Source organism: Staurois parvus, unplaced genomic scaffold, assembly GCF_062004578.1.
Source record: "Staurois parvus isolate SC_StPar_1 unplaced genomic scaffold, SC_StPar_1.0 ptg002970l, whole genome shotgun sequence".
In the NCBI taxonomy this organism is placed as follows: Eukaryota; Metazoa; Chordata; class Amphibia; order Anura; family Ranidae; genus Staurois; species Staurois parvus.
In genome coordinates this window covers 122339-251269 of record NW_028320766.1, presented here as the reverse complement: position 1 = coordinate 251269, position 128931 = coordinate 122339, and the positions used below count along the sequence as shown (strand labels likewise).

General features: G+C 48.8%; 4 protein-coding genes across 4 annotated transcripts in view; 3 read left to right on the top strand and 1 right to left on the bottom strand.

The window, feature by feature from the left end:
- The first annotated feature begins 7620 nt into the window (after positions 1–7620).
- On the top strand, positions 7621–25076 carry LOC149428786 (twinfilin-2-B-like). The gene is made up of 7 exons (XM_089667005.1): positions 7621–7818; positions 10850–10945; positions 12395–12499; positions 12736–12861; positions 15632–15782; positions 19345–19466; positions 23939–25076. Exons 1-7 carry the CDS (start codon positions 7621–7623, stop codon positions 24104–24106), a joined length of 966 nt encoding a protein of 321 aa, XP_089523131.1. The 3' UTR covers positions 24107–25076.
- Positions 25077–46306: 21230 nt separating this feature from the next.
- Positions 46307–72614, top strand: LOC149428785 (waprin-Thr1-like). The gene is made up of 4 exons (XM_089667007.1): positions 46307–46409; positions 66477–66620; positions 69347–69492; positions 72440–72614. The coding sequence occupies exons 1-4, from the start codon at positions 46337–46339 to the stop codon at positions 72443–72445; spliced, it is 369 nt and encodes a 122-aa protein (XP_089523133.1). The 5' UTR covers positions 46307–46336; the 3' UTR covers positions 72446–72614.
- A 4685-nt stretch (positions 72615–77299) lies between these two features.
- On the bottom strand, positions 77300–87028 carry JOSD2 (Josephin domain containing 2). The gene is made up of 4 exons (XM_089667006.1): positions 86818–87028; positions 84624–84749; positions 80904–81098; positions 77300–77737 (listed from the first exon to the last, which is right to left on the bottom strand). Exons 1-4 carry the CDS (start codon positions 86940–86942, stop codon positions 77629–77631), a joined length of 555 nt encoding a protein of 184 aa, XP_089523132.1. The 5' UTR covers positions 86943–87028; the 3' UTR covers positions 77300–77628.
- A 36745-nt stretch (positions 87029–123773) lies between these two features.
- The window catches only part of LOC149428783 (uncharacterized), a 9302-nt gene continuing 4144 nt past the window's right edge, over positions 123774–128931 (top strand). Inside the window, exon 1 of the mRNA XM_089667002.1 lies at positions 123774–124342. Coding sequence (XP_089523128.1) covers positions 123926–124342 — 417 coding nt within the window. The 5' untranslated portion in view covers positions 123774–123925. The remainder of the gene's footprint in view (positions 124343–128931) is intronic.

The following is a 128931-nucleotide window of genomic DNA, read 5'->3' as shown; positions in this document are numbered from 1 at the left end:
TGATAGATGGAGAGGACATGGTAAGGGTAATGTGGATAGAGAAGGGAGAGAAATAGAGGAATGGATAGAGGTGGGACTATGGATGGAGCGGGAACTGTGATTGAGAGGACATGGTGAGGGGAGTATGGATGAAGAGAGGACAGTAATGGGGTGATGGATAGAGATGGGACTGTGGATTGAGAGGGAACAGTAAGGGGACATAGAATATAGAGGGAACAGTGAAATAGTTACAGTGGGGAAAATAATTATTTGATTCCCTGCAGATGTTGTCAGTTTGCCCACTTACAAAGAAATGAAGGGTCTATAATTTTTATCATAGATGTATTTTAAATGATAGAGACAGAATATTAACCAAAAATCTAGAAAAAAAACATGACACAAATGTTATACATTGTGTTGCAGTTCAGTGAGTAAAGTAAGTATTTGATCCCCTACCAACCAACAATGATTCTGGCTCCCACAGACTGGCTATGTACAGATTAATCCTGTCAATTTAAGAAGGTGCTCCTAACGATAACTATATGTCGCGTCGTGTATAAAAGACACCTGTCCACAGAATCTCTTTCTTCCATTCGAACCTCACCATCATGGGCAAGACTAGAGAGCTGTCAAAGAACACCAGGGAAAAGATTGTAGATGTGTACAAGGCTGGAACGGGCTATAGGATCATCAGCAAGAAGTTTGGTGAGAAGGAAACAACTGTTGGAGGGATTATTCGCAAATTAAAGAAATACAAAATAACTATCAATCGCCCTCGGTCTGGAGCTCCATGCAAGTTTTCGCATCATGGGGTAAGGATGACCATGAGAAAAGTGAGGGATCAGCCCAGAACAACACCAGAAGAGCTTGTGAATGATCTCAAGGCAGTTGGGACCACAGTCACCAAACAAACCATTGGTAACACAATACACTGCCATGGATTGAAATCCTGCAGTGCCCGCAAGGTCCCCCTCCTCAAGAAGGCCCATGTACAGGCCCGTCTGAAGTTTGCCAGTGACATCTGAATGATTCAGAGAAAATGCTGTGGTCAGATGAGACCAAAATGAGCTATTTGGTATTAACTCAACTCGCCGTGTTTGGAGGAAGAAATATGCTGACTATGACCCTAAGAACACCATTCCCACAGTCAAGAACGGAGGTGGAAACATTATGGCTGTTTTGTTGTGGCTGTTTTTCTGCTAAAGGTACAGGCCGATTTTGCCGCATTGAGGGGCCAATGGACGGGGCCATGTATTGTAAAATCTGAGAACCCTCTTCCCTCAGCCAGAACACTGAAGATGGGTGGTGGATGGGTGTTCCAGCATGGCAATGACCAAAAACACACGGCCAAGGCAACAAAGGAGGGGCTCAAGAAGAAGCACATTAAGGTCATGGAGTGGCCTAGCCAGTCTCCAGACCTGAATCCTATAGAACATTTATGGAGGGAGCTGAAACTTTAAGTTGCCAAACGACAGCCAAGAGACCTTAAGGATTTAGAGAAGATCTGTGAAGAAGAGTGGACCAAAATCCCTCCTGAGACATGTGTGCAAACCTGGGAACCAACTACAAGAAATGTCTTACCTCACTACTTGGTGGAGAAATCCTTGTTGGCAAGCACAAAGTCATGTTTTGCTTGAAGATCAAATACTTATTTTACTCACTGAACTGCAACTCAATTTATAACATTTGTATTGTGTGTTTTTTCTGCATTTATGGCTGATATTCTGTCTCTACCATTTAAAATACACCTATGATAAAAAAAAATATAGACCCTTCATTTATTAATTGGGTAAATCTGCAGGGGATCAAATAATTATTTTCCCACTGTATGGATGGAGAGGACATGAAGAGGGAAATATGGATGGAGAGGGGACAGTGATGGGGAGATGGATAGAGATGGGACTTTAGATGGACAGGGAACAGTGAGGGAACAATGGATGTAGATGGGATGTGAGAGAGTGTTAAATGAAGAAGACATGGTGTGGGAACTGTGGATGAAGGGGAATGTGGATGAAGCAAGGACAGTAATGGGGAGATGGATAAAGATGGGACTATAGATGGCGAGAGGACAGTGAGGGATGATAAGTGAAGAGAGTATGGTGAGGGTACAGGGTTGTGTAAATTGATGGAGGAAGGGGGGTGCTGGGGAGGAGGCGATGGATGGAGAGGGGATGGGGATAGAGTGATGGATAGAGAGGGCAGTTGCTGTTAAAATGTGTGATTGGGTCCTTGAAAGTAGCAGGAACTGGCTTCCAGTAGATAATTTAGATAGATTGGATTAGTAAATAATATCTAGGAAACTTTGCAGGGGCCTTTTGTTATGGATAAACAACTGTTGAGGATCTCGGAAAAGTCAGCTAAAATTCATTGAAGTGTATAATAAAGGAATGTCTGAGCCATCAGAAGGGGGTTTGGGGTACAAAGTAGCGATATCCCGGAAGTCAGTGTTATATTACCGCAAGATGAGTATTCTTCCATCCAATGGAAAACCCTTCCCCCGAGCACTGCTGCCTATAATGAGGGTGATTAGGGATAGTGAGGGCACCGTGGACAGACAGAGGCTTTGAGGGGGTGATGGGATAGACAGTTGGGTGGTGGAGAGGTAATAGAAAGAGATGGGAACAGTAACGGGGTGATGAATGGTGAGGAAGCCATGGATGAAATGGGAACAATGATGAGAGAATGGATGCAGAAGGAGCAATGAAAGGCCATGGTATGAGTGGGGACAGTTAGGGTCCCATGTGTAGAGAGGGTATGGTGAAGGTGAGATGGATGGAGAGGGCGTATTGTACTGATTGGAGAGAGAAGGATGAGAGGTTTTCAGATAGAGAGAGGACAATGAGGAGCCATGGGTAAAGAGGGGTTTATGGAGGGGCCATGGATTGACAGGGAACATTGACCAGATCCTTGATGGAAAGGTGGTCTTGGGTAGAGAGATGACATTGAGGAGGTCATGGATAGAGAGATGGGTGGGGGGGTAGTGGATAGAGAAGGAATGCTGTAAAGGTGATGAATAGAGGAGGGACACAGTTGAGGAGAAGAATGCAGAGGATGTAAAGGGGGTGATGGACAATGACGGAACCATGGATGAAGAAGGACCATTAAGGAGACAATGGATGGAGTGGGGACAGTGAGAAGGCCATGGATAGAGAAGGAATGCTGTGAAGTTGATGAATAGAAGAGGGACACAGTTGAGGAGTAGAATGCAGAGGATGTAAAGGGGGTGATGGACAGTGATGGAACCATGGATGGAGAGGGACCATTAAGGAGACAATGGATGGAGTGGGGATTAGTAGATAATATCTACGGAACTTTGCAGGGGCCTCTTGATGTGGATAAAACCACTGTTGAGGATCACTGGAAAGTCAGCTACAGTTCATTGAAGTGTATAATAAAGGAATGTCTGAGCCAATAGAAAGGGGTTTGGGGTACAAAGTATTGATATCCTGTAGTGTAATTCTAATTATTTTCCAAACAAGAAGTTGAAATTGGGAATTGTTTGTAGGGTCACGTTCTGTGAAGTCATTATATTACCTCAAGATGAGTGTTCTTCCATCCAATGGAAAACCCTTCCCCCGAGCACTGCCGCCAGTAATGAGGGTGATTAAGTTGTTGTTAAAATTCTCAGCAGTCCAGGGAAGTGAGGAGCCTTTAATCCTCCTGACACAGATGACCTTATGACTGGTGCAGTTCTCGGGGAAAGTCACCCTCTTGAGGCTGATTATAGGACAGGGACAAATTACTCCGGGAATTTCCAAATCCTTAAGGAGTATGTCAAGGATAAATAATAGATACACACGCAGTACATCCCTGCAATACATAAACATTTCTTTGTGTTTTGTTCCTTTAAAACCCTCGTAGGTGCAGAAAATACCTTTATATAGATTTCTTTATATTCTCGAACGATAAGCGTAGGAGTGTTTGATTTTATTAATAGCAAACAACCCAATCATCTGCCAGAAATTAACTCGGCTCCTAAGTCCTGTTGTGGGCAAAAAAAGATCGAGATTTTATCCTAAGGGGACATGGATAGAGAGGGGATGGTGAAGGGTCCATAGATGGAGAGGGGACAGTAAAGGGGCCATGGTTGAAGAGGGGACAGTGAAGGATGCATGGATGGAGAGGGGACAGTGAAGGATGCATGGATGGAGAGGGGACAGTGAAGGATGCATGGATGGAGAGGGGACAGTAAGGAGTCCATGGATAGAGAGGGGATGGTGAAGGGTCCATAGATGGAGAGGGGACAGTAAAGGGGCCATTGATGGAGAGGGGACAGTGAAGGATGCATGGATGGAGAGGGGACAGTAAGGAGTCCATGGATGGAGAGGGGACAGTGAAGGGTGCATGGATGGAGAGGGGACAGTGAAGGGTGCATGGATGGAGAGGGGACAGTGAAGGGTCCATGGATGGAGAGGGGACGGTGAAGGGCCAAGGGTCCATGGATGGAGAGGGGACAGTGAAGGATGCATGGATGGAGAGGGGACAGTGAAGGAGGCCATGGATGGAGAGGGGACAGTGAAGGATAAATGGATGGAGAGGGGACAGTGAAGGATGCATGGATGGAGAGGGGACAGTGAAGGGTCCATGGATGGAGAGGGGACAGTGAAGGGTGCATGGATGGAGAGGGGACAGTGAAGGGTGCATGGATGGAGAGGGGACAGTGAAGGGTCCATGGATGGAGAGGGGACAGTGAAAGGTCCATGGATGGAGAGGGGACGGTGAAGGGTCCATGGATGGAGAGGGGACAGTGAAGGGTGCATGGATGGAGAGGGGACAGTGAAGGGTGCATGGATGGAGAGGGGACAGTGAAGGATGCATGGATGGAGAGGGGACAGTAAGGAGTCCATGGATGGAGAGGGGACAGTGAAGGATGCATGGATGGAGAGGGGACAGTGAAGGATGCATGGATGGAGAGGGGACAGTATGGAGTCCATGGATGGAGAGGGGACAGTGAAGGGTCCATGGATGGAGAGGGGACAGTGAAGGGTGCATGGATGGAGAGGGGACAGTGAAGGGTGCATGGATGGAGAGGGGACAGTGAAGGGTCCATGGATGGAGAGGGGACAGTGAAGGGTCCATGGATGGAGAGGGGACGGTGAAGGGTCAAGGGTCCATGGATGGAGAGGGGACAGTGAAGGATGCATGGATGGAGAGGGGACAGTGAAGGGTCCATGGATGGAGAGGGGACAGTGAAGGGTGCATGGATGGAGAGGGGACAGTGAAGGGTCCATGGATGGAGAGGGGACAGTGAAGGGTGCATGGATGGAGAGGGGACAGTGAAGGGTCCATGGATGGAGAGGGGACGGTGAAAGGTCCATGGATGGAGAGGGGACGGTGAAGGGTCCATGGATGGAGAGGGGACGGTGAAGGGTCCATGGATGGAGAGGGGACGGTGAAGGGTCAAGGGTCCATGGATGGAGAGGGGACAGTAAGGAGGCCATGGATGGAGAGGGGACAGTGAAGGATGCATGGATGGAGTGGGGACAGTGATGGATGCATGGATGGAGAGGGGACAGTAAGGAGTCCATGGATGGAGAGGGGACAGTGAAGGGTGCATGGATGGAGAGGGGACAGTGAAGGGTGCATGGATGGAGAGGGGACAGTGAAGGGTCCATGGATGGAGAGGGGACGGTGAAGGGTCCATGGATGGAGAGGGGATGGTGAAGGGTCAAGGGTCCATGGATGGAGAGGGGACAGTAAGGAGGCCATGGATGGAGAGGGGACAGTGAAGGATGCATGGATGGAGTGGGGACAGTGATGGATGCATGGATGGAGTGGGGACAGTAAGGAGTCCATGGATGGAGAGGGGACAGTGAAGGGTCCATGGATGGAGAGGGGACAGTGAAGGATGCATGGATGGAGAGGGGACAGTGAAGGGTCCATGGATGGAGAGGGGACAGTGAAAAGTCCATGGATGGAGAGGGGACAGTGAAGGGTCCATGGATGGAGTGGGGACAGTGATGGATGCATGGATGGAGTGGGGACAGTAAGGAGTCCATGGATGGAGAGGGGACAGTGAAGGGTCCATGGATGGAGAGGGGACAGTGAAGGATGCATGGATGGAGAGGGGACAGTGAAGGGTCCATGGATGGAGAGGGGACAGTGAAAAGTCCATGGATGGAGAGGGGACAGTGAAGGGTCCATGGATGGAGAGGGGACAGTGAAGGGTGCATGGATGGAGAGGGGACAGTGAAGGGTGCATGGATGGAGAGGGGACAGTGAAGGGTGCATGGATGGAGAGGGGACAGTGAAGGGTCCATGGATGGAGAGGGGACAGTGAAGGATGCATGGATGGAGAGGGGACAGTAAGGAGGCCATGGATGGAGAGGAGACAGTGAAGGGTGCATGGATGGAGAGGGGACAGTGAAGGGTGCATGGATGGAGAGGGGACAGTGAAGGGTCCATGGATGGAGAGGGGACAGTGAAGGGTCCATGGATGGAGAGGGGACAGTGAAGGATGCATGGATGGAGAGGGGACAGTAAGGAGGCCATGGATGGAGAGGAGACAGTGAAGGGTGCATGGATGGAGAGGGGACAGTGAAGGGTGCATGGATGGAGAGGGGACAGTGAAGGGTCCATGGATGGAGAGGGGACAGTGAAGGGTCCATGGATGGAGAGGGGACAGTGAAGGATGCATGGATGGAGAGGGGACAGTAAGGAGGCCATGGATGGAGAGGGGACAGTGAAGGGTGCATGGATGGAGAGGGGACAGTGAAGGGTCCATGGATGGAGAGGGGACAGTGAAGGGTCCATGGATGGAGAGGGGACAGTGAAGGATGCATGGATGGAGAGGGGACAGTAAGGAGGCCATGGATGGAGAGGGGACAGTGAAGGGTGCATGGATGGAGAGAGGACATTAAGGAGTCCATGGATGGAGAGGGGACAGTGAAGGGTCCATAGATGGAGAGGGGACAGTAAGGAGTTCATGGATGGAGAGGGGACAGTGAAGGGTCCATGGATGGAGAGGGGACAGTAAGGAGTCCATGGATGGAGAGGGGACAGTGAAGGGTCCATGGATGGAGAGGGGACAGTGAAGGGTCCATGGATGGAGAGGGGACAGTGAAGGGTCCATGGATGGAGAGAGGACAGTAAGGAGTCCATGGATGGAGAGGGGACAGTGAAGGGTCCATGGATGGAGAGGGGACAGTAAGGAGTCCATGGATGGAGAGGGGACAGTGAAGGGTCCATGGATGGAGAGGGGACAGTAAGGAGTCCATGGATGGAGAGGGGACAGCGAAGGGTCCATGGATGGAGAGGGGACAGTAAGGAGTCCATAGATGGAGAGGGGACAGCGAAGGGTCCATGGATGGAGAGGGGACAGTAAGGAGTCCATGGGTAAAACGGGGATGGTGACCGCTGAACATGGAGGTGATGTAATGCATGTTGCTTCTAGGTTCATACTAGCTAGGAGGGAAGATCAACAACAAACGCCTTACCTAGTGACACCCACGATGGGGGTCCAGGGCCTGCAGGTGGGACAAATGGAAGGGGGGAGTCCGGGATACATGGAAGGGGGGGTAGTGGAACGAGTAACTACGGCGCAGTCATCTAGTATTACAAGATGAGGCAGATATTCATTGCTGGGATCAGTCATCCTGTAACGGGCAGTACATGGGAATGGTAAATCCATAATGGCGTCCGATGTTTCTCCTCCATGCAGAGCAGCTGGTGTTGGGCGCACACAAGGAGCTGCGACATAACTGGGACCAAGACTACGACGCCTTCATCCTCCCGCTTCTGGAAGACACGCAGCCATGCTACATCCTCTACCGCCTGGACAGCCAGAACGCACAGGGATTCGAGTGGCTCTTCCTGTCGTGGTCACCTGATCATTCTCCGGTACGTTCCCAGACCCCCTCCTCTCCAAATAGAAAGGGAACTTGGAATAATAGAGTCCTGTGTATTCCTTCCTTCAATCTTGTGTACTTTGTGCATTTCTTCCGGATTTATTCCTCTGTAGTCACAAAGGATATAAATCCACTTGGTGAGCACCAAATGCGTCTGCAAACTCAGATATTACCTTTTAAAAGTAGCAGTGACATCATCACTATGGGATGGGCCCAGCAGGCTCCACCCGCTACAGGTCGCCTGCAGAAAACTACAGGAGGTAGTGGAGACCAGACCATTCACTCAGCAGTAGGAGAGAGAGAGTAGAGCGGTGGGAGGGGCCAGCAAGCTCCACCCACTACAGACTGCCCGCAGAAAAATACAGAAGGGGGCGGAGACAAGACCAGTCCCCCTGCACAAGAAGAGAGAGAGCTGTAGTGAGCGGTCTTTATTACAGGAAGTCTCACGCTGGATGGTGGCACAGATCTGAAAGACACAAAGCTCAGGAAGACGCAGGACCGGTGGATTTATTATCCAGTTCAGCTTTAATCCTTAAAGAGGCGCTGTAATAGTTTTCTATTCAGCATCACTTTGGTCTGCATTCCATGTTAAGGGCTTGTTTACATTAGTGGATTGGTTGGAGGGGGCAGTAAAGATAGGAAATAGGTGGTTGAGCCACAGTTTTACCACCCTTGACCACCCACCTTAAGCTGTCATGGTGGCCTGAGGTGGTACACATGCCACAGCAAAATATATACCCCATGTTGCATTTGGTGGGCAGTGATTGGGGGCCCATAGTAACTGTGTAATGTGTGAGGTTATGGCACAGTGATGCGGGATTAGAACATGCGTCTAGGAGCTGCCATATCCTGGTCAACTGCCCTCTGATAAGTGATCCACCATGGACGACCCTTTACTTTGTCAGGAAAGATTTATCACAGTCTCCTGGATTCTGTTGCAATTTTTTTTATTTCGTCTTTCAATGTCGTAAATTTGTTTCTTGCGACAATAGAAATGTTTTTGATCCCAATACATAAAACTCGGACAGTTCTTCCCTCTCCTTCCCGTCTTCAGTCCATTCCAAACCAGAGCAAAGCTTTGGCTTTCTGGAGAGGAAATCACCTGTGTATCTGGAAATGTCCACCCCCTCCAATCCCCTCCATCCCTTCCATCCCTTCCATCCCCTCCATCCCTTCCATCCCTTCCATCCCTTCCATCCCCTCCATCCCTTCCATCCCCTCCATCCCTTCCATCCCCTCCATCCCTTCCATCCCTTCCATCCCCTCCATCCCTTCCATCCCCTCCATCCCTCCATCCCCTCCATCCCTTCCATCCCTTCCATCCCTTCCATCCCTTTCCATCCCTCCATCCCTTCCATCCCTTCCATCCCCTCCATCCCTTCCATTCCTCCATCCCTTCCATCCCCTCCATCCCTTCCATCCCCTCCATCCCTTCCATCCCCTCCATCTCCTCCATCCCCTCCACCCCCTTCCATCCCCTCCACCCCCTTCCATCCCCTCCACCCCCTTCCATCCCCTCCACCCCCTTCCATCCCCTCCACCCCCTTCCATCCCCTCCATCCCCTCCATCCCTTCCATCCCCCCATCCCTCCATCCCCTCCACCCCTTCCATCCCCTCCACCCCCTTCCATCCCCTCCACCCCCTTCCATCCCCTCCACCCCCTTCCATCCCCTCCATCCCTTCCATCCCCACCATCCCCACCATCCCCTCCATCCCTTCATCCCTTCCATCCCCACCATCCCTTCCATCCCCACCATCCCTTCCATCCGCACCAACCCTTCCATCCCCACCATCCCCACCATCCCCTCCATCCCCTCCATCCCCTCCATCCCCTCCATCCCTTCCATCCCCTCCATCCCTTCCATCCCCTCCATCCCCTCCATCCCCTCCATCCCTTCCATCCCCTCCATCCCTTCCATCCCTTCCATCCCCTCCATCCCCTCCATCCCTTCCATCCCTTCCATCCCCTTCATCCCTTCCATCCCCACCATCCCCTCCATCCCCTCCATCCCCACCATCCCCACCATCCCTTCCATCCCCTCCATCCCTTCCATCCCCTCCATCCCTTCCATCCCCTCCATCCCTTCCATCCCCTCCATCCCTTCCATCCCCTCCATCCCCACCATCCCTTCCATCCTCTCCATCCCTTCCATCCTCTCCATCCCTTCCATCCCCTCCATCCCTTCCATCCCCTCCATCCCTTCCATCCCCACTATCCCTTCCATCCCCACCATCCCCACCATCCCTTCCATCCCCACCATCCCCACCATCCCTTCCATCCCCACCATCCCCTCCATCCCCACCATCCCCTCCATCCCCACCATCCCTTCCATCCCCACCATCCCTTCCATCCCCACCATCCCTTCCATCCCCACCATCCCTTCCATCCCCACCATCCCTTCCATCCTCACCATCCCTTCCATCCTCACCATCCCTTCCATCCCCTCCATCCTTACCATCCCCTACATCCCTTCCATCCCTTCCATCCCCTCCATCCCTTCCATCCCCACCATCCCTTCCATCCCCACCATTCCTTCCATCCCCACCATCCCTTCCATCCCTTCCATCCCCTCCATCCCTTCCATCCCCACCATCCCTTCCATCCCCTACATCCCTTCCATCCCTTCCATCCCTTCCATCCCTTCCATCCTTACCATCCCCACCATCCCTTCCATCCCCACCATCCCTTCCATCCCCACCATCCCTTCCATCCCCACCATCCCTTCCAACCCCACCATCCCTTCCAACCCCACCATCCCTTCCAACCCCACCATCCCTTCCAACCCCACCATCCCTCCCAACCCCACCATCCCTTCCATCCCCTCCATCCCTTCCATCCTTACCATCCCCTACATCCCTTCCATCCCCTCCATCCCTTCCATCCCCTCCATCCCTTCCATCCCCTCCATCCCTTCCATCCCCTCCATCCCTTCCATCCCTTCCATCCCTTCCATCCCTTCCATCCCCTGGACCAGAACTCCAGACATAGAACATTCTCATCCTTTTTTTGTATTGCAAACAGGTGCGGCTGAAAATGTTGTACGCAGCAACCAGGGCGACTGTGAAGAAAGAGTTCGGGGGAGGACACATCAAAGATGAAATGTTTGGGACGCTAAAGGTCAGTGTGTTTGGGCCATGCGTTCTGTTCATTTGACCAACAGTGCAGTAGTGTTGTGCTTTCCTGGTCTCTGTGTGTAGACAAGCAGAGGTAAAGAAGTAGGCCCCACAAAGGTCCATCAGGTGGCCCAACAAGGGTCAATCATGTGGCCCCACAAAGGTCCATCAGGTGGCCCTTCAAAGGTCTATCGGGTGGCCCCACAAGGGTCCATCAGATGGCCCCACAAGAGCCCATCAGATGGCCCCACAAGGGTCTTTCAGGTGGCCCCAACATGGGTCCATCAGGTGACCCAGCAAGGTTGGGAAGGAATGAGGTAGCTTGCTGTTCATATATCAATTGTGTGATAAGTGATGCCTAAGTAAAGTCCGTTATATATTAATTCAGTATAGCAAGGGGTGAGGTAAAGAAATAGGCCCCACAAAGGTCCATCAGGTGGCTCTTCAAAGGTCAATCAGGTGGCCCTTCAAAGGTCAATCAGGTGGCCCTTCAAAGGTCAATCAGGTGGCCCTTCAAAGGTCCATCAGGTGGCCCCAACATGGGTCCATCATGTGGCCCCAACATGGGTCCATCATGTGGCCCCAACATGGGTCCATCATTTGGCCCCAACATGGGTCCATCATGTGGCCCCAACATGGGTCCATCATGTGGCCCCAACATGGGTCTATCAGGTGGCCCCAACATGGGTTTATCAGGTGGCCCCAACATGGGTTTATCAGGTGGCCCCAACATGGGTTTATCAGGTGGCCCCAACATGGGTCCATCAGGTGGCCCCAACATGGGTTTATCAGGTGGCCCCAACATGGGTTTATCAGGTGGCCCCAACATGGGTCCGTCAGGTGGCCCTAACATGGGTTCATCAGGAGGCCCCAACATGAGTCCGTCAGGTGGCCTCAACATGGGTCCATCAGGTGACCCAACAAAGGTCCATCAGGTGGCCCAGCAAGGTGGGGAAGGTAACCAGGTAGCTTGCTGTTCATATATCAATTGTGTGATAAGTGATGCCTAACTAAAGTCGGTTATATATGAATTCAGTATAGCAAGGGGTGAACCTTAATATCAAGAAGAGATAGATGGACCTTGACCACAGATCTTATTTATTGTTCATAGAGGTGTACAGCCAACACATCAGGTTAGTTAAGAGTCCCCTTTGTGAGGGCTGTCTGTGGTCCAGATCTTCTGTATTATCTGCCCTCCATGTCCCTACATTTTCTTACACAGGGGGTTGCGAATGCCTTTAATGGACAGACTGGGGCACAGATCTCCCCTCTGACTGTGAGAATTCATTAGTGGTTAGTCCAGAATCCACCAAACATTGGGGGGATCAGCTGTGGGAGGAGCACACATCACATCTGTAGAAAGGCCGGGTCACTGATGAACCTGAGGATGTTGTGTTGGATGTGTAGATATCTCTGCATTTCCAAGATGTAACTGTATTTGTCTGTGTGGCAGGAAGACGTTGCCCTCCACGGTTACCAGAAACACGTCTCTTCTTGTGCTGCGCCGGCACCACTGACCGCGGCTGAGCAGGAACTGCAGCAGATCAAGATAAACGAGGTAAGGGTTGGGGGTGGTGGTGGTTGGGTTGGGTTGGGGGTGGTGGTGGTGGGGTTGGGTTGGGTGGTGGTGGTGGTGGTGGGGTTGGGTTGGGTGGTGGTGGTGGTGGGGTTGGGTTGGGTTGGGGGTGGTGGTGGTTGGGTTGGGTTGGGTGGTGGTGGTGGTGGGGGAAGAGGGGAGAGGGATCGGTGAGCACAGAGTGGTGTTCCTCTCCCTTGACCACGTCTCTTCTGCAGGTGAAGACGGAGATCAGTGTGGAGAGCAAACAGCAGACGCTGCAGGGGCTGTCCTTCCCGCTCAGGCCGGAGGCGGAGGAGGCCGTCCAGCTGCTGAAACAGAAGAAGATCAACTACATCCAACTGGTAAGTGACGAGCTCCCAGCCTCCCAGCCGGGGTTATGGGCCAAAATCTGCATTCCTTTTACTTTAATTTAGTTTTTTTTATTTTATTTTGTTTTGTTTTTTTGGTTTTTTTTATGTTTTTTTTTTATTTCTTTTATAAATTTGATTCGTTTTATACTTTTAGTTTTATCTTTATTTTTTAGTGATAATTTTTTGTGTTGATATTCGTTTTATCTGGATTTTATATATATATATTTTTATTTATTTTCCAAGTGGTGGGCGGAGTTATGCAAATACAACACCTTGATGGGTGGGAAACAGTCTGGGGGGGTTGGCGGGGGGGGGAGGTTCTTAGGCTGTCTGTATTTGTATAGGTAACGCCAGGGCAATCCATTTGATACAAAGCTTGTCTCCGCCTCCTGCCCACCTCTGAGCACCATCTTTTGGTTCCACCCCGTACCCAGCGCCCCTTTTATAGAATACAGAACCAAGTATCGCTTTGTATGGAATTTGTTAATGATAAGCTGTAAAGTACATCCTTTGACAACACCCCCCTCAACAATAGATCCCCCCAAAACAAAACACCCCCTCCCCCAAGCAACAATAAATGCACTCCAGCATCAATAGACCCCCCCAGCAGTCAACAACAATAGACCCCGTCCTAAGCAGTATACCCCTCTTAGGAACAACTGACACCCCCAGCAACAATTGATCTCCCCTCAACAACCCCCCCCCCCCCCACAAGCAACAATAATTGCACTTCAGCATCAATAGACCCCCCCCCCAGCAGCCAACAACAATAGACCCAGCTCTAAACAGTATACCCCTCGCAGGAACAACTGACCCCCCAGCAACAATAGTTTCCACAGCAGCCAACTTCAATAGATCCTCCTGAACACCTCAGCATTCCTTGTTGTTACATATTTTCAGTGCTGGAGGTGCCGGAACTGCTGAAAAAAAGCCCTGGGTAACGCCCATGTGTGATGCTGAACCTCTACGATGGAAAGAACTGAAACCCAGTGAATGAAAGGGGCGGGGCTACAGTCAGGCTGGGGAGGAAAGGTCTAGACTGGATGCTGGATGACCTCCAGCCAGGAAATGAGGCGGAGCTATATCTGACTGGCTGCAGCTTCTAATACACATTGTGAGAAACCCTCAGTGTGCGGTGACATCAGAGGAACCCATTCCAGTCCAGGGGAGGAGCCAGTACACCTGTGCAAAACTGAAGGGGAGGAGCCAGTACACCTGTGCAAGACTGGAGGGGAGGAGCCAGTACACCTGTGCAAGACTGAAGGGGAGGAGCCGGTACACCTGTGAAAGACTGGAGGGAAGGGGCTGGTACAGCTGTGCAAGACTGGAGGGGAGGAGCCGGTACACCTGAGCAAGACTGAAGGGGAGGAGCCGGTACACCTGAGCAAGACTGAAGGGGAGGAGCCGGTACACCTGAGCAAGACTGAAGGGGAGGAGCCGGTACACCTGTGAAAGACTGGAGGGAAGGGGCTGGTACAGCTGTGCAAGACTGGAGGGGAGGAGCCGGTACACCTGAGCAAGACTGAAGGGGAGGAGCCGGTACACCTGAGCAAGACTGAAGGGGAGGAGCCGGTACACCTGAGCAAGACTGAAGGGGAGGAGCCGGTACACCTGTGCAAGACTGGAGGGGAGGGGCCGGTACAGCTGTGCAAGACTGGAGGGGAGGAGCCGGTACACCTGTGCAAGACTGAAGGGGAGGAGCCGATACACCTCTGCAAGACTGTAGGGGAGGAGCCGGTACACCTGTGCAAGACTGAAGGGGAGGAGCCGATACACCTCTGCAAGACTGGAGGGGAGGAGCCAGTACACCTGTGTAAGACTGAAGGGGAGGAGCCGATACACCTCTGCAAGACTGGAGGGGAGGAGCCAGTACACCTGTGTAAGACTGAAGGGGAGGAGCCGATACACCTCTGCAAGACTGGAGGGGAGGAGCCGGTACACCTGTGCAAGACTGGAGGGGAGGAGCCGGTACACCTGTGCAAGACTGAAGGGGAGGAGCCGATACACCTCTGCAAGACTGAAGGGGAGGAGCCGATACACCTCTGCAAGACTGGAGGGGAGGAGCCGGTACACCTGTGCAAGACTGAAGGGGAGGAGCCGATACACCTCTGCAAGACTGGAGGGGAGGCTAGAGGCAGGATTTAGCGAGATTCACCCATGAGCTGACGCATTACACAGTGCAAATCCTCTTTCTATGTGATGGGTGAATCTTGGTTATCATTGGAATCTTTCGGTTATTCTGTATGCTGATTGGTGAATCCTTGGTTGAAATTCTCTCTGACAATCACATGGAAATCCTGTACAATACAGACGGGTGAATGTCCAGCAGGCAATCTGTCAACAATTCCTACTGAGTGGCTAGTGGTAGCCTGTGTGTGAAAAGGAGTGCAGTGCGCCACCTGGTGTCTATAAAGTAGAATGCACAACAGCCGTATAATATAATGTACAGTAATAAAGTATCAGTATAAATGTTTCTTTGGTCCTGGCCCCAATAGAGAAAATATGTAAAAGCCTCAGTACTTTCACCTTAAATAGACTGCAGATTTCCGAAATTTTAAAGGCATTGAAATTTCCCACTGATACAGATTTGTCACCCTGGACTCCGCGCTCCCATGTCACACATTGCTGTATATACAGTGTACTGTATATAGGATCTGTGTATGTGATATAAAACTTCGGTAAACATTGCTCTTTGTGCTGTTTTTGTCTTCTTGTGTGTTTTTTTTTTTTTCTTTTGTTTGAGAACTTTCTTTGCTTTCAGAAATTGGATATAGAAAAGGAAACCATCGACCTGGTCCACACCAAGCACACGGACATCCAGGATCTACCGGCCAGAGTCCCCAAAGACTCGGCTCGCTATCACTTCTTTCTGTACAAACACTCCCACGAAGGAGACTACCTGGAGTCTATAGGTAGGTGAGGTGTATCGGGGAAGTGGAGTCTATAGGTAAGTTAGGTGTATCGGGGAAGTGGAGTCTATAGGTAGGTGAGGTGTATAGGGGAAGTGGAGTCTATAGGTAGGTGAGGTGTATAGGGGAAGTGGAGTCTATAGGTAAGTGAGGTGTATAGGGGAAGTGGAGTCTATGGGTAGGTGAGGTGTATAGGAGAAGTGGAGTCTATAGGTAAGTGAGGTGTATAGGGGAAGTGGAGTCTATAGGTAGGTGAGGTGTATAGGGGAAGTGGAGTCTATAGGTAGGTGAGGTGTATAGGGGAAGTGGAGTCTATAGGTAGGTGAGGTGTATAGGGGAAGTGGAGTCTATAGGTAGGTGAGGTGTATAGGGGAAGTGGAGTCTATAGGTAGGTGAGGTGTATAGGGGAAGTGGAGTCTATAGGTAAGTGAGGTGTATAGGGGAAGTGGAGTCTATGGGTAGGTGAGGTGTATAGGAGAAGTGGAGTCTATAGGTAAGTGAGGTGTATAGGGGAAGTGGAGTCTATAGGTAAGTGAGGTGTATAGGGGAAGTGGAGTCTATAGGTAGGTGAGGTGTATAGGGGAAGTGGAGTCTATAGGTAGGTGAGATGTATAGGGGAAGTGGAGTCTATAGGTAGGTGAGGTGTATAGGGGAAGTGGAGTCTATAGGTAAGTGAGGTGTATAGGGGAAGTGGAGTCTATGGGTGGGTGAGGTGTATAGGGGAAGTGGAGTCTATAGGTAGGTGAGGTGTATAGGGGAAGTGGAGTCTATAGGTATGTGAGGTGTATAGGGGAAGTGGAGTCTATAGGTAAGTGAGGTGTATAGGGGAAGTGGAGTCTATGGGTGGGTGAGGTGTATAGGGGAAGTGGAGTCTATGGGTAAGTGAGGTGTATAGGAGAAGTGGAGTCTATGGGTAAGTGAGGTGTATAGGGGAAGTGGCGTCTATGGGTGGGTGAGGTGTATAGGGGAAGTGGAGTCTATAGGTAGGTGAGGTGTATAGGGGAAGTGGAGTCTATAGGTAGGTGAGGTGTATAGGGGAAGTGGAGTCTATAGGTAGGTGAGGTGTATAGGGGAAGTGGAGTCTATAGGTAGGTGAGGTGTATAGGAGAAGTGGAGTCTATGGGTAAGTGAGGTGTATAGGGGAAGTGGAGTCTATGGGTGGGTGAGGTGTATAGGGGAAGTGGAGTCTATAGGTAGGTGAGGTGTATAGGGGAAGTGGAGTCTATAGGTAGGTGAGGTGTATAGGGGAAGTGGAGTCTATAGGTAGGTGAGGTGTATAGGGGAAGTGGAGTCTATGGGTAAGTGAGGTGTATAGGGGTAGTGGAGTCTATGGGTAGGTGAGGTGTATAGGGGAAGTGGAGTCTATGGGTAGGTGAGGTGTATAGGGGAAGTGGAGTCTATAGGTAGGTGAGATGTATAGGGGAAGTGGAGTCTATGGGTAGGTGAGGTGTATAGGGGAAGTGGAGTCTATAGGTAGGTGAGGTGTATAGGGGAAGTGGAGTCTATGGGTAGGTGAGGTGTATAGGGGAAGTGGAGTCTATGAGTAAGTGAGGTGTATAGGGGTAGTGGAGTCTATGGGTAGGTGAGGTGTATAGGGGAAGTGGAGTCTATGGGTAGGTGAGGTGTATAGGGGAAGTGGAGTCTATAGGTAGGTGAGATGTATAGGGGAAGTGGAGTCTATGGGTAGGTGAGGTGTATAGGGGAAGTGGAGTCTATAGGTAGGTGAGGTGTATAGGGGAAGTGGAGTCTATGGGTAGGTGAGGTGTATAGGGGAAGTGGAGTCTATGGGTAAGTGAGGTGTATAGGGGTAGTGGAGTCTATGGGTAGGTGAGGTGTATAGGGGAAGTGGAGTCTATGGGTAGGTGAGGTGTATAGGGGAAGTGGAGTCTATAGGTAGGTGAGATGTATAGGGGAAGTGGAGTCTATGGGTAGGTGAGGTGTATAGGGGAAGTGGAGTCTATGGGTAGGTGAGGTGTATAGGGGAAGTGGAGTCTATAGGTAGGTGAGATGTATAGGGGAAGTGGAGTCTATGGGTAGGTGAGGTGTATAGGGGAAGTGGAGTCTATGGGTAGGTGAGGTGTATAGGGGAAGTGGAGTCTATGGGTAAGTGAGGTGTATAGGGGAAGTGGCGTCTATGCGTGGGTGAGGTGTATAGGGGAAGTGGAGTCTATAGGTAGGTGAGGTGTATAGGGGAAGTGGAGTCTATAGGTAGGTGAGGTGTATAGGGGAAGTGGAGTCTATAGGTAAGTGAGGTGTATAGGGGAAGTGGAGTCTATGGGTAAGTGAGGTGTATAGGGGAAGTGGAGTCTATAGGTAGGTGAGGTGTATAGGGGAAGTGGAGTCTATAGGTAGGTGAGGTGTATAGGGGAAGTGGAGTCTATGGGTAAGTGAGATGTATAGGAGAAGTGGAGTCTATAAGTAGGTGAGGTATATAGGGGAAGTGGAGTCTATAGGTAGGTGAGGTGTATAGGGGAAGTGGAGTCTATGGGTAGGTGAGATGTATAGGGGAAGTGGAGTCTATGGGTAGGTGAGGTGTATAGGGGAAGTGGAGTCTATGGGTAGGTGAGGTGTATAGGGGAAGTGGAGTCTATGGGTAGGTGAGATGTATAGGGGAAGTGGAGTCTATGGGTAAGTGAGGTGTATAGGAGAAGTGGAGTCTATGGGTAAGTGAGGTGTATAGGGGAAGTGGCGTCTATGGGTGGGTGAGGTATATAGGGGAAGTGGAGTCTATAGGTAGGTGAGGTGTATAGGGGATGTGGAGTCTATAGGTAGGTGAGGTGTATAGGGGAAGTGGAGTCTATAGGTAGGTGAGGTGTATAGGGGAAGTGGAGTCTATAGGTAGGTGAGGTGTATAGGGGAAGTGGAGTCTATGGGTAAGTGAGGTGTATAGGAGAAGTGGAGTCTATAGGTAGGTGAGGTGTATAGGGGAAGTGGAGTCTATGGGTAGGTGAGGTGTATAGGGGGAGTGGAGTCTATAGGTAGGTGAGGTGTATAGGGGAAGTGGAGTCTATGGGTAGGTGAGGTGTATAGGGGAAGTGGCGTCTATGGGTAGGTGAGGTGTATAGGGGAAGTGGAGTCTATAGGTAGGTGAGGTGTATCGGGGAAGTGGAGTCTATGGGTAGGTGAGGTATATAGGGGAAGTGGAGTCTATAGGTAGGTGAGGTGTATAGGGGAAGTGGAGTCTATAGGTAGGTGAGGTGTATAGGGGAAGTGGAGTCTATAGGTAGGTGAGGTGTATAGGGGAAGTGGAGTCTATGGGTAAGTGAGGTGTATAGGGGAAGTGGAGTCTATGGGTGGGTGAGGTGTATAGGGGAAGTGGAGTCTATGGGTAGGTGAGGTATATAGGGGAAGTGGAGTCTATAGGTAGGTGAGGTGTATAGGGGAAGTGGAGTCTCTAGGTAGGTGAGGTATATAGGGGAAGTGGAGTCTATAGGTAGGTGAGGTATATAGGGGAAGTGGAGTCTCTAGGTAGGTGAGGTATATAGGGGAAGTGGAGTCTATGTCTTATGGTCAGATTTCTTCTGTCCTTTATCTTGAAGTCGCTCGTTGCTCCTCTCCTTCGCAGTGTTCATCTACTCCATGCCGGGATACAAGTGCAGTATAAAGGAGCGCATGCTGTACTCCAGCTGTAAGAACCGTCTCCTGGAGTCCGTGGAGCAGGAATACCAGCTGGACATCGCCAAAAAGGTACCATTGAAGGATAAACATTCCCGCTTCATTTCGGGTCTTCCTGGGGGGATGGGGGATTAAAAATCTTTATTTTATGAAAAAAATTTTAAAACATCTTTTTTTTTCCACTTTAATATCATTGTATTATTATTTTTTTTTATAAATAAATTTATTGGTATCACAAGGGGACAAACAGTCCCCCTATATGGAGACATCAGGGTTCCTTTAGACCCCTGATATCTCCTCTCCCCTGCCCTCCAAAGTAGCTAACCAAGCACAGGTCGTGAATGACGGTAAGTTTGTCACTTCTGGGATCATTCTTCATGGAGGAGATGGGGGAATGGATGTTCCTCCATCTCCCCTGTGGCCAGTCATTTCAACCACTTACCGTAGTCCTGGGCTCCCTGATTGGGTGGATGTACGGCCATCACTGTACAAGAAAGCTGGTCACTGGCTAAAAAAAATAATACCAGGATCACGCTTCAGCTGCTGACCGCTTATTGGCCGGGACATTTTAATACGTAGATTGGTTGGCAAGTGGTTAATTATGGCAGGTCTGGTTACCTGGTTAATCTGGAGACTTTGAGACCCCAGTCCTTGGTGGTTCCCCTCCACAACATAAAGGTTTTCACGAGATAAATCATACACTTAGGAATTCGCTGAAGCAGCAATAATTACAGGAGACATTCATTTCTGTTATCTCGGAACACCTCATTAACATGACTGACCTCCAGGTTCCCAAATACCTCACTTGTAGAACAAGGAGATTACCTGTCTCCATGACATTCCAAGAATCCCAACAACAGCTGTCTGTTCTTACAGTTTTTTGCAAGGTCGTTCTGACAAACGAACCTGTTATTATATAAGGAACCTGACATTAGCATATAAGCACTTAAAGTGTTACTAAACATTCACTATATCCGCTCTCCCCGGACCCCGCATTCACTATATCCGCTCTCCCCGGACCCCGCATTCACTATATCCGCTCTCCCCGGACCCCGCATTCACTATATCCGATCTCCCCGGACCCCGCGTTCACCATATCCGCTCTCCCCGGACCCCGCATTCACTATATCCGCTCTCCCCGGACCCCGCGTTCACTATATCCGCTCTCCCCGGACCCCGCATTCACCATATCCGCTCTCCCCGGACCCCGCATTCACCGTATCCGCTCTCCCCGGACCCCGCATTCACCATATCCGCTCTCCCCGGACCCCGCATTCACCGTATCCGCTCTCCCCGGACCCCGCATTCACCGTATCCGCTCTCCCCGGACCCCGCATTCACCGTATCCGCTCTCCCCGGACCCCGCATTCACTATATCCGCTCTCCCCGGACCCCGCATTCACCGTATCCGCTCTCCCCGGACCCCGCATTCACTGTATCCGCTCTCCCCGGACCCCGCATTCACTATATCCGCTCTCCCCGGACCCCGCATTCACTATATCCGCTCTCCCCGGACCCCGCATTCACTATATCCGCTCTCCCCGGACCCCGCATTCACTATATCCGCTCTCCCCGGACCCCGCATTCACTATATCCGCTCTCCCCGGACCCCGCATTCACTATATCCGCTCTCCCCGGACCCCGCATTCACTATATCCGCTCTCCCCGGACCCCGCATTCACTATATCCGCCCTCCCCGGACCCCGCATTCACTATATCCGCTCTCCCCGGACCCCGCATTCACTATATCCGCCCTCCCCGGACCCCGCATTCACTATATCCGCTCTCCCCGGACCCCGCATTCACTATATCCGCTCTCCCCGGACCCCGCATTCACTATATCCCCTCTCCCCGGACCCCGCATTCACTATATCCCCTCTCCCCGGACCCCGCATTCACTGTATCCGCTCTCCCCGGACTCTGCATTCACTATATCCGCTCTCCCTGGACCCCGCATTCACTATATCCGCTCTCCCCGGACCCCGCATTCACTATATCCGCTCTCCCCGGACCCCGCATTCACTATATCCGCTCTCCCCGGACCCCGCATTCACTATATCCGCTCTCCCAGGACCCCGCATTCACTATATCCGCTCTCCCCGGACCCCGCATTTACTATATCCCCTCTCCCCGGACCCCGCATTCACTATATCCGCTCTCCCCGGACTCTGCATTCACTATATCCGCTCTCCCTGGACCCCGCATTTACTATATCTGGTCCCCCCGGACCCCGCATTCACTATATCCACTCTCCCCGGACTCTGTATTCACTATATCCGCTCTCCCCGGACCCCGCATTCACCATATCCGCTCTCCCCGGACCCCGCATTCACCGTATCCGCTCTCCCCGGACCCCGCATTCACCATATCCGCTCTCCCCGGACCCCGCATTCACCGTATCCGCTCTCCCCGGACCCCGCATTCACCGTATCCGCTCTCCCCGGACCCCGCATTCACCGTATCCGCTCTCCCCGGACCCCGCATTCACTATATCCGCTCTCCCCGGACCCCGCATTCACCGTATCCGCTCTCCCCGGACCCCGCATTCACTGTATCCGCTCTCCCCGGACCCCGCATTCACTATATCCGCTCTCCCCGGACCCCGCATTCACTATATCCGCTCTCCCCGGACCCCGCATTCACTATATCCGCTCTCCCCGGACCCCGCATTCACTATATCCGCTCTCCCCGGACCCCGCATTCACTATATCCGCTCTCCCCGGACCCCGCATTCACTATATCCGCTCTCCCCGGACCCCGCATTCACTATATCCGCTCTCCCCGGACCCCGCATTCACTATATCCGCCCTCCCCGGACCCCGCATTCACTATATCCGCTCTCCCCGGACCCCGCATTCACTATATCCGCCCTCCCCGGACCCCGCATTCACTATATCCGCTCTCCCCGGACCCCGCATTCACTATATCCGCTCTCCCCGGACCCCGCATTCACTATATCCCCTCTCCCCGGACCCCGCATTCACTATATCCCCTCTCCCCGGACCCCGCATTCACTGTATCCGCTCTCCCCGGACTCTGCATTCACTATATCCGCTCTCCCTGGACCCCGCATTCACTATATCCGCTCTCCCCGGACCCCGCATTCACTATATCCGCTCTCCCCGGACCCCGCATTCACTATATCCGCTCTCCCCGGACCCCGCATTCACTATATCCGCTCTCCCAGGACCCCGCATTCACTATATCCGCTCTCCCCGGACCCCGCATTTACTATATCCCCTCTCCCCGGACCCCGCATTCACTATATCCGCTCTCCCCGGACTCTGCATTCACTATATCCGCTCTCCCTGGACCCCGCATTTACTATATCTGGTCCCCCCGGACCCCGCATTCACTATATCCACTCTCCCCGGACTCTGTATTCACTATATCCGCTCTCCCCGGACCCCGCATTCACTATATCCGCTCTCCCCGGACCCCGCATTCACTATATCCGCTCTCCCCGGACCCCGCATTCACTATATCCGCTCTCCCCGGACTCTGTATTCACTATATCCGCTCTCCCTGGACCCCGCATTCACTATATCCGCTCTCCCTGGACCCCGCATTCACTATATCCGCTCTCCCCGGACCCTGCATTCACTATATCCGCTCTCCCCGGACCCTGCATTCACTATATCCGCTCTCCCCGGACTCTGTATTCACTATATCCGCTCTCCCCGGACCCCGCATTCACTATATCCGCTCTCCCCGGACTCTGTATTCACTATATCCGCTCTCCCCGGACCCCGCATTCACTATATCCGCTCTCCCCGGACCCCGCATTCACTATATCCGCTCTCCCTGGACCCCGCATTCACTATATACTCCCTGTACGCTCCCAGCACGGTAACCGGCTGGCATTAGAAAGCTCCCAATGCGCATACGTGTGATCGTGAGTTTTCCAATCATGTGACCACTGTGACTGCCAATCACAGGGGTCACATGATTGGAATCTCTGCCTTCCGGCATTTAGAACCTCTTAAAGGGCCAGGAGGCGGTGGGAAGGGGTTACAGTGGTTGCAACAGCTGAAGGATTTTTGTTATCTTCATGTATTCTACGTATGAAGGTAAAAAACCTTCTGTGTGCAGCATCTCCCCCAGCCCCCCCCCTAATACTCACCCGAGCCCCCTTCTTGATCCAGCGATGTGCACAAGAGCCTTGGCTGTCCCTCGACTCTCTCTCCTCATTAGCTGAGACATCAGCGGGAGCCATTGACTCAATCACAGCCAAGGAGCAGGGGGCAGAGCCGAGCCGCGGCTCTGTGTCCTATGGATGCTTGGGAGCGAGCACGCACCAGTGCCCCCATAGCAAGCGACTTGCTATTTGGGGCACTGGTCAAGGGGGAACAGCCAGGAGTGCCGTCAGGGGACCCAAGAAGAAGAGGATTGGACCATTGCACAGAGCAGATAAGTACGACATGCCTGATATGGACCTTTATTAGCACTTTAGGTATAAAAATCGTTCTATCATTCGTCATTCCTATTGGCTTCGGATACATTTTGTAGAAGTGATACATTGTCTTCTTCTTTACCTTCTCTAGATTGAAATCGAAGACGGGTCTGAATTGACGTCCGAGTTCCTCTACGACGAAGTCCACCCCAAACAACACGCCTTCAAACAGGCCTTCGCCAAACCCAAGGGACCCGCCGGGAAGCGCGGCCAAAAGCGCCTTATCAAAGGCCCCGGGGAAAACGGAGAGGACAGTTAAATGGGGGCGAATCCCACCCTGATCCGGGCTTCCGTTGATTGGCAGGATGGGGCCTGCGCCGCGTGCGGGATCCTCTTTGGGTTATTTTGCTTCCTCCGCGATACGGCAGGTTGGGTTGGTGTGGTTGGGCCCCAGGAAACCTCTGCCCCTCCCCCCCATCCTTTTCAACCTTTTTTTCCCCGCTCGTGGCTTGTTCCATTCAGATAAATCCTTTTAAATTTTTTTTTTTTTTTTTTTTTCTTTTGTAAAACTTTTCTGCTTTTGTCTACGCCAGAATGATGTGGGAGCTGGTGAAAAATTTCCCGCGCATGCTCATTTCACAGAGATGCTTCAACGTGCCTCTTTCTTGTGTCAATGTACAAATCCTAGAGGTCCAAAATAAAATTTTATATATATATATATATATATATATATATATATATGGTTCCGCTGATCCTCTGGACATGCTGGATTCTCGATGGAGTTCTGAGTTGCCACTTTCCACGTAGCGCCGCCATTGCCCGCTTTTCCCGCCTGTTAATGTTTTATTTCGTTGGAGTTGCACAATCGATATCTAATGTTACATTTCGTGAAATCGCTTCCAATACTTGAACAGAAAAATTCTATTCTTTGGGGGGGGGGGGGGGGGAATAGGGGGCGCTATATTATCATGATACATTTCTGAACAAAGGACAATAAATTCTCTCTTTGCTCCGTATTTTGGCCGTACGCGACGCATACAGCGGGCGGACGCGGTTGTTGCCGCTGCTTCTCTTTTGGTCAGACGCTTACTGCCAGACATGTTGAGGCTGCTGATGTCATCCGGGACTGTTTCAATTCTCTCCTGGGGGTGGTCTACATTCCAGACAATAGCAGTAGTTGACGATCGGAATCTAACGTTGAAAAGAATCAAATGATTTCACCCATAGCCCTGTATTTTCTATAGAAAGAAAAAAAAAAAAACTAAATAAATAAACTTGTTTTTTAAATACTTTGACTTGGTGTGGTTTCATCGTGGAATGGAATGCTTTGTAGTGAACTTGTCATTAAAATGTATACAAAGGCCAACTCTGTGTTTAGAGTGCCGTCTGGGTTCCCCCAGGTTCCAGTTTCCCCGGATCAGAATGATGAGTTGCCATGGTGTAGATGGGTTTTGCCCCGGGTCAGCGGCATGAGTTGCCATGGTGCGGATGGGCTTTCTTCTGGATCAGCATCATAAGTTGCCATGGTGCAGACTGGTTTTGCCCCAGATTTGCATCATGAGTTACCATGGTGCAGATGGGCTTTGCCCCGATCAGTGCCATGAGTTGCCATGGTGCTGATGGGCTGTCCCTTGAATCGGTGTCATGAGTTGCTATGGTGCAGATGGGCTTTGCCCCGGATAAGCATCATGAGTTGCCATGGTGCTGATGGGTTTTCCCCTGGATCAGTGTTATGAGTTGATATGGTGCAGACCTGCTTTGCCCTGGATCAGCATCATGAGTTGCCATGACACGGATTGGCTTTTCCTTGGATCAGCAACATAAGTTGCCATGGTGCAGACGAGCTTTGCCACTGATCAGAGCTATATGTTGACATGGTGCAGACAGGCTTCTCTCCGGATCAGTGTCATGAGTTGCCATGGTGCTGATGGGCTGTCCCTTCAATCAGTGGCATGAATTGCCATGGTGGAGATGGCCTTGACCTGGATCAGCGTCATGAGTTGCCATGGTGCAGAGGGGCTTTGCCCCGGATCAGCGTCATGAGTTACCATGGTGCTAATGGGCTTTGCCCCAAATCAGCGGCATGAATTGCCATGGTGCAGATAGGCTTTCCCCTGGATCAGTGTCATGAGTTGCCATGGTGCAGACAGGCTTTGCCCCGGATCAGCGTCATGAGTTGCCATGGTGCTAATGGGCTTTGCCCCAAATCAGCGACATGAATTGCCATGGTGCAGATGGGCTGTCCCCTGGATCAGTGTCATGAGTTGCCATGGTGCAGATGGGCTTTGTCCAGGATCAGTGTCATGAGTTGCCATGGTGCAGATGGGCTTTGTCCAGGATCAGTGTCATGAGTTGCCATGGTGTGGACGGGCTTTTCCCTGGATCAGTGTCATGAGTTGCCATGGTGGTGACGGGCTTTTCCCCGGATCAGTGTCATAAGTTGCCGTGGTTTGGATGGGCTTTCCCCTGGATCAGTGTCATGAGTTGCCATGGTGCAGATGGGCTTTGTCCAGGATCAGTGTCATAAGTTGCCGTGGTTTGGACGGGCTTTTCCCTGGATCAGTGTCATGAGTTGCCATGGTTTGGACGGGCTTTTCCCTGGATCAGTGTCATGAGTTGCCATGGTGCAGAGGTGCCAGCCACCAACACCATGACAACCAATGGCACTCTAGGGCAGGAGGCAGAGCGTCATTCATTGCTATGGTGTTAGTGGCTGGCTCATTTGCATCGTGGCAATGAATGACTCTGTTCCAGAGCTAGCAGCATGTAGGGCTTCCTCCAGCATTCAGGAAAAGATGTAGGGCTACCTCCTCCAGGCTTCCTTCACCTCCTGCCTTCTGCCACACTGCTGGAGCCAATAGGCAGTGCTTGATATGAAGAGGGGACTATGTGACTGGGGGCTTTGTGATTGGATGCATGTTTGATTAGAGGACTCTTTGATGGGGTGCTGTGTGGCTATGGGGATCTGTGGTGGAGGGACTCATGTATAGGGAGGGTCTAAAGTGATGAGGGGGGCTCTGACATGAAGGGGTGACTCTGACATGAAAGGAGGACTCTAATGTGATGGGGAACCTCTGACATGATGGGGGTCCTCTGATGTAAAGGGGGGATTCTGGTGTAAAAAGGGGACTCTAACGTGGAGGGAGGCTCTGATGTCATGGGGGAACCTTGGATGTGATAGGGGAACCTCTGATGTTAAGGGGGTGGCTTCTGTTGTGTTGGGTGACCTCTGATGTGATGTGGGGGCTTCTGATGTGATGGAGGGGCTTCTGATGTGATGGGGGGGGGCTTCTGATGTGATGGGGGAACCTGCGATGTGATTGGGGAGGACCTCTGATGTGATGGGGGAACCTCTGATATAAAGGGGGTGACCTCTGATGTGATGGGTGACCTCTGATGTGATGGGAGAACCTCTGATGTGAAGGGGGTGGATTCTGATGTGATGGGGATCCTCTGATGTGATGGGGTGACTTCTGGTGTGATGGGAGAGCTTTCATGTGAAGGGGGAACATCTGATGTGAAGGGAGGGACCTTTGATGTGAAGGGGGAGCCTCTGATGTGAAGGGGTGGCTTCTGATGTGATGGGGGAACCTGTGATGTGATGGGGGACCTCTGATGTGAAGGGGGGACCTCTGATGTGGGGGGGACCTCTGATGTGATGGGTGACCTCTGATGTGAAGGGGGTGGATTCTGATGTGATGGGTATCCTCTGGTGTGATGGGAGAGCTTTCATGTGAAGGGGGGAACCTCTGATGTGAAAGGGTGGCTTCTGATGTGATGGGGGAACCTGTGATGTGAAGGGGGGACCTCTGATGTGGGGGGGGGGACACCTCTGATGTGATGGGAGGACCTCTGATGTGAAGGGGGACCTCTGATGTGAAGGGGGGATCTCTGATGTTGGGGGGGGGGGACCTCTGACGTGATGGGAGGACCTCTGATGTGGTAGGGGGACCTCTGATGTGAAGGGGGGGGACCTCTGATGTGATGGAAGGACCTCTGATGTGGTAAGGAGACCTCTGATGTGATGGAGGACCTCTGATGTGGTGGGGGGACTTCTGATGTGATGGAGGACCTCTGATGTGGTGGGGGGACTTCTGATGTGATGGAGGACCTCTGATGTGGTGGGGGGACTTCTGATGTGATGGGGGACCTCTGATGTGGTGGGGGGACCTCTGATGTGATGGGGGATCTCTGATGTGATGAGAGGACCTCTGATGTAGTGGGGGTACCTCTGATGTGAAGGGGGGGAACCTCTGATGTGATGAGAGGACCTCTGATGTGAAGGGGGGGGGGCCTCTGATGTGAAGGGGGGGGGACCTCTGATGTGAATGGTGGTTTCTGGTTTGAAGTACATTTCTGTAGGATAGGTGGGTAGGTTGCCCCAGGCTCGGCCTTCCCATTGATAAGTAACATTCACATTTTACATCGGGGACCTCCAGATTTTGTAGACTTTCAAAGGATCGGAGAACCGTCCAGACACAAAAACAGTCCAGTGTGTTCCGGGACCTCCCCCTTGAGTGTTGATAGTGATGGTGCTCCTCACCTGAAATCATTCTTAGTTACATCTCATTCTTTAGTTGGAACACCTACAGGAATATTCATTTGTTCAGTACTTGGTTTGGGCTTCCCTTGTGGGGTCCTGTAGTTCCCAAGCATGGGGGTCTCCCACAGACTCTGATGAATGGGACAGCAATGCATGGACTTACCTCTAGAAGCATAGTTCCCAACTGCCCCTGATTTCGAGGGACTGTCCCTGACCCTATGCTTACATACTTTTACTAATCGGTGTCCCTCGTTCCCAATTTCAGAACGTTGGGAGCAGGGGCGGACTGACAACTCATGGGGCTCCCGGGCAATAGGGGATCATGGGGCCCCTGTGTCCTTGCCCAAACTCAAGCCTATGAAAAAGGTACCAAGGGCATCTCATGGGGCCCCCTACTGACCCCGGGCCCTCAGGCAGTGCCCGAGTTTCCAAATGGTCAGTCCGCCCCTGGTTGGGAGGCATGTAGAGGCCCTGTCTCCTGGAGTGTCAGGTGGGTTCTCATGACCCACTTTGGTCCCCCCAGCTCACCAGTTCTGCATTGCTCCGGTGCTGGTTCTAGAACACATAGACACTCCCCAGCACCCAGCTGGCCCATTGTGGCTGAGAATACAGGTCATAGTAAGTAGGAGGACCCTGTGCTTGCCAAGAAGGCAACAAAATAGCAGTTTAAACGATTATCTTGTGTAGGAGTGTTCCACGGTTAGCGATTCTGACCTGGTCGTATGTCGGAGAGTTCCACGGTTAGCGATTCTGACCTGGTCGTATGTCGGAGAGTTCCACGGTTAGCGATTCTGACCTGGTCGTATGTCGGAGAGTTCCACGGTTAGCGATTCTGACCTGGTCGTATGTCGGAGAGTTCCACGGTTAGCGATTCTGACCTGGTCGTATGTCGGAGAGTTCCACGGTTAGCGAGTCTGACCTGGTGGTATGTCGGAGAGTTCCACGGTTAGCGATTCTGACCTGGTCGTATGTCGGAGAGTTCCACGGTTAGCGATTCTGACCTGGTCGTATGTCGGAGAGTTCCACGGTTAGCGATTCTGACCTGGTGGTATGTCGGAGAGTTCCACGGTTAGCGATTCTGACCTGGTCGTATGTCGGAGAGTTCCACGGTTAGCGAGTCTGACCTGGTGGTATGTCGGAGAGTTCCACGGTTAGCGAGTCTGACCTGGTCGTATGTCGCAGAGTTCTTCGCTATCGTTCCCTCCCAAGAACGAGCTCTTCGCAAAACGTTTCAAAGAAATCTGCTTACGCTGGATGAACGTTAATCCACCACTGAGATCCAATTTAATTTTGTCGGCTGAGCCAGATTATTGCGAATAGCTACTAAGAAGATAAAAAGTCAATGGATGGTAATCCCCAAGACCAGACCACAGACACAGGATGGGACTGGTGGTTGTGGCAGTCTACCAAGAATCAAAAATTTTATCTACCAAGAATCAATAATTGTCGGGGGGGGGGGGGGGGGGGGGCGGCAATGTATTTTATTAAATTTTTTATGTTCATATGTTTTTAAATAGATTTGTTTTTTTTATGCATAGTGTATATGATCAAATAAACTCTTAAAACATGATGAAGGATTCTCAGAGTGCAGTTGGGTTAGTTAAAGAGACAGTACGGTAGGTGCAGCTTGCTTTGCAGCTTCCCAATGCTTTGACTGAAAGCTGACACTGAGCTGTGTGAGCATTCTTGGATCCACGATCGCCGCCACCAACAGGCAACAATCGCACGACCGCGACTAACAGTAATACGTCACGCCCACGGCGTCAGACCCCAGACCTTCTCACCAAACTTGTGACCGAAGGACCGGCCGATCTAAAACCGCGGTGTGACGCGCGTAACAAGGCCACACCCAGCTGCACCCAGGACAGCGATTGCCCAGCTAATGGACTACAATCGGTGCCTGCAGCCTAAATGCGCTTGTTACTGGGTCGGGTTAATTACGCAACTAACCCCCTACTGCCACCACCACTTTTGTCGGAGACTGGGAAACTCCCGTTATCAAATATACACTATAATGATTGAAATATTGATCTATATAGCACGGCCCGCGGACCTGTTATACAGAGATTATAACAAACAGTAGCGTCTCTTCAAAGGCAGGAATTCGTGAATTGCAAGTAAGCGCTTAGAAACTGTTTAACACTTTCAGAAAGAAAGATTTATTACTAAAAGGGTCAAAACAGGTGCAATACAATATTTACAAAGAGATGTCACAAAGATATATATATATATGTATATAAAGACACAGCAAGGAGATAATTAGGAAGAAGATTACAGGGTTAAGTTACTTGCCCATATGCCTGGGTTTGCAGATCCAAGTTATAGAGCAGGGTGAGTTCTTGATCTCCTTTTGTTACGATGTTGCTGGGAGATCTCTGTGTGTGTGTGTGTCAAGCTCTAACTCACTTGTCTCTCTTAAAAGTCCCTCTCAAAGGGGAGGGGGGCTCTCTGTACACGTTTTGGGAGTGGTCAGTGGGAAACTGAATTAACTATAGCTTCATAATACATGACATGAAACATACGGTTGACCTGAGAAATGTTCAACTCTCTTTCAAGTCCGGGAGAGAAGCTATTATCTGTTTTCTGATGTGGGGGCTTACACAGTTTTAGGTCAATGCTTCCCAGGACTGCTGGGCCCACCAGGAATGTTTCTCCTGAGCTAACCCCACCATCTGTCAGGAGATAACGTTTGCCTCTCAGGAAGGGAAAGGGGGGGGATGTGAGGAATGATTGAGGAACACCTCAAATACAGTAAGTTGAAGGAGAACTCCGCTTCCAACTCGGATGAGCTAGTTTGTTACAAGCATCTCTCAGACCAGCTATGTGGCACCCTAGGAGCGGGAAGTGGATGGGGAATACCTGTGTGGTCGTATGATTTACAGACCGGGTACTGTAGGCGGCACATGTGCAGGTGCAGTGTGTTGGACTTACAGGCAAATACTTATCCAGAATATATACTCATTAAAGTGTTACTAAACCCCGGACCCCGCATTCACTATATCCGCTCTCCCCGGACCCCGCATTCACTATATCCGCTCTCCCCGGACCCCGCATTCACTATATCCGCTCTCCTCAGACCCCGCATTCACTATATCCGCTCTCCTCGGACCCCGCATTCACTATATCCGCTCTCCCCGGACCCCGCATTCACTATATCCGCTCTCCCCGGACCCCGCATTCACTATATCCGCTCTCCCCGGACCCCGCATTCACTATATCCGCTCTCCCCGGACCCCGCATTCACTATATCCGCTCTCCCCGGACCCCGCATTCACTATATCCGCTCTCCCCGGACCCCGCATTCACTATATCCGCTCTCCCCGGACCCCGCATTCACTATATCCGCTCTCCCCGGACCCCGCATTCACTATATCCGCTCTCCCCGGACCCCGCATTCACTATATCCGCTCTCCCCGGATCCCGCATTCACTATATCCGCTCTCCCCGGACCCCCGCATTCACTATATCCGCTTTCCCCGGACCCCGCATTCACTATATCCGCTCTCCCCGGACCCCGCATTCACTATATCCGCTCTTCCCGGACCCCGCATTCACTATATCCGCTCTCCCCGGACCCCGCATTCACTATATCCGCCCTCCCCGGACCCCGCATTCACTATATCCGCTCTCCCCGGACCCCGCATTCACTATATCCGCCCTCCCCGGACCCCGCATTCACTATATCCGCCCTCCCCGGACCCCGCATTCACTATATCCGCTCTCCCCGGACCCCGCATTCACTATATCCGCTCTCCCCGGACCCCGCATTCACTATATCCGCTCTCCCCGGACCCCGCATTCACTGTATCCGCTCTCCCCGGACCCCGCATTCACTGTATCCTCTCTCCCCGGACCCCGCATTCACTGTATCCGCTCTCCCCGGACCCCGCATTCACTGTATCCGCTCTCCCCGGACCCCGCATTTACTGTATCCGCTCTCCCCGGACCCCGCATTCACTGTATCCGCTCTCCCCGGACCCCGCATTCACTGTATCCGCTCTCCCCGGACCCCGCATTCACTGTATCCGCTCTCCCCGGACCCCGCATTCACTGTATCCGCTCTCCCCGGACCCCGCATTCACTGTATCCGCTCTCCCCGGACCCCGCATTCACTGTATCCGCTCTCCCCGGACCCCGCATTCACTGTATCCGCTCTCCCCGGACCCCGCATTCACTGTATCCGCTCTCCCCGGACCCCGCATTCACTGTATCCGCTCTCCCCTGACCCCGCATTCACTATATCTGGTCTCCCCGGACCCCGCATTCACTATATCTGGTCTCCCCGGACCCCGCATTCACTATATCCGCTCTCCCCAGACCCCGCATTCACTATATCTGGTCTCCCATAGATACAGAACATGGAAATGCAATTATTTTAGTAAATATAAACTGCTAAATACCTTTTCTCATCAGCAGTATAGAGCAGTCTTGTGACTTCTATCAGTGTCCAGCTGAGCACTGGTTAATCCTGTAGGAGGTGTTTTCATTTTGCTTTAGGTGGATGCAGAACCTCTGTCTGGAGAGTGCTGATTGGCCCTGTGCTGATCACATGCACCCTCCAAAGAAAAAATAACAAACCTCTAGCAATACACACCAAACTGAGCATGTGCAGAGTGACTCCACACAATATGTCTTAATCAGGAGATAAGGGGGGGGGGGGGCACTTAAGAAGGGGAGGATCAGAGAAAACAGGATCAAACAGTATTTTTACACAATGCAGAGGATTAACCCCTTATGTTCCACAATGAGTATAACCAGCATGCTTTGCTGCATCTACAGACTGATTGTACTGCTGGGGGTTTAGTAACACTTGGTTCGGGCTTCCCTTGTGGGATCCTGTAGTTTGCTAGCATGGGGGTCTCCCACAGACTCTGGGATGAATGGGACAGCAATGCGTGGACTTACCCCTAGAAGCCCTGTCTCCTGGAGTGTCCTGGCGGGTATACTTTGTAAATCTCTTGGAGCCATTCTGGTGCATAGCAATAAAACTGTCTCCAAAATTTGCATTGGTCCCAGAAAGTTGGGCATTCAGCAATGAAGATGGGATGGAAGAACTTTTGGTAGAGAAGGAACCAATGAAGCCAGTGAGTAAGGGATTGTCTTGTCTCCTAAGAAGGAAGACACATTAGCAATAGGTGTCATGAATGGACTCACCACTGGTGGTGCTGTGGCTCACTTGCTCTGTGGGCTGCAGTACCAGCTCCTACCAGAGGGTGCTTTCAGCAGCCAGGGTCTCACTCTTGCAATCAAGCCATCACCTGAGGCTGATTGCAGGAGGTCTATTTAAGCTGGACCAGGCCTGCAATCAGTGCCTTGGTGTTTGTTTCCCATGAGCCCCTGTACCTGGTATCCTGTGAATCTTCTGTTGCTGACCTCTGCATTGTTCCTGACCTCTGCTGACCGTCTCCTGTTTACCCCTGGCTTGCCTGACCATCCTTCTGCCTGATCCTCTGTACCATGCTGCCCGTGAGTTACTGAACCCGGCTTGTGACCCTGACCACTCTCTGCCTGCTCCTCCGGTACCTTGCTGCCCGCACGTTGCTGACCCGGCCTGCCTGACTACGCCTTACGCTACCCAGACGATCCATGCATCCATCCCGCGCGGATCTGTCCCGGTTACCAGGTCTGCCAGCCTCTTCACGTCAGGCTCCTTTCCCCGCACACCTCAGACGACGCTCTCTACCACTGCCAGACGTACTCAGGGGTCGCGACCTGGTCTCAATCTGCTCCAAGTCCATCCCCACCATCAGGGGCCCTGGTGAATAAGCAGATTGGGACTTAGACCCCGCGCCCTGAGGAACCCCGTGCTGTGGGCTGCTAGAGACGCCGCCAGGCGGTGCTTAACAGTACCAAACGGCCTGCCTGACCATTCCACCTCTCCAGCCCTGACTACACCTGTGTTCCCACACATTTCTGGTCATACCTGGATCCATGACAATAGGTATAAAATGTACTTTATGAATCATTTGGAGCCATTTCGGTACATAGCGGTAAAACTATCTGTCTCCAAAATTTTACGTTGGCTCCATTATGTTGGAAATACGGTAATGAAGATGAGGTGGAAACGATGGAAGAACTTTGGGTGGAGAAGGAACCAATGACGCCAATGAGTAAGGGGCTATCTCGTCTCCTGAGAAGGAAGACACATTAGCAGTAATTATAAAATATACTTTGGAAATCACTTTTTAGGCCGGGGGACCTCCAAATTTTGCAAACTTTTAATGATTGTTGCGACTGAACGAAAAAGGATGAGAGAACTGTCCAAAGTCCAATGCGTTTCAGGGCCTCCCCCTTCTTCAGGGTTTGAGTGTGGAAAGCTCATCACCTGAAATAATTCTTAGTTATATATAGTTTTGTAGCTGGAACACATACAGGAATATTAGCTTGTTCAGTACTTGGTTCGGGCTTCCCTTGTGGGATCCTGTAGTTCGCTAGCATGGGGGTCTCCCACAGACTCTGTGATGAATGGGACAGCAATGCATGGACTTACCCCTAGACGCCCTGTCTCCTGGAGTGTCCTGGTGGGTATACTTTGTAAATCTCTTGTTGGAGCCATTCTGGTGCATATCGATAAAACTCTCCAAAATTTGCATTGGTCCCAGAAAGTTGGGCATTCAGCAATGAAGATGGGATGGAAGAACTTTCGGTAGAGAAGGAACCAATGAAGCCAGTGAGTAAGGGATTGTCTTGTCTCCTAAGAAGGAAGACACATTAGCAATAGGTATAAAATGTACTTTATGAATGTCTTCTTGGAGCCATTCTGGTGGTGATAAAACTATCTGCCTCCAAAATCTGCATCGGGCCCAGTGTATTGGAAATACATTAATAAAGATGGGGTGGAAAAGGGGGAGGAACGTGGGGTGGAGAAGGAACCAATGAAGCCAATGAGTAAGGAGCTATCTCATCTTATGAGAAGGAAGACCCATTAGCAACAGTTACAAAATATACTCCGTAAACCTCTTGTTGGAGCCATTCTGGTGGTGATAAAACTATCTGTCTCCAAAATTTGCATTGTCCCCAGTATATTGGAAATACATTGATGAAGATATGGTGCAAAAGCTGGAGGAACTTTGGGTGGTGAGGAAACCAATGAGCAAGGGGAGGTCTCGTCTCCCGTGAAGGAAGACACATTAGCAATAGTTACAAGATATACTTTGTGAATCTCTTGTTGGAGCCTTTCCGGTGCATAGCGATAAAACTGTCTCCAAAATTTTCTTTGGTTGCAGTATTTTGGGAATACAGTAATGATGATGGGGTAGAAAGGATGGAAAAGGAACCAATGAAACCAATTAGTAAGGGGCTGCCTTGCCTCATGCGAAGGAAGCCACCTTAGCAAAAGTTACAAAACATACTTTGTGAATCACTTGGAGCTTTTCTGGTGTGTAGCGATAAAACTATCTTCAAATTTTTCTTTGCTGTATTCCCAGCATTCTGGAACCAAAGAAAATTTTGGAGATCGTTTTATTGCTACACACCGGAAAAGCTCCAAGTGATTCACAAAGTATGTTTTGTAACTATTGCTAAAGTGTCTTCCTTCTCATTGGCTTCATTGGTGCCTTCTCCACCCAATGTTCTTCCATCCTGTATTTATTGCTGTATTCCCAGCATACTGGAACCAATGAATACGTGATGGAAGAACTTTGGGTGGAGAGGAACCAATGAAGCCAATGAGTAATGAGCTGCCTTATCTCATGAGAAGGAAGACACTTTAGCAATAGTTACAAAATATACTTTGTGAATCACTTGGAGCTTTTCTGGTGAGCAGCAATAAAACTATCTCCAAAATTTTCTTTGGTTCCAGTATGCTGGGAATACAGTAATGAATACAGGATCCAAGAACTTTGGGTGGAGAAGGAACCAATGAAGCCAATGAGAAGGAAGACACTTTAGCAATAGTTACAAAATATACTTTGTGAATCACTTGGAGTTTTTCTGGTGAGCAGCAATAAAACTGTCTCCAAAATTTTCTTTGGTTCCAGTATGCTGATAATACAGCAATGAATACGGGATGGAGGAACTTTGGGTGGAGAAGGAACCAATGAAGCCAATGAGAAGGAAGACACTTTAGCAAAAGTTACAAAACATACTTTGTGAATCACTTGGAGTTTTTCTAGTGTGTAGCAATAAAACTATCTCCAAAATTTTCTTTGGTTCCAGTATGCTGATAATACAGGATGGTAGAACTTTGGGTGGAGAAGGAACCAATGAAGCCATTGAGAAGGAAGACACTTTGGCAATAGTTACAAAACATACTTTGTGAATCACTTTGCGTTGGGTTGAAGCACAATTCCAGCTATGAGGAGGTTTTCTAGAGACAACCACATCATAAACAGATCATTTCCTCTTTGAGATCCTCCACCTCACATTTTTTCATTTCAGAATCTCCCGGTTCCTTCTCCACACAAAGTTCCTCCAACCTTTCCACCCAATCTTCATGAATGTATTTACAAAATACTGGAGCCAATGCAAATTTTGGAGACATAGTTTTATCACCGCCAGAATGGCTTCGCCAAGAATTTCACAAAGTATGTTTTGTAACTATTTCTAGTATGTCTTCCTTCTCATGAGATAAGGCAGCTCCTTACTCATAGGCTTCATTGGTTCCTTCTCCACCCAAAGTTCCTCCATCCCGTGTTCATTGCTGTATTACCAGCATACTGGAACCAAAGAAAATTTTGGAGATGGTTTTATTGCTACACGCCAGAAAAACTCCAAGTGATTCACAAAGTATGTTTTGTAACTATTGCCAAAGTGTCTTCCTTCTCATTGGCTTCATTGGTTCCTTCTCCGCCCAAAGTTCCTCCATCCCGTATTCATTGCTGTATTATCAGCATACTGGAACCAAAGAAAATTTCGGAGATCGTTTTATTGCTACACACCAGAAAAACTCCAAGTGATTCACTAAGTATGTTTTGTAACTTTTGCTAAAGTGTCTTCCTTCTCATTGGCTTCATTGGTTGCTTCTCCACCCAACGTTCTTCCATCATGTATTCATTACTGTATTCCCAGCATACTGGAACCAAAGAAAATTTTGGAGATAGTTTTATTGCTGCTCACCAGAAAGGCTCCAAGTGATTCACAAAGTATGTTTTGTAACTATTGCTAAAGTGAATTCCTTCTCATGAGATAAGGCAGCTCATTACTCATTGGCTTCATTGGTTCCTTCTCCACCCAAAGTTCTTCCATCATGTATTCATTGGTTCCAGTATGCTGATAATACAGCAATGAATACAGGATGAAAGAACTTTGGGTGGGGAAGGAACCAATGAAGCCAATGAGAAGGAAGACACTTTAGCAATAGTTACAAAACATACTTTGTGAATCACTTGGAGTTTTTCTGGCGTGTAGCAATAAAACGATCTCCAAAATTTTCTTTGGTTCCAGTATGCTGGTAATACAGCAATGAATATGGGATGGAGGAACTTTGGGCGGAGAAGGAACCAATGAAGCCAATGAGTAAGGAGCTGCCTTATCTCATGAGAAGGAAGACACATTAGCAATAGTTACAAAACATACTTTGTGAATCACTTGGCGAAGCCATTCTGGCGGTGATAAAACTATGTCTCCAAAATTTGCATTGGCTCCAGTATTTTGTAAATACATTAATGAAGATTGGGTGGAAAGGGTGGAGGAACTTTGTGTGGAGAAGGAACCGGGAGATTCTGAAATGAAAAAATGTGAGGCGGAGGATCTCAAAGAGGAAATGATCTGTTTATGATGTGGTTGTCTCTAGAAAACCTCCTCATAGGTGGAATTGTGCTTCAACCCAACGCAAACTCATGACTGGGAACTCTCACTCACATCGAAGGATTCTCATAAAACCAATTGTGCCACGATCTGGCAGGATCGATTGTTAAACTGGAGAACAACTCTGGCCATAGGAATGCTTTTTTTTTCTTTTCCATCAATCTCAACCTTAAAAACCAAATTAGACGGCTCAGATAGGGAAATGTGGAGCCCTTTTCAGCCGTTCTCGGTAGCTGGCCGGCCAAGGGCAGAGGCGTGGGATCCTTATAGAGATAAATGGGATTGTTGGCTTCTATAAAAACATCCATTGTAATTATTTCAAATGAGCGCGGATGTGCCAAGAACCGTTAGTAACATGAAACTTTCTTTTGTGGAGCTTTCGGCTTACAAATTTAATTAAATCCTATTTGTGCCAGGAAGTTCTGCCATGCTTCACTGCAAGTTTTTGTGTTGTGAACAACCTGTATAACAGGTGAGAGAGATCGACCCAGATAACGTCTTAACCCTTGACGGGTCCGGAGCAACCGCGCTGACCAAGAAATAGGATTTACAGGAAATACAATTCTGAAACTTCCATTTGTATCTTTTGATAGAACAGCACGTTTCATTTTTTAAAGGTGAAAAAAAACAACTCTGAACTTGACTAATAGAAAAAAAAATGTAGAATTTATCTCGTACAAAATGGTTTTATGTAACTTTGGAAAAAAAAATGTTTACAGGGCAGCGCCAGTGTCGTGGGGAAACAAATTGCAAATAAAAAACAATGTATACAATTACGACTCAAGTCATATTGCAATTGAATGTTATTAAAAATTAAAGGAAGGGCCGTGTTGCCAGAGAGACCGCCATGTTACTATAGGAGGGGCTGTGTTACCAGAGAGACCGCCATGTTACCATAGGAAGGGCCGTGTTACCAGAGAGACCGCCATGTTACTATAGGAGGGGCTGTGTTACCAGAGAGACCGCCATGTTACTATAGGAGGGGCTGTGTTACCAGAGAGACCGCCATGTTACTATAGGAAGGGCCGTGTTACCAGAGAGACCGCCATGTTACCATAGGAAGGGCCGTGTTACCAGAGAGACCGCCATGTTACTATAGGAAGGGCCGTGTTACCAGAGAGACCGCCATGTTACCATAGGAAGGGCCGTGTTACCAGAGAGACCGCCATGTTACCATAGGAAGGGCCGTGTTACCAGAGAGACCGCCATGTTACCATAGGAAGGGCCGTGTTACCAGAGAGACCGCCATGTTACTATAGGATGGGCCGTGTTACCAGAGAGACCACCATGTAGCTATGGGAAGGGCTGTGTTACCAGAGAGACCGCCATGTTACTATACGATGGGCCGTGTTACCAGAGAGACCGCCATGTTACTATGGGAAGGGCCGTGTTACCAGAGAGACCGCCATGTTACTATAGGAAGGAACGTGTTACCAGAGAGACCGCCACGTTACTATAGGAAGGGCCGTGTTACCAGAGAGACCGCCACGTTACCATAGGAAGGGCCGTGTTACCAGAGAGACCGCCACGTTACTATAGGAAGGGCCGTGTTACCAGAGAGACCGCCACGTTACCATAGGAAGGGCCGTGTTACCAGAGAGACCGCCACGTTACCATAGGAAGGGCCGTGTTACCAGAGAGACCGCCACGTTACCATAGGAAGGGCCGTGTTACCAGAGAGACCGCCACGTTACCATAGGAAGGGCCGTGTTACCAGAGAGACCGCCATGTTACCATAGGAAGGGCCGTGTTACCAGAGAGACCTCCATGTTACCATAGGAAGGGCCGTGTTACCAGAGAGACCGCCATGTTACCATAGGAAGGGCCGTGTTACCAGAGAGACCGCCATGTTACCATAGGAAGGGCCGTGTTACCAGAGAGACCGCCATGTTACTATAGGAAGGGCCGTGTTACCATAGAGACCGCCATGTTACTATAGGAAGGGCCGTGTTGCCAGAGAGACCGCCATGTTACTATAGGAAGGGCCGTGTTACCAGAGAGACCGCCATGTTACCATAGGAAGGGCCGTGTTACCAGAGAGACCGCCATGTTACTATAGGAAGGGCCGTGTTACCAGAGAGAACGCCATGTTACCATAGGAAGGGCCGTGTTACCATAGAGACCGCCATGTTACTATAGGAAGGGCCGTGTTACCAGAGAGACCGCCATGTTACTATAGGAAGGGCCGTGTTACCAGAGAGACTGCCATGTTACTATAGGAAGAGCCGTGTTACCAGAGAGACCGCCATGTTAGTTTAGGATGGGCCGTGTTACCAGAGAGACCGCCATGTTACCATAGGAAGGGCTGTGTTACCAGAGAGACCGCCATGTTACCATAGGATGGGCCGTGTTACCAGAGAGACCGCCATGTTACCATAGGAAGGGCTGTGTTACCAGAGAGACCGCCATGTTACCATAGGAAGGGCCGTGTTACCAGAGAGACCGCCATGTTACTATAGGAAGGGGCGTGTTACCAGAGAGACCGCCGTGTTACCATAGGAAGGGCCGTGTTACCAGAGAGACTGCCATGTTACTATAGGAAGGGCCGTGTTACCAGAGAGACCGCCATGTTACCATAGGAAGGGCCGTGTTGCCATAGAGACCGCCATGTTACTATAGGAAGGGCCGTGTTACCAGAGAGACCGCCATGTTACTATAGGAAGGGCCGTGTTATCAGAGAGACCCCCATGTTACTATAGGAAGGGCCGTGTTACCAGAGAGACCGCCATGTTACTATGGGAAGGGCCGTGTTACCAGAGAGACCGCCATGTTACCATAGGAAGGGCTGTGTTACCAGAGAGACCGCCATGTTACCATAGGAAGGGCCGTGTTACCAGAGAGACCGCCATGTTACTATAGGAAGGGGCGTGTTACCAGAGAGACCGCCATGTTACCATAGGAAGGGCCGTGTTACCAGAGAGACCGCCATGTTACCATAGGAAGGGCCGTGTTACCAGAGAGACCGCCATGTTACCATAGGAAGGGCCGTGTTACCAGAGAGACCGCCATGTTACCATAGGAAGGCCGTGTTACCAGAGAGACCGCCATGTTACCATAGGAAGGGCCGTGTTACCAGAGAGACCGCCATGTTACCATAGGAAGGGCCGTGTTACCAGAGAGACCGCCATGTTACCATAGGAAGGGCCGTGTTACCAGAGAGACCGCCATGTTACCATAGGAAGGGCCGTGTTACCAGAGAGACCGCCATGTTACCATAGGAAGGGCCGTGTTACCAGAGAGACCGCCATGTTACCATAGGAAGGGTCGTGTTACCAGAGAGACCGCCATGTTACCATAGGAAGGGCCGTGTTACCAGAGAGACCGCCACGTTACCATAGGAAGGGCCGTGTTACCAGAGAGACCGTCACGTTACCATAGGAAGGGCCGTGTTACCAGAGAGACCGCCATGTTTCTTTAGGAAGGGCCGCATGTGATTTGCAGGGAATGCGGCGCGGTATATCGCATGCGATTTGCAGGGAACGCGGTGCGGTACATCGCATGTGATTTGCGGGAATGCGGCGCGGTACATTGCATGTGATTAGCGTGAATGCGGCGCGGTACATTGCATGTGATTTGTGAGGAATGCGGCGTGGTATATTGCATGTGATTTGCGGGGAATGCGGTGCGGTACATCGTATGTGATTTGCGGGGAATGCAGTACGGTACATCGCATGTGATTTGCGGGGAATGCGGCGTGGTACATCGCATGTGATCTGCGGGGAATGCGGCGCGGTACATCGCATGTGATTTGCAGGGAATGCGGCGCGGTACATTGCATGTGATCTGCGGGGAATGCGGCGTGGTACATCGCATGTGATCTGCGGGGAATGCGGCGCGGTACATCGCATGTGATTTGCAGGGAATGCGGCGCGGTACATTGCATGTGATCTGCGGGGAATGCGGCGTGGTATATTGCATGTGATTTGCGGGGAATGCGCGCGGTACATCGCATGTAATTTGCGGGCAATAGGGCACGGTACAGCGCATGTGATTTGCAGGGAATGCGGCGCGGCACATTGCATGTGATCTGCGGGGAATGCGGCGCGGTACATTGCATGTGATCTGCGGGGAATGCGGCGCGGTACATCGCAGGTGATGTGCGGGGAATGCGGCGCGGTACATTGCATGTGATCTGCGGGGAATGCGGCGCGGTACATCGCAGGTGATGTGCGGGGAATGCGGCGCGGTACATTGCATGTGATCTGCAGGGAATGCGGTGCGGTTCCTGTGTGAATCACATGCGATATGCCGCACCGCAGAAGTGTGAACCCCGGGCTGAAACTCCCAAACCACCTGCCTTGGTGAACTACAGAGTCCCTTGTAGTAAAGCAGTCTTCCGATTTTTTTTTGCCACGATGGTGTCACCTCCTCCCTCTCTCCACCACTGAAGTGCAGATAGATATCCTTGCAGGATTACCTCTGAATTAAAGGAGGTCACCACAGGCTTGCGATACATTGCAGCAGCTTCCGGCTTTCATCCAACACAGATCCCCCGTCATTATCCTTTGCCTCCCAGCTCAGAAGAATCACTTTCCCCCGATAAACCTTCATGTGGGTAATCCTCCATATAAAAGGCATCTAGTGCTCTCCATATAACAGCTTTACTAAAACCAATGGAAATATCTACTCACATAACATACAAAGCCCTTTCCATAGAAAATCCCGTCATGGGAACAGCTCACAGACTTGTCCAGTTAAAGAGAACCTGTCTCTGTCCTCCCAATGGCTCTCCCTCAGCAGTATGGTGGACCCCCCTGTCACTCGCTGTGTGGTTTGCGTCAGCTGCGTCATCTATTCACGAAGATCTGCAAATGGAGAGACTACAAGTCCCATCTGCTCTGGTTCATAATGGAGTGTTGTGACTGACTGGACTCGAAGTCAATTGGTACTTCCTCCAACTCCATAGCTGAAGGCCCATAGTTTTGTGTGAACCTGGGAAAATAGGAATCGTTCAACCTCTAATGATGGGAGTCCATCGACCTATAACAATGGGAATCTATTGATCTCCAACGTAGGTAATCCACTGACCTCCAACAATGTGAGTCCATCAGCCTATAATAATGGGAATCCATTAACCTCCAATAGTGGGAAATGAAAGGAAGACTTTGAAAACCCATCAGACCTCAATGGGGAGGAATCTCCTGCTGGATCTCTATCCTGACATGGACGGGGGGATGGGTGAGGAATGTAAGGACGCCCCATCGTTTGATGGAAATGATCGATCTACAGAGGACTGAATTCAAAGACACCCTGAAAATCAAAGTGAAGAAATGATGCAGCAGGCGAGTCCATGTTGGTGAAATGTCATTGCAGCAACTCAGAATGGTCCTCAGTAGTCTGTATGGCCCCCACGTGCTTGTATGCATGCCTGACAACATCGGGGGAGGCTCCTAATGAGACCACAGATGGTGTCCTGGGGGATTTCCTCCCAGATCTGGACCAGGGCATCACTGAGCTCCTGGACAGTCTGAGGTGCAACCTGGCAGCGTCGGATGGACCAAAACATGACATCCCAGAGGGGTTCTATTGGATTTAGGTCAGGTGAGCGTGGGGGCCAATCAATGGTATCAATTTCTTCATCCTCCAGGAACTGCCTGCATACTCCCCACATGAGGCCGGGCATTGTTGTGCACCAGGAGGAACCCAGGACCCACTGCACCAGGAGGAACCCAGGACCCACTGCACCAGGAGGAACCCAGGACCCACTGCACCAGGAGGAACCCAGGACCTACTGCACCAGGAGGAACCCAGGACCCACTGCACCAGGAGGAACCCAGGGCCCACTGCACCAGTGTAGGGTCTAACAGCGGGTCCAAGGATCTCATCCCCATACCTAATGACAGTCAGGGTGCCATTGTCTACCCTGTAGAGGTCTGTGCATCCCTGCTCTCATCTGTGAAAAGCACAGGGCACCAGTGGTGGACCTGCCAATTCTGGGGTTCAATGGCCAATGCCAATCCAGCTCTATGGTGCCAGGCAGTGAGCACAGGGCTCATTAGAGGATGTCGGGCCCTCAGGCCACCCTCATGAAGTCTGTTTCTGATTGTTTGTTCAGAGACATTCACACCAGTGGCCTGCTGGGGGTCATTTTGTAGGGCTCTGGCAGGGCTCCTCCTGTTCCTCCTTGTACAAAGGAGCAGATACCGGTCCTGCTGATAGGTTAAGGACCTTCTACGGCCCTGTCCAGCCCTCCTAGAGGAACTGCCTGTCTCCTGGAATCTCCTCCATGCTCTTCTCTCCTGGAATCTCCTCCATGCTCTCGTCTCCTGGAATCTCCTCCACGCTCTTGTCTCCTGGAATCTCCTCCATGCTCTCGTCTCCTGGAATCTCCTCCATGCTCTTGTCTCCTGGAATCTCCTCCATGCTCTTGTCTCCTGGAATCTCCTCCATGCTTTTGTCTCCTGGAATCTCCTCCATGCTCTTGTCTCCTGGAATCTCCTCCATGCTCTTGAGACTGTGCTGGGAGACACAGCAAACCTTCTGGCAATAGTACGTATTGATGTGCCATCCTGGAGGAGTTGGACTGCCTGTGCAACCTCTGTAGGGTCCAGGTATGGCCTCATACTACCAGTAGTGACACTGACCCGAGCCAAATGCAAAACAAGTAAAAAACAGTCAGAGACCATGAGTAGGAACAAAATGTCAGTGGCCTCCACCTGTAAGACTATTCCTGTTTTGGGGGTCATCTCATTGTTGCCCATCTAGTACACCTGTTGTTAATTTCATGAACACCAAAGCAGCTGAAACTGATGAACAACCCCCTCTGCGACTTACAATATAGTGTGTATGTGTGTGTGTATATATATATACACACACACACTATATTGCCCCAAGTATTGGCCCGCCGGCCTTTCCACACACATGACCTTTAATGTCCCCCCAGTCTTAGTCCGTAGGGTTCAATATTGAGTTGGCCCCGCCCTTTCCACACACATGACCTTTAATGGCCCCCCAGTCTTAGTCCGTAGGGTTCAATATTGAGTTGGCCCTGCCCTTTCCACACACATGACCTTTAATGGCCCCCCAGTCTTAGTCCGTAGGGTTCAATATTGAGTTGGCCCCACCCTTTGCAGCTATAACAGCTTCAACTCTTCTGGGAAGGCCGTCCACAAGGTTTAGGAGGGTGTCTATGGGAAGGTTGGACCATTCTTCCAGAAGCACATTTGTCAGGTCAGGCACTGATGTCGGGGGAGGAGGCCTGGCTCGCAGTCTCCGCTCTAATTCATCCCAAAGGTGTTCTATGGGGTTGAGGTCAGGACTCTGTGCAGGACAGTCAAGTTCCTCCACCCCAAACTGGCCTCCATGTCTTTATGGACCTTGCTTTGTGCACTGGTGGGCAGTCATGTTGGAACAGGAAGGGGCCATCCCCAAACTCCTCCCACAAAGTTGGGAGCATGAAATTGTCCAAAATGTCGCCTTAAGAGTTCCCTTCACTGGAACTAGGGGGCCAAGTCAAACCCCTGAGGAACAACCCCACACCATAATCCCCCCTCCACCAAACTTTACACTTGACACAATGCAGTCAGGCAAGTACTGTTCTCCTGGCAACCGCCATCATATTAATTTTCTTAAGGAAACAAACAATGCTCCAGGTCCCCAGGTCTCCAGGTCCCCAGGTCTCCAGGTCCCCAGGTTTACAGGTCCCCAGGTCTCTAGGTCTCTAAGTCTCCAGGTCTCCAGGTCCCCGGGTCTTAAGGTCCCCAGGTCTCCAGGTCCCCAGGTCTACAGGTCCCCAGGTCTCTAGGTCTCTAAGTCTCCAGGTCTCCATGTCCCCAGGTCTCCAGGTCCCCAGGTCTCTAGGTCTCTAAGTCTCCAGGTCTCCAGGTCCCCGGGTCTTAAGGTCCCCAGGTCTCCAGGTCCCCAGGTCTACAGGTCCCCAGGTCTCTAGGTCTCTAAGTCTCCAGGTCTCCAGGTCCCCAGGTCTTAAGGTCCCCAGGTCTCCAGGTCCCCAGGTCTCCAATATGCGGGTACCAGTATGTGGCTGTGAAGTTCAGTCTGTACTCACTGTGATTCTTATCATTGTACAAGATGTCACAATCCTCCCCTGACAGACCTGCTATTCAATCTCCTCCGTTTCCTCGCAGCCACAAGTGCTGGTGACAAGTTCTCAGTCACATGTCCCCGGGGACATTCCTAAGCTGTACCTGGGGCCTCAGGTAACAGGTGAAGGGGGTGGGACGGTGCCAGACCCTGGACTGCTCCACCCAGTGCACCTGCCTTTAAATGCTATTCGGGTGTTTTACAGGGACCGAAGGCAGCATGAAGATTGTACTGTGCCTCCTGGTGCCTCTTCTGGTGGGACTCATCTTTATTGACGGGGACACTCAGGCAGGTAAGAGATCAGCTTCAAAGGAGCCTTTTCTTTCCAGTTTGATGGTCTCCTCTAACAAAAATTGGGAGGTCAACCTTAAAAAGCTTAAAGCTGCAGCAGTATCTGTGAGGATCCTCACTGTCCTCACTGTCCTCGCTGTCCTCGCTGTCCTCGCTGTCCTCTCTGTCCTCGCTATCCTCGCTGTCCTCGCTGAGGATTCCCTGTCTTTTGTTCCGTTTTATGTGAGGAACTTTGCCTTTGCTGAGATGCTATCACTTCTGTTACATAGGTATATTATAATTTGATACTTTGTAGCTCATTGACCGATGATGATTTCCAGGTCAACTTTAAGGCCGGCCATACATGGGTCGAAAATCGACCAAATTTTTTTGTTCAACCTAAGAATAATCGTCCGATTTTCGCTCTGTTAGTGGGTCAATGGCAGCGGACGATTTTCGCGGCTCCTCCCCTTTCCGGTGATCGGGCATGTTGGAAAATTTGCGAAAAACGACCGATATTCGACTCAATGATGGTCAAATCGTACGATCGTTTTTCCAAAAAGAATATGCGCATGAAGGAACAGAAGATTTGCATGTTATACGGGGTGAACTTTATGACGCGGTCGGCTGATTTTCGAAATCATTGATGGCGACATGGGATTACCGAGTGAACGACGTTTCCAATTTTTAAACAAAAAATTGTTCAGAATTCGACCCATGTATGGCCTGCATTAGTCTCGGTTCACACCACTGCAACCTGAAAGTGCGACTTTGCCAGGCGGCTTCCTGGCGACCTGAGTGCGACTTTGAAGCGACTTTCAGGGAATGCTGGGTCATCTTTCTGTAATGTCGGATCCAAATCACATCAATATGGATGAGGATCCGACTTCGGAGGCGACTTCTATTAAAGTCTATGGGCACAAGTCGGGTAGAAGTCGCCTTGAAGTAGCTCAGGAGCCTTTACTAAAGTCGAAGCGACTTCAGTTGTGCTCATTAAGTCGGCTGTCATTGACTAACATGGGATTTCACGTGTCATGCGACTCGCAAGTCGGATCCCAAGTCACTGCAGTGTGAACCTAAAACTCCGGTCGCACCAGGTGCGACTTGTCATGTGATTTGCCGTGCCATGCGAGCTGCAAATCGCATGGCAAGTCGCACACTATTGTCCACCATTAAAGCTGTCCTATCTGTGTGATTCCAACTTGGTTGTAGCCACACCGATTTTTAAAGTAGCGCATGCGCCACTTCAGGTGCAACTCGCATTGACGCCTGTCGAGTCGCTCCTCAAAACTGAATGACATCCAACTTTGAAATCGTGCGACTTCATCGGATCGGTGTGACCAGGGTAAAAGCTGCGACTCTTGGTAAAATACTTTGTGAGGAACTTTGCCTTTGCTGAGGACGTCATCACGTATTATATTTTATTTTGATACTTTTGTAGCTTGCTTACCAATAATGAGTTTGAGGTCAACTTAGGCTGGGTTCAGTTTGAGGTTGATGCGTTTTTCTGGCGCGTTTTGCGAAGGCCTTTTATCAAATGCGTTTTTTGCAGCGTTTTGCGTTTTTTTTTTCTTTTATGGTTGAACTGGATAGAATTTTGTCTTTTTTCAGCCAGACTAACTATGTAGTGGAACTTTACATTATCTGGCACTCAAGTCGCATCAAAGTCGCACAGGAACCTTTATGTGGCTAAAGTCGCATGTTCGGGTTAGCGTTTTGACCCTTACAGTTAACCCCAGCCCTTAACCCTAACAGGAGACTTTGGTCCAGGGGCGGACTGACCATTTGGAAACTTGGGCACTGCCCGAGGGCCCGGGATCAGTAGGGGGCCCCATGAGATGCCCCTGGTACCTTTGTCATAGGCTTTTTTGAGTTTGGGCAAGGACACAGGGGCCCCACGATGCCCTATTGCCCGGGGGCCCCATGAGTTGTCAGTCCGCCCCTGCTTTGGTGTCATTATTTTGATGCTACTTGAGTGCCAGAGAGTGTAAAGTCGCATCAACGTCGCACTACATGAACAGAACTGACATACTTTTCTATTAGCAACAAAAAACACAAAACACCTCAAAAAAGCAGCAAAAAACACACACAATGGTTAACACTTCCGCCTGGCAGCATTCGGGTCGTTGGTTCGAATCCCAACCACAGCACCGCCTGCCTGGAGTTCGCATGTTGTCCCTGTGCCTGCGTGGGTTTCCTCCCACACTCCAAAGAGGTCATTAATCCCCCAAATGGTACCTTTTGTTCACAAGTGTTATCAAACCCAAAAGTAAACATTTATTCTATTTGCAGCTTACCAACTCTTAGACGTGACGGCTGAATTAGTTCTCTTTTCTAGGCTTTCATTCTTCTATTTTCATATGGCGATCCAGCCAGTAAGTCTGTTGTTTTTCAAAAAGAACAAGAATGTATCAATTTGCATGAATGAGACAAACCATTTCCCACTGACGGGGGGGGGGCTGACAATGATCAGCTTTTATTTATTAATGTAAAACTTTTATCCCTGAGCCCGGGCTCACACTGACGCGGTACGGAATTCGCAGCATCAGAATCGCACCCCGTTCACGCGAACCGCTGCGGGTGTGTATGTTAAGTTAACAACACCCCGAAAGCGGTCCGCAAAACGCGGTGCGATATGCAGAATCAGATCACATAGGCGTGAATACCCGAGCGATCCGATTCTAGTGCGGACCAAAAAAGGGTTCTGCGTGTTTTTGATGCGGGTGCATTGCGATTAGAGCCGCACACAAATCGCATGTGATCGGCAGAGGAATGCGGCGCGGTTCCGGTGCGAATCACATGCGATGTACCGCAGCGCATGTATGTGAACCCGGGCTCAAGGAACAAAGACTGGAACTGATTATAAAGTGTGAGCCGGAGCCCAACGCGTTTCATGGACTTCATCCACTTCTTCAGGGCCGTCACCATGGAAATGTTTAACAACCGATACAAACAAAACAAAAACATTCACTCAGTAATTCATATTTCTCATTCTGGTAAATAAAGTATCAAATTGTATCAAATGAAACTTTAACCTGAAATCTCAATTATACTGACTGTATGGTTTTGCTTTGTAATAGTAGTTAACCCCTCCCCCTCCAGAGGATACACCCCCCCCCTCTCAAGAGGATTCCCCCCTCGCCCTCCAGAGGATACACCCCCCCTCTCAAGAGGATTCCCCCCCTCGCCCTCCAGAGGATACACCCCCCTCTCAAGAGGATTCCCCCCCCCCTCGTCCTCCCTAGGATACACCCCTCTCCCTCTCAAGAGGATTCCCCCCCTCGTCCTCCAGAGGATACACCCCCCCTCTCAAGAAGATTCCCCCCCCTCGCCCTCCAAAGGATACACCCCTCTCCCTCTCAAGAGGATTCCCCCCCTCGCCCTCCAGAGGATACACCCCCCCTCTCAAGAGGATTCCCCCCCTCACCCTCCAGAGGATACACCCCTCTCCCTCTCAAGAGGATTCCCCCCCCGCCCTCCAGAGGATACACCCCTCTCCTTCTCAAGAGGATTCCCCCCCTTACCCTCCAGAGGATATACCCCCCCCAAGAGGATTCCCCCCTTCGCCCTCCAGAGGATACACCCCCCTCACAAGAGGATTCCCCCCCCTCGCCCTCCAGAGGATACACCCCCCCCTCAAGAGGATTCCCCCTCTCACCCTCCAGAGGATACACCCCCCTCTCAAGAGGATTCCCCCCCTCACCCTCCAGAGGATACACCCCCCTCTCAAGAGGATTCCCCCCCTCACCCTCCAGAGGATACACCTCTCAAGAGGATCCCCCCCTCGCCCTCCAGAGGATACACCCCTCTACCTCTCAAGAGGATCCCCCCCCCTTCCTGACCAGTTCCTTTAACTGACAAATTAAATTTCCGTCCTTTTCCCCCCACAAATCTTTCAGTGGTATTTGATAGCCTCTGCGTTATTTTATTTTTTGCGCTATAAAAAAAAACTTTTTGAGAAAAAAAAAATATTTTTTACTTTTTGCTATTAAGCACGGACTTGGTGTCACTGACATCCCCGGTGACACCAATACAGTGATCAATGCTAATAAAAAGCCCTGACACCATACTGATGGGGTTAATATGAGGGGCGATCAAAGGGTTACCTGTGTGCTGGGAGTGTTTTACTAGGGGGCGGTGTGTTGGTGCTTCACTGTAGGCACACTGCTTTGTATGGCTCTGCATAGGAGCATGCTCACAGTGACACGCATCCAGCACACAGTTAACCCTTTGATCACCCCAGATGTTTACCCCTTCCTGCCCAGTGCCATTAGTACAGTGTTGGTGCTTTTTATTAGCACTGATCCCTGTGTTGGTGTCACTGGGGATGTCAGTGACTCCAAGTCAGTCCCCCCGCCCCCCCAGTGTCAGAATGTCCGCCGCAGTCCCACTATAAGTCGCTGATTGCCGCCATTATTAGTATAAAAAAAAATCCCCGTATCTATCCCGCCATTTGTAAACGCTATAACTTTCACGTAAACCCATTAATTTACACGTATTGGGATTTTTTGTAGCGAAGACACGGAGCGGGAGACATTTTGGACAAAATTTTTGACAGAATTAGATTTTTTAAATTTTTTGCTGGACGTGTTTAATAGCAAAAAGTCAAAAATTTATATATTTTTTTTTCAAAATTGTCGGTCTTATAGAGCAAAAAATAAAAGCCTCACAGGAGATCAATTACCACCGAAAGAAATTTCGGTTTGTGGGAAAAGAAGGACGTAAATTTCATCTGGGTGCAGCGTCACATGACCGCGCAATTGTCGGTTTAAGTAACAAGGCGCCGTATCGCAAAAGATGGCCTGGTCAGGAAGGTGGGGGGGGGGGGAATCCTCTGGAGGGGGAGGGGTTAATAGCAATTTAACTCTTTATTTAAGAGGTTCACCAAAACAAATCTCAGCAGGGTGGTGTTCTATGGGGGACTCCCCAACTAAAGCCCACCAGTGTACCCCCGATATGATTGGGGGTGGGGGGGGAGGCGGAATTTGTGATTTGAACATTTTCCTTCCTAATATAATTGTAAGTATTAGTAAACGTGACACAAAGTCATTATACAGAATATTTTTCATTCTCCGTAAACGTCAGGGATTGCTGAAAAGGCAAAAAGAGGCGGTGCCTCCAGAGACGCGGTGCCTCCAGAGACGCGGTGCCTCCAGAGACGCGGTGACTCCAGAGACGCGGTGACTCCAGAGACGCGGTGCCTCCAGAGACGCGGTGACTCCAGAGACGCGGTGCCTCCAGAGACGCGGTGACTCCAGAGACGCGGTGCCTCCAGAGACGCGGTGCCTCCAGAGACGCGGTGACTCCAGAGACGCGGTGCCTCCAGAGACGCGGTGACTCCAGAGACGCGGTGCCTCCAGAGACGCGGTGCCTCCAGAGACGCGGTGACTCCAGAGACGCGGTGCCTCCAGAGACGCGGTGACTCCAGAGACGCGGTGACTCCAGAGACGCGGTGACTCCAGAGACGCGGTGCCTCCAGAGACGCGGTGACTCCAGAGACGCGGTGCCTCCAGAGACGCGGTGACTCCAGAGACGCGGTGCCTCCAGAGACGCGGTGCCTCCAGAGACGCGGTGCCTCCAGAGACGCGGTGACTCCAGAGACGCGGTGCCTCCAGAGACGCGGTGACTCCAGAGACGCGGTGCCTCCAGAGACGCGGCGGGGGGTGCTCGCCAAACAATCGCGCTATAAATCAGCGATCCGTTATTTTCCCAGGATAATATTTATACAAATCTTCGCTGTTACAATTTCAGAAAATCGTTTTCATTTTCCATCGTATTCCGCAGGATTTTTTTTCATCTTCATCCCTTTTTGTTTCCCTGGATCGCGGTCGCGGACGCACGGCGCTCGCCTCTCATTGGGACTTCGTCCAGAAGAAGAAGAAAGTGATTGTAGATCTCTCTGTATAAAATACATCATACAGTTAACCATTTCCCGACCGCGCTACAGACAGAAGATGGCTACAGCGAGGCCGGCTGGGTCTGGGAGGGTGTCCATGGATGTCCTCCCAGAACCAACACCGACCCCCCCCAGTCAGAGCCACTTTTACCGTGTGACCAGCTGTGTCCAATCACAGTGTAAGTAGGAAATGCCGGTTATTGGCCGTCCTCTCCTCGCAGTGACAGCGCATATGGAGAGGAGAGCTGATAAGAGGCATTTCCCGGTGCCCATTGGGGCGTCCAATAGTGCCCATCTGTGCTGGCTTTCAGTGCCTCCCCAGTGATGCCTGTCAGTGCCCATCAGTGCCTCCTCATCAGTGCCCATCAGTGCCTCCTCATCAGTGCCACCTATCAGTGCCTCCTCATCAGTGCCCATCAGTGCCTCCTCATCAGTGCCCATCAGTGCCTCCTCATCAGTGCCCATCAGTGCCTCCTCATCAGTGCCCATCAGTGCCACCTATCAGTGCCTCCTCATCAGTGCCTCCTCATCAGTGCCCATCAGTGCCTCCTCATCAGTGCCACCTATCAGTGCCTCCTCATCAGTGCCTCCTCATCAGTGCCTCCTCATCAGTGCCTATCAGTGCTGGCTGTATTGATAACATTTATCATATTGATAACATCGATAATATTGATAACATTGATAACGTGGATACCATTGATAATATTGATAACATTGATAACGTGATTACCATTGATAATATTGATAACATCGGTACCATTGATACCATTGATAATATTGATAACATTGATAATATTGATAACATCGATAATATTGATAACATTGATAACGTGATTACCATTGATAATATTGATAACATTGATAACATCGATAACGTGGATAACATCGATAATATTGATAACATCGATAATATTGATAACATTGATAACGTGATTACCATTGATAATATTGATAACATCGGTACCATTGATACCATTGATAATATTGATAACATTGATAATATTGATAACATCGATAACGTGGATAACATCGATAATATTGATAACATTGATAACGTGATTACCATTGATAATATTGATAACATTGATAACATCGATAACGTGGATAACATCGATAATATTGATAACATCGATAATATTGATAACATTGATAACGTGATTACCATTGATAATATTGATAACATCGGTACCATTGATACCATTGATAATATTGATAACATTGATAATATTGATAACATCGATAACGTGGATAACATCGATAATATTGATAACATTGATAACGTGATTACCATTGATAATATTGATAACATTGATAACATCGATAATATTGTTAACATTGATAACGTGGATACCATTGATAATATTGATAACATCGATAACGTGGATAACATCGATAATATTGATAACATCGATAATATTGATAACATTGATAACGTGATTACCATTGATAATATTGATAACATCGGTACCATTGATACCATTGATAATATTGATAACATTGATAATATTGATAACATCGATAACGTGGATAACATCAATAATATTGATAACATCGATAATATTGATAACATTGATAACGTGATTACCATTGATAATATTGATAACATTGATAACATCGATAATATTGTTAACATTGATAATACTGATAACATCGATAACGTGGATAACATCAATAATATTGATAACATCGGTACCATTGATAACATTGATTACATGGATACCATTGATAATATTGATAACATCGATAACGTGGATAACATCGATAATATTGATAACATCGATAATATTGATAACATTGATAACGTGATTACCATTGATAATATTGATAACATCGATAACGTGGATACCATTGATAATATTGATAACATTGATAATACTGATAACATCGATAACAGGAGAAGAAACAGAGAGATCATTCCCTCTGTACAGAGCTCTGTGTTGATTGTCAACACAGGGTGCTGGGCTGTGATTGGACATAGCTGATCAGCAGGTGTCGGCGGTGAATCATTGGCCAGGACCTGCTGATAAACTCTCGCTGTGTACAATCACAGTGGGAGTCTGCGGGCAGGAACGCGCACCCGGTACCCAGAAGAGGCCAGCGATGTACGGGTATGTTGCTGTGCGTGGACGGGCCATCCTTCCGTAGCACATTGCAGGTGGGCAGTCCACAAGCGGTTAAATATATATGGCCAAGAGAGTTGATGTTCTAATAAAACATAAGTTGGACTTGGCCGTTTGTGTGTTTGGTAAACACATGAATAGTAAGGGCGTTCGGTGGGCTGTTCACCGGCCACGCCCCACAATGCACTGTGCTCTGACGGCGCGTGATGACGTCACAAGGGGACGGTGTCACCCGGTTGATGTCACCGGGTGGCCCCCTGCCCCTTAGATATGTAAGAACTGTCAGGCCGGTGCAGCTGTCAGACGGCGGGCATCAGCGTCGAGCGCGGAGCTTTTTTTTTTCTTTTTTCGGGGGGCGGCGGGCACGTGGTTGACGTTGGATCTACTTCGGGGGACTTTTTTTATTCTTGTTTTTAATAGAGGACTTGGCAAAGACCGTCACCTGTCTCTTTTACTACACTTTTTTTTTTTTTAGTGAATGGGTAGCGGTACCATGTACCCCATACTCATTCACATGGGGAGGGGGCTCGGGATATGGGGGCCCCCTTATTAAAGGGGGCTTCCAGATTCCGACAGGCCTCCCGTCTGCAGACCCTCACAAGCTCAGGTTTGTGGGGAAGAGGCCCTTGTCCCCATCAACATTAGGACAAAGTGCTTTGGAGAGAGCACCCCCCCCCCCCCCCATGTTGAGGGCATCGTGATTGATGTTGGATGTACTCTGGGAGACATTTTTGTTATTCTTGTTTTTAATAAAGGACTTTTCAAAGACCGTCTCCTGTCATTTTTTACTACAGTTTTTTTTTTGTGAATGGGTAGCGGTACCATGATCTAGGGGGCACCCTTATTATTTTTATTATTGTCAATCGATCCTCCTTCACCTCCTACAATGACGTAGATCCATTGTTATTTGTGATGATCTTCTGCCCAGTGATGTTTCGTCAACTCCACGATGATGCTGCCCAGCCTCACTTCCACTAAAAGACAGATCCCTGGCTGCTGTTTGTCAATAACAGCACTGGGGACCCTGGATGACATACCTGACCAAGTATGGTCAGTGACGTCACCCATGATCTTTGAACCTTTTGAACCTTGAGTATACATTGGGTGAACCTTGAGTATACATTGGGTGAACTGTAAGTAAAAGTTGGGTAAACCTTGAGTAAAAGTTGGGTAAACCTTGAGTACAAGTTGATTGAAATGTGACTAAATGTTGGGTGAACCTTGCGTAAAAGTTGGAAGCATCCTCAGTAAAAGTTGGATGTTTCTTGGGTGATGTTTGGGTGAACCTTGAGTAAAAGTTGGGTGAACCTTGAGGAAACTTTGGATGAACATTGAGCAAACGTTGGGAGAACCTTGAGTAAAAGTTGGGAGAACCTTGAATAAAAGTTGGGAGAACCTTGAGTAAAAGTTGGGAGAACCTTGAGTAAACGTTGGGAGAACCTTGAGTAAAGGTTGGGAGAACCTTGAGTAAAAGTTGGGTGAACCTTGAGTAAAAGTTGGGAGAACCTTGAGTAAACGTTGGGAGAACCTTGAATAAAAGTTGGGAGAACCTTGAGTAAAAGTTGGGAGAACCTTGAGTAAAAGTTGGGAGAACCTTGAGTAAAAGTTGGGAGAACCTTGAATAAAAGTTGGGAGAACCTTGATTAAAAGTTGGGTGAACCTTGAGTAAAAGTTGGGTGAACCTTGAGTAAAAGTTGGGTAAACATTGGATGAACCTTGAGCAAAAATTAGGTGAAGTTTGAGTAAAAGGTGAACTTTGAGTGAAAGTTAGGTGAATGCTGAGTAAAAGTTGGGAGAACCTTGAGCTAAAGTTTTGTGAGTCTTGGGTGAAAGTTGCTGGCTGCTGTTTGTAAATAACAGCACTGGGGACCCTGGATGACATAGTGGACCAAGTATGGTCATGACCATATGTGGTCAGTGACGTCACCCATGATCCCCACCTCTGTGTTCACATTCCAGCAGCACCAGGGGTCTGCCATTTAGCGAAGGTAGTGCAGCGGGGCAGGATCATCAGGCAGTAGGTGGGTCGTCTTCCTTTGATGGATCTACATTGGTGGACCATGTGATTTGACGGCTGTAATGTAAAAAATGGATGATGCCATTGACCAAATGTGGTCTTGACTATATGTGGTTGGTGACCTCGCCGGTGACCCTTGGCTGCTTTGTTTGCATTCTAGCAGCTGGAGAGTTGGGTGGGCAAACTTGCCAAATATGGGCAGATTATCCTGCGGTTCACTAAACAGCCAACAGGCTGGGTTCAGTCCGTAGTCACGTTCGATCCGAGCCGAAGCTCGACTCGACTTTGGTGTCGAGTCGATCTGGTTTCAGCCGCTGTTTTTTTCCAATCTCCTGTCAGATCTAAAGCAAATAATTGTTTCATAACTACTCAATCAAGATGACAAAGAGAAAACAATGTATTGTGAAAGAGATTCCTTTTCCTTCTCCAGTTCCAGACCTCTTAATAACGATACTATACATAATACACTTTGGCAGGATTTAGGTTTCCATGCTGTCACTCACCACACTTGAGCCTCTTGCTTATGTTTTGTTGCCTTTTAGTTGGCAGGCAGTTAAAACGGAGCAGTATCTCCCCTCCCCCATATTCCAAAGACTTTGATAAAAGAATGATCCCCATGGAATATATTTCTCACTTAACCACAATAAAGGTTTTAGAAGGACTCCTGCTGAGGAAATTAGGTGGATGGGTTCAAGACTCCTGACAACAATAAAAGCAGTTCCCTGATGTGCAATTTATCGTATACCCCTTTTCAGGGCCGGGACAAAGACCTTATTCATGATTGTGTGTCCCACTATTCTCCAATGTCTGTGGCCAACTTTAGGATGATAGGGGTTCCATGTAGAAGTATGGAGACAGAAAATCCACTTTAAAGCACACCTGTCACTTATGAAGACATTTATTTGCAAAGAATTTATTAGCAGGTCCTTCAACCTGTAACATAGCTAGTAGTTGGTTGCATTCAGCTGAACTTGTTCTGTAATGTTGGATGTAATGGTGCTGGTGGTGACCCTTCCTCAATGCAACCACTTGCCCAGGGGGTGGAATCCGTGAGATATCTTGTGTTCCACGAACTACCCCCTCATGGGGCTTTGAGCTTAGCTGCAGGCTACCCTTAGGTTAACCAACAGGTACTCATGGACACAGAGGTGGATAGGTGCCCATAGCAGGTCCTTCATGCACCTAAGGGTGGAGTCTGAGATATTTTGTGTCCCACCAAGAACTATCTCATGGGAGTTTGGGCTTAGCTGCAGGCTACTCCCAGGTCACAACAAGTACTCATGGATTCAAAGGTGAATGGGTGCCCAAGGCAGGTCTTTCATGTAACATAGCTAGTATTTGGTTACATTCATCTAGACTTGTTCTGTAATGTTGGATGGCATGGGTGCAGGTGGTGACCTTTCATCAATGGATCTACTTTCCCTGAGAGTGGAGTCTATGGGATAGCTGGTGTTTCACCATGGACCCCCTTATGGAACTTTGGGCTTAGCTGCAGGCTACCCTCAGGTCACCCAACAAGTACTCATGGATGCAGATGATGAGAGGTGTCCTTCATGTAATGTAGCTAGTCATTGGTTACATCCAACTGGACTTGTTCTGTAATGTTGGATGTAATGATACCGGTGCTGACCCTTCCTTATTGCAACTACTTTCCCTCAGGGTGGAGTCTGAGATAGGTGGTGTTCCACCAAGGACCCCCTCATGGGAATTTGGTCTTAACCGCAGGCTACCCCCAGGTTACAACAGGTACTCATGGATTCAAAGGTAGATAGGTGCCCACAGCAGGTCCTTCACATAATAGCTAGCATTTGGATACATTTAACTGGACTTGTTCTTTAATGTTGGATGGCACAAGTGCGGGTGATGACCCTTCCTTAATGCAACTACTTTCATTGAGGGTGGAGCCTGTGAGATAGCTGGTTCCCCACCAAGAACCATCTCATGGAAGTTTGGGCTTAGATCAAGGCTACCCCCAGGTCACCCCAAAGGTACTCATGGATACAGAGGTGCCCATAGCAGGTCATTCATGTAACATAGATAGTAGTTGGTCACAATCAACTGGACTTGTTCTGTAATGTTGGATGGCATAAGTGTGGGTGGTGACCCTTCCTCAATGTAACCACTTTCCATGAGGGCGGAGTCTATGAGATAGCAGGTGTTCCACCCTCATGGGACTTTGGGCTTAGCTGCAGACTACCTTCAGGTCTCAAAGGTGGACAGGTGCCCATAACAAGTCCTTCACATAACTTAGCTACTAGTTGGTTACATTCAACAGGACTTGTTCCGTAATGTTTGATGTAATGGTGCCTGTAATGACCCTTCCTCAATGCAATACTTTCCCTGAAGGTGGAGTCTATGAGATAGCTAGTGTTCTGCCAAAGACCCCCTCATGGGAGTTCTGGTTTAGCTACAGGCTACCCTCAGGTCACCCAATAGGTATTCATGGATGCAGACGTAGATAGGTGCCCATAGCAGGTGATTCATTTAACAGAGCTAGTATTTGTTTACAGTCAACAGGACTTGTTCTGTAATGTTGGATGGCACCAGTGTGAGTGGTGACCCTTCCTCAATGCAACTACTTTCCCTGAGGGTAGAGTTTATGATATAGCTGATGTCCCGCCAAGGACCATCTCATAGGAATTTGGGCTTAGCCACAGGCTACCCCCAGGTCACAACAGATACTTATAAATTCAAAGTCGTATAGGTGCCCTTAGCATGTTCTTCATGTAACAGAGCTAGTATTTGGTTACATTCAACTGGCCTTGTTCTTTAATTATTAATGACACAAGTGTGGGTGGTGACACTTCCTTCAATGCAACCACTTTCCCTGAGGGTGGAGTCTATGAGCTAGTGGGTGTTCTACCAAAAAACCCCTCATGGGAGTCTGAGCTTAGCTGCAGGTTACCCCTAGGTTGCCCAACAGGTATTCATGGACATAGAGGTGGATAGGTGCCAATAGCAGGTCCTTCAAGTAACATACTGTAGCTCCTGGTTGGTTATAGTCAACTGGACTTGTTCAGTAATGTTGCATGGCACAAGTGTGAGTAGTGGCCCCTCCTCAATGTAACCACTTTTTCCTGAGGGTGGAGTCTATGAGATAGCTGGTGCTCTGCCAGGGACCCCCTCATGGGAGTCTGGGCATACAGTAGCTGCAGGTTACTCCTAGGTAGCCCAACAGGTACTCACGGATGCAGAGGTGGATAGGTGCCCTTAAAGCAGAAGTGATGACTGACTGTAGAAGAACTGACTGGTAATGGACTGTACTAGGGCTACTAGTAGCAGACTGTGACAGGACAGACTGGTGGTGGACTGTAGGTGGACTGGTGGTAAAAGAGAGTAGGTTGGCTGACTGGCAGTGTCAGACTCAATGCTCAGTCGGTGACAGAAAATCCTGTTTGAGTTTATATGGGCATCTGGGTCATGTGATGTGGCCATGACACTCGTGGTAGAACCCATGATAGATAGATAAGACGCCAGTGATGGAATGAGGAAGGTGACTGTGAAATTGAATACATTTTGTAGCTTATCCAAGCGGCTTCTTTGGCTCTAATGACAGTCAGGAACATACCCCAACAGCTACAGTATATCTACATGGGTAACTCAGTCAACCTTCATCCAATTACCATGGAATGTGTCAAGACAGATGTTTATTACCCAAGAACATGATAGCAAGTGTGAAAGTGTATGAAACCACCCAATTATATTTCCATATTCCAGTCACCATTGTGTCATGAAGGCTGGGACAAGTGTTAATTGTTCTAATTACATATCCGAAGGTGTGAATTGTCAAATTGCCAGGTAGAGATGTTGAAACAGAATAATGTGTGGAAGACAGATGGTGTTGAATGGCTTCACTCCTGTTCAGGGATGGTTGTTCAAGTTTGACCTTGATGGCCTCTTTCACTCAGTCATCTTCTTCGTCAAAAATGTGACTTAATTGTCCTCCAAAGAATATCCATTTTTCTTAAGGTGAAACTCCACAAGTGGTGATAGTCATTCAGGCATTCTTTTTACACCCTAAAAATTAACTTAACGTCTCCCAAATTTGTGTTCTTCTTTCCCCTATTACATTGTCCATTGGGTTCACTGAAAACAACGTACTTGCATACCTAGTAAATTCAGTATTGTCTGATATAATTCACCACATGCCGAGTCTATCATCCACGCCACCATCTTCTTTGCTGAGGTCATCGGGAATTGGGTGTTAACTACTTCTTGCACATATGCATGTACATACCAGTGTGCTGGATATTGCCTTGAAGCCTCCAGGAGTCTTTTGGTTGGGCATTCATTTATGACTAGGTGAGAAAGCAGGAAGTGTGGGACTGTGTCCTGCCAAATAAAAGTATTTGAGAATAAAAAAAATAATAATAAGTGGGGAAAGGAGGGGGGGGGGGTATGTAAAGTTCCTGAAGATGGTGAAAGTCCACTTTATAGAAAGTTGACATTCCTTCAAGGATACCCTTGTTGCAGACTTTCCATTGCTTCCTCTCTGTTGATATCACTGACACTGACAGAAAGATGGGGGGGAATGGGAAATTGCTCTAACGGATAGCGAAAACAATCTAACAGGGCTTTTTATCCTTCCCCAATCCATCCAAAACAAAAAAAAACATTTTGGCTGGACTTATAATCAACTAGATCAGTATGGGGAATCAGGTGAGGTAAGATGTGAATTATCGGAAGATTTATGCCATAAACCCACATAAGCTTCTTTTATTCTGGGAGGTTCACACTGACAGGTCTATTTCATCAAAAATTCACCCAACTTCTACTCATTTTACCATAAAATTCAATTAGAAAAATGTGTAGTAAAAGTTGGATGAATCTTGAGTAAAAGTTGGGTGAACCTTGAATAAATGCTGGGTGAACCTTGAGTATACATTGGGTGAACCGTGAGTAAAAGTTGGGTAAACCTTGAGTAAAAGTTGATTGAAATGTGAGTAAATGTTGGGTGAACCTTGAATAAAAGTTGGGAGCACCCTCAGTAAACGTTGGATGAATCTTGGGTGACGTTTGGGTGAACCTTGAGTAAAAGTTGAGTGAACCTTGAAGAAACTTTGAATGAACCTTGAGCAAACGTTGGGAGAACCTTGAGTAAACGTTGGGAGCACCCTCAGTAAAAGTTGGATGATTCTTGGGTGAACTTTTGGTGACCTTTGAGGAAACTTTGGATGAACCTTGAGCAAACGTTGGGAGAACCTTGAGTAAAAGTTGGGAGAATCTTGAATAAAAGTTGGGAGAACCCTCAGTAAAAGTTGGGTGATGGTTGGGTGAACCTTGAGTAAAAGTTGGGTAAACATTAGATGAACCTTGTGCAAAAATTGAGTGAACTTTGAGTATACATTGGGTGAACCGTGAGTAAAAGTTGGGTAATCCTTGAATAAAAGTTGATTGAAATGTGAGTAAATGTTGGGTGAACCTTGAGTAAAATTTGGGAGCACCCTCAGTAAAAGTTGGATGAATCTTGGGTGAAGTTTGGGTGAACCTTGAGTAAAAGTTGGGTCAGCCTTGAGGAAACTTTGGATGAACCTTGAGCAAACGTTGGGAGAAAATTGAGTAAACGTTTGGAGAATCTTGAATAAAAGTTGGGAGAACACTCAGTAAAGGTTGGGTTAAGTTTGGGTAAACATTAGATGAATCTTGAACAAAAATTGGGTGAACTTTGAGTAAAAGTTGGGTGAACGTTGAGTAAAATGTGGGAGAACCTTGAGCTAAAGTTTTGTGAGTCTTGGGTGAACCTGGGGTGAAAGTTGAATGATTTTGGGATGAAAGTTGGGTGAACCTTGTATAAAAGTTGAATGAATCTTGGGTGAAAACATAAATGAACAGATCCCTAAGTGTTGAGGTGGAAGGTGAATGCCTGATATCACATGGAACTTGTTACACTTATTGATTACATTGTATATTGTTTGTTACAATTTGTTCCCTGTCATCATTCTGGTAATTTGTGTCTAATTTGGGATCATGAAGAAATCAATCATCAACTAATATATACAGATGACGTCTTGTGCCAATTGTGTAAGAGATCACTTACTGTACACAGGCAACAATGCCAGGACTGGTTTGTCATCACTGTGTACGTCTGTGGGAATCTGTGCCCATTTGTGACGTAAGGTTGGGCATCCCATTCCAAAACCATGGCCATTAATATGGAGGTACCCCATCCTGACCATGGCTATTAATATAGAGGAGCCCCATCCACACAATTACCATTAATATGGAGGAGCCCCATCCCCACAATTACCATTAATATAGAGGAGCCCCATCCCCACAATTGCCATTAATATGAAGGAGCCCCATCCCCACAATTGCCATTAATATGAAGGAGCCCCATCCCCGCCATGGCCGTTGATATGGAGGAGCCCCATCCCCACAACTGCCATTAACATGGAGGAGTCCCATCCCCACCATGGCCATTATTATGGAGGAGCCCCATCCCCACAATTACCATTAATATGGAGGAGCCCCATCCCCACAATTACCATTAATATAGAGGAGCCCCATCCCAACAATTACCATTAATATAGAGGAGCCCCATCCCCACAATTACCATTAATATGGAGGAGCCCCATCCCCACAATTACCATTAATATTGAGGAGCCCCATCCCCACAATAGCCATTAATATGAAGGAGCCCCATCCCCGCCATGGCCGCTGATATGGAGGAGCCCCATCCCCACAACTGCCATTAACATGGAGGAGCCCCATCCCCACCATGGCCATTAATATGCAGGAGCCCCATCCCCACAATTTCCATTAATATGGAGGAGCCCCATCCCCACCATGGCCATTAATATGGAGGTACCCCATCCTGACCATGGCTATTAATATAGAGGAGCCCCATCCCCACAATTACCATTAATATGGAGGAGCCCCATCCCCACAATTATCATTAATATTGAGGAGCCCCATCCCCACAATAGCCATTGATATGAAGGAGCCCCATTCCCGCCATGGCCGTTGATATGGAGGAGCCCCATCCCCACAACTGCCATTAACATGGAGGAGCCCCATCCCCACCATGGCCGTTAATATGGAGGAGCCCCATCCCCACAATTTCCATTAATATGGAGGAGCCCCATCCCCACCATGGCCATTAATATGGAGTTTCCCCATCCCCACCTTAGCCATTAATATGGACTTGCCCTCATTCCCCCATGGCCATTCACATGGATTTGCCCCTCTCCCCCACCCATGGCCATCAATATGGAGTTGCCCCTCCCCCATGGCCATCAATATAGAGTTGTCCCCCTTTTGTGGCTATAACATCCACAACTCTTCTGGGAAGGACTTTCCACAAGTTTTTGTAGATGTCTGTGGGAATTTGTGCCCATTTGTGAGATCTCAGTTATGGATGTTGGATGAGAAGACTTGGCTCACCATCTGCGTTTCAATTCACTCCAAAGGTGTTCAGTAGGGTTGAGGTCAGGGCTCTGTACAGGACACTCAAGCTCCTCCACACCATACTGGTCAAACCATGTCTTTATGGAGATGGCTTTGTAAACAGGGGCACAGTCATGGTGGAACAGAAAAGTGTCTTCACCAAACGGTTATCACAAGGTTGGAGGAGCACAATTGTCTACAATGTTTTTCTATGATGTAGCATTACCAGGACCCTTCAGTGGAAAAACCTGAACTTGGTCATTGGAGTGGGTCCACATACTCTGGACCAATATAGCTGCTGCTGCTGGGCCATACAATCCACCGTTTTGCCATAGGAGAGGGAACAGTAATAGCCAAGGCTGTCCTGCAGGATGATAAAACTACTGTTCTGCTTCTGCATCGATTCCCGTAATCCTCGGCTCCCAAAAACAAGTTGCTGAAGCTGCTATCACAGTATAGACCAGTCTTTGGTTCCAGGGGAGAGTCCATCCCTCAATGGTATAATATTTATATGTAGGGTTTGTTTAGGTAAGCAACCCACTGGCATCTCCTAGTTCTTAAGGAATCTAACCCAATTAATAACCCTCACCCTAGTACTACTCTCACCCCTATAAGATAATGGTAAGGGTTACCCATGGGGTTAGGACTAACACCAGGGTAAGGGTCACCTATAGGATAAGATTTACCTATAAGGTTAGTACTAGGGTAAGGGATACCTCTAGGGTTAGCAGTGGGATAAGGGATACCTAATAGCTTTAGGGTTAGAATTACATTAAGGGTTACCTATAGAGTTAGGCTTTGTACTAGATTGAGGAATATCTATAGGGATATAACTAGGGTTTGGGTTAGTACAAGGGTGACAGTTACCTATAGGGATATAACTAGGGTTTGGGTTAGTACAAGGGTGACAGTTACCTATAGGGATATAACTAGGGTTTGGGTTAGTACAAGGGTGACAGTTACCTATAGGGATATAACTAGGGTTTGGGTTAGTACTGGGGTGACAGTTACCTATAAAGATAAAGCTAGGGTTTGGGTTAGTACCTGGGTGAAGATTACCCATAGGGATAGAGCTGAGGTTTGGGTTAGTACTAGGGTGAAGGTTACCTATGGGGATAGAACTAGGATTTGGGTTAGTGGGGGATAGCGTTAAAGCTAGAGTGAGGGTTACCTGAAGTGTAATGCTAGGGTAAGGTATACCTATAGGGTTAGCACTGGGGTAAGGGTTTCCATTATGGTAACAGTTAGCATTAGGCTAAGAATGAATGCTAGGGTAAAGGTTACCTATACGTTTGTAGGGTAAGGGTTACCTATAGGGATAGAGCTGAGGTTTGGGTTAGTACCAGGCTGAAGGTTACCTATAGGGATAGAGCTGAGGTTTGGGTTAGTACCAGGGTAAGGGTTACCTATAGGGATAGAGCTGAGGTTTGGGTTAGTACAGGGTGAAGGTTACCTATAGGGATAGAGCTGAGGTTTGGGTTAGTACCAGGGTGAAGGTTACCTATAGGCATAGAGCTGAGGTTTGGGTTAGTACCAGGGTGAAGGTTACCTATAGGGAAAGAGCTGAGGTTGGGTTAGTACTAGGGTGAAGGTTACCTATAGGGATAGAGCTGAGGTTTGGGTTAGTACCAGGGTGAAGGTTACCTATAGGGATAGAGCTGAGGTTTGGGTTAGTACCAGGGTGAAGGTTACCTATAGGGATAGAGCTGAGGTTGGGTTAGTACCATGCTGAAGGTTACCTATAGGGATAGAGCTGAGGTTTGGGTTAGTACTAGGGTGAAGGTTACCTATAGGGATAGAGCTGAGGTTGGGTTAGTACCAGGGTGAAGGTTACCTATAGGGATAGAGCTGAGGTTTGGGTTAGTACCAGGGTGAAGGTTACCTATAGGGATAGAGCTGAGGTTGGGTTAGTACCAGGCTGAAGGTTACCTATAGGGATAGAGCTGAGGTTTGGGTTAGTACCAGGGTAAGGGTTACCTATAGGGATAGAGCTGAGGTTTGGGTTAGTACCAGGGTGAAGGTTACCTATAGGGATAGAGCTGAGGTTGGGTTAGTACCAGGCTGAAGGTTACCTATAGGGATAGAGCTGAGGTTTGGGTTAGTACCAGGGTAAGGGTTACCTATAGGGATAGAGCTGAGGTTTGGGTTAGTACAGGGTGAAGGTTACCTATAGGGATAGAGCTGAGGTTGGGTTAGTACCAGGGTGAAGGTTACCTATAGGGAAAGAGCTGAGGTTGGGTTAGTACTAGGGTGAAGGTTACCTATAGGGATAGAGCTGAGGTTTGGGTTAGTACAGGGTGAAGGTTACCTATAGGGATAGAGCTGAGGTTGGGTTAGTACAGGGTGAAGGTTACCTATAGGGATAGAGCTGAGGTTGGGTTAGTACCAGGGTGAGGGTTACCCATGGGGGTCGCGTTAGAGCTAGAGTGAGGGTTACCTGAAGCGTAAGGCTAGGGTAAGGTATACCTATAGGGTTAGCAGTTAGGTCAAGGATACCTATAGGGTCAGAGTTAACAGTAGGGTGGGGGTCATCTCTAGGGTTCAAGTTAGGTTGAGGTGAGGAATTCATTGCTAAGATAGAACGACTCTCTAAACCTCATGCAATTAATAGGAAGGACAGAAGGCAGCTCTGGCTCTGCTACCCGACTAACGATCTCCCATCTCTTTCAGACAAACCTGGAAAATGCCCCCCACCGGAGGAGCTGTCTCTAGGGGTGTGCTTTGTTAAACGGTGCGAAAATGACACCATGTGTACGGGAAGCCAGAAATGCTGCAAAACCGGCTGTGATGGCTACCAGTGCCTGATGCCAGTAGGTGAGCATTGCAGAGGTACTCCGCCTGGAATGAAATCTCCACCAATAAAAGGAACCCTCTGAAGGTTACGGCACATGTAAACCCAACTGCTAAAATCTCATATAAGCTTTGACGTGTTCATGCCATTCCTCCCTGGTGATCCTGCCCTAAAGGTTGTTGTTCAGGCACTTCCTGTTATAAGGTGACAACACTCCATCCCTGTCTCCTAGCTTTCGTCCAACGTTGCCACCTTTCCAATGAAGACCAAATTAATTTCCTTTCATTTATATCTTTTTCAAACGCATCCACATTTTTCCAATGGATTTGAAGTATTTAAAATAAAATAAAACAAAAGAAAATATCGAATCAATCCGAATTCACCATGAAAAATAGCTGGTTCTATTCCATTTGAAATTCGAATTTTGGAAGACGGCTATATTCTTTCTGTTCCATTCTTTTCTATTCTGTTCTGTTTATTTTTTGTTCTATTTTATTCTGTTCTTTTAAAAATTTTAATTTTGGAAGACTACATTCTTTCTATTTTGTTCTATTCTATTATTTTCTTTTCTGTTCTATTCTATTCTTTTTGATGTTGGAATTTTCAAAGATGGCTATATTTATTCTATTCTGTTATATATCCTTTTATTTCTATTCTTTCTATTCTTTTCAAAATTTGAATTTCGGAAGATATATATATTCTAACACTAATACACACATTCTTTGAAGGAAATCAGAAATATATTTATATTTCAAATTTGTTTTAGAATTCGATTTGAATTTTGGATGAAATTTCATTTTGTTATTTTGGATTCATTTAAATTCATTACTTTTGTAATTTGGAAAATTGGATACGTCCGGATCTCTGAATAACAAAAGTTATGTCCGAATTTCGATTTGGAACAAACAAAAAGCCAACTGCACAAGTCTAGGGGACGTATCTGTTCCAGGAGCACTGACTACAGGGGGCGCTGTGCCCTGCTCCACCCAAAACAAGGCATGTAGTCTCACTTCTCAAAATACACTATATTGCCAAAAGTATTGTCCCCGCCCTCCAAATCATGTGATTCAGGTGTTCCAATCCCCTCCCAATCATGTGACTCAGGTGTTCCAACCCCCTCCATATCATGTGATTCAGGTGTTCCAATCCCCTCCCAATCATGTGACTCAGGTGTTCCCATCCCCTCCATATCATGTGATTCAGGTGTTCCAATCCCCCCCATGGACACAGGTGTATACAATCCATCCCCTAGGCATGCAGACTGCTTCTACAAACATTGGTGAAAGAATGGGTCGCTCTCAGGAGCTCAGTGACTCCAAGCGTGGTCCCGTGATAGGTGGTCACCTGGGCAATAAGTCCATCCGTGACATTTCCTGGCTACTAAATATTCCACGCTCAACTGTTAGTGGGATTATAACAAAGTGGAAGCAACTGGGAACAACAGCCACTCAGCCACCAAGTGGTAGGCCACGTCACATGACAGGGCGGGGTCAGCGCATGCTGAAGCGCACAGTGCGCAGAAGTCGCCAACTGTCTGCAGAGTCAATAGCTAAAGACCTCCAAACTTGGTGTGGCCCTCAGATGAGCCCAACAACAGTGCGTAGAGAGCTTCATGGAATGGGTTTCCATGGCCAAGCAGCTGCATCCAAGCCTTCCATCACCAAGTGCAATGCAAAGCGTCGGATGCCGTGGTGTAAAGCATGCCACCACTGGACTCTAGAGCAGGGGAGACATGTTCTCTGGAGGGACCAATCATGCTTCTCTGTCTGGCAATCCGATGGACATGTCTGGGTTTGGCGGTTGTCAGGAGAACGGTACTTGCCTGACTGCATTGTGCCAAATGTAAAGTTTGGTGGAGGGGGGATTATGGTGTGGGGGTGTTCCTCAGGGGTTGGGCTTGGCCCCCTAGTTCCAGTGAAGGGAATTCTTAAGATGACATATTGGACAATTTCATGCTCCCAACTTTGTGGGAGGAGTTTGGGGATGGCCCCTTCCTGTTCCAACATGACTGCGCACCAGTGCACAAAGCAAGGTCCATAAAGACATGGAGGAGCCAGTTTGGGGTGGAGGAACTTGACTGTCCTGCACAGAGTCCTGACCTCAACCTCATAGAACACCTTTGGGATGAATTAGAGCGGAGACTGCGAGCCAGGCCTCCTCCCCCGACATCAGTGCCTGACCTGACAAATGTGCTTCTGGAAGAATGGTCCAACCTTCCCATAGACACCCTCCTAAACCTTGTGGACGGCCTTCCCAGAAGAGTTGAAGCTGTTATAGCTGCAAAGGGCGGGGCCAACTCAATATTGAACCCTACGGACTAAGACTGGGGGGCCATTAAAGGTCATGTGTGTGGAAAGGGCGGGGCCAACTCAATATTGAACCCTACGGACTAAGACTGGGGGGCCATTAAAGGTCATGTGTGTGGAATGGGAGGGGCTAACTCAATATTGAACCCTACGGACTAAGACTGGGGGGCCATTAAAGGTGATGTGTGTGGAAAGGGCGGGGCCAACTCAATATTGAACCCTACGGACTAAGACTTGGGGGTCATTAAAGGTCATGTGCGTGGAAAGGGCGGGGCAAACTCAATATTGAACCCTACGGACTAAGACTGGGGGGCCATTAAAGGTCATGTGTGTGGAAAGGCCAGCAGCCCAATACTTGGGGCAATATAGTGTATTTTATTTATCTGATCTGATATTTTACCATCCGAATGTTTCACACGATTCATGTCTATGTCTTCTCTCAGATAAGCCGGGATCGTGTCCCCCTGTCATGGAACCTCTGAATGGGACGACTTGCGCCAAGACCACTCAGTGCATATCTGACAGCAATTGTAATGACAACCAAAAATGTTGTCCAGCGGCGTGTAGCAGCACATCCTGCCAGATACCGGTACGTACAATCGATTTATATTTATTTTGTATTGATATAGCTCTGACATATACCGCAGCGCTGTACAGAGATCACTGAGCCAGTCACATTAGTCTCTGTACCAGAGGAGCTTACAGTCCTCTCAGTCTCTGTGCCAGAGGAGCTTACGCTCTAATGTCCCCTCCCCCGCAGTCCCCTCAGTCTCTGTGCCAGAGGAGCTTACGCTCTAATGTCCCCTCCCCCACAGTCCCCTCAGTCTCTGTGCCAGAGGAGCTTACGCTCTAATGTGCCCTCCCCCACAGTCACATCAGTCTCTATACCAGAGGAGCTTACGCTCTAATGTCCCCTCCCCCACAGTCCCATCAGTCTCTGTACAGAGGAGCTTACGCTCTAATGTCCCCTCCCCCACAGTCCCATCAGTCTCTGTACCAGAGGAGCTTACACTCTAATGTCCCCTCCCCACAGTCCCATCGGTCTCTGTACCAGAGGAGCTTACACTCTAATGTCCCCTCCCCCACAGTCACATCAGTCTCTGTACCAGAGGAGCTTACGCTCTAATGTCCCCTCCCCCACAGTCCCATCAGTCTCTGTACCAGAGGAGCTTACACTCTAATGTCCCCTCCCCACAGTCCCATCGGTCTCTGTACCAGAGGAGCTTACACTCTAATGTCCCCTCCCTTACATTCACATCAGTCTCTGCACCAGAGGAGCTTACACTCTAATGGCCCCTCCCCCACAGTCACATCATCTCTGTACCAGAGGAGCTTACGCTCTAATGTCCCCTCTCCCACAGTCCCATCAGTCTCTGTACCAGAGGAGCTTACGCTCTAATGTCCCCTCTCCCACAGTCCCATCAGTCTCTGTACCAGAGGAGCTTACACTCTAATGTCCCCTCCCCCACATTCACATCAGTCTCTGCACCAGAGGAGCTTACGCTCTAATGTCCCCTCCCCCACAGTCACACACTGTTAGCAAATACTACAAACCGACCCATAAACTACTTCAGGAAATCTCCCCATTATGGGAGGGGCAGAGACACAAACTACTGGGGGAAATCTCCCCATTGTGGGAGGGGCAGAGACACAAACTACTGGGGGGAATCTCCCCATTGTGGGAGGGGCAGAGACACAAACTACTGGGGGGAATCTCCCCATTGTGGGAGGGGCAGAGACACAAAACCGGGGGGGGGGGGGGGGGAGATGAAAGTAATGTATTTGTGTAAGCTCCTTTAATGCATCATTTCTATGAATTGTCCTCCTCCAGCCTCGCCTTTTTCCTCGCCTTTGTTTGTCCCGCACGTCTCCTATTCACTATTTATTCACTGGAATTGGCGGCTCTCCAGCGCTCGCCCAGCACTTTCTATCATTCTGTTGTGCGGGAGATTACAGTGTTCGGGGAACATTGACCATCCATCAATTGTTGGCGTCCAGAAAACCAGCGATCCCTGGGCAAACAAACACAACTTTGTGTGCGGTCACATGACGGCGATTTCTGCCGCCCGCAGTGTCACCCGCTGTCCAGATATAAATCCAGAAGGTGACACCGTAGTCTGGAGAGGATTCCTGGATCCTAAAAGTGTACCTGATGGGGAGCTCTGATGTGATGGGAGGACCTCTGATGTGATGGAGGACCTTTGATGTGATGGGAGACCTCTAATATGATCAGGAGACCTTTGATGTGATAGTAGGACCTCTGATGTGATGGGGGAACCTCTGAGGTGATGGAGGACCTCTGATGTGATGGGGAGGACCTCTGATATGATGTAGGACCTCTAATGTGATGGTAGACCTCTGATATGATCAGGAGACCTTTGATGTGATGGGAGAACCTCTGATGTGATGGGGAACCTCCGATGTGATGGGGAAACCTCTGATGTGATGGGGAGACCTCTGATGTGATGGGGAGACCTCTGCTGTGATGGGGAGATCTTTAATGTGATGGGAGGACCTCTGATGTGATGGGGGGACCTCTGATGTGATGGGGGGACCTCTGATGTGATGGGGGGACCTCTGATATGATGGGGAGCTCTGATGTGATGAGGGGACCTCTGATGTGATGGAGGACCTTTGATGTGATAGGAGGATCTCTAATGTGATGGGAGGACCTCTGATATGATGGGGGATTTCTGTTGTGATGGGGGGACCTCTAATGTGATGGGGGAAAGCTCTGATGTGATGGGCAGACCTCTGATTGGATGGGAGAACCTCTGATGTGATGGAGAACCTATGATGTGATGGGGAGACCTCTGATATAATCGGGAGACCTTTGATGTGATGGGAGGACCTCTGATGTGATGGAGGAGCTCTGATGTGTTGGGGAGACCTTTCATGTGATGGGGGACCTCTGATGTGATGGAGGACCTCTGATGTGATGGGGAGACCTCTGATGTGATGGGGAGACCGCTGATGTGATGGGGGAACTCTGATGTGATGGGGAGACCTATGATGTGATGGGGAGACCTCTGATGTGATGTAGGACCTCTGAGGTGATGGGAGAACCTCTGATGTGATGGAGGACCTTTGATGTGATGGGGGAGTTCTGTTGTGATGGAGGAACCTCTGATGTGATGGAGGACCTTTGATGTGATGGGGGAGTTCTGTTGTGATGGAGGAACCTCTGATGTGATGGGAGGACCTTGGCTGTGATGGGGAGACCTCTGATGTGATGGGAGAACCTCTGATGTGATGTAGGACCTCTGATGTGATGGGGAATACTGGATATGATGGGAGAACCACTGATGTGATGGGGAGACCTTTGATGTGATGGGGGGGGGGCTCTTTTACAAGGTAATATCTGGGTTTACACAGGTATTTTGCACACAAAGAGGATTTATATATTTTGGCTATTGAAGAGAATACTTAATTGAACGTTTTGTCTAATTTTTAATGCTTTAATGATCCAGAATAATGTTTATTAGCGTTCCCGGCGCAGACGATTCTCACCTCCTTCCTCGTCTTTTCTCTCCTAGGTATAATTTCTGGAGCAGGAAGACTTTGCAGTTTCTGAACGAAGGAGAAAAAATCCAGCTGCCCGCGTTCTAGAAATCTCTCTCTTTTTCCGGTCCACACGGACATTTCCTCCTATAGTGTAATATATTTGCAAAATTAAAGAATAATCAGAACTGCGTGGCGGGGGAGACGGCGGCGGGGGAGATGGCGGCGGGGGGAGATGGCGGCGGGGGAGACGGCGGCAGGGGAGACGGCGGCAGGGAAGATGGCGGCGGGGGGAGATGATGGCGGGGGAGATGGCGGCGGGGGGAGACGGCAGCGGGGAAGATGGCGGCGGGGGGAGATGGCGGCGAGGGAAATGGCGGCGGCGGCGTCACCACGTTGTGTATGAAATTGATTGTATTTATTGACTTGTGTGATACTATTTATAACGGACCTTTGACCCGCTCTGTGCTTTGCTTGCAGCGTTCCTGTCCATGAGCCCGTTTTCCTTAACGTCGCGCTCTCGCGGTTTGTGGGGGGGGGAGGGGCTTTAGCCGGTTCCGTTGTGTAATCCTTTCGCTTCGTCACATTGCGATCGGAAAGCAACTTTAGGATGGAAGAAAAAGTCGAATTCCATTGGTTTTCCTCGAAAAATGTTGGCAAGGGGGCAGTTTAGTACTTTTCAGATCTCTAGGCTCCGTTCGCAAAGCGCTGTTTTCTTCTTTCAAATTTTTGGTAAAATACCTCCAAGCGCTTTTTCAAAAAGTTTTTCTGACATTCATTAACAAAAAAAAAACGCTACACAGTAACAACCGGGCAGGACTCGGCGTATTTATTGGCAGTTGTAAATACTGGGTTGTTAAGGAGCAGGCGGCCGCTCTGTCCTTAACAATTAGTAAACTTGGTTGTTAGGGGCGGGCAGCCGCTGCGTCCTTAACAACCAGTAAACATGGCCGTTAAGGAAGCAGCAACTGCCTGGCCCTGACAATCAGTAAAGGCAACCGCTGCATCCTTAACAAAATGCTTGTTAAGGAGCAGGTTGCCAACATATATTTAAAAATCAGTAAACTTGGTTGTTAGAGGCGGGCAGTCACTGCGTCCTTAACAACCAGTAAACAACATGCTTGTTAAGGAGTGGGTGGCCAACACGTATTTAAAAATCAGTAAACCTGGCTGTTAGGGGCGGACCGCCACTGCGTCCTTAATCAGCAAAAATGGTTGCTAGGGGGGAGGCGACCGCCACGTCCTTAATCAGTAAAGATGGCTGTCAGGAGAGGGCGGCTGCCGCATCCTTAACAATCAGTAAACTTGTTTGCTAGGGGCGGGCGAGCGGCCGCCGCTGCGTCCTTAGTAAGTAAACATGGTTTTTGGGGGGGCGACTAACCAGTAAACAACATTGATGTTAAGGAGCGGGTGGCTGCCACGTCCTTAACCAGCAGTAAGCATGGTTGCTAAGTTGCGGGCAGCCCTCGTGTCCTTAACAACCCATAAACAATATGGTTGTTAAGGAGCAGGCAGCCACCATGTCCTTAAGACAGGATCCACCCCCAATCCACATCAGGCCCTATGGGTCTGGTATTGATTTTAAGGGGAACCCCATGCCAAAATTAAGAAAAAATTGCATGGGCCATGGTGCCCCTCCTCCTGGTGATGTCAGCGTGTGGCTCCGCCCTTTAGGTAAATACCACAATAAATTGACAGTTTCAGCAAAATGTGTCGCCTGAATATCGCATGCATGTTCCTGTTGTGAATGGAGCCCCTTGCTGGTCGCCTCTCTTTTTCAAAGGACATCGCTGTGCTGGAACGTGCCCCTTCTAGAGGTCTCAGCATCGGCCCGATACACCACTCCTCACTTCTGCAGCTCTGCTTGCCATTTTGTCGCACGAATAGTAAATTCTATTTTGATGTGGTCTTCCTGGTATTTTTTTTGTCCACCCCCCCCCCCCCCCCCACTACACGTCATGTGTCATGAATGGTACTAGGTGGCGCTGTTTGTCATCTCTTTGAAGTAGATGGCATTTGCTCTGTTCATTGGAGGAGATGTAGACTAGAATCACCTCGATGCACATTGCTATGATGCGATTTTTTGCCAATAGAAAAGGTACGACAGTTGCGGTTATGTAAAGCAACTTGGGTGCGCATCCAGGGTCGGACTGACAAATCATGGGGCCCCCGGGCAATAGGGGATCATGGGGCCCCTGTGTCCTTGCCCAAACTCAAAAAAGCCTATGAAAAAGGTACCAGGGACATCTCATGGGGCCCCCCTACTGACCCCGGGCCCAAATGGTCAGTCCGCCCCTGGTCGCATCAAAGTAGTGGAGGAACCAAAGACGCATGTCAGGGGAAATCATTAGGGTCAGCGTTTCTATCCCCTCTAACCCTGACCAACATTTAACCCTGACATGCGACTTTGGTCACAAAGGTTCCTGCACTACTTTGATGCGACTTTACACTTTCTGGCACTCAAGGAGCAACAAAGTTGCATTAAAGTCGCATCAAAATAATGCAGGAACCTTTGTGACCAAAGTCGCATGTCAGGGTTAAATGTTGGTCAGGGTTAGAGGGGATAGAAACGCTGACCCTAATGATTTCCCCTGACATGCGTCTTCGGTCACATAAAGGTTCCTGCACTATTTTCGATGCGACTTTAATGCAGCTTTACACTTTCTGGCACTCAAGTAGCATCAAAGTAGTGCAGGAACCTTTGTGACCGAAGTCGCATGTCAGGGTTAGTGGTAATTGTTAGGGTTGAAACACGGATTACCCTTAACCTTACCATGCGACTTTGTTCACATAAAGGTTCAGAGAATCGGAAGGACGCCTCTTAGGGGCTGGTGTACACATGCAGTGCCCATGTTGGATCGCTCTTCAGAGAACATTTCACAGGCAGTGAGGGGGCATTATATTGCATACGTTGGATATGTACACCCTCCCAGCTTCTGCCTTTGTACCTAAAGGGGAAGCCACTGATGGCTGTAAAAATGTGTCTCAACCACATATTATTACTGTCCCTAAACCAAAAAAGTGTGCCTGCAGGGGCTGGTGAGGATAATAGACATTTAACACCCCTCCCCCCCCTCCCAGCACAGTGTAGTACATCGGCAGTCTCCTGTACTGTGTCCGCAGTCTCTGGTCATCTCCTGTACTGTCCGCAGTCTCTGGTCATCTCCTGTACTATGTCCGCAGTCTCTGGTCATCTCCTGTACTGTGTCCGCAGTCTCTGGTCATCTCCTGTACTGTGTCCGCAGTCTCTGGTCATCTCCTGTACTGTGTCCGCAGTCTCTGGTCATCTCCTGTACTGTGTCCGCAGTCTCTGGTCATCCCCTGTACTGTGTCCGCAGTCTCTGGTCATCCCCTGTACTGTGTCCGCAGTCTCTGGTCATCTCCTGTACTATGTCCGCAGTCTCTGGTCATCTCCTGTACTGTGTCCGCAGTCTCTGGTCATCTCCTGTACTGTGTCCGCAGTCTCTGGTCATCTCCTGTACTGTGTCCGCAGTCTCTGGTCATCTCCTGTACTGTGTCCGCAGTCTCTGGTCATCTCCTGTACTGTGTCCGCAGTCTCTGGTCATCTCCTGTACTGTGTCCGCAGTCTCTGGTCATCTCCTGTACTGTGTCCGCAGTCTCTGGTCATCTCCTGTACTGTGTCCGCAGTCTCTGGTCATCTCCTGTACTGTGTCCGCAGTCTCTGGTCATCTCCTGTACTGTGTCCGCAGTCTCTGGTCATCTCCTGTACCGTGTCCGCAGTCTCTGGTCATCTCCTGTACCGTGTCCGCAGTCTCTGGTCATCTCCTGTACCGTGTCCGCAGTCTCTGGTCATCTCCTGTACCGTGTCCGCAGTCTCTGGTCATCTTCTGTACTGTGTCCGCAGTCTCTGGTCATCTCCTGTACTGTGTCCGCAGTCTCTGGTCATCTCCTGTACTGTCCGCAGTCTCTGGTCATCTCCTGTATTGTGTCCGCAGTCTCTGGTCATCTCCTGTACTGTGTCCGCAGTCTCTGGTCATCTCCTGTACTGTGTCCGCAGTCTCTGGTCATCTCCTGTACTGTGTCCGCAGTCTCTGGTCATCTCCTGTACTGTGTCCGCAGTCTCTGGTCATCTCCTGTACTGTGTCCGCAGTCTCTGGTCATCTCCTGTATTATGTCTGCAGTCTCTGGTCATCTCCTGTACTGTGTCTGCAGTCTCTGGTCATCTCCTGTACTGTGTCTGCAGTCTCTGGTCATCTCCTGTACTGTGTCTGCAGTCTCTGGTCATCTCCTGTACTGTGTCCGCAGTCTCTGGTCATCTCCTGTACTGTGTCCGCAGTCTGTGGTCATCTCCTGTACTATGTCTGCAGTCTCTGGTCATCCCTGTACTGTCCGCAGTCTCTGGTCATCTCCTGTACTATGTCCGCAGTCTCTGGTCATCTCCTGTACTATGTCCGCAGTCTCTGGTCATCTCCTGTACTGTGTCCGCAGTTCTCTGACCGTCTCCTGTACTGTGTCCGCAGTCTCTGGTCATCTCCTGTACTATGTCTGCAGTCTCTGGTCATCTCCTGTACTGTCCACAGTCTCTGGTCATCTCCTGTACTGTGTCTGCAGTCTCTGGTCATCTCCTGTACTATATCCGCAGTCTCTGGTCATCTCCTGTACTGTGTCTGCAGTCTCTGGTCATCTCCTGTACTATGTCTGCAGTCTCTGGTCATCTCCTGTACTGTGTCTGCAGTCTCTGGTCATCTCCTGTACTGTGTCTGCAGTCTCTGGTCATCTCCTGTACTGTGTCTGCAGTCTCTGACAGTTATCTGTAGCATTACATTCATTGAATATTGTGTGTGGCCCTTTGATGTAATCGGGGACTACCCCTGAGCCCCCTCTATATCAGATAAGTTGCCCCCCCCCCAATAAATCTCACCCAATCACATGAGTTTTGCTCGTATAAAATCACTTTAATAGAATTAGCAGAAAACCATTCGGTGTCATTCATTAATATTTGGGTAGAAAAGACAGGCGAGCGTTAAGGCAGTCATAGTAGTGCATATATCAGAAGACGGGAGGGACCGCCGATTCAGGGCTACACGGGTTCTGATCCCGGCGGTCTGTGTCTGGGGGGAGGGGGGTTCACCCTGAAAGAAGGTGGGGGGAGGGGCGGGGGGGTTGCCCCTTCCTCCCAATAAATAAATATTGTTATAACTTAAAAGTCTTTGGGTTATCGGCTCAGCCCAGCTGAGAGCGGAGGATTCTGGGAAGACTTCTCTCACGTGGCGCCCTCTTCGTTGATCCACAGCCGGCTCTCCTCCACCTCCTTCGTCACCACCAGGAGGATCTCGCAGGAGCCGCGGCTGACGCAGCCCTGGAGGAAGTCCCTGCAAGAGAAAAAAAGGAGGACAATGGATTACCAAACACAACGAAGAGGAGCGGTCAGAACACGGACAGCCCTAAGAACAGCCATGCTGCAGGGCGTCCGCCCCCACGGGTCCTCAAATCCGGTCACGCCAAACACTTCTCTAGGACTCCATGTCCTGAGCCCCAACATGGCCTGAGACTCCTGCATTGCATTGTGGGATGATGGGGAGCCTGGGGTTCTGGGCAACGATTGGACAACCCGGAGATGAGGTCATCGCTCTGCTTTCTTCTTCCTACTGACAGCAAAGCAAGACCGCTTTATTGGCTGAGAGTACTGCCCCTCCCAGGCCGAGCAGGGAATTACAAGCTGGTGATAGGAGGCCAGAGTTGGGTATCTACAGTGAAGGAAATGAGTATTTGCTCCCCCCTGATGGTGAATGTTCGCCCCTCACACAGAAATGATCGGTCTAACAATGGAATGTTCGCCCCTCACACAGAAATGATCGGTCCAACAATGGAATGTTCGCCCCTCACACAGAAATGATCGGTCTAACAATGGAATGTTCGCCCCTCACACAGAAACGATCGGTCTAACAATGGAATGTTCGCCCCTCACACAGAAACGATCGGTCTAACAATGGAATGTTCGCCCCTCACACAGAAACGATCGATCTAACAATGGAATGTTCGCCCCTCACACAGAAACGATCGATCTAACAATGGAATGTTCGCCCCTCACACAGAAACGATCGGTCTAACAATGGAATGTTCGGTGTAACACTGAGAGACAGAATACAACAACAAATTCAGCAGAAATGCGTCTAACAAATGATGACTGATCTGCATGTTCATGAGGGAAAGAAGGATTTGATCCCCTTCACAAAACATGACTTAGTACTTGGTGGCCAATCCCTTGTTGGCAATCACAGAGGTCAGACGTTTCCTGGAGTTGGCCCCCAGGTTCGCACACATCTCAGGAGGGATTTTGGCCCACTCCTCTTGGCAGATCCTCTCCAAGTCATTAAGGTTTGGTGGCCGACGTTTGGCAACTCGAACTTTCAGCTCCTTCACAGATTTTCAATCGGATGAAGGTGTGGAGACTGGCTAGGCCACTCCAGGACCTTAATGTGCTTCTTCTTGAGCCGCTCCTTTGTTGCCTTGGCCGTGTGTTTTGGGTCCTTGTCATGCTGGAACACCCATCCACCACCCATTTCCAATGCCCTGGCTGAGGGAAGAAGGTTCTCACCCAAGATTTGAGGGTACATTGCCCCGTCCATTGTCCCTTTTGATGCAGTGCAGTTGTCCTGTCCCCTTAGCAGAAAAACACCCCCAAAGCAGAATGTTTCCACCACGTTTCACAGTTGGGATGGTGTTCTTGGGGTCATAGGCAGCATTCCTCCTCCTCCAAACACGGCGAGTTGAGTTGATGCCAAAGAGCTGGATTTTGGTCTCCTCTGACCACAACACTTCCCACCAGTCCTCCTCGGCATCCTTCAGATGTTCAGTGGCAAACTTCAGACGGGCCTGGACATGGGCTTTCTTGAGCAGAGGGACCTTGCGGGCACTGCAGGATTTCAGTCCTTGTCGGCGTAGTGTGTTCCCAATTGTTTTCTTGGTGACTGTGGTCCCAGCTGCCTGGAGATCATTGACAAGATCCTCACGTGTAGTTCTGGGATGATTCCTCACTGTTCTCATGATCATTGACACTCCACGAGGTGAGATCTTGCATGGTGCACCAGACCTAGGGAGACTGACACTTGTTTTGTGTTTCTTCCATTTGTGAATGATTGCACCAACTGTTGTCACCTTCTCACCAAGCTGCTTGGCCATAGTTTGGTAGCCCAGTCCAGCCTTGTGTAGGTCTACCATCTTGTCCCTGACATCCTTGGACAGCTCTTTGTCATGGTGGAGAGTTTGGAATCTGATGGTTTGATGGCTCCTGTGGACAGGTGTCTTTTATACAGGTAACACAATGAGATTAGCAGCACTCCCTTTAAGAGACTGCTTCTAATCTCAGCTTGTTACCTGTATGAGAGACACCTGGGAGCCAGAAATCCTGCTGAATGATAGGGGATCAAATCCTTCTTTCCCTCATGAACATGCAGATCAGTCATCATTTGTTAGACGCATTTCTGCTGAATTTGTTGTTGTATTCTGTCTCTCAGTGTTACACCGAACATTCCATTGTTAGACCGATCATTTCTGTGTGAGGGGCAAACATTCCATTGTTAGACCGATCATTTCTGTGTGAGGGGCAAACATTCCATTGTTAGACCGATCATTTCTGTGTGAGGGGCAAACATTCCATTGTTAGACCGATCATTTCTGTGTGAGGGGCGAACATTCCATTGTTAGACCGATCATTTCTGTGTGAGGGGCGAACATTCCATTGTTAGACCGATCATTTCTGTGTGAGGGGCGAACATTCCATTGTTAGACCGATCATTTCTGTGTGAGGGGCGAACATTCCATTGTTAGACCGATCATTTCGGTGTGAGGGGTGAACATTCATCATCAGGGGGGAGTATATACGCATTTCTGTCACTGTATACTAGCTCTAGGTGTATATACTGAATGGTTAATAAGCAGCTGCAGCTTTAAGAACAGCAGATCATTTCCAGCACGATCCTCGCACGTGTTCCTCATTCCTCCCGTACGAGTCATTCTCCTCCTCCTCTTCATCACACATGCAACTCACACCCAATAATAAACTCGTCACACGCTCACAGCATTCCGCAGACCTCGTAGGACAGCTGTGAGCTCACACGCCGAGCATCTGAGAAATGCCGGAACCTCCTCGGGTTATGGAGATCGCACGTGAACTTTACCCAGAATTCCTCCCAACGCTCAAAATCTGAGCTGATGGGATCCATACCACCTCAAGGGGCAGTTTCCTCTCCACCTGAAAGTAACGGATCCCGGATGTCAGACGTTCCAACCCTTCCACACTTTACTAAACAGCTTTTTTTTCTGTGGTCGGTGTCCACATTAGAGCGCTTTATCATTACTTCCTGTTCTGACAGGAAGTTACCCCAATGGGGACACCGACAGTGACAACGCTGTGACTCTCGCCCCTTCTCTGCTCATTTCTTAATCCCCCATAAAGGAGGTGTCTGGCATCATCTTGGCTGGAGTTGGGCTTTAAACTATTATGTTAACTTCCCCAAATCAGTATGTGGCTCTTACTTCAGCTCCCTGGGGCCCCCGAGCTTGGCAGGCGATTTCAGCTTGGAGTCCAGGTTGTAGTAGACTCCGTTGATCTGCCGTACGGCGATCCAGTGCTTGCGGGTGATCGGCAGGGAGAGGAAGCCCAGCGAGATGGGAGACGGGATGTTCAGGATGAAGCCGAAGATCTCACTCAGCGCCAAACTCTCCAGAGACCTGCAGGGACATAAACGTCATTGTAGATGTGTGATTGAACCAACAACCCTCAACGAGTTACCCCTCATCTCCACCCCACCAATTATTCCATCCTTCTCATACACCCAACTAACCTCACCTCTACTGCCCCCTCCGCCTTACCTCCATCCATCCCATCACCCGTTCTTCTCCCTTCCCATGGCCACCATATACACTGCCCCAAGTTCTCCATCCCCTCCGACTCACCTCTCCATCAATACCCTCCTCTGTCCTCCTCATCTCCACCTCCACCAACCTCTCCTCTACTGCCCCCTCCACCTTACCTCCATCCATCCGATCACCCGTTCTTCTCCCTTCCCATGGCCACCATATACACTGCCCCAAGTTCTCCATCCCCTCCGACTCACCTCTCCATCAATACCCTCCTCTGTCCTCCTCATCTCCACCTCCACCAACCTCTCCTCTACTGCCCCCTCCACCTTACCTCCATCCATCCGATCACCCGTTCTTCTCTCATCTCATGGCCACCATATACACTGCCCCAAGTTCTCCATCCCCTCCGTCTCACCTCTCAATCAATACCCCCCTCTGTCCTCCTCATCTCCACCTCCACCAACCTCTCCTCTACTGCCCCCTCCGCCTTACCTCCATCCATCCGATCACCCGTTCTTCTCTCATCTCATGGCCACCATATACACTGCCCCAAGTTCTCCATCCCCTCCGTCTCACCTTTCAATCAATACCCTCCTCATCTCCACCTCCACCAACCTCTCCTCTACTGCCCCCTCCGCCTTACCTCCATCCATCCGATCACCCGTTCTTCTCCCATCTCATGGCCACCATATACACTGCCCCAAGCTCTCCATCCCCTCCGTCTCACCTCTCCATCAATACCCTCCTCTGTCCTCATCTCCTCCCCCACCAACCTCTCCCACCTCACCTCTACTGCCCCCTCCACCTTACCTCCATCCATCCGTTCACCCATTCTTCTATCTCATGCCCACCATATAAATTGCCCCAAGTTCTCCATCCCCTCCGTCTCACCTCTCCATCAATACCCTCCTCTGTCCTTCTCATCTCCACCCCCACCAACCTCTCCCACCTCACCTCTACTGCCCCCTCCACCTTACCTCCATCCATCCAATCACCCACTCTTCTCCCATCTCATGCCCACCACATACAGTCTTCCAAGTTCTCCCCTCGTCTCACCTCCTGCACCTCTCCATCAAAGCCTCCCCTTTCTCCTCATCTCCTCAACCTTTACATCTCTACTTCCACCAACCTCTCCCATCTCATCTTCTACTGCCGTCCATCTAACCACCTTTCCCCCCCCATCTATCCGATCTCCAGCTCTTTTCCCATCATACACCCAGCATACACACCCTCAATTTTCCCATTACACTTCCTGCACCTCTCCAAGTTCCTGTCTGTCCTCCTTTGTCCCCTCCAGCTATACATCTCATCACCCCACCAACCTCACTCATCGCCTTCACCTAACCTCCTGCACCTATCAAACTGCACCTTGTCGTCCTTATTCCCTCCACGTTTACATCTACAACAACCTCACCCAACTTTCTAGTCTTCTCATCTCCTCCACCCCACCAGCCTCTCCCATCTCACCCCCTCTATCCAACCTCCACCTGACTCCCAATCCATCCGATCACTCGCTCTTTTTCTATCTCACACCCACCATACACACTCCCTAAGTTCTACCTCTCTCACCTCCTGCGCCTCTCCATCAAATCCCTGTCTGTACTTCTTCCCCTCCACCTATATTTCTCATCAACCCATCAGCCTCTCCCATCTCCCCCCCTACTGCCCCTTCCAACCTCCACCTTACCATCAACCATCTGATCACCTTCACCCTTCTTTCTGTCAAATTCCCCCTTGTCCTCCTCATTCCCTTCACCAACTTTTCCATCCTTCTCATCTCCTCCATCCCACCAACCTCTCCCATCTCACACCTCCATCTAACCTTCACCTTACCCCCATCAACCCAGTCACTCACCATCTCATGCCCACCATGTACCCCCCCTCCCCATCAAATGCCCCCTCTACTCCTTATGCCCTCCACCTATACATCTTCACCCCCACCAACCTTTCCATCCCCATCTTGTCCACCACACCAACCTCTCTCACTATCCCCTACTGCCCCCTCTAACCTCTACCTTACCCCCATTGATCCAATCACACCTACTCTTCTCCTATATCATGCCCACCATGTACGTTCCACCCTCCGCTCCAAGTTCTCCATCCCCGCCATCTTATCTCCTGCACCTCTCCATTATATCCACCCATATCCTCCTCATCCACTCCACCAACCTTTCCTTCCTTCCTTTTATCCCCTCCATCCCCAGCAACCTCTCCCATCCTACTACCCCTCAGTCCAACTTCCACCTTGCCCTTCGGCCATCTGATCACCTATTCTCCTCCTTCTACTTGATGCCCACCATATACAGCCCCCCCATTGTTCTCCATTCCCTCCATCTCACTTCCTGCACCTATCCATCAAAATCCCTTCACCTTACCCCTATCAATTTTATCATCTACTCTTCTCCTATCGTATTCCCACCATATACATCCCTTCCAGTTCTCCATACCTCCATCTTACCTCCTGCACCCTTCCTCATCAAATCCCCCCCCCCCCTTTCCTCTTTATGCCCTCCACCTATACATCTCCACCCCCACCAACCTTTTCACCCTCTTCTCCTCTCATCTGATCTCATTCCCTCCATCCAACATCCCCCTTACCGCCATCCATCCAGCCGTTCACCCACCCCCAACTATCTCTTTTTCATGCTTTCCTTTTTCTATGCCCCCCCCCCATCCGTTACATTTACTCCCTCCAAGCCTCCTTAAGCTCCCTCTCTGTGTCCTTCTTCCTAGCAGAGATCTCTCAAGGTGTCCCAACCTCTCCTCACCCCTCATGCATACAATGTCTACCCTCAGAACAGAGCTCCCAACTTCAGCAGATCCTCCAGAGGCAAATCTCTTATTCCAAGAACATCCCTGGTCCAACCCCTTTGGACAGATGTCTCCACCCAGAAGATCTGCTCCCACCTCTCACTCCCCAGCAGACTCCTTGGTCACCCTCAAGTTCCTCCTTATTCCTGGACTCTCACCCTTCGTAGATTCTCCGGTCATCCTAGGTTCAGATGTCTTACTGCTAGGAAATCTCAAATCTTTAATCCCAAGTAGATCCCTAGTCCCCCATGTGGGCACATCTCTCACCCACCAAAGATCCCCTGGTCCCACCTCTCAAAGCTTTGGGCAGGCCGGCTCTGTTAGAGGAGGACAGTTCGAAGGGATCAACAGAGACCAGAGAATGATCTCTAAACTGAAAGACCCTCAAAATTGTCATCTGGGTGGTCTTCAGGTTCCCACAGAAATCCTTTTGGGTCTATGTCCACCTCTTGTTTGATGAACATGTTCGGCACTGGTGGAGAGGAGTCATTGGTGGTTCCCCAGCTATCTCCCCTATAAAAGTTCTGACAAATATAATCCCAGCTGAACTATGACCATCACAAGCTGCTCTTTCCTTCTCACCTGCGTTTGTCCCACCACACGGCGGCGTAGTCCAGCATCTGCAGGGCCGCCATGATGACATTGACATCATAGTTCCCGATGCCCAGCAGACTGCGGTGCGGGTTAATGACAGAGTTCGGGGACAACCTGAAATACAGCAATGATAAATCAACTCACAACGACCTGAGGTGGAATTCGGTCTACAGGGAGCACGAGCCACAGGCTGTGCACCCTAAATAAAGAGGACCTGTCTAATAAATGCATCTCCTGGCATGATTATGGATCCAATCAGTTCTACAGCTGGTGGAACCCCGTAATACAGAACCCAGTAAGAATATGATACCATGATGTGAGATTTGACCACCACCCCTTCATGTCACCCCCACCAAACCTTTCCCCTCACCCATCTGGTCACCCGCTCTTCTCTTATCTAATTCCCCATAATCCCCTGCCCTCCCCTTTATCTCAATCAAACCAAACCTTCCCTCATCCAAGTAGTCACCCGCTCTTCTCCCATCTCATCCCCACCAACCTTCCCCCATCCACATGGTCACCTGCTCTTCTCCCATCTCATCCCCACCAACCTTCCCCCATCCACATGGTCACCTGCTCTTCTCCCATCTCATCCTCCACCATCTACTGTCCCCTTCCCCCATCCATGTAGTCACCCATTCTTCTCCTTTCTCATCCCCACCAACCTTTCCCCATCCACATGGTCACCTGCTCTTCTCCCATCTCATCCCCACCAACCTTCCCCCATCCACATGGTCACCTGCTCTTCTCCCATCTCATCCCCACCAACCTTCCCCCATCCACATGGTCACCTGCTCTTCTCCCATCTCATCCTCCACCATCTACTGTCCCCTTCCCTCATCCAAGTAGTCACCCGCTCTTCTCCTATCTCATCCCCACCAACCTTCCCCCATCCACGTGGTCACCTGCTCTTCTCCCATCTCATCCTCTACCATCTACTGTCCCCTTCCCCCATCCATGTGGTCAGCCACTCTTCTATCTCATCCCCCACCATCTACCGCTCTTTTCCCAACCAACTTTCCCCCATCCACCTGGTCAACCGCTGTTCTCCCATCTCATCCTCCACCATCTACTGCCCCCACCCATGTGGTCACCTGCTATTCTATCGCATCCTTTAACATCTACCGCCCCCACCAACCTTCCCCTATCCATGTGGTCAACCGCTCTTCTCCTACCTCATCCCGTGCCCCACTCTTCATCGCAACTCACCAAACCTTACCCTCACCCATGTGGTCAGCCGCTCTTTATTTCATCCCCAACATCTACTGCCCCCTCCTCTTCACCGCATGTGGTCACCCATCCATGTGGCCACCTACTGTTCCCCTATCTCATCCCCCACCATCCTCTGGCCCCTCCCTTTATCTCATCCCACCAGACCTAACCCTCATCTGAGTGGTCACCCGCTCTTCTCCTATCTCATCCCCACCATCTATTGCCCCGTCTCCTACATCACACCCCACCAAACTATATCCCCATCTGAGTGGTCACCCGCTCCTCTCCTCTCATCCCTCATTATCCCCGCCCATTCCCAAAGTTCCTCACCCAAATCATCCCCCAACTTCCCCTCCTCTCTCAATTCACTGACCTCCATCTCTATCTGACCCCTCATCCCTCCTAGGGGCAGATCTCCTATTCCTTGGAGGATCCCTGCCCCCTCAGATACCCCGATCTACCCCCAGGACAGGGCTATTACCCCCAAATAGACCCCTGATTTCCACCTACCCTAATATTTATCCACCCCCAGGACATTCCCTGACCACCCCTTCCACACCAGGGAAGATCTCTCACCTGCCCTTCCAATAGGTAGGTCTCTACCCCCCCACACCTAAGATCCCTTCCCCCCAAATGATCCCCCAAACTACCCTGATCTCCACCTACCCCCCTTCAAGATCCCTTTTCCCCCCACACTTGCCCTGGTCACCCCCCAAAGGCAGTTCTCTCACCCCGCTCTCCCAAAAGGCTAATCTTGCCCCCCCCCCAGATACCTCTATCTACCCACCCCCAGTACAGAGATATTACCCCAGGTCCCACATCTTGATCTACCCCCCTTGTACCCCATCCCCCCATCAGGGCACATCTCTCAGCACACCCTTCCATAAGTAGTCTCTGCCCCCCAGATCTCTCCCCAACCTGCCCCCGAAACACACTATTACCCCCCCCCCGGCGGGTGTCCCCCTCTCACCCCCGGCAGATCTCCTCGGCCCGGCTCTGGCAGAACTCGTCCCTCTGGAGAAGGTTGTTGAGGGCGTGAACCGCACACAGCTCCAGCCGCTGCCGCTCGTGATAGATCCCCGCAGCGTCCCCCATCCTCAGCGCCCGGCCCGGGGAGGGGCGGGGCTTATCACTGCACCGCCGGAGGGGGCGGGGACCGAGAGAGGGCCGGAGACACGTGACCCGCAGAATGCAACATTGTATCCGGAGCGAGGTCGGCGAGAGAGATGATTGGACGGCGTGTCACTGCGGCCCCGCCCACTATTACTGCTATTATTGTTTACTTCCCCCCTTCCCCCCCATTCTTATTGTTGTTGTTGTTTACCCCTTTTTATTCTATTATTTACCTCCCCCTCTATTATTATTATTATTTACCCCCCCTCTATTATTATTATTTACCTCCCCCTCTATTATTATTATTATTATTTACCCCCCCCTCTATTATTATTATTATTTACCCCCCTCTATTATTATTATTTACCCCCCCCCTCTATTATTATTATTATTTACCCCCCCTCTATTATTATTATTTACCCCCCCTCTATTATTATTATTTACCTCCCCCTCTATTATTATTATTATTATTTACCCCCCCCCCTCTATTATTATTATTATTTACCCCCCCTCTATTATTATTATTATTTACCTCCCCCCTCTATTATTATTATTATTTACCCCCCCTCTATTATTATTATTATTTACCCCCCCTCTATTATTATTATTTACCCCCCCCTCTATTATTATTAATATTTACCTCCCCCCTCTATTATTATTATTTACCTCCCCCTCTATTATTATTATTATTTACCCCCCCATTAATATTATTATCTACCATTTCTTTTATGTTTATTATCCCCCCCCCCACATTATTATATTATTCCTCCCACTGACACCAATGATGGGGCACTATTCCTCCCACTGACACCAATGATGGGGCGCTATTCCTCCCACTGACACCAATGATGGGGCGCTATTCCCCCCACTGACACCAATGATGGGGCGCTATTCCTCCCACTGACACCAATGATGGGGCGCTATTCCTCCCACTGACACCAATGATGGGGCGCTATTCCTCCCACTGACACCAATGATGGGACGCTATTCCTCCCACTGACACCAATGACGGGGCGCTATTCCCCCCACTGACACCAATGACGGGGCGCTATTCCTCCCACTGACACCAATGACGGGGCGCTATTCCTCCCACTGACACCAATGACGGGGCGCTATTCCTCCCACTGACACCAATGACGGGGCGCTATTCCTCCCACTGACACCAATGACGGGGCGCTATTCCTCCCACTGACACCAATGACGGGGCGCTATTCCTCCCACTGACACCAATGACGGGGCGCTATTCCTCCCACTGACACCAATGACGGGGCGCTATTCCTCCACTGACACCAATGACGGGGCGCTATTCCTCCCACTGACACCAATGACGGGGCGCTATTCCTCCCACTGACACCAATGATGGGGCGCTATTCCTCCCACTGACACCAATGATGGGGCGCTATTCCTCCCACTGACACCAATGATGGGGCGCTATTCCTCCCACTGACACCAATGATGGGACGCTATTCCTCCCACTGACACCAATGACGGGGCGCTATTCCCCCCACTGACACCAATGACGGGGCGCTATTCCTCCCACTGACACCAATGACGGGGCGCTATTCCTCCCACTGACACCAATGACGGGGCGCTATTCCTCCCACTGACACCAATGACGGGGCGCTATTCCTCCCACTGACACCAATGACGGGGCGCTATTCCTCCCACTGACACCAATGACGGGGCGCTATTCCTCCCACTGACACCAATGACGGGGCGCTATTCCTCCCACTGACACCAATGACGGGGCGCTATTCCTCCCACTGACACCAATGACGGGGCGCTATTCCTCCCACTGACACCAATGACGGGGCGCTATTCCTCCCACTGATACCAATGACGGGGCGCTATTCCTCCCACTGATACCAATGACGGGACGCTATTCCTCCCACTGACACCAATGACGGGGCGCTATTCCTCCCACTGACACCAATGACGGGGCGCTATTCCTCCCACTGACACCAATGACGGGGCGCTATTCCTCCCACTGACACCAATGACGGGGCGCTATTCCTCCCACTGACACCAATGACGGGGCGCTATTCCTCCCACTGACACCAATGACGGGGCGCTATTCCTCCACTGACACCAATGACGGGGCACTATTCCTCCCACTGACACCAATGATGGGGCACTATTCCTCCCACTGACACCAATGACGGGGCACTATTCCTCCCACTGACACCAATGATGGGGCCCTATTCCTCCCACTGACACCAATGATGGGGCACTGTTCCTCCCACTGACACCAATGATGGGGCACTATTCCTCCCCCTGACACCAATGATGGAGCACTGTTCCTCCCACTGACACCAATGATGGGGCACTATTCCTCCCACTGACACCAATGATGGGGCACTATTCCTCCCACTGACACCAATGATGGGGCACTATTCCTCCCACTGACACCAATGATGGGGCACTATTCCTCCCACTGACACCAATGATGGGGCACTATTCATCCCACTGACACCAATGATGGGGCACTATTCCTCCCACTGACACCAATGATGGAGCAATACTCTTCCTTTTACTGACCCCCAACCCTGAGGTCATGTTTATTCTCGCTGATGTCGGGACCGGGACATTTTCTACCCCCCACTGGTCACAATCCGGCCCCCCAATGAATGAAAAGTTTGGAGACCCTCGCCCTGCCTATTTCTCCTCTGAGGGAATTGTCCTATGATGGTGTCAGTGTGCACAGTGACTGTGAATGGGAGGGGCTTCATGATTAGGTGGACCTTGATATCTCCTGTCTGATCTGGGGGGGGGGGGGACTATCAACACCCCTCCATTTGATCATCTCCATCAGAGCTCCTCCCCTTCACATTCTGTTAAAGCCGCACTGAACCCGAATGCCGACATTTATTAGAATCCCTAGACGTGGCGGCTGCGTGCGTTTTCCCTTTTTTTTAGGCTTCCTTTCTTCTATTTTCACCCGGTGATCCGGCCAGTAGGTCTGTTGTTTTTCAAAAGAACAAGCCGTCCTGCAGATGTAGCAGTTAAAGGGTTGGGACCAGGGGTGGACTGACCATTTGGAAACTCAGGCACTGCCCGAGGGCCCAGGGTCAGTAGGGGGCCCCATGAGATGCCCCTGGTACCATTTTCATAGGCTTTTTTGAGTTTGGGCAAGGACACAGGGGCCCCATGATCTCCTATTGCCCGGGGGCCCCATGAGTTGTCAGTCCACCCCTGGTTGGGACAAACCATTCACCACCATTCAGCTTTCATTTATTCATGTAAAAGGTTTATTCCCCCAAAAGTGAAGGAAGTTGCGACTGTACAGTGTGGGCTGGAGGTTGTCCCCAATGTGTTAGTGTGTCTAAATCCGCTAGTCTGTCTATCACTCCCCTGTCAGCAGTGAGGATGGGGGGGGGGCGACACGTGAGAATTTACAGTGATCTGTGTAGCGATCCCATCACCAATGACCGGGTCACCGGTGTGCCATGGGCCTAATTATTACCCTCCCCCGGCCAGCGGAGTCCCGCCATCTATCATTATTATTCCGTTATCTGGATGTCACCCTCCTATTATTGTTGTTGTTGTTGGTGTCATCCGTCCGGCCGTGCCGGCCCAGCTCCTCTCCGTATTATTAGATGTATCCATCGCGCTCTAATAATAATAATAATAATGATCCAGCGCGCCGTGTCTGTTATTATCCCTCATAGAACTATTATTATTACCCAATCAGGAGGCCCCGCCCCCAGTCCTCTCATTGTTGTGCAGCGCGGCGTGTCATCGTTTCTGCACATTTATTGGTGTCATTCCCGTGTGTCACCCGAGACGTCCCGCAACCCTCCGGCGTGTCCTCTCCGTGTCATTATCATTCCTTCTCCTGTGTTCAGCCTCTGCCAATTACAATGCTGTGTGTCACCTCCAGGCCTCTGTCACCCTGGACCCCAACCATCCTTGTCATCATCTTCATCCCCAGCTTCTCATCATCCTCAACTTCATCCTCACTGTCTCATCCTCATCCTCATCTTCATCCCCACCTTCTCATCCCCAGCTTCTCATCATCCTCAACTTCATCCCCGCTGTCTCGTCCTCATCATCTCATTCTCATCTTCATCCCTAGCTTCTTATCATCCTCAACTTTATCCCCACTGTCTTGTCCTCATCTTCTTCTTCTTGTCATCCTATCTTCATTCCCACCTTCTCATCTTCATCCACACCTTCTCATCCTCATCTTCATCCCCACCTTCTCATCCTTATCATCTCATCCTCATCTTCATCCCCACCTTCTCATCCTCATCTTCATCCCCACCTTCTCATCCTTATCATCTCATTCTCATCTTCATCCTCACCTTCTCATCCTCATCTTCATCCACACCTTCTCATCCTCATCTTCATCCCCACCTTCTCATCCTTATCATCTCATCCTCATCTTCATCCACACCTTCTCATCCTCATCTTCATCCCCACCTTCTCATCCTTATCATCTCATCCTCATCTTCATCCCCACCTTCTCATCCTCATCTTCATCCCCACCTTCTCATCCTTATCATCTCATTCTCATCTTCATCCCCACCTTCTCATCCTCATCATCTCATTCTCATCTTCATCCCCAGCTTCTCATCATCAACTTTATCCCCGCTGTCTCATCTTCATCTTTTTCTTGTCGTCCCATCTTCATCTCATTCCCACCTTCTCATCCTCATCTTCAATCCCCATCTTCTCATCTTCATCCCCACCTTCTCATCTTCATCTTTTCATCTTCATCCCAATCTTCTCATCCTCATGATATCATCCTCATCTTCATCCCCACTTTCTCATCCTCATAATCTCATTCTCATTTTCTCATCCTCACCTTCTCATCCTCCCTAACATCTCCATGCCCCCCCCCCACCCAAACCCCTTGGGGGCGGAGCTGGAAAGCAGAGTGCCGGGTCTGGAGGAGGACCAGAGGAGGGGTGTAGTCTGCTGAATGCTGAGACCAGGGGGGGGCGGAGCTGAGGGGGTGGTGCAGCCGCACTGAGAGGCGCAGGATTTGGCGGAGGAGTTCTGTTCTCCTCTCTGCTGCCGACTGCTGAGAACAGGGGTGGGCGGAGACAAGGTGGGTGAGGAGACAAGGTGGGGGCGGTGACAAGGTGGGGGCGGAGACAAGGAGGGGCGGAGACAAGGTGGGGGCGGAGACAGGGGGTACCCGCAGGAGAGGTGCAAGGGCCACATGAAATGGTCTAGAGAGATCCCACAGGGATGGTACAGACAGAGATATGAGGGTCCAAGAGGGAGGGAAGATGAGGATGGGGACCCCCGCCATACAGGACCCGACATCCCCCCCACTAGGACCTTCCTGTACAACAGATGTAGGAGGAGGAGGGATGAGGATGGGGACCCCCGCCATACAGGACCCGACATCCCCCCCATCCCCCCACTAGGACCTTCCTGTACAACAGATGTAGGAGGAGGAGGGATGAGGATGGGGACCCCCGCCATACAGGACCCGACATCCCCCCACTAGGACCTTCCTGTACAACAGATGTAGGAGGAGGAGGGATGAGGATGGGGACCCCCGCCATACAGGACCCGACATCCCCCCACTAGGACCTTCCTGTACAACAGATGTAGGAGGAGGAGGGATGAGGATGGGGATCCCCGCCATACAGGACCCGACATCCCCCCACTAGGACCTTCCTGTACAACAGATGTAGGAGGAGGAGGGATGAGGATGGGGACCCCCGCCATACAGGACCCGACATCCCCCCACTAGGACCTTCCTGTACAGCAGATGTAGGAGGAGGAGGGATGAGGATGGGGACCCCCGCCATACAGGACCCAACATCCCCCCACTAGGACCTTCCTGTACAACAGATGTAGGAGGAGGGATGAGGATGGGGACCCCCGCCATACAGGATCCAACATCCCCCCACTAGGACCTTCCTGTACAACAGATGTAGGAGGAGGAGGGATGAGGATGAGGATACAATTATGAGGATGAAGATGAGAAGATGGGGATGAAGATAAAAAGATGAGGATAAAGATGGGTGTAAGGATGAAGATGAGAACATGTGGATAAGAATGAAGAAGAGAAGATGTGGCTGAAGATAAGATATTGGAGATGAGGATGAATATGAGGATTAGAATGGGATGATGAGGATTAAAATGAAGATGAGGATGAAGATGAGATTATTTGGATGAAGACTAAGATGAAAACGTGAATGAGAAGATGAGGATGAAGATGAGCAGAAGTGGATGAAGGTGAAAATGAGAATATGTAGATGAAAATGATGAAAAGATGAGGATGAAGATGGGCATAAGGATAGAGATTAGAATGGGATGAAGATGGGGGATGGGGATGAAGATGAGAAGATGTGGATAAGAATGAAGAAGAGAAGATGTGGCTGAAGATAAGATATTGGAGATGAGGATGAATATGAGGATTAGAATGGGATGATGAGGATTAAAATGAAGATGAGGATGAAGATGAGATTATTTGGATGAAGACTAAGATGAAAACGTGAATGAGAAGATGAGGATGAAGATGAGCAGAAGTGGATGAAGGTGAAAATGAGAATATGTAGATGAAAATGATGAAAAGATGAGGATGAAGATGGGCATGAGGATAGAGATTAGAATGGGATGAAGATGGGGGATGGGGATGAAGATGAGAAGATGTGGATGAAGATAAGAAGACTGGCATGATGATGAAGATAAGAAGAAGAGGATGAAGATGGGGATGAGGGTGAAGATGAGGATAAAGATGAGAACATGAGGATTAAGATGAAGATGTGAATGAAGACGAGAAGACTGGCATGATGAAGAAGATGAGGTTGAAGATGAGAAGAAGAGGATGAAGATGTCAAAATTAGGACAAAAATGAGAAGAGGATGAAGATGGGAAGATGGGGACAAGGGTGAAGATGAGGATAAAGATGAGAAGATGGGGATGAGGGTGAAGATGAGGATAAAGATGAGAAGATGAGGATTAAGATGAAGATGAGAAGATGTGGATGAAGTTGAGAAGACTGGCATGATGAAGAAGATGAGGTTGAAGATGAGAACGAAGATGAGGATGAAGACTAGAAGATGGGGACGAGGGTGAAGATGAGGATAAAGATGAGAAGATGGGGGAGCCCAGAAGAGGGTAGCAAGTGAACAGCATGATGGTGACCCAGGACAAAGACGTAAATCCTATACCTGGGGGGGGGGGGGGGGGGAATCCTGAAAACATGACCTGTTGGGGGTTCCTGACCTGAGATCTATGACATATCCGGAATCCACCCCCCCCCCCCCCCGTGCTTCATGCATTGCTATGGAGAATCCTGCGGGGGGCGCTCACACCAACTTTCAGGGATAGTACAAAAGGACAGTTTGTTCTCCATCTGGAACAATAAAGCTTTGACCACATTGGCCGGTTGCCCCGCCCTCTTTTCTGGGGCTCAGATCTCAATCCGATGGAAGTGAATGTGAATACGGTCCCTAAAATCTGAAATAAACTTTCGGAGGTGTTTGTAGAAAATGTTGGTTTTTCTGGATGTGGATCTAAAAACCGTAAAGACGTATTTTCTCCCATTGATGTCATTTCTTTTTATCGTCAGCGCCGCCTAGCGGCCAATATGGGATTTTTTCTCCAGATTGAGTTATTTATGTGAAAAAAAATAAATAAATGTCCAGTAGGTGGCGCTGATGATGCAGGAAGCTCCTGTATTAAAGAGGATGCAGCGATTTTCGTGAACGTTTGTCGCATCCGTACAATAAAGTTGTTGTACAAAGACCCCCCAAAAGTTGGTTTCGCTCTTCTTTTGACCTTTCCTGTCCACAACTTGCGTCCCATTCGTCGGCTGCGTATCATTCCTGCTGGATCCTGCTATGGGGGGCGCGGCAGATTGTTGCCTGTACCAGGGAGGCATGACACCGGGGGGGGGGCTGAATGGCAACTTTAGGCTCCGGAGGCCCATGATGCAGCGACTTGGCCCCCCCCTCTCCCTTTTCCCTGCCTCCTCCAGACCCCTATCCCAGGCTGAATCTCTGCTCCAGGTACTCACTGCTCACCACGTGGGTCAGGCTGGACCAACTCCAAGTTCCTGAACTGGCCAGCAGGGCTGCAGGGGGGAGCCAAGGTGGTTCGGTCAGCATTGGCGGGGGGAGGAAAGCTTCCACAGGGTACAGAGTCGGCCCCTGCTCAGAGAGGGCGTACACCATCCATGCCCGGGGAAGGGGGGTGGGGGAGAGAGCTTCCGCAGGGCACAGAGCCGGCCCCTGCTCAGAAAGGGGCGTACACCATCCATGCCGGGGTGGGAGAGCTTCCACAGGGCAGAGAGCCGGCCCCTGCTCAGAAAGGTCATACGCCATGCATGCGGAGGGGGGTTTAGCTTCTGCAGGACATAGAGCCGGCCCCTGCTCAGAAAGGTCATACGCCATGCATGCGGAGGGGGGTTTAGCTTCTGCAGGACATAGAGCCGGCCCCTGCTCAGAAAAGGCGTGCACCATCCATGCCCGGGGGGGGGGGAGAGCTTCTGCAGGGGACAGAGCCGGCCTCTGCTCAGAAAGGGCATGCGCCATGCATGCCGGGGGGGGAGGGGGGGAGAGCTTCCGCAGGGCATAGAGCCGGCCCCTGCTCAGAAAAGTCGTACGCCATCCATGCCAGGGGGGGGGGAGAGCTTCTGCAGGACGTAGAGCCAGGCCCCTGCTCAGAAAGGGCATACGCCATCCATGTCGGGGGTGGGGGGGAGAGCTTCCACAGGACGTAGAGCCGGCCCCTGCTCAGAAAGGGCGTATGCCCTCCATGCGGGGGGGGGGGGGGGGAGAGCTTCTGCAGGGGAAAGAGCCGGCCCCTAAATTTGTCCTGATGCCCATTGTCACTGAGACAGGAAGTGTGTGTGTGGAGGGAGGGGGGATCCAAAAATTAAAAATTTTCTTTTTAGAGAAAAATGTGGGGGGGGAGAATCTTTCAATGGGGATCCCTGTTCCCATGACAACCAATGGCGGGAGAGTCCTGCTCTCCTTGGGTCCCACCTTTGCAATTGGAAGTTAAAACGAGAAATGCCGTAATTTGCCACTAGATGGCGCCACGTACCTCGGGGTTCATGATACTTAGCGCCGTCTAGTGGCCAAATGCAGCATTTCCCATTTTATATTGTAGAATATTTTTCCAGCACAGGAAATGTCCTAATAGCATTCGTTTTTTCCCCCGCACTTTCTGTTTTGGCTATGTATGGGACAGGAAGTGAAGGGAAATCTCCCCAGTGGTACACAGATGGCAAAAAACATTGCAGGTTATAACCCCTCAAAAAAAAAAAAAAAACCCACAACAGTTTTCTCTTTAGTTCCCCACTTGTCCTCCAGAGGATGGAGGAACCACATCATATCAGAGGATAAAATTGACATGGGAAAGATGGTGTGAGTTTAACCCCTCCCCCTCCTGAGGATTCCCCCCCTCCTGACCAGGCCATTTTTGCGATACGGCACTGCGTTACTTTAACTGACAATTGCGCGGTCATGCAACACTGCACCCAAATGAAATTTACGTCCTTTTTTCCCCCACAAATTTACCTTTTTTTCAGTGGTATTGGATCGCCTGTGCATTTTTTATTTTTTGCGCTAGAAAAAAACTGAAAATTTTGAGAAAAAAAAACAATATTTTTTACTTTTTGCTATGAAAATAAAATAAAAAAAAAATAAATCAAATTTCACCATAAATTGTATTCTACTCCAAAAAAAAATCCAGATACGTGTAAATTAATTGGTTTACGTGAAAGTTATAGCGTCTACAAATGGCGGTATATGTACTGGAATTTAAATTTTTTTTTTACTAGTAATGGCGGCCGTCAGAGACTTATAGCAGGACTGTGGCAGGCATTCTGATACTGGGGGGGGGGGGGGGGGACTAACTGCCACTGACATCCCCAGTGACACCAATACAGTGATCAGTGCTAATAGAAAGCCCTGACACTGTACTAATGGCACTGGGCAGGAAGGGGTTAACATCTGGGGGGATCAAAGGTTACCTCTGTGCTGTGTGTGTTTCACTTTGAGAATGCTGCTATGCAGAGCCATACAAAGCAGTGTGCAGGAGCTGACGGGAGAGATCTGTATTGTCTACATTTCTCTCCCCCTCATTGGTATTACTCGGCGATCACCAGGTGCCGGTGAGTAATCACCAGCCGGGTCCTGGTGATTGACAGCTGAGGCTGCGAAATTATATATATATATATATATATATATACAGTGGGGATGGAAAGTTTGGGCTCCCCAGCTAAAAATTTGTATTAATGTGCATAAAGAAGTCAAGGAAAGATGGAAAAATCTCCAAAAGGCATCAAATTAGAGATTAGACATTCTTCTAATATGTCAACAAAAGTTAGATTTTATTTCCATCATTTACACTTTCAAAATAACAGAAAACAAAAAAATGGCGTCTGCAAAAGTTTGGGCACCCTGCAGAATTTATAGCATGCACTGCCCCCTTTGCCAAGCTGAGACCTGCCAGTGTCATGGATTGTTCTCAATCATCGTCTGGGAAGACCAGGTGATGTCAATCTCAAAGGTTTTAAATGCCCCGACTCATCTGACCTTGCCCCAACAATCAGCACCATGGGTTCTTCTAAGCAGTTGTCTAGAAAACTGAAACTGAAAATAGTTGACGCTCACAAAGCTGGAGAAGGCTATAAGAAGATAGCAAAGCGTTTTCAGATGTCAATATCCTCTGTTCGGAATGTAATTAAGAAATGGCAGTCATCAGGAACAGTGGAAGTTAAAGCAAGATCTGGAAGACCAAGAAAAATATCAGACAGAACAGCTCGCAGGATTGTGAGAAAAACAATTCAAAACCCACGTTTGACTGCATGATCCCTCCAGAAAGATCTGGCAGACACTGGAGTTGTGGTCACTATTCCGCTATAAAGAGATACTTGTACAAATATGGTCTTCATGGAAGAGTCATCAGAAGAAAACCTCTTCTACATCCTCACCACAAAAATCATCGTTTGAACTTTGCAAATGAACATATAGACAAGCCTGATGCATTTTGGAAACAAGTTCTGTGGACCGATGAGGTTAAAATTGAACTTTTTGGCCGGAATGAGCAAAGGTACGTTTGGAGAAGAAGGGGCACAGAATTGAATGAAAAGAACCTCTGTCCAACTGTGAAGCATGGGGTTGGATCAATCATGCTTTGGGGTTGTACTGCAGCCAGTGGCACAGGGAACATCTCACGAGTAGAAGGAAAAATGGATTCAATAAAATTTCAGCAAATTTTGGATGGTAACTTGATGCCATCTGTGAAAAAGCTGAAGTTAAAGAGAGGATGGCTTCTGCAAATGGATAATGATCCTAAACACACCTCGAAATCCACAGGGGATTACATCAAGAGGCGTAAACTGAAGGTTTTGCCATGGCCTTCACAATCTCCTGACCTCAACATCATTGAAAATCTATGGCTAGACCTTAAAAGAGCCGTGCGTGACAGACAGCCCAGAAATCTCAAAGAACTGGAAGACTTTTGTAAGGAAGAATGGGCAAAGATACCTCAAACAAGAATTGAAAGACTCTTGGCTGGCTACAAAAAGCGTTTACAAGCCGTGATACTTGCCAAAGGGGGCAGTACAAGATATTAACTCTGCAGGGGGCCCAAACTTTTGCAGACGCCATTTTTTTGTTTTCTGTTATTTTGAAAGTGTAAATGATGGAAATAAAATCTAACTTTTGTTGACATATTATAAGAATGTCTAATCTGTAATTTGATGCCTTTTGGAGATTTTTCCATCTTTCCTTGACTTCTTTATGCACATTAATACACATTTGTAGCTGGGGTGCCCAAACTTTCCATCCCCACTGTATATATACACACACACATACACACACACATACATATATATATATACATACAAAATGTCCAGTAGGGAAGAGACAAAAAAAACAAAAAACTATCTGAAATAAAAAAAAAGGTGCTTTAAATACATTTTAATGAAATCTGCCAATTAAAATAAAGATTAAGAACACCTTATAAAGTTCCATGAACATGTTGAAGCGTCTGTGAGATTAGTGGTCGGATTTACATTTAATCCTTTAAATATTGTTACCGAAATTAAAAAAAAAAAATGTTCCATTCTTAATCCTCTGCCGACGCGTCAACGTATACATTTCCCCCCTAAGCCCTGCGCATATATTATATACGAGGAGACGGGTAATAATGGAAGTTCCCACGCAGGGTTGGCTCCCGTTTACCTCCTACAGGCAGATTTTTTTTTTTTTTTTTAATGAACCTCCTTTTTCATGTTTGTATTTCTGCCTGCTGGCTGTACTGGTTCTAGGTGTGCTCCTACGCCATCTGCTGGATAAAATACAGAATGCATGAGGGACAAGCTGCCACGTGGCTTCTACCCACGTGGAAGAAAAATATATTTGAAATATATTTTAAAAATATTTTTCCCAAATATATCGACATATATTTGAAATGCCACAATTTTGGCCGTGTTCAATATATTTAAAAAATATATATAAAGTGTATGTTGAGATGCGTTTTATATATATTAAAAAAATATATGAAGAATATTTACAAAAAATACATTTTCAAATATATGTCTTTGAAAATACATTTAACCCCTTGGTGCCGGCGCCTCCCGGCCCTTTAAGGGTTTCAGAAGCTGAGAGGCGGGGCAGGGTTTTAGGGTCATGTGACCGCCGCGATTCGCCATCACGGCGGTCACTTGGTCGGGAAAGGTACCGATTGAAAGAGGAGTACCGGACGTGTGCTGGGAGTGCTCAGGGCACGTGCTCTCAGCACATATGTTTTTCTTAATTGCGCTCGGCATCAAGGCCCAGACGCCAGGAGGCCGCACCTTTGCGTGCGGCCGGCGCCAAGAGGTTAATCTACATTTTTGGAATGCATTTACAAGCAGTTAAAATTCCTTTTTTTATATGTTAAAAAAAAGCTGAAGAATATATTTTTAAAAAATATATTTTTAAATACATGCTTTTAGAAAATATATTTAGAATATTTACATTTTTTTAGAACACGTTAAAAAATATTAGCGCAGGTCAATATATTGTAAATATAGGTCACATATATCATTTGTTTTCTAAATATATTGGAATTAGTTTTTTCTTCCATGTGGGTAACTTCACCAGGTGCCCAGTATATACACAAAATGGCAAAAGCATGTAGACGCCCCTTCAACTTGAACCTTGGAATTTCTAGCAAAGGATATACTACATAATACAAAGTCAGCTATTCACTGACAACCTTAGGGTGACAGTCAGGGCTTGTTCACACTTGCTTAAAAATGTGGCGTTGGACACGCTTTTTCAAAGCGCTCTGAATGCCAATCAAAGGCTTTATCGCTAAATAAAATGGTCACCTTACAGTCTTGTTTACACCTTGCTTTTGCTTCAAAAATTGAGCGGGGGATTAGCAGAGCTGGGGGTTGCTATTGAGTGGGGGATCAGCAGAGCTGGGGGTTGCTACTGAGTGGGGGATCAGCAGAGCTGGGGGTTACTACTGAGCGGGGGATCAGCAGAGCTGAAGGTTGGTAATGAGATGGAGGATCAGCAGAGCTGGGGGTTACTACTGAGTGAGGGATCAGCAGAGCTAGGGGATACTATTGAGTAAGGGATCAGTAGAGCTGGGGGTTACTACTGAGCGAGGGATCAGCAGGGCTGAGGGTTGCTAATGAGATGGAGAATCAGCAGAGCTGGGGGTTACTACTGAGCGGGGTTTGGCAGAGCTAGGAGATACTATTGAGTAAGGGATCAGCAGAGGTGGGGGTTACTACTGAGCGGGGGATCAGCAGAGCTGAGGGTTGCTAATGAGATGGAGGATCAGCAGAGCTGGGGGTTACTACTGAGTAAGGGATCAGCAGAGCTAAGAGATACTATTGAGTAAGGGATCAGCAGAGCTGGGGGTTACTACTGAGCGGGGGATCAGCAGAGCTGAAGGTTGCTAATGAGATGGAGGATCAGCAGAGTTGGGGGTTGCTAATGAGATGGAGGATCAGCAGAGCTGTGGGTTACTACTGAGTGAGGGATCAGCAGAGCTAGGGGATACTATTGAGTAAGGGATCAGCAGAGCTGGGGGTTACTACTGAGCTGGGGATCAGCAGAGCTGAAGGTTGCTAATGAGATGGAGGATCAGCAGAGTTGGGGTTACTACTGAGCGGGAGATTAGCAGAGCTGGGGCTTACTACTGAACAGAGGATCAGCAGAGTTGGGGGTTACTACTGAGTGAGGGATCAGCAGAGCTGTGGTTACTACTGAGAGGGGATCAGCAGAGCTGGGGATTACTACTGAGCGGGGAAACTGCAGAGCTGGGGGTTACTACTGAGTGGGGGATTTGACCAGTCCCACCAAGCCAGGTGACAAAGTGCCCGGCCACATTTGGAACCAGCTTGTGGGCGAGTATCAGGGAGCTGGAGATGGATCCTTCTAAGATAAACAATTTACTCTGACTTCTTCCAAAAGACAGACTACGCCACCCCATTGTGGCTCATTCATCAGGAACTTGGGATTCTATCCAATTCTCTGGAAACCTCATATTGCCCCACTTTCCACTCCTCTCCCCCTGGTACAGACACTTCAGAATCTGCTCTGGGTTTGGTTTGAGCAGGGTTCAAGGAACTTCGAATAGGTTTGGATGCTGGACCTCACTGAAATCAATGGGAGCTGAGTCCGTCAAATCAAAATGGCACATTACCTCTGAACCCCTACAAGGACCTACCAAACAAAAAGCTAGATGTCATCACCAAGAACCAGTTCAATCGCTTAACTTTCATTTTCACTGCAACTAAACGAGTCATTGCCAAATCCTGAAGTCCCCAACTCTAAATTTCCAAGAAGTCAAAAGCCGTATCAAGGAGAGTCCAATCTACGAGAAAATGGCTGCAAGGCTGCTGGACAGAATGGCCACATTTACCAAAATCTGGGTTGGTCCTCTAGGGTTTTGGTATTTCCATCCACCTACATTTCATAGATGTCTACTACAACTTTGATTCTCCATGTGGGATGCCCTGGTGGGCCCATTACTTCCCTCCAAAACCTCCTCCAGCTCCCTCATTCTCCGATTCTGGTTCACCCTTGCCCTTCTATCCCCTCGTTATGCTCTTTCCTACACTCATCTCTTCCCTCCTTTTTCTTTTCTAGCTTTTATCACTTTGTTATCCCTTCAGCATGCCGGGGGTTAAGTACATCGAGTTCCCAGCTCCGGCAGGACGTTTTCTACCTTTTCTCTCTTACATAATCACATGCTAATACGACTGTCACTTTGCCAATTACACGTGACCTCGGCTGAATTCACACCCCATAACATTTCTGAACAGTCATCATACGTGCAGCCTGAACTCCGAGATGTATTTTTTTGGAACGTTACGTATCACCCAATAAAAATTTTTGGAATAACAAAAATCGTCAAACTGGATCTGCAAATGCTTCGGCTAGAAGTGAAAGAATCTTCGCCTATGTGACGGACTTCCACGCTTCAAACCTCTGTGACATTCCTCCTTTTTCTTTTCTAGTTTTTTTTTACTCTGTTATCCCTTCTGCATGCCGGGGGCTAAGTACGAGTTCCCAGCTCCGGCACAACATTTTCTACCTTTTCTCAGCAACTCTTACATAGGGTGGAGGGGAAGCGGTTAAACTACGCTACCCCATTGTGGCTCCTTCATCAGGAACTTTGTATTCTATCCAATTCTCTGGAAACCTCAGATTGCCCCACTTTCCTCTCCTCTCCCCCCTGGTACAGACACTTCAGAATCTGCTCTGGGTTTGGTTTGAGCAGGGTTCAAGGAACTTTGAATAGGTTTGGATGCTGGACCTCAATGAAATCAATGGGAGCTGAATCCGTCAAATCAAAATGGCACACGTTACCTCTGAACCCCTACGAGGACCTACCGAACAAAAAGCTAGATGCCATCACCAAGAACCAGTTCAGTCTCCTAACTTTCATTTTCACTGCGGCTAAACGAGTCATTGCCAAATCCTGAAGTCCCCAACTCTAAATTTCCAAGAAGTCAAAAGCCGTATCAAGGAGAGTCCAATCTACAAGAAAATGGCTGCAAGGCTGCTGGACAGAATGGCCACATTTACCAAAATCTGGGTTGGTCCTCTAGGGTTTTGGTATTTCCATCCACCTACATTTCATAGATGTCTACTACAACTTTGATTCTCCATGTGGGATGCCCTGGTGGGCCCATTACTTCCCTCCAAAACCTCCTCCAGCTCCCTCATCCTCCCCTCCTGGTTCACCCTTGCCCTTCTATCCCCTCGTTACGCTCTTTCCTACACTCATCTCTTCCCTCCTTTTTCTTTTCTAGCTTTTATCACTTTGTTATCCCTTCAGCATGCCGGGGGTTAAGTACATCGAGTTCCCAGCTCCGGCAGGACGTTTTCTACCTTTTCTCTCTTACATAATCACATGCTAATACGACTGTCACTTTGCCAATTACACGTGACCTCGGCTGAATTCACACCCCATAACATTTCTGAACAGTCATCATACGTGCAGCCTGAACTCCGAGATGTATTTTTTTGGAACGTTACGTATCACCCAATAAAAATTTTTGGAATAACAAAAATCGTCAAACTGGATCTGCAAATGCTTCGGCTAGAAGTGAAAGAATCTTCGCCTATGTGACGGACTTCCACGCTTCAAACCTCTGTGACATTCCTGTCTGGGCGTGGCAGCGAGTGTCCCAGGCACTTCTTAAAGTAAAACTAAATGCAAAGATTTTTTTTTTTATCCATTTTGGAAAGAGTGAAGGGGGCTTAGAACCCCTGTCAGGTTTTGATGGCTGTCTGTGTGCCCGTTAGGGAGATTCAACCCGTTTACTGTATTCACCAAAAGTGAAACTGAAAGAAGATCCCACATTTTTGGGTTGTCCCCAGAACAGGAGGAGGGGGAGATCTTCCAATGGGGACACTGGTTCTGGTGACAATCAGGGATCTCCCTCCCTTTAGAGGGATTTCCTCTCACTTCCTGTTTTTGGCTATTGGACAGGAAGTGAAGGGGAAATCTCCCCAGTGGGACCCGGATGGCAAAAAAAAAAAACAGCTGACAGGGCCTCTATTATGCTTTTTTTTTTTTTACAGTGATTGCTTTTACACCCGTAAAAGGCTGTAAAAGCAATAATTTCTCCTTCTCTCTGGCTGCATTCCTGCAGCCATTGAGAAATACTGTGTGAGCTGTGATTGGTCACAGCTTGTCACATGATACAAGGCTGTTGTGAATGGCCCTGTACCCTGTGATCTCTGTGATCATTCACAGATTTCACACGTAGTAAGCAATGATGTCAGAAGCGACATCTCGCTTACTATGCATGTGATCACTGATTGGCCAATCAGTGATCACATGATCGGGACCTCACACAGAGGAGTGCACACAAGCAGGGAAGCGGGAGTGCCACCCCCCCCCCGCACTGCTCCCGTCCAGCCGTTTTTATACGTGGGCCGGGCGGGAAGTGGTTAACAACACCCCAAAATCGCAAAACGCAGAATCGGATCACATAGGTGTGAATACCCGTGCGATTCAATACTAATGCGGACCCAAAAAAAGGATCCTGCGTGTTTTTGGTGCGGTGCGATTAGAGCCCTATGAAATGTACGGTTCTGATCACCCCGCACACAAATCACATGTGATCTGCAGGGAATGTGGTGCGGTTCCTGTGCGAATCACGTGACATACCGCACCGCATGTATGGAAACCCGGGATCAAGAGGAGCTTCAGCACTTGTGCAAAAATGAAAAGTCAGCAAATACAAAAACTGTAGCTACTGACTTAATAAACAGACTCTCACCTGTGCAGGGATCCAGCGCCGTCCTCACCCGGGCCAGTTCACGTCTTCAGGTCCCCACTACCGCCATGTTAACTGTGGGCACCCGGCTGTGACTCCTCACTGCTTCCTACTGGTCATGCTTGAGCCATGCTGCACTTTGTGAATGGTCCTCCTAGGACATGTGACGCGTCCTAGAAGGCTGCGGGCAGGGAGGAGGGGGGAGAGGGTAGAGAACTTCCAGTTGATCCATCTTGGGGATTCAACTGGAAGTGGGTTCCCCGTCCCCACCAAATAAAATGTATTGCAAATGTGGGGTGGAGGTCCTTGGAAGAGCGGAATTTAACCATTCCAGATGAACTTCCGCTTTCACATTTTTCCTTCCTCACAAGTAGAAACAAAGTATCTTTTCTTTTTCCATCCTAATGAATGTTTCACTTTGTTACATTTACAGATTATACCTCCAAATGTTACATAAATCCCCCAATAAACTCAGCGTGCCTCTTCTTCCCCTCCAGAGGATTCCCCCCCCTCCCCTCAAGAGGATTTCCCTCCCCTTCTCCTCCAGAGGATTCCCCCCCTTCCTCTCCAGAGGATTTCCCCCCTTCCCCTTCAGAGGATTTCCCCCCCCCTCCCCTCCAGAGGATTCCCCCCCTTCCCCCCAGAGGCTTTCTCTCCCCTCACCCTCCAGAGGATTCCCCCTCTTCCCCTCCAGAGGATTCCCCCCCCTTCACCTTCAGAGGCTTTCCCTCCCCTCACCCTCCAGAGGATTCCCCCACCCTTCCCGAGGATTTCCCCCCCCCTTTCCCTCCAGAGGACCCCCCCTTCCCCTCCAGGGGATTTCCCCCCTTCCCCTTCAGAGGATTTCCCCCCCCCTCCCCTCCAGAGGATTCCCCCACCCCTTCCCCTCCAGAGGATTTCCCCCCCTTCCCCTCCAGAGGACCCCCCCTTCCCCTCCAGAGGATTCCCCCACCCCTTCTCCTCCAGAGGATTCTCCCCCCTTCCCCTCCAGAGGACCCTCCCCCTTCCCCTCCAGAGGATTCCCCCCCTTCCCCTTCAGAGGATTCCCCCACCCCTTCCTCTTCAGAGAATTTTCCCACCTTCCCCTCCAGAGGATTTCCCCCCCTTCCCCTCCAGAGGACCCCCCCTTCCCCTCCAGAGGATTCCCCCACCCCTTCTCCTCCAGAGGATTCTCCCCCCATTCCCCTTCAGAGGATTTCCCCCCTTCCCCTCCAGAGGACCCTCCCCCTTCCCCTCCAGAGGATTCCCCCCCCTTCCCCTTCAGAGGATTCCCCCACCCCTTCCTCTTCAGAGAATTTCCCCACCCCTTCTCCTCCAGAGGATTTCCCCCCCTTCTCCTCCAGAGGACCCCCCCTTCCCCTCCAGAGGACTCCCCCCCCTTCCCCTCCAGAGGATTTCCCCCCCCTCACCCTCCAGAGGATTCCCCCACCCCTTCCCCTCCAAAGGATTTCCCTCCCCTCCCCCTCCAGAGGATTCCCCCCCCTTCCTGATCAGGCCATTTTTTGCGATACAGAGCTGCTTTACTTTCACTAGACAATTGCACGGTCATGCAACAATGCACCCAAATGAAATTTCCGTCCTTTTTTCCCACGGATTGAGTTTTTTTCGCTGGTATTTGATCGCCTTTGCAGTTTTTAATTTTTTGCGCTATAAACAAAAAAAGACAATTTTGAAAAAAAAACCCCAATATTTTTGACTTTTTGCTATAAAACATGTCCAGTAAAAAAAAAATCTAAAAAATCAAGTTTTGTCATAAATTTAGGCCAAAATGTATTCTTTGCTAAAAAAAAATCACAATGGCGGGTGGAGGGGCAAATACATAAATAAAATATCCAATTTTAAAGAGAGGAAGATGAGAGGAGGCGGGGCTTGAGGACATTAGGTTAGGGCGGAGCTGCACTTTGCGACCGACGGGTGCAGAAATATCCACATCTGGAACATCTCCTCCAGCTAAATCACCAACCGCATTTGAAGACATCGCCCAAATCGCCCTCCCAAGACCTCCTGTCTCCTCTTTCCCTCATCCCCTCCAGAACTTCTCTCATCCTCTGGAGCTTCCTACCCCTGCCTGGTTAGTACCACCATGTCCGCTTTTTCGCCGATCCTTGCAAACTCATTTATTCAGGGAAACCTACCCCTCCTCCACTTAAAAATTGTACTTAAGCCCAGTGGCGCCCCGAGGCAGGTGTGGGGGGTTTGCATCGCACCGGGTGACACCTACCGCACAGGGTGACACCGGACCCGCTCCACAAAAAGGTAAGTTGTAAAGAAAGCCGACGATCCCCGCAGGATGGATGGGATCTGCGGATTGGGGAGCATAATGGATCGGAGTCCGATCCATTATACTCCCCAATCCGCAGATCCGATCCATCCTGCGGGGATCGTCGGCTTTCTTTACAACTTACCTTTTTGTGGAGCGGGTCCGGTGTCACCCCGTATAGGTTGCATGCCGACGATCCCCACAGGATGGATGGGATCTGCGGATTGGGGAGTATAATGGATCGGACTCCGATCCATTATGCTCAATCCGCAGATCCATCCATCCTAGACCAACCCTAGAGACACCCCTGCTTGAGCCTCCTCCTTCAGATCATCCCCCTCAGCTGTTACCTTTTGTACCTCCTCCCCCTCCCTTTAGATTGCAAGCTCCATGATCCGGTCCCTCCTAACCCTCCTGAACTCTATCGTCTCCCTTTGTATTGGAAAGGGCTGAACAAACCCTCGTTGGGATATAAAAACTGTATAATAGGAAGAAGAAATACAATCATAAAGATTTTACCTTTCTTTGAACTATAATTCGCGGGCCAATAAAATACAACATGTGATTAGAAGGCGCAGGAATTACAGAAAGAGAAGAGAATATCAGGACCTGTTCTGCCGCATCGCCCTCTTTTGTTGTTCAGCGGGCGAACGATCTAGCCTTTAACCGCTTCCCAACCGCCCTATAGCAGAAGCACCGCTGGCTTTCAGCTGCTGCAGAGAGAGCCATACAGGGGATCGGTTCCAGTAATTGCCTCCTGCTGCACCCATTACCATCCCTGAGTACCATACATTTCCCCCTGCTGCCCAGCCCCCCCCTGTGTGCCCCAATCCTTTCAGTGCAGCTGGCTTTACTCCTCTCCTTCCCGCTGGCTTCCAGCTGCTGCAGAGAGAGCCATACAGGGGATTGGTTCCAGTAATTGCCTCCGTCACACCCATTACCATCCCTGTGCACCATACATTTCCCCCTGCTGCCCAGCCCCCCCGTGTACACCAATCCCCTCAGTACCGCCGGCTTCCCTCCTTCCCGCTGGCTTTCAGCTGCTGCAGAGAGAGCCAAACGGGATCGGTTCCAGTAATTTCCCCCATCACACCCATTACCATCCTTGAGTACCATACATTTACCCCTGCTGCCCAGGACCCCCTGTGTACCCCAATCCCCTCAGTGCCACCGGCTTCCCTTCTCTCCTTCCCGCTGGCTTTCAGCTGCTGAAAAGAGAGCCATACAGGGGATCGGTTCCAGTAATTGCCTCCTGCTGCACCCATTACCATCCCTGTGCACCATACATTTACCCTGCTGCCCAGCCCCCCTGTGTTCCCCAATCCCCTCAGTGCCACCGGCTTCCCTCCTCTCCTTCCCGCTGGCTTTCAGCTGCTGAAAAGAGAGCCATACAGGGGATCGGTTCCAGTAATTGCCTCCTGCTGCACCCATTACCATCCCTGTGCACCATACATTTCCCCCTGCTGCCCAGCCCCGCTGTGTGCCCCAATCCCCTCAGTGCCGCCGGCTTCCCTCCTCTTCTTCCCGCATGCTTCCAGCTGCTGCAGAGAGAGCCATACAGGGGATCAGTTCCAGTAATTGCCTCCTGCTGCACCCATTACCATCCCTGTGCACCATACATTTCCCCCTGCTGCCCAGCCCCCCCTGTGTACCCCAATCCCCTCAGTGCAGCTGGCTTCCCTCCTCTCCTTCCCGCTGCCTTCCAGCTGCTGCAGAGAGAGCCATACAGGGGATCGGTTCCAGTAATTTCCCCCGTCACACCCATTACCATCCCTGAGCAACATACATTTCCCCCTGCTGCCCAGGCCCCCTGTGTGCCCCAATCCCCTCAGTGCCGACGGCTTCCCTCCTCTACTTCCCAACAACAGCTTCGAGCACACAATAGGATCCTTCGGGATGCAGAGTGGGGGGGAAGGGTCCTGTATATGTCACATTTACCAGCCCCTTCCTTTCCTGAATGAACACAATGAGAGATCAGTGCCGATCATACACTGTTCATTCTTAACTGAGGCATAGTAAACTGTGTTGGCTGTATGGGGCCCCATGGTCTCTAACAGCAGCCCTGCTCATAACCGCGATGCACCACCAGGGGTGTTAGGGATAAAAAAATGCGGTGTGTGCCCGATGTGTGTGTGTGTGTATATATATACAGTATATACGGTCATGTCCAAAATTCTCGTCCCCCTGGTATTTGTCCCATAACGCACCACTTCACCCAGAAAATTGCTGCAATGACAAATGTTTTGGCATTCTCATGTTTATTTCTTTGGTTTGTATCGGTGACACAAAAAAGTGGAGAAACAAAAAGCCAAATCTGACCAATTCCACACAAAACCCCAAAATGGACAGAATTATTGGCACCCTCCATGTAATATTTGGTAGCATACCCCTTAGAAAAAAATACCTGAAATCAATGGTTTCCTGTAACCATCAATGAGTTTCTCCCACCTCTCTCCTGGAATTTTGGATCGCTCTTCTTTCCCCAACTGCTCCAGGCCCCTCAGATTTGAAGGGTTTCTTTCCACAACTGCTCCAGGTCTCTCAGATTGGAAGGGTTCCTTTCCCCAACTGCTCCAGGTCCCTCAGATTTGAAGGGTTCCTTTTCATAACTGCCCCAGGTCTCTCAGATTGGAAGGGTTCCTTTCCCCAACTGCTCCTGGTCTCTCAGATTGGAAGGGTTCCTTTTCATAACTGCTCCTGGTCTCTCAGATTGGAAGGGTTCCTTTCCCCAACTGCTCCAGGTCCCTCAGATTGGAAGGGTTCCTTTTCATAACTGCTCCTGGTCTCTCAGATTGGAAGAGTTCCTTTCCCCAACTGCTCCAGGTCTCTCAGATTGGAAGGGTTCCTTTCCCCAACTGCTCCGGGTCTCTCAGATTGGAAGGGTTCCTTTCCTCCAACTGCTCCAGGTCTCTCAGATTGGAAGGGTTCCTTTCCCCAACTGCTCCGGGTCTCTCAGATTGGAAGGGTTCCTTTCCTCAACTGCCCCGGGTCTCTCAAATTGGAAGGGTTCCTTTCCCCAACTGCCCCGGGTCTCTCAGATTGGAAGGGTTCCTTTCCCCAACTGCTCCGGGTCTCTCAGATTGGAAGGGTTCCTTTCCCCAACTGCTCCGGGTCTCTCAGATTGGAAGGGTTCCTTTCCCCAACTGCTCCAGGTCTCTCAGATTGAAAGGGTTCCTTTCCCCAACTGCTCCAGGTCTCTCAGATTGGAAGGGTTCCTTTCCCCAACTGCTCCGGGTCTCTCAGATTGGAAGGGTTCCTTTCCCCAACTGCTCTGGGTCTCTCAGATTGAAGAGTTCCTTTTCCCAACTGCTCCAGGTCTCTCAGATTGAAGAGTTCCTTTTCCCAACTGCTCCAGGTCTCTCAGATTGGAAGGGTTCCTCTCCCCAACTGCTGTCCTAAGATCTCTCCAGAGGAGCTCTATGGGATTGAGGTCTGAACTCATCGCTGGCCAGTTCAATCCTCTCCAGTGGCGGACTGACAACTCATGGGGCCCCCTGGCAATAGGGGACCATGGGGCCCTTGTGTCCTTGCCCAAACTCAAAAAAGCCTATGAAAAAGGTACCAGGGGCATGTCACGGGGACCCCTACTGACCCTGGGCCCTCGGGCAGTGCCCGAGTTTACAAATGGTCAGTCCCCCCTGGTCCTCTCCAGGACATTTTCTACCCCCCCCCCCCCCATCTAGCCATAATCCGGCCACCTAAAGTCTGTAGTAAACTGGCCCTTAAAGGGCCCTGGCCCTTTGATGGGAGGAGCCATTACTTTGATGTACTATGTATTATGTATTATATTATGTATTATGCTTCGGGGCAATAAATCTTTCTTCATTTGCTACACTATGAGGATTCTCTTGTGTCTTGGACGGGTTTGTCTTCTATGAGGATCAATCTTTTCTGCCGGTTTTTTTATCTAAAAAATGTACTAAATAAATGTGATAATGTGACCAACACCTATTATATCGCACCAAATGCAAGTTGTATAGAAAGGAGCTGCCATTATATATAAACAAAAAAGAATTTGACCTCTCATGCTTTATCAGTGATTTATGATTAGAAGTAAAGATATTGGTATGAAGTTGGTCATAATTACTTTATTGTAAAGCAACTTGAAGAAGAGAAGTTGTTTATATTGGTATAGAAAGCTAATACTTAAGAATTCTGTAAGCTATCGAGTCCGGATCAATTGGATCAAATAAATAAATTATTTATTGCATGCAGTTTATTATCCACATAGTGTAGGTTAGTATATCATTGCCTAAGGATGCTGAGAGGGATTGTTCTAATATAAAATGAATGGATTTATAATATTGGTGGTATAAATACTAATAAAGACATTAAGTCATTAGATCTCCTAGATTGTAAGCTCCAAGGATCAGGGCCCTCGAACCCTCGTGTATTGAATCGTATTGTTACTGTACTGTCTCATGTATTGTCTCCCTCCATTATGTACAGCGCTGAGCAAACTGTCGGCGCTCTATAAATCCTGTTTAATAATAATAAAATTAGATCTCTATTAACATCAAGGAAAAAAGACTCACAAAATGTTTTATTCTTATTATTTTATTATATATTATTTATTATATATTTTATATTTTTATTTTCATTAAATTTTTCTGTTTGTTGGTATTCATTTTTTAATTTTAATTTTAAATACATTTCTGTAAATTTTATTTATAGATATGTTATATAGCTGTTATTGTTAGTATGGGATAGGGCAGGGCTTGAAAAAGCCACTCGCCCGCTCGCCAAATGCGAGGAGAAATTCTCGAGCGGTGAGCACAGATGATGGAGCGGCTGCGTTCCAAGCCTCATTGTGAAGCCGAGTTCCGGTTTCCGGCTTCTTCGGCACCGTCGCTGAGGGGACAGGTGCAGGAGAGGTCCGCTGTACTCCGCTGAGAGGAGACACCCTCTCCACCGCCACGGGGGACTCAAGCAGTAAGTACTGTATACATGTCCTATCACTATAATGGGGTACAGGGGAGGGGGATATACATTACTGTATACATGTCCTATCACTATAATGGGGTACAGGGGGGGGGATATACATTACTGTATACATGTCCTATCACTATAATGGGGTACGGGGGAGGGGGATATACATTACTGTATACACGTCATATCACTATAATGGAGTACAGAGGAGGGGGATATACATTACTGTATACACGTCATATCACTATAATGGGGTACAGGGGAGGGGGGATATACATTACTGTATACACGTCATATCACTATAATGGGGTACAGGGGAGGGGGGATATACATTACTGTATACACGTCATATCACTATAATGGGGTACAGGGGAGGGGGGATATACATTACTGTATACACGTCATATCCCTATAATGGGGTACAGGGGAGGGGGATATACATTACTGTATACACGTCATATCAGTATAATGGAGTACAGGGGAGGGGGATATACATTACTGTATACACGTCATATCAGTATAATGGGGTACAGGGGAGGGGGATATACATTACTGTATACACGTCATATCACTATAATGGGGTACAGGGGAGGGGGATATACATTACTGTATACACGTCCTATCACTATAATGGGGTACAGGGGAGGGGGATATACATTACTGTATACACGTCATATCACTATAATGGGGTACAGGGGGGGGGATATACATTACTGTATACACGTCACATCACTATAATGGGGTACAGGGGAGGGGGATATACATTACTGTATACATGTCATATCACTATAATGGGGTACAGGGGAGGGGGATATACATTACTGTATACACGTCATATCACTATAATGGGGTACAGGGGAGGGGGATATACATTACTGTATACACGTCATATCACTATAATGGGGTACAGGGGAGGGGGATATACATTACTGTATACAGGTCATATCACTATAATGGGGTACAGGGGAGGGGGATATACATTACTGTATACACGTCATATCACTATAATGGGGTACAGGGGAGGGGGATATACATTACTGTATACACGTCATATCACTATAATGGGGTACAGGGGAGGGGGATATACATTACTGTATACAGGTCATATCACTATAATGGGGTACAGGGGAGGGGGATAAACATTACTGTATACAGGTCATATCACTATAATGGGGTACAGGGGAGGGGGGATATACATTACTGTATATACGTCCTATCACTATAATGGGGTACAGGGGAGGGGGATATACATTACTGTATACACGTCCTATCACTATAATGGGGTACAGGGGAGGGGGATATACATTACTGTATACACGTCCTATCACTATAATGGGGTACAGGGGAGGGGGATATACATTACTGTATACACGTCATATCACTATAATGGAGTACAGGGGAGGGGGATATACATTACTGTATACACGTCATATCACTATAATGGGGTACAGGGGAGGGGGATATACATTACTGTATACACGTCATATCACTATAATGGGGTACAGGGGAGGGGGATATACATTACTGTATACACGTCATATCACTATAATGGGGTACAGGGGAGGGGGGATATACATTACTGTATACACGTCATATCACTGTAATGGGGTACAGGGGAGGGGGATATACATTACTGTATACACGTCATATCACTATAATGGGGTACAGGGGAGGGGGGGGATATACATTACTGTATACACGTCATATCACTATAATGGGGTACAGGGGAGGGGGATATACATTACTGTATACACGTCATATCACTATAATGGGGTACAGGGGAGGGGGATATACATTACTGTATACACGTCATATCACTATAATGGAGTACAGGGGAGCTGGGATATACATTACTGTATACATGTCATATCAGTATAATGGGGTACAGGGGAGGGGGGATATACATTACTGTATACACGTCATATCAGTATAATGGGGTACAGGGGAGGGGGATATACATTACTGTATACACGTCATATCAGTATAATGGGGTACAGGGGAGGGGGATATACATTACCGTATACACGTCATATCACTATAATGGGGTACAGGGGAGGGGGATATACATTACCGTATACACGTCACATCACTGTAATGGAGTACAGGGGAGGGGGATATACATTACTGTATACACGTCATATCACTATAATGGGGTACAGGGGAGGGGGATATACATTACTGTATACACGTCATATCACTATAATGGAGTACAGGGGAGGGGGGGTATACATTACTGTATACACGTCATATCACTATAATGGGGTACAGGGGAGGGGGATATACATTACTGTATACACGTCATATCACTATAATGGGGTACAGGGGAGGGGGATATACATTACTGTATACACGTCATATCACTATAATGGAGTACAGGGGAGGGGGGATATACATTACTGTATACATGTTATATCACTATAATGGGGTACAGGGGAGGGGGATATACATTACTGTATACACGTCATATCACTATAATGGGGTACAGGGGAGGGGGATATACATTACTGTATACACGTCACATCACTATAATGGGGTACAGGGGAGGGGGATATACATTACTGTATACACGTCACATCACTATAATGGGGTACAGGGGAGGGGGGATATACATTACTGTATACACGTCATATCACTATAATGGGGTACAGGGGAGGGGGATATACATTACTGTATACACGTCACATCACTATAATGGGGTACAGGGGGGGGGATATACATTACTGTATACACGTCATATCACTATAATGGGGTACAGGGGAGGGGGATATACATTACTGTATACACGTCATATCACTATAATGGGGTACAGGGGAGGGGGATATACATTACTGTATACACGTCATATCACTATAATGGGGTACAGGGGAGGGGGATATACATTACTGTATACACGTCATATCACTATAATGGGGTACAGGGGAGGGGGATATACATTACTGTGTACAGTTTTATTTTTTGTAAAAGAAAAATGTAATTTCAAAAGCTTTAAGGGGGCATGGTTGGGGGCAGGGCTGGGGGCGGCCCGGGGCTGGGGTTGGAGGCGGACCTGGGCAAGGTTGGGTGGGGCAACTGGTGGAGAGCAAGGTTTGTGCCTGGCTAGTAGGTCTAGACTCGAAATTTTAAGCCCTGGAATAGGGGGCAGGGGCGGACTGACCATTTGGAAACTCGGGCACTGCCCGAGGGCCCGGGGTCAGTAGGGGGCCCCATGAGATGCCCCTGGTACCTTTTTCATAGGCTTTTTTGAGTTTGGGCAAGGGCACAGGGGCCCCATGATCCCCTATTGCCCGGGGGCCCCATGAGTTGTCAGTCCGCCCGTGCTCCGTAATCAAAATGTTTGATATATATCATGTTAATAAGGTGTCTGTGTGAACCGCGTGTTGCTTTGCTGTATCCATAGGGCAGAGTGATACGTAGTAATTACATATGAGAAACAAAAGTATCAAAATCAGGAACATTGCGAGATGCATGCGCTGTTACTATAGGTTTTTTTTGGCCCCAAAAAGATGGCCGCGTCCGCGATATCTTCGGGAAAATGGCGGAGATGGGATATATAAAGCCGTATGGGTGTAGTGACTGTCCAATTACAACCCCCTGATGAAGCCACATGACCAGTGGCGTAACGCGTAGGGGAACAATGTGAGTGCAATATTTTGGCACCTTAATAAAGATTTCCATATTTCTTTCTTTGCTATACTACATTGAGGAATATCTGGGAGAGGATTAACCCCTTGCCGTCCGCCTGCTGTTTATAAACGGCCGGGCGGTGGCACTCCAGGGGCGGATTGCCGTTCAGAAACGGCACCCGCCTTTTCTAGCTGTGCGTGCTCCCTGGGAGCGCGCAGCACCGCGATCCGGTGCCCGCTGTGTCCTCCGGACACAGTGAAACACCGATCGTCGGACGGGACCTCTGTGCGAGGTCCCGATCATGTGATCACATGCAAAGTAGTAAGCAAGATGTCACTTGTGACATCATCGCTTACTATGTGTGAAATCTGTGAATGATCACAGAGGTCACATGGTACGGGGCTATTCACAACAGCCTTGTACCATGTGACAAGCTGTGACCAATCACAGCTCACTCAATACTTCTCAATGACTGCAAGAATGCAGACAGAGAGAAAGAGAAATGATTGCTTTTACATCCTGTATGGGTGTAAAAGCAATCAGTGTAAAAAAAAAAAAAAAAAAATCTTCATCACCCCACACAAGTAGTGCAGTGTCATGGTGACACTACTGCTAGGGTGACAGTATGTAAAAAAAAATAAAAAATAATAATATAAAAAAATAAAATAAAAATGTAAAAAAAAATGTTTAAAAATTATAATTTTTGGTTATAAACTAATTTGGATTTTTTTTTTTACTAAAAAATAACGGAATAAATTTTGGCCAAGATTTATGATGAAATATTATTTATTTGCAAAATTTTATAAATAAAAACACTTTTTTTCAAACTTTTTGGACTTTTTCATTTACATAGTAAAAAAAATAAAAATTCCAGCGGTGAATAAATACCACCAAAATAAAGCTTTACCTGTCTCAAAAAAATGGTAAAAAATTCATATGGGTACAGTGTTGCATGACCGCGCAATTGTCATTCAAAGTGTGATAGCGCTGAAAGCTGAAAATTGCCCTGGGGGGGAAGGGGGGGAAAGTGTCCGGACTGGAAGTGGTTAAGGAGGAGATTCATAGCAGCTGAAGGAGGGAGAGATCCCTGCAGGGATAACGAGTGTACAAGGAGAGACAGGGGCGGACTGACCATTTGGAAACTCGGGCACTGCCCGAGGGCCCGGGGTCAATAGGGGGCCCCATGAGATGCCCCTGGTACCTTTTTCATAGGCTTTTTTGAGTTTGGGCAAGGACACAGGGGCCCCATGATCCCCTATTGCCCGGGGGCCCCATGAGTTGTCAGTCCGCCCCTGAGGAGAGAAGTATGGTGGAGTACCCAGGAGACACCCACCACCTATCTCATGCTGCAATAAATCCTAGCAGGTTCCTATTGTGAACAAGAAGCGCAGTAACCTGTCTGTTAGGCTGCCAAGGAGCTGAGCGCACAACTCCACCAATAGAAGGATTCACGAAAAGTCACAATTATCGCTTTGGATCACACAAGCACCATATATATTCTTTTGGGACTATTATATATATTTTTTTGATCAAAGAGACTTTCTTTATGTATTTTATTTATGTTTATTTTTATTTAAATTTTATATTTAAGTTGTTCTGGGATTATTCACATATATTAGTTATATTAATATTTATTAGGTGGCACTTTTATATATTTCTATATTTATTTATTTCAGGTACTTATATATCACAGTCAATGTACGCAGCTTTACATATATATTGTACATTCACATCAGGCCCCGCCCCCGAGGAGCATACAGTCTAAGGTCCCTAACTCACATTCATACATACACATACTAGGGACAATTTAGACAGGAGCCAATTCACCTCCCAGCATGTCTTTGGAGTGTGGGAGGAAACCGGAGCACCCGGAGGAAACCCACGCAGGTACAGGGAGAACATGCAAACTGCAGGCAGGTGGTGCCGTGGTTGGGATTCAAACTAACGACCCGAGTACTGCCAGACGGAAGTGCTAACCATTTAGCCATTTTCTATATATTATATATATTCTTTATTATATTGTGGGAAATAATTTATCACTGAATGATTTATACAACATTGGTGTATATTGGGAGCGCGACATATTATGCTTTCCAGACTGCAGACGTGATTCAGGAGACGGTCAGAGACTGCAGACATAGAACAGGAGATGGTCAGAGACTGCGGACATAGAACAGGAGATGGTCAGAGACTGCGGACATAGAACAGGAGATGGTCAGAGACTGCGGACATAGAACAGGAGATGGTCAGAGACTGCGGACATAGAACAGGAGATGGTCAGAGACTGCGGACATAGAACAGGAGATGATCAGAGACTGCGGACACAGTACAGGAGATGACCAGAGACTGCAGACATACTACATGAGATGGTCAGAGACTGCAGACATACTACAGGAGATGGTCAGAGACTGCGGACATAGTACAGGAGATGATCAGAGACTGCAGACATAGTACAGGAGATGGTCAGAGACTGCGGACACAGTACAGGAGATGACCAGAGACTGTGGACATACTACAGGAGATGGTCAGAGACTGCAGACATACTACATGAGATGGTCAGAGACTGCAGACATACTACAGGAGATGGTCAGAGACTGCGGACATAGTACAGGAGATGGTCAGAGACTGCGGACATAGTACAGGAGATGGTCAGAGACTGCGGACACAGTACAGGAGATGGTCAAAGACTGCAGACATAGTACAGGAGATGGTCAGAGACTGCGGACATAGTACAGGAGATGACCAGAGACTGCGGACATAGTACAGGAGATGACCAGAGACTGCAGACACAGTACAGGAGATGGTCAGAGACTGCGGACATAGTACAGGAGATGGTCAGAGACTACGGACATAGTACAGGAGATGACCAGAGACTGCAGACACAGTACAGGAGATGGTCAGAGACTGCAGACATGATACAGGAGATGGTCAGAGACTGCGGACATAGTACAGGAGATGGTCAGAGACTGCAGACATGATACAGGAGACGGTCAGAGACTGCAGACATAATACAGGAGAGGGTCAGAGACTGCAGACATAATACAGGAGATGACCAGAGACTGCAGACATAGTACAGGAGAGGGTCAGAGACTGCAGACATGATACAAGAAATGGTCAGAGACTGCAGACATGATACAAGAGATGGTCAGAGACTGCAGACATGATACAAGAGATGGTTAGAGACTGCGGACATGATACAGGAGATGGTCAGAGATTGCGGACATGATACAGGAGATGGTCAGAGGCTGCGGACATGATACAGGAGATGGTCAGAGACTGCGGACATGATACAGGAGATGGTCAGAGACTGCGGACACAGTACCGGAGATGGTCAGAGACTGTGGACACAGTACAGGAGATGACCAGAGACTGCAGACATAGTACAGGAGATGGACCAGAGACTGCGGACACAGTACAGGAGATGGTCAGAGACTGCGGACATAGTACAGGAGATGACCAGAGACTGCAGACATAGTACAGGAGATGACCAGAGACTGCGGACACAGTACAGGAGATGATCAGAGACTGCGGACACAGTACAGGAGATGATCAGAGACTGCGGACACAGTACAGGAGATGACCAGAGACTGCGGACATAGTACAGGAGATGATCAGAGACTGCAGACACAGTACAGGAGATGACCAGAGACTGCAGACACAGTACAGGAGATGACCAGAGACTGCAGACACAGTACAGGAGATGACCAGAGACTGCAGACATAGTACAGGAGATGACCAGAGACTGCAGAGATACTACAAGAGCTGGTCAGAGACTGCGGTCAAAGTAATAAAAGTTACATTCCCAGGTAAATAAAATACATTTATTGCCAATCCAATAAAATCATGAATGTAAAATTATTGTGCCAAGGACCCAGCCTACATGGATAGGCTGGTACACATGTTCGGTTACAGGAGTGGTGAAGGAACCTGAAAGTGAAAGTGAAACTTCAGAAGGGGAAAAAAAATCAGGTCTCCTACCTTTTGCTAGACAGGGGCATGCTGTGTGACAGAGCGGTGTAATTCTCAGGCGTGGATGGATGCCATTAAAATGCTTTGGCAGGTATACCAGCTTGCACAGATGCATTTCGCCGGTGCGGAGTTCTGCTTTAAGAAGGGAAAACTACTGCCCCCGGAAAGCGATAGCCCGGTACACATGTTCAGTTACAGGGGGTCGTGCAGGGACGTGAAAGTGAAACTGCAGAAGTGGGAAAAAAAAATCGATAGGCCGGTACACATGACTCCTATTGCGTGCAAATAGTTTCACAATCTTGTAAGAGATGATGTATAAAATGATATAGTACAGGGAGAGGCCACCCACGAGGATATATTTCATCGATCAGATATGAGGAATAGTAAATATTCGTTGATTACTATGTGCAGAAAATTCCAAGATCTCAATATTTTGTTCTATTACAGGTGTGATATCTCGCTGGCCATGTGAAGTCGATCGTTCGTCATTCTCCCGACAACCACAACGATCCTAAAGCTGGAATTAATTATTTGTCACTCTTAACTATACATTATCTATGAACATGATGCGCTGCGCAACATAAATCACCGGCAACCCTCCCGTGCTCTCGTGCTTTCGGTCGCGTGTCATCCATCGGGAACAATACGTAATTAGGAAATAATTTGATGTCGTGAATTGAGAATATCGTCTTTTTTTTTTAGGAAAAATACCCAATTATTAACATCTTTCCAACCGCCGTATAGCACAAGTACCGGGAGACAGGGCTGTGCAAAATCATGTGATTTCCTATTTCCGGGTAGAGGGCGCATGCGAATGAAACGAATGCATTTGTTAATTTTGTTATCCCTCTTTTTTGGATGCTTTGATGTTCGTTACTACGTCTGTTCGGTGATTCGTATACATCCGAATCTCTGAAAATGAAATTGGATGGAATCAGTTTGATATTTTCAGATGTTAGTCCAACCCGCCAAGAGAAATGGCATGAGCTGATTGGACAATATCGACTGGTGTCATTTGCATCCGAACCTTTTCGTTATCCGAATAAGCTTTTTGGAACAAATTTGAAAATTGAATTTATTTCCCCATGGGCCCGAACTACTATCACGTCATGTGACGTCATCCGAATGAGACGAATGAAATGAATGCATTTGTTTATTTCGTTACAAGTTTTTTTTTGATGCATTGACATTCATTACTATCTCTGTTCGATGACTCGTATACATCCGAATCTCTGAAATTGAGATTTTTCATCCGAAAAACTAAAACACACGCCTAATGCAATACTTCTTAAACTGCAATAGAGGATGACACCACCCAAAGGGAAATTTCGAGTATAGGAATTGGCTTCTTCTCCTTCTCCTTCTTCTTCTTCTTCTCCTTCTCCTTCTTCTCCTCCTTCTCCCTCTTCTCCTCCTTCTTCTCCTTCTCCTTCTTCTCCTCCTTCTTCTTCTCCCTCTTCTCCTCCTTCTTCTCCTCCTTCTTCTTCTCCCTGTTCTCCTCCTTCTTCTCCTTCTTTGCCTGCTTCTTCTTCTCCTTTTTCTCCTTCTTCTCCTTCTCCTCCTTCTTCTTCTCCTCCTTCTTCCTCTTCTTCTTCTTCTTCTTCTCCTTCTCCTTCTTCTTCCTCTTCTTCTTCTTCTCCTTCTTCTCCTTCTCCTCCTTCTTCTTATTCTTCTCCTTCTTCTCCTCCTCCCTCTTCTTCTCCTTCTTCCTCTTCTATCTTCTTCTTCTCCTTCTTCTCCTCCTTCTCCTCCTTCTTCTCCTTCTTCTTCTCCTTCTTCTTCTGCTCCTTCTTCTTTCTTCTCCTCCTTCTTCTTCTCCTTCCTCTTCTTCTCCTCCTTCTTCTTCTTCTCCTTCTTCTCCTCCTTCTCCTCCTTCTTCCCCTTCTTCTCCTTCTCCTTCTTCTCCTCCTGCTCCTTCTTCTTCTCCTTCTCCTTCTTCCTATTCTTCCTCTACTTCCCCTTCTTCCTGTTCTCCTTCTTCTTCTCCTTCTGCTTCCTCTTCTTCTTCTTCTCCTTCTTCTCCTCCTCCTTCTTCTTTTTCTTCTTCTTCTTCTTCTTCTTCTTCTCCTTCTTCGCCTTCTCCTTCTTCTCCCCCTCCTACTTCTTCTCCTTCTTCTTCTACTTCTTCCTCTTCTATCTTCTTCTTCTCCTTCTCCTCCTTCTTCTCCTTCTTCTGCTCCTTCTTCTTCTTCTTCTCCTTCTTCTTCCTCTTCTATCTTCTTCTTCTTCTTCTTCTCCTCCTTCTTCTCCTTCTTCTTCTCCTTCTTCTTCTGCTCCTTCTTCTTCTCCTTCCTCTTCTTCTCCTCCTTCTTCTCCTCCTCCTTCTTCTTCTCCTTCTTCTCCTTCTTCTTCTCCTTCTTCTTCTGCTCCTTCTTCTTCTCCTTCCTCTTCTTCTCCTCCTTCTTCTCCTCCTCCTTCTTCTCCTCCTTCTTCTCCTCCTACTTCTCCTTCTCCTTCTTCCCCTTCTTCTCCTCCTGCTCCTTCTTCTTCTCCTTCTCATTCTTCCTATTCTTCCTCTTCTTCCCCTTCTTCCTGTTCTCCTTCTTCTTCTCCTTCTCCTCCTTCTTCTTCTTCTTCTTTTTCTCCTGCTCCTCCTTCTCCTTCTTCCTATTCTTCCTCTTCTTCCCCTTCTTCCCGTTCTCCTTCTTCTTCTTCTCCTTCTTCTCCTTCTCCTTCTTCCTTATCTACAGGAATTATATAGAGCCAACAGTTTTCTCAGCGCTTTACAATATTTTAGTTGGGGGTTCCTGCAGTACTATTTCTCATATTTAGCTCCATGTTTTCCTACCCTTGGAATTTTAGGAGATCCCACCCATTCCATGGTGCCGAACACCTAAAGGGTATTCTTCACAGCAAAAAATAAATTAAAAATCTAGGTTGTTATTATGGGAACGCCTCATAATGGGCACAGCGGATGTACAGACCCCGGAACTCAGCACAGGGAATGTGTGAACCTCTCATAATGGGCACAGCGGGTGTACAGACCCGGGAACTCAGCACAAGGAAGGTGGGAACCCCTCATAATGGGCACAGGGAGGGTGCAGACCCGGGAACTCAGCACTGGGATAGTGGGAACCCCTCATAATGGGCACAGTTGGGGTACAGGCCCGGGAACTCAGCACAAGGAAGGTGGGAACCCCTCATAATGGGCACAGCGGGCGCACAGACCTGGGAACTCAGCACTGGGATAGTGGGAACCCCTCATAATGGGCACGGCGGGGGTACAGGCCCGGGAACTCAGCACACGGAAGGTGGGAACCCCTCATAATGGGCACAGCGGGTGTACAGACCCAGGAACTCAGCACAAGGAAGGTGGGAACCCCTCATAATGGGCACAGCTGGTGTATAGACCTGGGAACTCAGCACAAGGAAGGTGGGAACCCCTCATAATGGGCACAGTGGGGGTACAGACCCGGGAACTCAGCACAAGGAAGGTGGGAACCCCTCATAATGGGCACAGCGGGTGTACAGACCCGGGAACTCAGCACAGGGATGGTGGGAACCCCTCATAATGGGCACAGCGGGCGTACAGACCTGGGAACTCAGCACTGGGATAGTGGGAACCCCTCATAATGGGCACGGCGGGGGTACAGACCTGGGAACTCAGCACATGGATGGAGACAGCCGCAATGGCCACAACAGGTGTGCAGACCTGAGAACTCAGCTCAGGGATCTCACCAACAGAGTCACCAAAGACATAGAAGAAGCTCTCAGGGGGTTTAACAGTCCAGAATCTAGCAAACGCTGGAACATTTTTTCGGTGGGCTGACCCTCTGATGAAGTAAAAGTCTGTTGCTGAAGGGGCAGGAGCAGAGACTTGACAATGTGAGGGGGCTTCAGCTTAACCTAGGGAAGATGTTCTGCATATGAATGTACATTGTGTTCCAACAAAAAAAAGACCCTTCAGTCGCTTGCACTTGGTTATATGACCCAGAGGAACCCAAATTGTTACTCAAGGAGAAGGTTCCAAGCGCTGGTTATTCCCTCTGTTTACTTTTCTGAATTCCTGATGCCCCTATTGATGCTGTTTCAGCAAAAAAAAAAAAATTGGATATGATCGGCGTGTCACTTCCTCCTCCAACCTAGAGGTGATGACCCCAAATCAAAAATGATTTATATCCTTACTTGCTGTGTCAGATTTTTCTGATTCCAGGGAAATTTGTGATGCCGTTGTACATTGCACATTCTTGTGGCCGGTCTATCCAGTTCTTCCAGTAGGTAAATGAGCTTAATTGGCACAATGCTCAAACACTGAAAAAGGAGGCCTTTCGGATCCAACTTTATTTCCTTTATATAGAGGGACTGAACCTACTGAACTTCAAACAAGGACTTCTCCATTCTTCTCTTCTGGAAAGACTTCATTTTCAGTCTTCAGACCTCCCGAGAGCCACGTTTCTCCCGTGGTAAATCTACAACAACTGTACATTCCAAGTCAGTACTTGCCAAGCTAACCACCGGGGCAAAATGGCCATAGCTGACGCGTTCGGATCATATATCTCCTACGGTTCCAAATTTGTGACTACGTTCGTACTGACCTTCTCTCTTATTGGAATACAAGCAATTTTAGACTCCAACTTTAAATGTCCAACAAATGGTTACAATCCGGTCCTTGCATGCTTCTACAGCCTCTCGTTCTATCTGTGTCCTGCCATCATCTTTGTCTACCTAGGATTATACTATTTTCCTGGCTTCAACAAGAAGAAGGGATGCTGCCCCTGTCGGTCTGGCAATTGGGCTTGTATCTACGTTTTCCTGGAGCTTGGAAAAGCTCCAATGATTTGGTTCCTGATAGCGCTTGCAGACGGTCGGTACATTTCCTGCTTCATCTATGCGGCCTCGCACTATCGGGTAGACCATGACTATTACTTGTTCATATTTCAGGTAAGGTGTTCATTCAATGCACCATAATATTTATTGGATATTTAACACCTGACGAAGAAAGCTTAAAACCCAAATAGTGAGAGTCCCTTTATGTGTTGTACCCCTCCAGTGGTAAAATCTTCCCAACGAGATTGCCTGTTTTTCTATATTCCTATGGTCAACGCTGAGCTAAAATATGGTGTCATCATTTCAGGCAGGGTGAAGACATCACCTATTTCGGGGAAATCTTATCTTTGTAGGAGAGTAGACACATCCTCTTTAGAGATATCTCACTACTGTAGAAGTAGAGAGACACCAATTATGGGGAAATATCAACATTATAGGAGTGGAGACACATCTACTTTGGTTAAAGCTCATCACTGTAGAAGGAGAGAGACACCAATTGTGGGGAAATATCAACATTGTAGGAGAGGAGACACATCTACTTCGGGGAAATCTCACAACTGTAGCCGAAGAGAGACACCAATTGTGGGGAAATATCAACATTGTAGGAGAGGAGACACATCTAATTCGGGGAAATCTTAAAACTGTAGCTGAAGAGAGACACCAATTGTGGGGAAATAATAACATTGTAGGAGAGGAGACACATCTACTTCGGGGAAATCTCACAACTGTAGATGAAGAGAGACAACAATTGTGGGGAAATATCAACACTGTAAGAGGAGACACATCTACTTTGGGAAATCTCACAACTGTAGCCGAAGGGACCCACCAATTATGGGGAAATATCAACATTGTAAGAGAGGAGACACATGTACTTTGGGGAAATCTCACAACTGTAGCCTAAGGGACCCACCAATTATGGGGAAAAATCAACATTGTAAGAGAGGACACACATCTACTTTGGGGAAATCTCACAACTGTAGCCGAAGAGACCCACCAATTGTGGGGAAATATCAACATTGTAAGAGAGGAGACACATCTGCTTTGGGTAAATCTCACAACTGTAACCAAAAAGAGACCCACCAATTGTGCGGAAATATCAACATTGTAAGAGGAGACACATCTACTTTGGGGAAATCTCACAATAGCAGACGAATAGACTCACCAATTGTGGGGAAATATCAACACTGGAGGAGAGAGACACATCCACTTTGGGTAAAGCTCATCACTGTAGAAGAAGAGAGACACCAATTATGGGGAAATATCAACATTGTAAGAGAGGAGACACATCTACTTTGGGGAACTCTCACAACTGTAGCCGAAAGAGACCCACCAATTGTGCGGAAATATCAACATTGGAGGAGGGGAGACACACCTACTTTTGGGAAAAGCTCACAAAGGTAGACGAATAGACTTACCAATTCTGGGGAAATATCAACATTTTAGAAGAGAGACACATCCACTTTGGGTAAAGTTCATCACTGTAGAAGAAGAGACACCAATTGTGGAGAAATATCACCACTGGAAGAAAGAAGACACATCTTTTGTTGGGAACCCACATTATGTTAGAATAGGAGACCCACCATTTTATGAAATTCTCACCATCGTATCAGAAAAATATATAGTTACTTTTAGAAAATCTGACCTTTATAGAGAGGAAACACACCTGCGTTGGTGAAAACCTTTCATTGAAGGTCAGAAGACACATCTACTGTTGGGAAATTTCACTATTCCATAAAGAGATTAATCTACTATAGAGAAATCAATCTCACCATTGAAACGTAGGAGATACATCTACTTTGGGGAAATCTCACTACTGTAGAAAATGAAACACATTTAGTGTAAGGACATCTTACTGTTGTAGGAAAGGACCCACGTAGCCTGGTGGAAAAAGTACTATTGCTGGAGAGGAGACACATCTATAGTAGGCGAAATCTCACTATTGTTTGACAGGTCTACTTTGGGTCAATCTCACCACTATGGGAGAGGAGACACATCTATCGTAGGCGAAATCTCACTATTGTATGACAGGTCTACTTTGGGTCAATCTCACCACTGTGGGAGAGGAGACACATCTAAGGTAGAAAATGGCACTATTGTAGAAGAAACACATCAACTCTAGGGAAAATCTCACCATTGTAGGAGAGGAGACCCATCTACTATGGGGAAATCTCATCACTGTAGAAGAAAAGAAGCACCAATTGTAGGGAAATATCAACAACTTAGGAGAGGTGATACATCTGTTGTGGGGAAACCTCAATATTTTAAAACAAGAGATCCAATACTGGGAGAAATTCTCACCATTGTGTGAGAAAAGTCATAGCTACTTTTAGAAAATCTGACCAGTGTAGGAGATGAAAAACATCTCAGTTGGGGAAATATCAATATTGAAAGACAGAAGATACATCTACTGTAGGAAAATCTCACCACTGTAGGAAAGGAGACACATCTACTTTGGTGAAATTACACTACTGTAGACGAAGAAACACATTTAGGCGAGGTTCAAACCTGTTCGGCCGTGCAGGCCGCCATTTGCATGGTCACAAGAGCCTGTTCATTTGAAAGGGCTGCCGTGCCCTTGGACATGCTGGAAAGAAGTCCCTACACTAATTTTTAAATCATAGCTTGCACTGGAACCGAGGTTCTCAGTACGGAACGTGGTTTTCAGTGCTGGCGGGGTGCCATTAGGATGCGGGTCTGGGTGGTTGCGGCTGACGGCATTTGTGTGGGTCCCACAGCAGCACTACCTGCACAGATTTTCAGGGCCGTGGATAAGGGGGTACCACCAGTCCTCCTGTATGAGGCCCAGGTCAGCAGAGGGGTGAATTGGATGTGGGCAGGAAGGGTGATTGGCATGGTGTGGAATTATTGGAACCAATCCCATGTGGCTCCTCTTGCAGCAGCTGAAAGCTAGATTCTTCTCCTCACCCCCCCCCCGCTAACACAGAGATAGTCATACAGGGGATCGGTTCCAGTAATTGCTCCCCTCCCTCCCCCTTGTTGCACACATCACCCTCCCTGTGCACCATACATTTTCCTCTGCTGCTCAGGCACCTCCCCCCCGTGTGCTCCCATCCCCTGCAGTGCTGCTGGCCTCCCTCCTGTGCTTCCCACCGGCAGCTCTAAGCACACAATAGATTCCTTATGAGTGGAAAAAAATTCCTTCCTGATCCCCCCGAGAGGCAATCTGATATTCCCTGGATCAACTTTCCCTATAAATGTTATATCCAGTTATATTCTGTGTATCCAAGAAAGAATCCAGGACTTTCCTACAGCAATCCACTGAGCTGGCCACAACCAACTCCTGAGGGAGTCTATTCCACATTCTCACAGCTCTTACTGTGAAGAAACCTTTCTGTGTTTGGAGATTACGGACGTAAAGAGCGCCCCCTTGTCCTCTGGGATGACCTCAGGGTGAAGAACTCTACACCGAGTTCACTGTATGAACCACGGATGTAATACATAGGATCATTGTTCATTATGGAACGATTTGCATCCATCACGGGTCTACACCTCCTATTATCGGTAAACGGATCACGTACGCTCGTTTCTTGTACAATTGTTCGAGATATGTATTGTTTATGTAAGGGAAGAATGTCCCTTACATTGGTGGTCAGTTGGAAGAATGTCCTTTACATTGGGGGTCCGTGGGAAGAATGTCCCTTACATTGGAGGTCAGTGGGAAGAATGTCCCTTACATTGGGGGTCAGTGGGAAGAATGCCCCTTACATTGGAGGTCAGTGGGAAGAATGCTCCTTACATTGGGGGTCAGTGGGAAGAATGTCCCTTACATTGGGGGTCAGTGGGAAGAATGTCCCTTACATTGGTGATCAGTGGGAAGAATGTCCCTTACATTGGGGAGTCAGTGGGAAGAATGTCCCTTACATTGGGGGTCAGTGGGAAGAATGTCCCTTACATTGGGGGTCAGTGGGAAGAATGTCCCTTACATTGGGGGTCAGTGGGAAGAATGCTCCTTACATTGGTGATCAGTGGGAAGAACGCTCCTTACATTGGGGGTCAGTGGGAAGAATGTCCCTTACATTGGGGGTCAGTGGAAAGAATGTCCCTTACATTGGTGGTCAGTGGGAAGAATGTCCCTTACATTGGGGGTCAGTGGGAAGAATGTCCCTTACATTGGTGATCAGTGGGAAGAATGTCCTTTACATTGGTGGTCAGTGGGAAGACTGTCCCTTACATTGGGGTCAGTGGGAAGAATGTCCCTTACATTGGTGGTCAGTGGGAAGAATGTCCATTACATTGGTGGTCAGTGGGAAGAATGTCTCTTACATTGGTGGTCAGTGGGAAGAATGTCCCTTAAATTGGGGGTCAGTGGGAAGAATGTCCCTTACATTGGTGATCAGTGGGAAGAATGTCCTTTACATTGGTGGTCAGTGGGAAGACTGTCCCTTACATTGGGGTCAGTGGGAAGAATGTCCCTTACATTGGTGGTCAGTGGGAAGAATGTCCATTACATTGGTGGTCAGTAAGAAGAATGTCCCTTAAATTGGGGGTCAGTGGGAAGAATGTCCCTTACATTGGTGGTCAGTGGGAAGAATGTCCCTTACATTGGGGATCAGTGGGAAGAATGCCCCTTATATTGGGGGTCAGTGGGAAGAATGTCCCTTACATTGGGGGTCAGTGGGAAGAATGTCCCTTACATTGGGGGTCAGTGGGAAGAATGTCCCTTACATTGGGGGTCAGTGGGA

Excerpts from the sequence above, each read along its gene's own strand:
- JOSD2 (XM_089667006.1), bottom strand. The coding sequence starts at position 86,942 with ATGGGGGACGCTGCGGGGATCTATCACGAGCGGCAGCGGCTGGAGCTG. Across the intron at positions 84,750-86,817 it reads GCCGAGGAGATCTGCCGGGG|GTTGTCCCCGAACTCTGTCA; the intron begins GTGAGAGGGGGA and ends GCTGTATTTCAG. Across the intron at positions 77,738-80,903 it reads GGGGGCCCCAGGGAGCTGAA|GGACTTCCTCCAGGGCTGCG; the intron begins GTAAGAGCCACA and ends TTTCTCTTGCAG.
- LOC149428786 (XM_089667005.1), top strand. The coding sequence starts at position 7,621 with ATGTTTCTCCTCCATGCAGAGCAGCTGGTGTTGGGCGCACACAAGGAG. Across the intron at positions 7,819-10,849 it reads GGTCACCTGATCATTCTCCG|GTGCGGCTGAAAATGTTGTA; the intron begins GTACGTTCCCAG and ends TATTGCAAACAG. Across the intron at positions 19,467-23,938 it reads AGCTGGACATCGCCAAAAAG|ATTGAAATCGAAGACGGGTC; the intron begins GTACCATTGAAG and ends TACCTTCTCTAG.
- LOC149428785 (XM_089667007.1), top strand. The coding sequence starts at position 46,337 with ATGAAGATTGTACTGTGCCTCCTGGTGCCTCTTCTGGTGGGACTCATC. Across the intron at positions 46,410-66,476 it reads TGACGGGGACACTCAGGCAG|ACAAACCTGGAAAATGCCCC; the intron begins GTAAGAGATCAG and ends CATCTCTTTCAG. Across the intron at positions 66,621-69,346 it reads CCAGTGCCTGATGCCAGTAG|ATAAGCCGGGATCGTGTCCC; the intron begins GTGAGCATTGCA and ends GTCTTCTCTCAG.